Source organism: Lissotriton helveticus, chromosome 1_2 (assembly GCF_964261635.1).
Source record: "Lissotriton helveticus chromosome 1_2, aLisHel1.1, whole genome shotgun sequence".
NCBI lineage: Eukaryota > Metazoa > Chordata > Amphibia > Caudata > Salamandridae > Lissotriton > Lissotriton helveticus.
In genome coordinates this window covers 323,792,080-323,936,258 of record NC_136058.1, presented here as the reverse complement: position 1 = coordinate 323,936,258, position 144,179 = coordinate 323,792,080, and the positions used below count along the sequence as shown (strand labels likewise).

At 39.3% G+C, this 144,179-nt stretch overlaps 32 non-coding genes across 32 annotated transcripts; all 32 read right to left on the bottom strand.

Moving 5' to 3' along the window:
• Nucleotides 1–2,553: 2,553 nt before the first annotated feature.
• Nucleotides 2,554–2,625, bottom strand: TRNAC-GCA (transfer RNA cysteine (anticodon GCA)). Its single transcript has one exon. It is a non-coding gene; the product is annotated as a tRNA-Cys (tRNA).
• Nucleotides 2,626–4,717: 2,092 nt separating this feature from the next.
• TRNAC-GCA (transfer RNA cysteine (anticodon GCA)) lies at nucleotides 4,718–4,789 on the bottom strand. Its single transcript has one exon. It is a non-coding gene; the product is annotated as a tRNA-Cys (tRNA).
• Nucleotides 4,790–10,131: 5,342 nt separating this feature from the next.
• On the bottom strand, nucleotides 10,132–10,203 carry TRNAC-GCA (transfer RNA cysteine (anticodon GCA)). The gene has a single exon. It is a non-coding gene; the product is annotated as a tRNA-Cys (tRNA).
• Nucleotides 10,204–12,299: 2,096 nt separating this feature from the next.
• TRNAC-GCA (transfer RNA cysteine (anticodon GCA)) lies at nucleotides 12,300–12,371 on the bottom strand. The gene has a single exon. It is a non-coding gene; the product is annotated as a tRNA-Cys (tRNA).
• A 1,012-nt stretch (nucleotides 12,372–13,383) lies between these two features.
• TRNAC-GCA (transfer RNA cysteine (anticodon GCA)) lies at nucleotides 13,384–13,455 on the bottom strand. Its single transcript has one exon. It is a non-coding gene; the product is annotated as a tRNA-Cys (tRNA).
• A 5,336-nt stretch (nucleotides 13,456–18,791) lies between these two features.
• Nucleotides 18,792–18,863, bottom strand: TRNAC-GCA (transfer RNA cysteine (anticodon GCA)). Its single transcript has one exon. It is a non-coding gene; the product is annotated as a tRNA-Cys (tRNA).
• A 21,326-nt stretch (nucleotides 18,864–40,189) lies between these two features.
• TRNAC-GCA (transfer RNA cysteine (anticodon GCA)) lies at nucleotides 40,190–40,261 on the bottom strand. The gene has a single exon. It is a non-coding gene; the product is annotated as a tRNA-Cys (tRNA).
• A 1,010-nt stretch (nucleotides 40,262–41,271) lies between these two features.
• TRNAC-GCA (transfer RNA cysteine (anticodon GCA)) lies at nucleotides 41,272–41,343 on the bottom strand. Its single transcript has one exon. It is a non-coding gene; the product is annotated as a tRNA-Cys (tRNA).
• An 11,198-nt stretch (nucleotides 41,344–52,541) lies between these two features.
• TRNAC-GCA (transfer RNA cysteine (anticodon GCA)) lies at nucleotides 52,542–52,613 on the bottom strand. Its single transcript has one exon. It is a non-coding gene; the product is annotated as a tRNA-Cys (tRNA).
• Nucleotides 52,614–53,624: 1,011 nt separating this feature from the next.
• TRNAC-GCA (transfer RNA cysteine (anticodon GCA)) lies at nucleotides 53,625–53,696 on the bottom strand. The gene has a single exon. It is a non-coding gene; the product is annotated as a tRNA-Cys (tRNA).
• Nucleotides 53,697–54,708: 1,012 nt separating this feature from the next.
• On the bottom strand, nucleotides 54,709–54,780 carry TRNAC-GCA (transfer RNA cysteine (anticodon GCA)). Its single transcript has one exon. It is a non-coding gene; the product is annotated as a tRNA-Cys (tRNA).
• Nucleotides 54,781–59,038: 4,258 nt separating this feature from the next.
• TRNAC-GCA (transfer RNA cysteine (anticodon GCA)) lies at nucleotides 59,039–59,110 on the bottom strand. Its single transcript has one exon. It is a non-coding gene; the product is annotated as a tRNA-Cys (tRNA).
• Nucleotides 59,111–68,068: 8,958 nt separating this feature from the next.
• Nucleotides 68,069–68,140, bottom strand: TRNAC-GCA (transfer RNA cysteine (anticodon GCA)). Its single transcript has one exon. It is a non-coding gene; the product is annotated as a tRNA-Cys (tRNA).
• Nucleotides 68,141–69,150: 1,010 nt separating this feature from the next.
• On the bottom strand, nucleotides 69,151–69,222 carry TRNAC-GCA (transfer RNA cysteine (anticodon GCA)). Its single transcript has one exon. It is a non-coding gene; the product is annotated as a tRNA-Cys (tRNA).
• Nucleotides 69,223–73,481: 4,259 nt separating this feature from the next.
• On the bottom strand, nucleotides 73,482–73,553 carry TRNAC-GCA (transfer RNA cysteine (anticodon GCA)). The gene has a single exon. It is a non-coding gene; the product is annotated as a tRNA-Cys (tRNA).
• A 10,587-nt stretch (nucleotides 73,554–84,140) lies between these two features.
• TRNAC-GCA (transfer RNA cysteine (anticodon GCA)) lies at nucleotides 84,141–84,212 on the bottom strand. Its single transcript has one exon. It is a non-coding gene; the product is annotated as a tRNA-Cys (tRNA).
• A 2,093-nt stretch (nucleotides 84,213–86,305) lies between these two features.
• Nucleotides 86,306–86,377, bottom strand: TRNAC-GCA (transfer RNA cysteine (anticodon GCA)). Its single transcript has one exon. It is a non-coding gene; the product is annotated as a tRNA-Cys (tRNA).
• Nucleotides 86,378–88,469: 2,092 nt separating this feature from the next.
• TRNAC-GCA (transfer RNA cysteine (anticodon GCA)) lies at nucleotides 88,470–88,541 on the bottom strand. Its single transcript has one exon. It is a non-coding gene; the product is annotated as a tRNA-Cys (tRNA).
• A 1,009-nt stretch (nucleotides 88,542–89,550) lies between these two features.
• On the bottom strand, nucleotides 89,551–89,622 carry TRNAC-GCA (transfer RNA cysteine (anticodon GCA)). The gene has a single exon. It is a non-coding gene; the product is annotated as a tRNA-Cys (tRNA).
• Nucleotides 89,623–90,629: 1,007 nt separating this feature from the next.
• TRNAC-GCA (transfer RNA cysteine (anticodon GCA)) lies at nucleotides 90,630–90,701 on the bottom strand. Its single transcript has one exon. It is a non-coding gene; the product is annotated as a tRNA-Cys (tRNA).
• Nucleotides 90,702–94,960: 4,259 nt separating this feature from the next.
• On the bottom strand, nucleotides 94,961–95,032 carry TRNAC-GCA (transfer RNA cysteine (anticodon GCA)). The gene has a single exon. It is a non-coding gene; the product is annotated as a tRNA-Cys (tRNA).
• Nucleotides 95,033–102,955: 7,923 nt separating this feature from the next.
• On the bottom strand, nucleotides 102,956–103,027 carry TRNAC-GCA (transfer RNA cysteine (anticodon GCA)). The gene has a single exon. It is a non-coding gene; the product is annotated as a tRNA-Cys (tRNA).
• A 5,246-nt stretch (nucleotides 103,028–108,273) lies between these two features.
• Nucleotides 108,274–108,345, bottom strand: TRNAC-GCA (transfer RNA cysteine (anticodon GCA)). Its single transcript has one exon. It is a non-coding gene; the product is annotated as a tRNA-Cys (tRNA).
• Nucleotides 108,346–109,355: 1,010 nt separating this feature from the next.
• On the bottom strand, nucleotides 109,356–109,427 carry TRNAC-GCA (transfer RNA cysteine (anticodon GCA)). The gene has a single exon. It is a non-coding gene; the product is annotated as a tRNA-Cys (tRNA).
• A 2,094-nt stretch (nucleotides 109,428–111,521) lies between these two features.
• TRNAC-GCA (transfer RNA cysteine (anticodon GCA)) lies at nucleotides 111,522–111,593 on the bottom strand. Its single transcript has one exon. It is a non-coding gene; the product is annotated as a tRNA-Cys (tRNA).
• An 8,590-nt stretch (nucleotides 111,594–120,183) lies between these two features.
• TRNAC-GCA (transfer RNA cysteine (anticodon GCA)) lies at nucleotides 120,184–120,255 on the bottom strand. The gene has a single exon. It is a non-coding gene; the product is annotated as a tRNA-Cys (tRNA).
• Nucleotides 120,256–122,349: 2,094 nt separating this feature from the next.
• Nucleotides 122,350–122,421, bottom strand: TRNAC-GCA (transfer RNA cysteine (anticodon GCA)). Its single transcript has one exon. It is a non-coding gene; the product is annotated as a tRNA-Cys (tRNA).
• A 14,001-nt stretch (nucleotides 122,422–136,422) lies between these two features.
• TRNAC-GCA (transfer RNA cysteine (anticodon GCA)) lies at nucleotides 136,423–136,494 on the bottom strand. Its single transcript has one exon. It is a non-coding gene; the product is annotated as a tRNA-Cys (tRNA).
• A 3,175-nt stretch (nucleotides 136,495–139,669) lies between these two features.
• Nucleotides 139,670–139,741, bottom strand: TRNAC-GCA (transfer RNA cysteine (anticodon GCA)). The gene has a single exon. It is a non-coding gene; the product is annotated as a tRNA-Cys (tRNA).
• A 1,010-nt stretch (nucleotides 139,742–140,751) lies between these two features.
• TRNAC-GCA (transfer RNA cysteine (anticodon GCA)) lies at nucleotides 140,752–140,823 on the bottom strand. The gene has a single exon. It is a non-coding gene; the product is annotated as a tRNA-Cys (tRNA).
• A 1,011-nt stretch (nucleotides 140,824–141,834) lies between these two features.
• On the bottom strand, nucleotides 141,835–141,906 carry TRNAC-GCA (transfer RNA cysteine (anticodon GCA)). Its single transcript has one exon. It is a non-coding gene; the product is annotated as a tRNA-Cys (tRNA).
• Nucleotides 141,907–142,917: 1,011 nt separating this feature from the next.
• Nucleotides 142,918–142,989, bottom strand: TRNAC-GCA (transfer RNA cysteine (anticodon GCA)). Its single transcript has one exon. It is a non-coding gene; the product is annotated as a tRNA-Cys (tRNA).
• Nucleotides 142,990–144,179: the final 1,190 nt, after the last annotated feature.

Below are 144,179 nucleotides of genomic sequence, written 5' to 3'. Positions count from 1 at the left end.
AATATATGTAAGACTGGAGACACAGGTGAAATGAGAAATAGATTGACTGCTTCGCTGCCAAGTTTTATACGCCATTTCGTCAGTGCAATACAAGAAAGCACTAAACAGTATAACAAAGTTGTCAATTGCTTTCATAGTCCATTCCCTTTGTTTAGTGCTGTGAAAGGAAGAGCCAAATTACAAAATTGATCAATGATGTTTCAGAAATTTCCCAAAGGGAATAACAAGCAGAGTGTTAAAAACTGCATTTGCTCACAGGTTTTGAGCAGGAAACACTGAAATGCTATTAAAGTGCAATATCCTAGGGAACACTGACTCTGTCAAAGATGATCCAAATGGAATTGATGAAAAGTCCCAATTACAAACAACAGAATCAAAATAGGGTGAGAGGACACCCAGATTTGAACCAGGGACCTCTTGATCTGCAGTCAAATGTGCTACCACTGAGCTATATCCCCAGCTTTTCAGTAAAATCAGAATGACAAAATATCAGTACATCATGAAAGAGTGTGAGGATCATACTAAGTTGTGCCAGAAAGTACAACCTTGAAACTGTGGAACAGGAGAAGTAGTCCTTAATATTATTTATTAAAGGAAAACTGGATCATTTAAAAACAGATGTATTTGTTTCATTGTTATTTTATTTGAATAGGCAGTGGTACATGGGACCAATGCCTCTACATACAAGGATTGTTTTGAAACATTCTTAAAGGGGAAGAGGTTTTTACGGGACACCTTATCATTTGAGGATTGGTTACCACAATCACTGAGATGGTGATGAAGTATGATTGTTTTGGGCCAAATTATGGTGGGAAAACATTTCTACGTACCACTACAATTCGGTATTTGGAAGGTACACCCAAACACCCCTTTCGAATACCTTCCATTTAATACATCAGAAAAAGCCATTTTGCGTTTGCAAATGGCCTGATTCTTCAGTCCAGCCTTCTTGCAACTGCAATGATAGTTCGTACATCTTGCACGTAGGCAGAGCTTTTAAGGCGAAATTAAATAGTTCCTACGTTGCACAAAAATAAAGTGCTTCAAACAAACACATACTTTGCATGCACAGAGAAGAGGTGGAATATATGTAAGACCGAAGACAGAGGTGAAATGAGAAATAGATTGACTGCTTCGCTGCCAAGTTTTATACGCCATTTCTTCAGTGCAATACAAGAAAGCACCAAACAGTATAACAAAGTTGTCAATTAGTTTCATAGTCCATTCCCTTTGTTTAGTGCTATGAAAGGAAGAGCCGAATTCCAAAATTGATCAATGATGTTTCAGAAATTTCCCAAAGGGAATAACAAGCCGAGTGTTAAAAACTGCATTTACTCACAGGTTTTGAGCAGGAAACACTGAAATGCTATTAAAGTGCAATATCCAAGGGAACACTGACTCTGTTAAAGAGGATCCAAATGGAATTGATGAAAAGTCCCAATTACAAACAACAGAATCGAAATAGGGTGAGGGTGCACACGGATTTGAACCAGGGACCTCTTGATCTGCAGTCAAATGCTCTACCACTGAGCTACATCCCCAGCTTTTCAGGAAAATCAGAATGACAAAATATGAGTACATCATGAAAGAGTGTAAGGATCGTACTAAGTTGTGCCAGAAAGTACAACCTTGAAACTGTGGAACAGGAGAAGTAGTCCTTAATATTATTTATTAAAGGAAAACTGGATCATTTAGAAAACAGATGTATTTGTTTCATTGTTATTTTATTTGAATAGGCAGTGATACATAGAACCAATGCCTCTACATACAATGATTGTTTTGAAACATTCTTAAAGGGGAAGAGGTTTTTACGGGACACCTTATCATTTGAGGATTGGTTACCACAATCATGGAGATGGTTATGAAGTATGATTGTTTTGGGCCAAATTATGGTGGAAAAACATTTCGACGTACCACTACAATTCGGTATTTGGAAGGTACACCCAAACACCCCTTTCGAATACCTTCCATTTAATACATCAGAAAAAGCCATTTTGCGTTTGCAAATGGCCTGATTCTTCAGACCAGCCTTCTTGCAACTGCAATGATAGTTCGTACATCTTGCACGTAGGCAGAGCTTTTAAGGAGAAATTAAATAGTTCCTACGTTGCACAAAAATGAAGTGCTTCAAACAAACACATACTTTGCATGCACAGAGAAGAGGTGGAATATATGTAAGACTGGAGACACAGGTGAAATGAGCAATAGATTGACTGCTTCGCTGACAAGTTTTATACGCCATTTCTTCAGTGCAATACAAGAAAGCACCAAACAGTATAACAAAGTTGTCAATTGCTTTCATAGTCCATTCCCTTTTTTTAGTGCTGTGAAAGGAAGAGCCAAATTACAAAATTGATCAATGATGTTTCAGAAATTTCCCAAAGGGAATAACAAGCAGAGTGTTAAAAATTGCATTTACTCACAGGTTTTGAGCAGGAAACACTGAAATGCTATTAAAGTGCAATATCCAAGGGAACACTGACTCTGTCAAAGATGATCCAAATGGAATTGATGAAAAGTCCCAATTACAAACAACAGAATCAAAATAGGGTGAGGGGACACCCGGATTTGAACCAGGGACCTCTTGATCTGCAGTCAAATGCTCTACCACTGAGCTATATCCCTAGCTTTTCAGTAAAATCAGAATGACAAAATATCAGTACATCATGAAAGAGTGTGAGGATCATACTAAGTTGTGCCAGAAAGTACAACCTTGAAACTGTGGAACAGGAGAAGTAGTCCTTAATATTATTTATTAAAGGAAAACTGGATCATTTAAAAAACAGATTTATTTGTTTCATTGTTATTTTATTTGAATAGTCAGTGGTACATAGGACCAATGCCTCTACATACAATGATTGTTTTGAAACATTCTTAAAGGGGAAGAGGTTTTTACGGGACACCTTATCATTTGAGGATTGGTTACCACAATCACGGAGATGGTGATGAAGTATGATTGATTTAGGCCAAATTATGGTGGAAAAACATTTCTAAGTACCACTACAATTCGGTATTTGGAAGGTACACCCAAACACCCGTTCCGAATACCTTCCATTTAATACATCAGAAAAAGCCATTTTGCGTTTGCAAATGGCCTGATTCTTCAGACCAGCCTTCTTGCAACTGCAATGATAGTTCGTACATCTTGCACGTAGGCAGAGCTTTTAAGGAGAAATTAAATAGTTCCTACGTTGCACAAAAATGAAGTGCTTCAAACAAACACATACTTTGCATGCACAGAGAAGAGGTGGAATATATGTAAGACTGAAGACACAGGTGAAATGAGAAATAGAGTGACTGCTTCGCTGCCAAGTTTTATACGCCATTTCTTCAGTGCAATACAAGAAAGCACCAAACAGTATAACAAAGTTGTCAATTGGTTTCATAGTCCATTCCCTTTGTTTAGTGCTATGAAAGGAAGAGCCGAATTCCAAAATTGATCAATGATGTTTCAGAAATTTCCCAAAGGGAATAACAAGCGAGTGTTAAAAACTGCATTTACTCACAGGTTTTGAGCAGGAAACACTGAAATGCTATTAAAGTGCAATATCTAAGGGAACACTGACTCTGTTAAAGATGATCCAAATGGAATTGACGAAAAGTCCCAATTACAAACAACAGAATCAAAATAGGGTGAGGGGACACCAGGATTTGAACCAGGGACCTCTTGATCTGCAGTCAAATGCTCTACCACGGAGCTATATCCCAAGCTTTACAGTAAAATCAGAATGACAAAATATCAGTGCATCATGAAAGAGTGAGAGGATCATACTAAGTTGTTCCGGAAAGTACAACCTTGAAACTGTGGAACAGGAGAAGTAGTCCTTAATATTATTTATTAAAGGAAAACTGGATCATTTAAAAGACAGATATTTGTTTCATTGTTATTTTATTTGAATAGGCAGTGGTACATAGGACCAATGCCTCTACATACAATGATTGATTTGAAACATTCTTAAAGGGGAAGAGGTTTTTACGGGACACCTTATCATTTGAGGATTGGTTACCGCAATCACTGAGATGGTGATGAAGTATGATTGTTTTGGGCCAAATTATGGTGGAAAAACATTTCTACGTACCACTACAATTCGGTATGTGGAAGGTACACACAAACACCCCTTTCGAATACCTTCCATTTAATACATCAGAAAAAGCCATTTGCGTATGCAAATGTCCTGATTCTTCAGACCAGCCTTCTGGCAACTGCAATGATAGTTCGTACATCTTGCACGTAGGCAGAGCTTTTAAGGAGAATTTAAATAGTTCCTACGTTGCACAAAAATGAAGTGCTTCAAACAAACACATACTTTGCATGCACAGAGAAGAGGTGGAATATATGTAAGACTGAAGACACAGGTGAAATGAGAAATAGATTGACTGCTTCGCTGCCAAGTTTTATACGCCATTTCTTCAGTGCAATACAAGAAAGCACCAAACAGTATAACAAAGTTGTCAATTGGTTTCATAGTCCATTCCCTTTGTTTAGTGCTGTGAAAGGAAGAGCCGAATTCCAAAATTGATCAATGATGTTTCAGAAATTTACCAAAGGGAATACCAAGCAGAGTGTTAAAAACTGCATTTACTCACAGGTTTTAAGCAGGAAACATTGAAATGCTATTAAAGTGCAATATCCAAGGGAACACTGACTCTGTCAAAGATGATTCAAATGGAATTGATGAAAAGTCCCAATTACAAACAACAGAATCAAAATAGGGTGAGGGGACACCCAGATTTGAACCAGGGACCTCTTGATCTGCAGTCAAATGCTCTACCACTGAGCTATATCCCCATCTTTTCAGTAAAATCAGAATGACAAAATATTAGTACATCATGAAAGAGTGTGAGGATCATACTAAGTTGTGCCAGAAAGTACAACCTTGAAACTGTGGAACAGGAGAAGTAGTCCTTAATATTATTTATTAAAGGAAAACTGGATCATTTAAAAAACAGATATTTGTTTCATTGTTATTTTATTTGAATAGGCAGTGGTACATAGGACCAATGCCTCTACATACAATGATTGTTTTGAAACATTCTTAAAGGGGAAGAGGTTTTTACGGGACACCTTATCATTTGAGGATTGGTTACCACAATCACTGAGATGGTGATGAAGTATGATTGTTTTGGGCCAAATTATGGTGGGAAAACATTTCTACGTACCACTACAATTCGGTATTTGGAAGGTACACCCAAATACCCCTTTCGAATACCTTCCATTTAATACATCAGAAAAAGCCATTTTGCGTTTGCAAATGGCCTGATTCTTCAGTCCAGCCTTCTTGCAACTGCAATGATAGTTCGTACATCTTGCACGTAGGCAGAGCTTTTAAGGAGAAATTAAATAGTTCCTACGTTGCACAAAAATAAAGTGCTTCAAGCAAACACATACTTTGCATGCACAGAGAAGAGGTGGAATATATGTAAGACTGAAGACAGAGGTGAAATGAGAAATAGATTGACTGCTTCGCTGCCAAGTTTTATACGCCATTTCTTCAGTGCAATACAAGAAAGCACCAAACAGTATAACAAAGTTGTCAATTGGTTTCATAGTCCATTCCCTTTGTTTAGTGCTATGAAAGGAAGAGCCGAATTCCAAAATTGATCAATGATGTTTCAGAAATTTCCCAAAGGGAATAACAAGCCGAGTGTTAAAAACTGCATTTACTCACAGGTTTTGAGCAGGAAACACTGAAATGCTATTAAAGTGCAATATCCAAGGGAACACTGACTCTGTTAAAGAGGATCCAAATGGAATTGATGAAAAGTCCCAATTACAAACAACAGAATCGAAATAGGGTGAGGGGACCCACGGATTTGAACCAGGGACCTCTTGATCTGCAGTCAAATGCTCTACCACTGAGCTACATCCCCAGCTTTTCAGGAAAATCAGAATGACAAAATATGAGTACATCATGAAAGAGTGTGAGGATCATATTAAGTTGTGCCAGAAAGTACAACCTTGAAACTGTGGAACAGGAGAAGTAGTCCTTAATATTATTTATTAAAGGAAAACTGGATCATTTAGAAAACAGATTTATTTGTTTCATTGTTATTTTATTTGAATAGGCAGTGGTACATAGAACCAATGCCTCTACATACAATGATTGTTTTGAAACATTCTTAAAGGGGAAGAGGTTTTTACGGGACACCTTATCATTTGAGGATTGGTTACCACAATCATGGAGATGGTGATGAAGTATGATTGTTTTGGGCCAAATTATGGTGGAAAAACATTTCGACGTACCACTACAATTCGGTATTTGGAAGGTACACCCAAACACCCCTTTCGAATACCTTCCATTTAATACATCAGAAAAAGCCATTTTGCGTTTGCAAATGGCCTGATTCTTCAGACCAGCCTTCTTGCAACTGCAATGATAGTTCGTACATCTTGCACGTAGGCAGAGCTTTTAAGGAGAAATTAAATAGTTCCTACGTTGCACAAAAATGAAGTGCTTCAAACAAACACATACTTTGCATGCACAGAGAAGAGGTGGAATATATGTAAGACTGGAGACACAGGTGAAATGAGCAATAGATTGACTGCTTCGCTGACAAGTTTTATACGCCATTTCTTCAGTGCAATACAAGAAAGCACCAAACAGTATAACAAAGTTGTCAATTGCTTTCATAGTCCATTCCCTTTTTTTAGTGCTGTGAAAGGAATAGCCAAATTACAAAATTGATCAATGATGTTTCAGAAATTTCCCAAAGGGAATAACAAGCAGAGTGTTAAAAACTGCATTTACTCACAGGTTTTGAGCAGGAAACACTGAAATGCTATTAAAGTGCAATATCCAAGGGAACACTGACTCTGTCAAAGATGATCCAAATGGAATTGATGAAAAGTCCCAATTACAAACAACAGAATCAAAATAGGGTGAGGGGACACCCGGATTTGAACCAGGGACCTCTTGATGTGCAGTCAAATGCTCTACCACTGAGCTATATCCCTAGCTTTTCAGTAAAATCAGAATGACAAAATATCAGTACATCATGAAAGAGTGTGAGGATCATACTAAGTTGTGCCAGAAAGTACAACCTTGAAACTGTGGAACAGGAGAAGTAGTCCTTAATATTATTTATTAAAGGAAAACTGGATCATTTAAAAAACAGATTTATTTGTTTCATTGTTATTTTTTTTGAATAGGCAGTGGTACATAGGACCAATGCCTCTACATACAATGATTGTTTTGAAACATTCTTAAAGGGGAAGAGGTTTTTACGGGACACCTTATCATTTGAGGATTGGTTACCACAATCACGGAGATGGTGATGAAGTATGATTGATTTAGGCCAAATTATGGTGGAAAAACATTTCTAAGTACCACTACAATTCGGTATTTGGAAGGTACACCCAAACACCCGTTTCGAATACCTTCCATTTAATACATCAGAAAAAGCCATTTTGCGTTTGCAAATGGCCTGATTCTTCAGACCAGCCTTCTTGCAACTGCAATGATAGTTCGTACATCTTGCACGTAGGCAGAGCTTTTAAGGAGAAATTAAATAGTTCCTACGTAGCACAAAAATGAAGTGCTTCAAACAAACACATACTTTGCATGCACAGAGAAGAGGTGGAATATATGTAAGACTGAAGACACAGGTGAAATGAGAAATAGAGTGACTGCTTCGCTGCCAAGTTTTATACGCCATTTCTTCAGTGCAATACAAGAAAGCACCAAACAGTATAACAAAGTTGTCAATTGGTTTCATAGTCCATTCCCTTTGTTTAGTGCTATGAAAGGAAGAGCCGAATTCCAAAATTGATCAATGATGTTTCAGAAATTTCCCAAAGGGAATAACAAGCCGAGTGTTAAAAACTGCATTTACTCACAGGTTTTGAGCAGGAAACACTGAAATGCTAATAAAGTGCAATATCTAAGGGAACACTGACTGTTAAAGATGATCCAAATGGAATTGATGAAAAGTCCCAATTACAAACAACAGAATCAAAATAGGGTGAGGGGACACCAGGATTTGAACCAGGGACCTCTTGATCTGCAGTCAAATGCTCTACCACGGAGCTATATCCCAAGCTTTACAGTAAAATCAGAATGACAAAATATCAGTGCATCATGAAAGAGTGAGAGGATCATACTAAGTTGTTCCGGAAAGTACAACCTTGAAACTGTGGAACAGGAGAAGTAGTCCTTAATATTATTTATTAAAGGAAAACTGGATCATTTAAAAAACAGATATTTGTTTCATTGTTATTTTATTTGAATAGGCAGTGGTACATAGGACCAATGCCTCTACATACAATGATTGTTTTGAAACATTCTTAAAGGGGAAGAGGTTTTTACGGGACACCTTATCATTTGAGGATTGGTTACCACAATCACTGAGATGGTGATGAAGTATGATTGTTTTGGGCCAAATTATGGTGGGAAAACATTTCTACGTACCACTACAATTCGGTATTTGGAAGGTACACCCAAACACCCCTTTCGAATACCTTCCATTTAATACATCGGAAAAAGCCATTTTGCGTTTGCAAATGGCCTGATTCTTCAGTCCAGCCTTCTTGCAACTGCAATGATAGTTCGTACATCTTGCACGTAGGCAGAGCTTTTAAGGAGAAATTAAATAGTTCCTACGTTGCACAAAAATAAAGTGCTTCAAGCAAACACATACTTTGCATGCACAGAGAAGAGGTGGAATATATGTAAGACTGAAGACAGAGGTGAAATGAGAAATAGATTGACTGCTTCGCTGCCAAGTTTTATACGCCATTTCTTCAGTGCAATACAAGAAAGCACCAAACAGTATAACAAAGTTGTCAATTGGTTTCATAGTCCATTCCCTTTGTTTAGTGCTATGAAAGGAAGAGCCGAATTCCAAAATTGATCAATGATGTTTCAGAAATTTCCCAAAGGGAATAACAAGCTGAGTGTTAAAAACTGCATTTACTCACAGGTTTTGAGCAGGAAACACTGAAATGCTATTAAAGTGCAATATCCAAGGGAACACTGACTCTGTTAAAGAGGATCCAAATGGAATTGATGAAAAGTCCCAATTACAAACAACAGAATCGAAATAGGGTGAGGGGACACACGGATTTGAACCAGGGACCTCTTGATCTGCAGTCAAATGCTCTACCACTGAGCTACATCCCCAGCTTTGCAGGAAAATCAGAATGACAAAATATGAGTACATCATGAAAGAGTGTGAGGATCATACTAAGTTGTGCCAGAAAGTACAACCTTGAAACTGTGGAACAGGAGAAGTAGTCCTTAATATTATTTATTAAAGGAAAACTGGATCATTTAGAAAACAGATTTATTTGTTTCATTGTTATTTTATTTGAATAGGCAGTGGTACATAGAACCAATGCCTCTACATACAATGATTGTTTTGAAACATTCTTAAAGGGGAAGAGGTTTTTACGGGACACCTTATCATTTGAGGATTGGTTACCACAATCATGGAGATGGTGATGAAGTATGATTGTTTTGGGCCAAATTATGGTGGAAAAACATTTCGACGTACCACTACAATTCAGTATTTGGAAGGTACACCCAAACACCCCTTTCGAATACCTTCCATTTAATACATCAGAAAAAGCCATTTTGCGTTTGCAAATGGCCTGATTCTTCAGACCAGCCTTCTTGCAACTGCAATGATAGTTCGTACATCTTGCACGTAGGCAGAGCTTTTAAGGAGAAATTAAATAGTTCCTACGTTGCACAAAAATGAAGTGCTTCAAACAAACACATACTTTGCATGCACAGAGAAGAGGTGGAATATATGTAAGACTGGAGACACAGGTGAAATGAGCAACAGATTGACTGCTTCGCTGACAAGTTTTATACGCCATTTCTTCAGTGCAATACAAGAAAGCACCAAACAGTATAACAAAGTTGTCAATTGCTTTCATAGTCCATTCCCTTTTTTTAGTGCTGTGAAAGGAAGAGCCAAATTACAAAATTGATCAATGATGTTTCAGAAATTTCCCAAAGGGAATAACAAGCAGAGTGTTAAAAACTGCATTTACTCACAGGTTTTGAGCAGGAAACACTGAAATGCTATTAAAGTGCAATATCCAAGGGAACACTGACTCTGTCAAAGATGATCCAAATGGAATTGATGAAAAGTCCCAATTACAAACAACAGAATCAAAATAGGGTGAGGGGACACCCGGATTTGAACCAGGGACCTCTTGATCTGCAGTCAAATGCTCTACCACTGAGCTATATCCCTAGCTTTTCAGTAAAATCAGAATGACAAAATATCAGTACATCATGAAAGAGTGTGAGGATCATACTAAGTTGTGCCAGAAAGTACAACCTTGAAACTGTGGAACAGGAGAAGTAGTCCTTAATATTATTTATTAAAGGAAAACTGGATCATTTAAAAAACAGATTTATTTGTTTCATTGTTATTTTATTTGAATAGGCAGTGGTACATAGGACCAATGCCTCTACATACAATGATTGTTTTGAAACATTCTTAAAGGGGAAGAGGTTTTTACGGGACACCTTATCATTTGAGGATTGGTTACCACAATCACGGAGATGGTGATGAAGTATGATTGATTTAGGCCAAATTATGGTGGAAAAACATTTCTAAGTACCACTACAATTCGGTATTTGGAAGGTACACCCAAACACCCGTTTCGAATACCTTCCATTTAATACATCGGAAAAAGCCATTTTGCGTTTGCAAATGGCCTGATTCTTCAGTCCAGCCTTCTTGCAACTGCAATGATAGTTCGTACATCTTGCACGTAGGCAGAGCTTTTAAGGAGAAATTAAATAGTTCCTACGTTGCACAAAAATAAAGTGCTTCAAGCAAACACATACTTTGCATGCACAGAGAAGAGGTGGAATATATGTAAGACTGAAGACAGAGGTGAAATGAGAAATAGATTGACTGCTTCGCTGCCAAGTTTTATACGCCATTTCTTCAGTGCAATACAAGAAAGCACCAAACAGTATAACAAAGTTGTCAATTGGTTTCATAGTCCATTCCCTTTGTTTAGTGCTATGAAAGGAAGAGCCGAATTCCAAAATTGATCAATGATGTTTCAGAAATTTCCCAAAGGGAATAACAAGCTGAGTGTTAAAAACTGCATTTACTCACAGGTTTTGAGCAGGAAACACTGAAATGCTATTAAAGTGCAATATCCAAGGGAACACTGACTCTGTTAAAGAGGATCCAAATGGAATTGATGAAAAGTCCCAATTACAAACAACAGAATCGAAATAGGGTGAGGGGACACACGGATTTGAACCAGGGACCTCTTGATCTGCAGTCAAATGCTCTACCACTGAGCTACATCCCCAGCTTTGCAGGAAAATCAGAATGACAAAATATGAGTACATCATGAAAGAGTGTGAGGATCATACTAAGTTGTGCCAGAAAGTACAACCTTGAAACTGTGGAACAGGAGAAGTAGTCCTTAATATTATTTATTAAAGGAAAACTGGATCATTTAGAAAACAGATTTATTTGTTTCATTGTTATTTTATTTGAATAGGCAGTGGTACATAGAACCAATGCCTCTACATACAATGATTGTTTTGAAACATTCTTAAAGGGGAAGAGGTTTTTACGGGACACCTTATCATTTGAGGATTGGTTACCACAATCATGGAGATGGTGATGAAGTATGATTGTTTTGGGCCAAATTATGGTGGAAAAACATTTCGACGTACCACTACAATTCAGTATATGGAAGGTACACCCAAACACCCCTTTCGAATACCTTCCATTTAATACATCAGAAAAAGCCATTTTGCGTTTGCAAATGGCCTGATTCTTCAGACCAGCCTTCTTGCAACTGCAATGATAGTTCGTACATCTTGCACGTAGGCAGAGCTTTTAAGGAGAAATTAAATAGTTCCTACGTTGCACAAAAATGAAGTGCTTCAAACAAACACATACTTTGCATGCACAGAGAAGAGGTGGAATATATGTAAGACTGGAGACACAGGTGAAATGAGCAACAGATTGACTGCTTCGCTGACAAGTTTTATACGCCATTTCTTCAGTGCAATACAAGAAAGCACCAAACAGTATAACAAAGTTGTCAATTGCTTTCATAGTCCATTCCCTTTTTTTAGTGCTGTGAAAGGAAGAGCCAAATTACAAAATTGATCAATGATGTTTCAGAAATTTCCCAAAGGGAATAACAAGCAGAGTGTTAAAAACTGCATTTACTCACAGGTTTTGAGCAGGAAACACTGAAATGCTATTAAAGTGCAATATCCAAGGGAACACTGACTCTGTCAAAGATGATCCAAATGGAATTGATGAAAAGTCCCAATTACAAACAACAGAATCAAAGTAGGGTGAGGGGACACCCGGATTTGAACCAGGGACCTCTTGATCTGCAGTCAAATGCTCTACCACTGAGCTATATCCCTAGCTTTTCAGTAAAATCAGAATGACAAAATATCAGTACATCATGAAAGAGTGTGAGGATCATACTAAGTTGTGCCAGAAAGTACAACCTTGAAACTGTGGAACAGGAGAAGTAGTCCTTAATATTATTTATTAAAGGAAAACTGGATCATTTAAAAAACAGATTTATTTGTTTCATTGTTATTTTATTTGAATAGGCAGTGGTACATAGGACCAATGCCTCTACATACAATGATTGTTTTGAAACATTCTTAAAGGGGAAGAGGTTTTTACGGGACACCTTATCATTTGAGGATTGGTTACCACAATCACGGAGATGGTGATGAAGTATGATTGATTTAGGCCAAATTATGGTGGAAAAACATTTCTAAGTACCACTATAATTCGGTATTTGGAAGGTACACCCAAACACCCGTTTCGAATACCTTCCATTTAATACATCAGAAAAAGCCATTTTGCGTTTGCAAATGGCCTGATTCTTCAGACCAGCCTACTTGCAACTGCAATGATAGTTCGTACATCTTGCACGTAGGCAGAGCTTTTAAGGAGAAATTAAATAGTTCCTACGTTGCACAAAAATGAAGTGCTTCAAACAAACACATACTTTGCATGCACAGAGAAGAGGTGGAATATATGTAAGACTGAAGACACAGGTGAAATGAGAAATAGATTGACTGCTTCGCTGCCAAGTTTTATACGCCATTTCTTCAGTGCAATACAAGAAAGCACCAAACAGTATAACAAAGTTGTCAATTGGTTTCATAGTCCATTCCCTTTGTTTAGTGCTATGAAAGGAAGAGCCGAATTCCAAAATTGATCAATGATGTTTCAGAAATTTCCCAAAGGGAATAACAAGCCGAGTGTTAAAAACTGCATTTACTCACAGGTTTTGAGCAGGAAACACTGAAATGCTAATAAAGTGCAATATCCTAGGGAACACTGACTCTGTCGAAGATGATCCAAATGGAATTGATGAAAAGTCCCAATTACAAACAACAGAATCAAAATAGGGTGAGGGGACACCCAGATTTGAACCAGGGACCTCTTGATCTGCAGTCAAATGCTCTACCACTGAGCTATATCCCCATCTTTTCAGTAAAGTCAGAATGACAAAATATTAGTACATCATGAAAGAGTGTGAGGATCATACTAAGTTGTGCCAGAAAGTACAACCTTGAAACTGTGGAACAGGAGAAGTAGTCCTTAATATTATTTATTAAAGGAAAACTGGATCATTTAAAAAACAGATATTTGTTTCATTGTTATTTTATTTGAATAGGCAGTGGTACATAGGACCAATGCCTCTACATACAATGATTGTTTTGAAACATTCTTAAAGGGGAAGAGGTTTTTACGGGACACCTTATCATTTGAGGATTGGTTACCACAATCACTGAGATGGTGATGAAGTATGATTGTTTTGGGCCAAATTATGGTGGAAAAACATTTCTACGTACCACTACAATTCGGTATTTGGAAGGTACACCCAAACAACCCTTTCGAATACCTTCCATTTAATACATCAGAAAAAGCCATTTTGCGTTTCCAAATGGCCAGATTCTTCAGACCAGCCTTCTTGCAACTGCAATGATAGTTCGTACATCTTGCAAGTAGGTAGAGCTTTTAAGGAGAAATGAAATGGTTCCTACGTTGCACAAAAATGAAGTGCTTCAAACAAACATATACTTTGCATGCACAGAGAAGAGGTGGAATATATGTAAGACTGAAGACAGAGGTGAAATGAGAAATAGATTGACTGCTTTGCTGCCAAGTTTTACACGCCATTTCTTCAGTGCAATACAAGAAAGCACCAAACAGTATAACAAAGTTGTCAATTGGTTTCATTGTCCATTCCCTTTGTTTAGGGCTATGAAAGGAAGAGCCGAATTCCAAAATTGATCAATGATGTTTCAGAAATTTCCCAAAGGGAATAACAAGCCGAGTGTTAAAAACTGCATTTACTCACAGGTTTTGAGCAGGAAACACTGAAATGCTATTAAAGTGCAATATCCAAGGGAACACTGACTCTGTTAAAGATGATCCAAATGGAATTGATGAAAAGTCCCAATTACAAACAACAGAATCAAAATAGGGTGAGGGGACACCAGGATTTGAACCAGGGACCTCTTGATCTGCAGTCAAATGCTCTGAGCTATATCCCCAGCTTTACAGTAAAATCAGAATGACAAAATATCAGTGCATCATGAAAGAGTGAGAGGATCATACTAAGTTGTTCCGGAAAGTACAACCTTGAAACTGTGGAACAGGAGAAGTAGTCCTTAATATTATTTATTAAAGGAAAACTGGATCATTTAAAAAACAGATATTTGTTTCATTGTTATTTTATTTGAATAGGCAGTGGTACATAGGACCAATGCCTCTACATACAATGATTGATTTGAAACATTCTTAAAGGGGAAGAGGTTTTTACGGGACACCTTATCATTTGAGGATTGGTTACCGCAATCACTGAGATGGTGATGAAGTATGATTGTTTTGGGCCAAATTATGGTGGAAAAACATTTCTACGTACCACTACAATTCGGTATTTGGAAGGTACACCCAAACAACCCTTTCGAATACCTTCCATTTAATACATCAGAAAAAGCCATTTTGCGTTTCCAAATGGCCAGATTCTTCAGACCAGCCTTCTTGCAACTGCAATGATAGTTCGTACATCTTGCAAGTAGGCAGAGCTTTTAAGGAGAAATGAAATGGTTCCTACGTTGCACAAAAATGAAGTGCTTCAAACAAACATATACTTTGCATGCACAGAGAAGAGGTGGAATATATGTAAGACTGAAGACAGAGGTGAAATGAGAAATAGATTGACTGCTTCACTGCCAAGTTTTATACGCCATTTCTTCAGTGCAATACAAGAAAGCACCAAACAGTATAACAAAGTTGTCAATTGGTTTCATAGTCCATTCGCTTTGTTTAGTGCTATGAAAGGAAGAGCCGAATTCCAAAATTGATCAACGATGTTTCAGAAATTTCCCAAAGAGAATAACAAGCCGAGTGTTAAAAACTGCATTTACTCACAGGTTTTGAGCAGGAAACACTGAAATGCTATTAAAGTGCAATATCCAAGGGAACACTGACTCTGTTAAAGATGATCCAAATGGAATTGATGAAAAGTCCCAATTACAAACAACAGAATCAAAATAGGGTGAGGGGACACCAGGATTTGAACCAGGGACCTCTTGATCTGCAGTCAAATGCTGTACCATGGAGTTATATCCCCAGCTTTACAGTAAAACCAGAATGACAAAATATCAGTGCATCATGAAAGAGTGAGAGGATCATACTAAGTTGTTCCGGAAAGTACAACCTTGAAACTGTGGAACAGGAGAAGTAGTCCTTAATATTATTTATTAAAGGAAAACTGGATCATTTAAAAAACAGATATTTGTTTCATTGTTATTTTATTTGAATAGGCAGTGGTACATAGGACCAATGCCTCTACATACAATGATTGATTTGAAACATTCTTAAAGGGGAAGAGGTTTTTACGGGACACCTTATCATTTGAGGATTGGTTACCGCAATCACTGAGATGGTGATGAAGTATGATTGTTTTGGGCCAAATTATGGTGGAAAAACATTTCTACGTACCACTACAATTCGGTATTTGGAAGGTACACCCAAACAACCCTTTCGAATACCTTCCATTTAATACATCAGAAAAAGCCATTTTGCGTTTCCAAATGGCCAGATTCTTCAGACCAGCCTTCTTGCAACTGCAATGATAGTTCGTACATCTTGCAAGTAGGCAGAGCTTTTAAGGAGAAATGAAATGGTTCCTACGTTGCACAAAAATGAAGTGCTTCAAACAAACATATACTTTGCATGCACAGAGAAGAGGTGGAATATATGTAAGACTGAAGACAGAGGTGAAATGAGAAATAGATTGACTGCTTCGCTGCCAAGTTTAATACGCCATTTCTTCAGTGCAATACAAGAAAGCACCAAACAGTATAACAAAGTTGTCAATTGGTTTCATAGTCCATTCCCTTTGTTTAGTGCTATGAAAGGAAGAGCCGAATTCCAAAATTGATCAATGATGTTTCAGAAATTTCCCAAAGAGAATAACAAGCCGAGTGTTAAAAACTGCATTTACTCACAGGTTTTGAGCAGGAAACACTGAAATGCTATTAAAGTGCAATATCCAAGGGAACACTGACTCTGTTAAAGATGATCCAAATGGAATTGATGAAAAGTCCCAATTACAAACAACAGAATCAAAATAGGGTGAGGGGACACCAGGATTTGAACCAGGGACCTCTTGATCTGCAGTCAAATGCTCTACCATGGAGTTATATCCCCAGCTTTACAGTAAAATCAGAATGACAAAATATCAGTGCATCATGAAAGAGTGAGAGGATCATACTAAGTTGTTCCGGAAAGTACAACCTTGAAACTGTGGAACAGGAGTAGTAGTCCTTAATATTATTTATTAAAGGAAAACTGGATCATTTAAAAAACAGATTTATTTGTTTCATTGTTATTTTATTTGAATAGGCAGTGGTACATAGGACCAATGCCTCTACATACAATGATTGTTTTGAAACATTCTTAAAGGGGAAGAGGTTTTTACAGGACACCTTATCATTTGAGGATTGGTTACCACAATCACGGAGATGGTGATGAAGTATGATTGTTTTGGGCCAAATTATGGTGGAAAAACATTTCGACGTACCACTACAATTCGGTATTTGGAAGGTACACCCAAACACCCCTTTTGAATACCTTCCATTTAATACATCAGAAAAAACCATTTTGCGTTTGCAAATGGCCTGATTCTTCAGACCAGCCTTCTTGCAACTGCAATGATAGTTCGTACATCTTGCACGTAGGCAGAGCTTTTAAGGAGAAATTAAATAGTTCCTACGTTGCACAAAAATGAAGTGCTTCAAACAAACACATACTTTGCATGCACAGAGAAGAGGTGGAATATATGTAAGACTGGAGACACAGGTGAAATGAGAAATAGATTGACTGCTTCGCTGCCAAGTTTTATACGCCATTTCTTCAGTGCAATACAAGAAAGCACCAAACAGTATAACAAAGTTGTCAATTGCTTCCATAGTCCATTCCCTTTGTTTAGTGCTGTGAAAGGAAGAGCCAAATTACAAAATTGATCAATGATGTTTCAGTAATTTCCCAAAGGGAATAACAAGCAGAGTGTTAAAAACTGCATTTACTCACAGGTTTTGAGCAGGAAACACTGAAATGCTATTAAAGTGCAATATCCAAGGGAACACTGACTCTGTCAAAGATGATCCAAATGGAATTGATGAAAAGTCCCAATTACAAACAACAGAATCAAAATAGGGTGAGGGGACACCCGGTTTTGGACCAGGGACCTCTTGATCTGCAGTCAAATGCTCTACCACTGAGCTATATCCCCAGCTTTTCAGTAAAATCAGAATGACAAAATATCAGTACATCATGAAAGAGTGTGAGGATCATACTAAGTTGTGCCAGAAAGTACAACCTTGAAACTGTGGAACAGGAGAAGTAGTCCTTAATATTATTTATTAAAGGAAAACTGGATCATTTAAAAAACAGATTTATTTGTTTCATTGTTATTTTATTTGAATAGGCAGTGGTACATAGGACCAATGCCTCTACATACAATGATTGTTTTGAAACATTCTTAAAAGGGAAGAGGTTTTTACGGGACACCTTATCATTTGAGGATTGGTTACCACAATCACGGAGATGGTGATGAAGTATGATTGATTTAGGCCAAATTATGGTGGAAAAACATTTCTAAGTACCACTACAATTCGGTATTTGGAAGGTACACCCAAACACCCGTTTCGAATACCTTCCATTTAATACATCAGAAAAAGCCATTTTGCGTTTGCAAATGGCCTGATTCTTCAGACCAGCCTTCTTGCAACTGCAATGATAGTTCGTACATCTTGCACGTAGGCAGAGCTTTTAAGGAGAAATTAAATAGTTCCTACGTTACACAAAAATGAAGTGCTTCAAACAAACACATACTTTGCATGCACAGAGAAGAGGTGGAATATATGTAAGACTGGAGACACAGGTGAAATGAGCAATAGATTGACTGCTTCGCTGAAAAGTTTTATACGCCATTTCTTCAGTGCAATACAAGAAAGCACCAAACAGTATAACAAAGTTGTCAATTGCTTTCATAGTCCATTCCCTTTTTTTAGTGCTGTGAAAGGAAGAGCCAAATTACAAAATTGATCAATGATGTTTCAGAAATTTCCCAAAGGGAATAACAAGCAGAGTGTTAAAAACTGCATTTACTCACAGGTTTTGAGCAGGAAACACTGAAATGCTATTAAAGTGCAATATCCAAGGGAACACTGACTCTGTCAAAGATGATCCAAATGGAATTGATGAAAAGTCCCAATTACAAACAACAGAATCAAAATAGGGTGAGGGGACACCCGGATTTGAACCAGGGACCTCTTGATCTGCAGTCAAATGCTCTACCACTGAGCTATATCCCTAGCTTTTCAGTAAAATCAGAATGACAAAATATCAGTACATCATGAAAGAGTGTGAGGATCATACTAAGTTGTGCCAGAAAGTACAACCTTGAAACTGTGGAACAGGAGAAGTAGTCCTTAATATTATTTATTAAAGGAAAACTGGATCATTTAAAAAACAGATATTTGTTTCATTGTTATTTTATTTGAATAGGCAGTGGTACATAGGACCAATGCCTCTACATACAATGATTGATTTGAAACATTCTTAAAGGGGAAGAGGTTTTTACGGGACACCTTATCATTTGAGGATTGGTTACCGCAATCACTGAGATGGTGATGAAGTATAAGTGCTTCAAACAAACATATACTTTGCATGCACAGAGAAGAGGTGGAATATATGTAAGACTGAAGACAGAGGTGAAATGAGAAATAGATTGACTGCTTCGCTGCCAAGTTTTATACGCCATTTCTTCAGTGCAATACAAGAAAGCACCAAACAGTATACCAAAGTTGTCAATTGGTTTCATAGTCCATTCCCTTTGTTTAGTGCTATGAAAGGAAGAGCCGAATTCCAAAATTGATCAATGATGTTTCAGAAATTTCCCAAAGGGAATAACAAGCCGAGTGTTAAAAACTGCATTTACTCACAGGTTTTGAGCAGGAAACACTGAAATGCTATTAAAGTGCAATATCCAAGGGAACACTGACTCTGTTAAAGATGATCCAAATGGAATTGATGAAAAGTCCCAATTACAAACAACAGAATCAAAATAGGGTGAGGGGACACCAGGATTTAAACCAGGGACCTCTTGATCTGCAGTCAAATGCTCTACCATGGAGCTATATCCCCAGCTTTACAGTAAAATCAGAATGACAAAATATCAGTGCATCATGAAAGAGTGAGAGGATCATACTAATTTGTTCCGGAAAGTACAACCTTGAAACTGTGGAACAGGAGAAGTAGTCCTTAATATTATTTATTAAAGGAAAACTGGATCATTTAAAAAACAGATTTATTTGTTTCATTGTTATTTTATTTGAATAGGCAGTGGTACATAGGACCAATGCCTCTACATACAATGATTGTTTTGAAACATTCTTAAAGGGGAAGAGGTTTTTACGGGACACCTTATCATTTGAGGATTGGTTACCACAATCACGGAAATGGTGATGAAGTATGATTGTTTTGGGCCAAATTATGGTGGAAAAACATTTCGACGTACCACTACAATTCGGTATTTGGAAGGTACACCCAAACACCCCTTTTGAATACCTTCCATTTAATACATCAGAAAAAGCCATTTTGCGTTTGCAAATGGCCTGATTCTTCAGACCAGCCTTCTTGCAACTGCAATGATAGTTCGTACATCTTGCACGTAGGCAGAGCTTTTAAGGAGAAATTAAATAGTTCCTACGTTGCACAAAAATGAAGTGCTTCAAACAAACACATACTTTGCATGCACAGAGAAGAGGTGGAATATATGTAAGACTGGAGACACAGGTGAAATGAGAAATAGATTGACTGCTTCGCTGCCAAGTTTTATACGCCATTTCTTCAGTGCAATACAAGAAAGCACCAAACAGTATAACAAAGTTGTCAATTGCTTCCATAGTCCATTCCCTTTGTTTAGTGCTGTGAAAGGAAGAGCCAAATTACAAAATTGATCAATGATGTTTCAGAAATTTCCCAAAGGGAATAACAAGCAGAGTGTTAAAAACTGCATTTACTCACAGGTTTTGAGCAGGAAACACTGAAATGCTATTAAAGTGCAATATCCAAGGGAACACTGACTCTGTCAAAGATGATCCAAATGGAATTGATGAAAAGTCCCAATTACAAACAACAGAATCAAAATAGGGTGAGGGGACACCCGGATTTGGACCAGGGACCTCTTGATCTGCAGTCAAATGCTTTACCACTGAGCTATATCCCCAGCTTTTCAGTAATATCAGAATGACAAAATATCAGTACATCATGAAAGAGTGTGAGGATCATACTAAGTTGTGCCAGAAAGTACAACCTTGAAACTGTGGAACAGGAAAAGTAGTCCTTAATATTATTTATTAAAGGAAAACTGGATCATTTAAAAAACAGATTTATTTGTTTCATTGTTATTTTATTTGAATAGGCAGTGGTACATAGGACCAATGCCTCCACATACAATGATTGTTTTGAAACATTCTTAAAGGGGAAGAGGTTTTTACGGGACACCTTATCATTTGAGGATTGGTTACCACAATCACGGAGATGGTGATGAAGTATGATTGATTTAGGCCAAATTATGGTGGAAAAACATTTCTAAGTACCACTACAATTCGGTATTTGGAAGGTACACCCAAAACCCCTTTCGAATACCTTCCATTTAATACATCAGAAAAAGCCATTTTGCGTTTGCAAATGGCCTGATTCTTCAGACAAGCCTTCTTGCAACTGCAATGATAGTTCGTACATCTTGCACGTAGGCAGAGCTTTTAAGGAGAAATTAAATAGTTCCTACGTTGCACAAAAATGAAGTGCTTCAAACAAACACATACTTTGCATGCACAGAGAAGAGGTGGAATATATGTAAGACTGGAGACACAGGTGAAATGAGAAATAGATTGACTGCTTCGCTGCCAAGTTTTATACGCCATTTCGTCAGTGCAATACAAGAAAGCACCAAACAGTATAACAAAGTTGTCAATTGCTTTCATAGTCCATTCCCTTTGTTTAGTGCTGTGAAAGGAAGAGCCGAATTCCAAAATTGATCAATGATGTTTCAGAAATTTCCCAAAGGGAATAGCAAGCCGAGTGTTAAAAACTGCATTTACTCACAGGCTTTGAGCAGGAAACACTAAAATGCTATTAAAGTGCAATATCCAAGGGAACACTGACTCTGTCAAAGATGATCCAAATGAAATTGATGAAAAGTCCCAATTACAAACAACAGAATCAAAATAGGGTGAGGGGACACCAGGATTTTAACCAGGGACCTCTTGATCTGCAGTCAATATAGCTCTACCACTGAGCTATATCCCCAGCTTTACAGTAAAATCAGAATGACAAAATATCAGTACATCATGAAAGAGTGAGTGGATCATACTAAGTTGTTCCGGAAAGTACAACCTTGAAACTGTGGAACAGGAGAAATAGTCCTTAATATTATTTATTAAAGGAAAACTGGATCATTTAAAAAACAGATTTATTTGTTTCATTGTTATTTTATTTGAATAGGCAGTGGTACATAGGACCAATGCCTCTACATACAATGATTGTTTTGAAACATTCTTAAAGGGGAAGAGGTTTTTACGGGACACCTTATCATTTGAGGATTGGTTACCACAATCACGGAGATGGTGATGAAGTATGATTGATTTAGGCCAAATTATGGTGGAAAAACATTTCTAAGTACCACTACAATTCGGTATTTGGAAGGTACACCCAAACACCCGTTTCGAATACCTTCCATTTAATACATCAGAAAAAGCCATTTTGCGTTTGCAAATGGCCTGATTCTTCAGACCAGCCTTCTTGCAACTGCAATGATAGTTCGTACATCTTGCACGTAGGCAGAGCTTTTAAGGAGAAATTAAATAGTTCCTACGTTGCACAAAAATGAAGTGCTTCAAACAAACACATACTTTGCATGCACAGAGAAGAGGTGGAATATATGTAAGACTGAAGACACAGGTGAAATGAGAAATAGAGTGACTGCTTCGCTGCCAAGTTTTATACGCCATTTCTTCAGTGCAATACAAGAAAGCACCAAACAGTATAACAAAGTTGTCAATTGGTTTCATAGTCCATTCCCTTTGTTTAGTGCTATGAAAGGAAGAGCCGAATTCCAAAATTGATCAATGATGTTTCAGAAATTTCCCAAAGGGAATAACAAGCCGAGTGTTAAAAACTGCATTTACTCACAGGTTTTGAGCAGGAAACACTGAAATGCTATTAAAGTGCAATATCTAAGGGAACACTGACTCTGTTAAAGATGATCCAAATGGAATTGATGAAAAGTCCCAATTACAAACAACAGAATCAAAATAGGGTGAGGGGACACCAGGATTTGAACCAGGGACCTCTTGATCTGCAGTCAAATGCTCTACCACGGAGCTATATCCCAAGCTTTACAGTAAAATCAGAATGACAAAATATCAGTGCATCATGAAAGAGTGAGAGGATCATACTAAGTTGTTCCGGAAAGTACAACCTTGAAACTGTGGAACAGGAGAAGTAGTCCTTAATATTATTTATTAAAGGAAAACTGGATCATTTAAAAAACAGATATTTGTTTCATTGTTATTTTATTTGAATAGGCAGTGGTACATAGGACGAATGCCTCTACATACAATGATTGATTTGAAACATTCTTAAAGGGGAAGAGGTTTTTACGGGACACCTTATCATTTGAGGATTGGTTACCGCAATCACTGAGATGGTGATGAAGTATGATTGTTTTGGGCCAAATTATGGTGGAAAAACATTTCTACGTTCCACTACAATTCGGTATGTGGAAGGTACACCCAAACACCCCTTTCGAATACCTTCCATTTAATACATCAGAAAAAGCCATTTGCGTATGCAAATGGCCTGATTCTTCAGACCAGCCTTCTGGCAACTGCAATGATAGTTCGTACATCTTGCACGTAGGCAGAGCTTTTAAGGAGAAATTAAATAGTTCCTACGTTGCACAAAAATGAAGTGCTTCAAACAAGCACATACTTTGCATGCACAGAGAAGAGGTGGAATATATGTAAGACTGAAGACACAGGTGAAATGAGAAATAGATTGACTGCTTCGCTGCCAAGTTTTATACGCCATTTCTTATGTGCAATACAAGAAAGCACCAAACAGTATAACAAAGTTGTCAATTGGTTTCATAGTCCATTCCCTTTGTTTAGTGCTGTGAAAGGAAGAGCCGAATTCCAAAATTGATCAATGATGTTTCAGAAATTTACCAAAGGGAATACCAAGCAGAGTGTTAAAAACTGCATTTACTCACAGGTTTTAAGCAGGAAACATTGAAATGCTATTAAAGTGCAATATCCAAGGGAACACTGACTCTGTCAAAGATGATTCAAATGGAATTGATGAAAAGTCCCAATTACAAACAACAGAATCAAAATAGGGTGAGGGGACACCCAGATTTGAACCAGGGACCTCTTGATCTGCAGTCAAATACTCTACCACTGAGCTATATCCCCATCTTTTCAGTAAAATCAGAATGACAAAATATTAGTACATCATGAAAGAGTGTGAGGATCATACTAAGTTGTGCCAGAAAGTACAACCTTGAAACTGTGGAACAGGAGAAGTAGTCCTTAATATTATTTATTAAAGGAAAACTGGATCATTTAAAAAACAGATATTTGTTTCATTGTGATTTTATTTGAATAGGCAGTGGTACATAGGACCAAAGCCTCTACATACAATGATTGTTTTGAAACATTCTTAAAGGGGAAGAGGTTTTTACGGGACACCTTATCATTTGAGGATTGGTTACCACAATCACTGAGATGGTGATGAAGTATGATTGTTTTGGGCCAAATTATGGTGGAAAAACATTTCTACGTACCACTACAATTCGGTATTTGGAAGGTACACCCAAACAACCCTTTCGAATACCTTCCATTTAATACATCAGAAAAAGCCATTTTGCGTTTCCAAATGGCCAGATTCTTCAGACCAGCCTTCTTGCAACTGCAATGATAGTTCGTACATCTTGCAAGTAGGCAGAGCTTTTAAGGAGAAATGAAATGGTTCCTACGTTGCACAAAAATGAAGTGCTTCAAACAAACATATACTTTGCATGCACAGAGAAGAGGTGGAATATATGTAAGACTGAAGACAGAGGTGAAATGAGAAATAGATTGACTGCTTTGCTGCCAAGTTTTATACGACATTTTTTCAGTGCAATACAAGAAAGCACCAAACAGCATAACAAAGTTGTCAATTGGTTTCTTTGTCCATTCCCTTTGTTTAGTGCTATGAAAGGAAGAGCCGAATTCCAAAATTGATTAATGATGTTTCAGAAATTTCCCAAAGGGAATAACAAGCCGAGTGTTAAAAACTGCATTTACTCACAGGTTTTGAGCAGGAAACACTGAAATGCTATTAAAGTGCAATATCCAAGGGAACACTGACTCTGTTAAAGATGATCCAAATGGAATTGATGAAAAGTCCCAATTACAAACAACAAAATCAAAATAGGGTGAGAGGACACCAGGATTTGAACCAGGGACCTCTTGATCTGCAGTCAAATGCTCTGAGCTATATCCCCAGCTTTACAGTAAAATCAGAATGACAAAATATCAGTGCATCATGAAAGAATGAGAGGATCATACTAAGTTGTTCCGGAAAGTACAACCTTGAAACTGTGGAACAGGAGAAGTAGTCCTTAATATTATTTATTAAAGGAAAACTGGATCATTTAAAAAACAGATATTTGTTTCATTGTTATTTTATTTGAATAGGCAGTGGTACATAGGACCAATGCCTCTACATACAATGATTGATTTGAAACATTCTTAAAGGGGAAGAGGTTTTTACGGGACACCTTATCATTTGAGGATTGGTTACCGCAATCACTGAGATGGTGATGAAGTATGATTGTTTTGGGCCAAATTATGGTGGAAAAACATTTCTACGTACCACTACAATTCGGTATTTGGAAGGTACACCCAAACAACCCTTTCGAATACCTTCCATTTAATACATCAGAAAAAGCCATTTTGCGTTTCCAAATGGCCAGATTCTTCAGACCAGCCTTCTTGCAACTGCAATGATAGTTCGTACATCTTGCAAGTAGGCAGAGCTTTTAAGGAGAAATGAAATGGTTCCTACGTTGCACAAAAATGAAGTGCTTCAAACAAACATATACTTTGCATGCACAGAGAAGAGGTGGAATATATGTAAGACTGAAGACAGAGGTGAAATGAGAAATAGATTGACTGCTTCGCTGCCAAGTTTTATACGCCATTTCTTCAGTGCAATACAAGAAAGCACCAAACAGTATAACAAAGTTGTCAATTGGTTTCATAGTCCATTCCCTTTGTTTAGTACTATGAAAGGAAGAGCCGAATTCCAAAATTGATCAATGATGTTTCAGAAATTTCCCAAAGGGAATAACAAGCCGAGTGTTAAAAACTGCATTTACTCACAGGTTTTGAGCAGGAAACACTGAAATGCTATTAAAGTGCAATATCCAAGGGAACACTGACTCTGTTAAAGATGATCCAAATGGAATTGATGAAAAGTCCCAATTACAAACAACAGAATCAAAATAGGGTGAGGGGACACCAGGATTTGAACCAGGGACCTCTTGATCTGCAGTCAAATGCTCTACCACGGAGCTATATCCCCAGCTTTACTGTAAAATCAGAATGACAAAATATCAGTGCATCATGAAAGAGTGAGAGGATCATACTAAGTTGTTCCGGAAAGTACAACCTTGAAACTGTGGAACAGGAGAAGTAGTCCTTAATATTATTTATTAAAGGAAAACTGGATCATTTAAAAAACAGATTTATTTGTTTCATTGTTATTTTATTTGAATAGGCAGTGGTACATAGGACCAATGCCTCTACATACAATGATTGTTTTGAAACATTCTTAAAGGGGAAGAGGTTTTTACGGGACACCTTATCATTTGAGGATTGGTTACCACAATCACGGAGATGGTGATGAAGTATGATTGTTTTGGGCCATAATTATGGTGGAAAAACATTTCGACGTACCACTACAATTCGGTATTTGGAAGGTACACCCAAACACCCCTTTTGAATACCTTCCATTTAATACATCAGAAAAAGCCATTTTGCGTTTGCAAATGGCCTGATTCTTCAGACCAGCCTTCTTGCAACTGCAATGATAGTTCGTATATCTTGCACGTAGGCAGAGCTTTTAAGGAGAAATTAAATAGTTCCTACGTTGCACAAAAATGAAGTGCTTCAAACAAACACATACTTTGCATGCACAGAGAAGAGGTGGAATATATGTAAGACTGGAGACACAGGTGAAATGAGAAATAGATTGACTGCTTCGCTGCCAAGTTTTATACGCCATTTCTTCAGTGCAATACAAGAAAGCACCAAACAGTATAACAAAGTTGTCAATTGCTTCCATAGTCCATTCCCTTTGTTTAGTGCTGTGAAAGGAAGAGCCAAATTACAAAATTGATCAATGATGTTTCAGAAATTTCCCAAAGGGAATAACAAGCAGAGTGCTAAAAACTGCATTTACTCACAGGTTTTGAGCAGGAAACACTGAAATGCTATTAAAGTGCAATATCCAAGGGAACACTGACTCTGTCAAAGATGATCCAAATGGAATTGATGAAAAGTCCCAATTACAAACAACAGAATCAAAATAGGGTGAGGGGACACCCGGATTTGGACCAGGGACCTCTTGATCTGCAGTCAAAGGCTCTACCACTGAGCTATATCCCCAGCTTTTCAGTAAAATCAGAATGACAAAATATCAGTACATCATGAAAGAGTGTGAGGATCATACTAAGTTGTGCCAGAAAGTACAACCTTGAAACTGTGGAACAGGAGAAGTAGTCCTTAATATTATTTATTAAAGGAAAACTGGATCATTTAAAAAACAGATTTATTTGTTTCATTGTTATTTTATTTGAATAGGCAGTGGTACATAGGACCAATGCCTCTACATACAATGATTGTTTTGAAACATTCTTAAAGGGGAAGAGGTTTTTACGGGACACCTTATCATTTGAGGATTGGTTACCACAATCACGGAGATGGTGATGAAGTATGATTGATTTAGGCCAAATTATGGTGGAAAAACATTTCTAAGTACCACTACAATTCGGTATTTGGAAGGTACACCCAAAACCCCTTTCGAATACCTTCCATTTAATACATCAGAAAAAGCCATTTTGCGTTTGCAAATGGCCTGATTCTTCAGAAAAACCTTCTTGCAACTGCAATGATAGTTCGTACATCTTGCACGTAGGCAGAGCTTTTAAGGAGAAATTAAATAGTTCCTACGTTGCACAAAAATGAAGTGCTTCAAACAAACACATACTTTGCATGCACAGAGAAGAGGTGGAATATATGTAAGACTGGAGACACAGGTGAAATGAGAAATAGATTGACTGCTTCGCTGCCAAGTTTTATACGCCATTTCGTCAGTGCAATACAAGAAAGCACCAAACAGTATAACAAAGTTGTCAATTGCTTTCATAGTCCATTCCCTTTGTTTAGTGCTGTGAAAGGAAGAGCCGAATTCCCAAATTGATCAATGATGTTTCAGAAATTTTCCAAAGGGAATACCAAGCCGAGTGTTAAAAACTGCATTTACTCACAGTCTTTGAGCAGGAAACACTAAAATGCTATTAAAGTGCAATATCCAAGGGAACACTGACTCTGTTAAAGATGATCCAAATGGAATTGATGAAAAGTCCCAATTACAAACAACAGAATCAAAATAGGGTGAGGGGACACCAGGATTTGAACCAGGGACCTCTTGATCTGCAGTCAAATGCTCTACCACGGAGCTATATCCCAAGCTTTACAGTAAAATCAGAATGACAAAATATCAGTGCATCATGAAAGAGTGAGAGGATCATACTAAGTTGTTCCAGAAAGTACAACCTTGAAACTGTGGAACAGGAGAAGTAGTCCTTAATATTATTTATTAAAGGAAAACTGGATCATTTAAAAAACAGATATTTGTTTCATTGTTATTTTATTTGAATAGGCAGTGGTACATAGGACCAATGCCTCTACATACAATGATTGATTTGAAACATTCTTAAAGGGGAAGAGGTTTTTACGGGACACCTTATCATTTGAGGATTGGTTACCGCAATCACTGAGATGGTGATGAAGTATGATTGTTTTGGGCCAAATTATGGTGGAAAAACATTTCTACGTACCACTACAATTCGGTATGTGGAAGGTACACCCAAACAACCCTTTCGAATACCTTCCATTTAATACATCAGAAAAAGCCATTTTGCGTTTCCAAATGGCCAGATTCTTCAGACCAGCCTTCTTCCAACTGCAATGATAGTTCGTAAATCTTGCAAGTAGGCAGAGCTTTTAAGGAGAAATAAAATGGTTCCTACGTTGCACAAAAATGAAGTGCTTCAAACAAACATATACTTTGCATGCACAGAGAAGAGGTGGAATATATGTAAGACTGAAGACAGAGGTGAAATGAGAAATAGATTGACTGCTTCGCTGCCAAGTTTTATACGCCATTTCTTCAGTGCAATACAAGAAAGCACCAAACAGTATAACAAAGTTGTCAATTGGTTTCATAGTCCATTCCCTTTGTTTAGTGCTGTGAAAGGAAGAGCCGAATTCCAAAATTGATCAATGATGTTTCAGAAATTTCCCAAAGGGAATAACAAGCCGAGTGTTAAAAACTGCATTTACTCACAGGTTTTGAGCAGGAAACACTGAAATGCTATTAAAGTGCAATATCCAAGGGAACACTGACTCTGTTAAAGATGATCCAAATGGAATTGATGAAAAGTCCCAATTACAAACAACAGAATCAAAATAGGGTGAGGGGACACCAGGATTTGAACCAGGGACCTCTTGATCTGCAGTCAAATGCTCTACCACGGAGCTATATCCCCAGCTTTACAGTAAAATCAGAATGACAAAATATCAGTGCATCATGAAAGAGTGAGAGGATCATACTAAGTTGTTCCGGAAAGTACAACCTTGAAACTGTGGAACAGGAGAAGTAGTCCTTAATATTATTTATTAAAGGAAAACTGGATCATTTAAAAAACAGATTTATTTGTTTCATTGTTATTTTATTTGAATAGGCAGTGGTACATAGGACCAATGCCTCTACATACAATGATTGTTTTGAAACATTCTTAAAGGGGAAGAGGTTTTTACGGGACACCTTATCATTTGAGGATTGGTTACCGCAATCACTGAGATGGTGATGAAGTATGATTGTTTTGGGCCAAATTATGGTGGAAAAACATTTCTACGTTCCACTACAATTCGGTATGTGGAAGGTACACCCAAACACCCCTTTCGAATACCTTCCATTTAATACATCAGAAAAAGCCATTTGCGTATGCAAATGGCCTGATTCTTCAGACCAGCCTTCTGGCAACTGCAATGATAGTTCGTACATCTTGCACGTAGGCAGAGCTTTTAAGGAGAAATTAAATAGTTCCTACGTTGCACAAAAATGAAGTGCTTCAAACAAACACATACTTTGCATGCACAGAGAAGAGGTGGAATATATGTAAGACTGAAGACACAGGTGAAATGAGAAATAGATTGACTGCTTCGCTGCCAAGTTTTATACGCCATTTCTTCAGTGCAATACAAGAAAGCACCAAACAGTATAACAAAGTTGTCAATTGGTTTCATAGTCCATTCCCTTTGTTTAGTGCTGTGAAAGGAAGAGCCGAATTCCAAAATTGATCAATGATGTTTCAGAAATGTACCAAAGGGAATACCAAGCAGAGTGTTAAAAACTGCATTTACTCACAGGTTTTAAGCAGGAAACATTGAAATGCTATTAAAGTGCAATATCCAAGGGAACACTGACTCTGTCAAAGATGATTCAAATGGAATTGATGAAAAGTCCCAATTACAAACAACAGAATCAAAATAGGGTGAGGGGACACCCAGATTTGAACCAGGGACCTCTTGATCTGCAGTCAAATACTCTACCACTGATCTATATCCCCATCTTTTCAGTAAAATCAGAATGACAAAATATTAGTACATCATGAAAGAGTGTGAGGATCATACTAAGTTGTGCCAGAAAGTACAACCTTGAAACTGTGGAACAGGAGAAGTAGTCCTTAATATTATTTATTAAAGGAAAACTGGATCATTTAAAAAACAGATATTTGTTTCATTGTGATTTTATTTGAATAGGCAGTGGTACATAGGACCAATGCCTCTACATACAATGATTGTTTTGAAACATTCTTAAAGGGGAAGAGGTTTTTACGGGACACCTTATCATTTGAGGATTGGTTACCACAATCACTGAGATGGTGATGAAGTATGATTGTTTTGGGCCAAATTATGGTGGAAAAACATTTCTACGTTCCACTACAATTCGGTATGTGGAAGGTACACCCAAACACCCCTTTCGAATACCTTCCATTTAATACATCAGAAAAAGCCATTTGCGTTTCCAAATGGCCAGATTCTTCAGACCAGCCTTCTGGCAACTGCAATGATAGTTCGTACATCTTGCACGTAGGCAGAGCTTTTAAGGAGAAATTAAATAGTTCCTACGTTGCACAAAAATGAAGTGCTTCAAACAAACACATACTTTGCATGCACAGAGAAGAGGTGGAATATATGTAAGACTGAAGACACAGGTGAAATGAGAAATAGATTGACTGCTTCGCTGCCAAGTTTTATACGCCATTTCTTCAGTGCAATACAAGAAAGCACCAAACAGTATAACAAAGTTGTCAATTGGTTTCATAGTCCATTCCCTTTGTTTAGTGCTGTGAAAGGAAGAGCCGAATTCCAAAATTGATCAATGATGTTTCAGAAATGTACCAAAGGGAATACCAAGCAGAGTGTTAAAAACTGCATTTACTCACAGGTTTTAAGCAGGAAACATTGAAATGCTATTAAAGTGCAATATCCAAGGGAACACTGACTCTGTCAAAGATGATTCAAATGGAATTGATGAAAAGTCCCAATTACAAACAACAGAATCAAAATAGGGTGAGGGGACACCCAGATTTGAACCAGGGACCTCTTGATCTGCAGTCAAATACTCTACCACTGATCTATATCCCCATCTTTTCAGTAAAATCAGAATGACAAAATATTAGTACATCATGAAAGAGTGTGAGGATCATACTAAGTTGTGCCAGAAAGTACAACCTTGAAACTGTGGAACAGGAGAAGTAGTCCTTAATATTATTTATTAAAGGAAAACTGGATCATTTAAAAAACAGATATTTGTTTCATTGTGATTTTATTTGAATAGGCAGTGGTACATAGGACCAATGCCTCTACATACAATGATTGTTTTGAAACATTCTTAAAGGGGAAGAGGTTTTTACGGGACACCTTATCATTTGAGGATTGGTTACCACAATCACTGAGATGGTGATGAAGTATGATTGTTTTGGGCCAAATTATGGTGGAAAAACATTTCTACGTACCACTACAATTCGGTATTTGGAAGGTACACCCAAACAACCCTTTCGAATACCTTCCATTTAATACATCAGAAAAAGCCATTTTGCGTTTCCAAATGGCCAGATTCTTCAGACCAGCCTTCTTGCAACTGCAATGATAGTTCGTACATCTTGCAAGTAGGCAGAGCTTTTAAGGAGAAATGAAATGGTTCCTACGTTGCACAAAAATGAAGTGCTTCAAACAAACATATACTTTGCATGCACAGAGAAGAGGTGGAATATATGTAAGACTGAAGACAGAGGTGAAATGAGAAATAGATTGACTGCTTTGCTGCCAAGTTTTATACGACATTTTTTCAGTGCAATACAAGAAAGCACCAAACAGCATAACAAAGTTGTCAATTGGTTTCATTGTCCATTCCCTTTGTTTAGTGCTATGAAAGGAAGAGCCGAATTCCAAAATTGATCAATGATGTTTCAGAAATTTCCCAAAGGGAATAACAAGCCGAGTGTTAAAAACTGCATTTACTCACAGGTTTTGAGCAGGAAACACTGAAATGCTATTAAAGTGCAATATCCAAGGGAACACTGACTCTGTTAAAGATGATCCAAATGGAATTGATGAAAAGTCCCAATTACAAACAACAAAATCAAAATAGGGTGAGAGGACACCAGGATTTGAACCAGGGACCTCTTGATCTGCAGTCAAATGCTCTGAGCTATATCCCCAGCTTTACAGTAAAATCAGAATGACAAAATATCAGTGCATCATGAAAGAGTGAGAGGATCATACTAAGTTGTTCCGGAAAGTACAACCTTGAAACTGTGGAACAGGAGAAGTAGTCCTTAATATTATTTATTAAAGGAAAACTGGATCATTTAAAAAACAGATTTATTTGTTTCATTGTTATTTTATTTGAATAGGCAGTGGTACATAGGACCAATGCCTCTACATACAATGATTGTTTTGAAACATTCTTAAAGGGGAAGAGGTTTTTACGGGACACCTTATCATTTGAGGATTGGTTACCACAATCACGGAGATGGTGATGAAGTATGATTGTTTTGGGCCATAATTATGGTGGAAAAACATTTCTACGTACCACTACAATTCGGTATTTGGAAGGTACACCCAAACACCCCTTTTGAATACCTTCCATTTAATACATCAGAAAAAGCCATTTTGCGTTTGCAAAGGGCCTGATTCTTCAGACCAGCCTTCTTGCAACTGCAATGATAGTTCGTATATCTTGCACGTAGGCAGAGCTTTTAAGGAGAAATTAAATAGTTCCTACGTTGCACAAAAATGAAGTGCTTCAAACAAACACATACTTTGCATGCACAGAGAAGAGGTGGAATATATGTAAGACTGGAGACACAGGTGAAATGAGAAATAGATTGACTGCTTCGCTGCCAAGTTTTATACGCCATTTCTTCAGTGCAATACAAGAAAGCACCAAACAGTATAACAAAGTTGTCAATTGCTTCCATAGTCCATTCCCTTTGTTTAGTGCTGTGAAAGGAAGAGCCAAATTACAAAATTGATCAATGATGTTTCAGAAATTTCCCAAAGGGAATAACAAGCAGAGTGCTAAAAACTGCATTTACTCACAGGTTTTGAGCAGGAAACACTGAAATGCTATTAAAGTGCAATATCCAAGGGAACACTGACTCTGTCAAAGATGATCCAAATGGAATTGATGAAAAGTCCCAATTACAAACAACAGAATCAAAATAGGGTGAGGGGACACCCGGATTTGGACCAGGGACCTCTTGATCTGCAGTCAAAGGCTCTACCACTGAGCTATATCCCCAGCTTTTCAGTAAAATCAGAATGACAAAATATCAGTACATCATGAAAGAGTGTGAGGATCATACTAAGTTGTGCCAGAAAGTACAACCTTGAAACTGTGGAACAGGAGAAGTAGTCCTTAATATTATTTATTAAAGGAAAACTGGATCATTTAAAAAACAGATTTATTTGTTTCATTGTTATTTTATTTGAATAGGCAGTGGTACATAGGACCAATGCCTCTACATACAATGATTGTTTTGAAACATTCTTAAAGGGGAAGAGGTTTTTACGGGACACCTTATCATTTGAGGATTGGTTACCACAATCACGGAGATGGTGATGAAGTATGATTGATTTAGGCCAAATTATGGTGGAAAAACATTTCTAAGTACCACTACAATTCGGTATTTGGAAGGTACACCCAAAACCCCTTTCGAATACCTTCCATTTAATACATCAGAAAAAGCCATTTTGCGTTTGCAAATGGCCTGATTCTTCAGAAAAACCTTCTTGCAACTGCAATGATAGTTCGTACATCTTGCACGTAGGCAGAGCTTTTAAGGAGAAATTAAATAGTTCCTACGTTGCACAAAAATGAAGTGCTTCAAACAAACACATACTTTGCATGCACAGAGAAGAGGTGGAATATATGTAAGACTGGAGACACAGGTGAAATGAGAAATAGATTGACTGCTTCGCTGCCAAGTTTTATACGCCATTTCGTCAGTGCAATACAAGAAAGCACCAAACAGTATAACAAAGTTGTCAATTGCTTTCATAGTCCATTCCCTTTGTTTAGTGCTGTGAAAGGAAGAGCCGAATTCCAAAATTGATCAATGATGTTTCAGAAATTTTCCAAAGGGAATACCAAGCCGAGTGTTAAAAACTGCATTTACTCACAGTCTTTGAGCAGGAAACACTAAAATGCTATTAAAGTGCAATATCCAAGGGAACACTGACTCTGTTAAAGATGATCTAAATGGAATTGATGAAAAGTCCCAATTACAAACAACAGAATCAAAATAGGGTGAGCGGACACCAGGATTTGAACCAGGGACCTCTTGATCTGCAGTCAAATGCTCTACCACGGAGCTATATCCCAAGCTTTACAGTAAAATCAGAATGACAAAATATCAGTGCATCATGAAAGAGTGAGAGGATCATACTAAGTTGTTCCAGAAAGTACAACCTTGAAACTGTGGAACAGGAGAAGTAGTCCTTAATATTATTTATTAAAGGAAAACTGGATCATTTAAAAAACAGATATTTGTTTCATTGTTATTTTATTTGAATAGGCAGTGGTACATAGGACCAATGCCTCTACATACAATGATTGATTTGAAACATTCTTAAAGGGGAAGAGGTTTTTACGGGACACCTTATCATTTGAGGATTGGTTACCGCAATCACTGAGATGGTGATGAAGTATGATTGTTTTGGGCCAAATTATGGTGGAAAAACATTTCTACGTACCACTACAATTCGGTATGTGGAAGGTACACCCAAACAACCCTTTCGAATACCTTCCATTTAATACATCAGAAAAAGCCATTTTGCGTTTCCAAATGGCCAGATTCTTCAGACCAGCCTTCTTCCAACTGCAATGATAGTTCGTACATCTTGCAAGTAGGCAGAGCTTTTAAGGAGAAATAAAATGGTTCCTACGTTGCACAAAAATGAAGTGCTTCAAACAAACATATACTTTGCATGCACAGAGAAGAGGTGGAATATATGTAAGACTGAAGACAGAGGTGAAATGAGAAATAGATTGACTGCTTCGCTGCCAAGTTTTATACGCCATTTCTTCAGTGCAATACAAGAAAGCACCAAACAGTATAACAAAGTTGTCAATTGGTTTCATAGTCCATTCCCTTTGTTTAGTGCTATGAAAGGAAGAGCCGAATTCCAAAATTGATCAATGATGTTTCAGAAATTTCCCAAAGGGAATAACAAGCCGAGTGTTAAAAACTGCATTTACTCACAGGTTTTGAGCAGGAAACACTGAAATGCTATTAAAGTGCAATATCCAAGGGAACACTGACTCTGTTAAAGATGATCCAAATGGAATTGATGAAAAGTCCCAATTACAAACAACAGAATCAAAATAGGGTGAGGGGACACCAGGATTTGAACCAGGGACCTCTTGATCTGCAGTCAAATGCTCTACCACGGAGCTATATCCCCAGCTTTACAGTAAAATCAGAATGACAAAATATCAGTGCATCATGAAAGAGTGAGAGGATCATACTAAGTTGTTCCGGAAAGTACAACCTTGAAACTGTGGAACAGGAGAAGTAGTCCTTAATATTATTTATTAAAGGAAAACTGGATCATTTAAAAAACAGATTTATTTGTTTCATTGTTATTTTATTTGAATAGGCAGTGGTACATAGGACCAATGCCTCTACATACAATGATTGTTTTGAAACATTCTTAAAGGGGAAGAGGTTTTTACGGGACACCTTATCATTTGAGGATTGGTTACCACAATCACGGAGATGGTGATGAAGTATGATTGTTTTGGGCCAAATTATGGTGGAAAAACATTTCGACGTACCACTACAATTCGGTATTTGGAAGGTACACCCAAACACCCCTTTTGAATACCTTCCATTTAATACATCAGAAAAAGCCATTTTGCGTTTGCAAATGGCCTGATTCTTCAGACCAGCCTTCTTGCAACTGCAATGATAGTTCGTACATCTTGCACGTAGGCAGAGCTTTTAAGGAGAAATTAAATAGTTCCTACGTTGCACAAAAATGAAGTGCTTCAAACAAACACATACTTTGCATGCACAGAGAAGAGGTGGAATATATGTAAGACTGGAGACACAGGTGAAATGAGAAATAGATTGACTGCTTCGCTGCCAAGTTTTATACGCCATTTCTTCAGTGCAATACAAGAAAGCACCAAACAGTATAACAAAGTTGTCAATTGCTTCCATAGTCCGTTCCCTTTGTTTAGTGCTGTGAAAGGAAGAGCCAAATTACAAAATTGATCAATGATGTTTCAGAAATTTCCCAAAGGGAATAACAAGCAGAGTGCTAAAAACTGCATTTACTCACAGGTTTTGAGCAGGAAACACTGAAATGCTATTAAAGTGCAATATCCAAGGGAACACTGACTCTGTCAAAGATGATCCAAATGGAATTGATGAAAAGTCCCAATTACAAACAACAGAATCAAAATAGGGTGAGGGGACACCCGGATTTGGACCAGGGACCTCTTGATCTGCAGTCAAAGGCTCTACCACTGAGCTATATCCCCAGCTTTTCAGTAAAATCAGAATGACAAAATATCAGTACATCATGAAAGAGTGTGAGGATCATACTAAGTTGTGCCAGAAAGTACAACCTTGAAACTGTGGAACAGGAGAAGTAGTCCTTAATATTATTTATTAAAGGAAAACTGGATCATTTAAAAAACAGATTTATTTGTTTCATTGTTATTTTATTTGAATAGGCAGTGGTACATAGGACCAATGCCTCTACATACAATGATTGTTTTGAAACATTCTTAAAGGGGAAGAGGTTTTTACGGGACACCTTATCATTTGAGGATTGGTTACCACAATCACGGAGATGGTGATGAAGTATGATTGATTTAGGCCAAATTATGGTGGAAAAACATTTCTAAGTACCACTACAATTCGGTATTTGGAAGGTACACCCAAAACCCCTTTTGAATACCTTCCATTTAATACATCAGAAAAAGCCATTTTGCGTTTGCAAATGGCCTGATTCTTCAGAAAAACCTTCTTGCAACTGCAATGATAGTTCGTACATCTTGCACGTAGGCAGAGCTTTTAAGGAGAAATTAAATAGTTCCTACGTTGCACAAAAATGAAGTGCTTCAAACAAACACATACTTTGCATGCACAGAGAAGAGGTGGAATATATGTAAGACTGGAGACACAGGTGAAATGAGAAATAGATTGACTGCTTCGCTGCCAAGTTTTATACGCCATTTCGTCAGTGCAATACAAGAAAGCACCAAACAGTATAACAAAGTTGTCAATTGCTTTCATAGTCCATTCCCTTTGTTTAGTGCTGTGAAAGGAAGAGCCGAATTCCAAAATTGATCAATGATGTTTCAGAAATTTTCCAAAGGGAATACCAAGCCGAGTGTTAAAAACTGCATTTACTCACAGTCTTTGAGCAGGAAACACTAAAATGCTATTAAAGTGCAATATCCAAGGGAACACTGACTCTGTCAAAGATGATCCAAATGGAATTGATGAAAAGTCCCAATTACAAACAACAGAATCAAAATAGGGTGAGAGGACACCAGGATTTGAACCAGGGACCTCTTTATCTGCAGTCAATATAGCTCTACCACTGAGCTATATCCCCAGCTTTACAGTAAAATCAGAATGACAAAATATCAGTACATCATGAAAGAGTGAGTGGATCATACTAAGTTGTTCCGGAAAGTACAACCTTGAAACTGTGGAACAGGAGAAATAGTCCTTAATATTATTTATTAAAGGAAAACTGGTTCATTTAAAAAACAGATTTATTTGTTTCATTGTTATTTTATTTGAATAGGCAGTGGTACATAGGACCAATGCCTCTACATACAATGATTGTTTTGAAACATTCTTAAAGGGGAAGAGGTTTTTACGGGACACCTTATCATTTGAGGATTGGTTACCACAATCACGGAGATGGTGATGAAGTATGATTGATTTAGGCCAAATTATGGTGGAAAAACATTTCTAAGTACCACTACAATTCGGTATTTGGAAGGTACACCCAAACACCCGTTTCGAATACCTTCCATTTAATACATCAGAAAAAGCCATTTTGCGTTTGCAAATGGCCTGATTCTTCAGACCAGCCTTCTTGCAACTGCAATGATAGTTCGTACATCTTGCACGTAGGCAGAGCTTTTAAGGAGAAATTAAATAGTTCCTACGTTGCACAAAAATGAAGTGCTTCAAACAAACACATACTTTGCATGCACAGAGAAGAGGTGGAATATATGTAAGACTGAAGACACAGGTGAAATGAGAAATAGAGTGACTGCTTCGCTGCCAAGTTTTATACGCCATTTCTTCAGTGCAATACAAGAAAGCACCAAACAGTATAACAAAGTTGTCAATTGGTTTCATAGTCCATTCCCTTTGTTTAGTGCTATGAAAGGAAGAGCCGAATTCCAAAATTGATCAATGATGTTTCAGAAATTTCCCAAAGGGAATAACAAGCCGAGTGTTAAAAACTGCATTTACTCACAGGTTTTGAGCAGGAAACACTGAAATGGTATTAAAGTGCAATATCTAAGGGAACACTGACTCTGTTAAAGATGATCCAAATGGAATTGATGAAAAGTCCCAATTACAAACAACAGAATCAAAATAGGGTGAGGGGACACCAGGATTTGAACCAGGGACCTCTTGATCTGCAGTCAAATGCTCTACCACGGAGTTATATCCCAAGCTTTACAGTAAAATCAGAATGACAAAATATCAGTGCATCATGAAAGAGTGAGAGGATCATACTAAGTTGTTCCAGAAAGTACAACCTTGAGACTGTGGAACAGGAGAAGTAGTCCTTAATATTATTTATTAAAGGAAAACTGGATCATTTAAAAAACAGATATTTGTTTCATTGTTATTTTATTTGAATAGGCAGTGGTACATAGGACCAATGCCTCTACATACAATGATTGATTTGAAACATTCTTAAAGGGGAAGAGGTTTTTACGGGACACCTTATCATTTGAGGATTGGTTACCGCAATCACTGAGATGGTGATGAAGTATGATTGTTTTGGGCCAAATTATGGAGGAAAAACATTTCTACGTACCACTACAATTCGGTATGTGGAAGGTACACCCAAACACCCCTTTCGAATACCTTCCATTTAATACATCAGAAAAAGCCATTTGCGTATGCAAATGGCCTGATTCTTCAGACCAGCCTTCTAGCAACTGCAATGATAGTTCGTTCATCTTGCACGTAGGCAGAGCTTTTAAGGAGAAATTAAATAGTTCCTACGTTGCACAAAAATGAAGTGCTTCAAACAAACACATACTTTGCATGCACAGAGAAGAGGTGGAATATATGTAAGACTGTAGACACAGGTGAAATGAGAAATAGATTGACTGCTTCGCTGCCAAGTTTTATACGCCATTTCTTCAGTGCAATACAAGAAAGCACCAAACAGTATAACAAAGTTGTCAATTGGTTTCATAGTCCATTCCCTTTGTTTAGTGCTGTGAAAGGAAGAGCCGAATTCCAAAATTGATCAATGATGTTTCAGAAATTTACCAAAGGGAATACCAAGCAGAGTGTTAAAAACTGCATTTACTCACAGGTTTTAAGCAGGAAACATTGAAATGCTATTAAAGTGCAATATCCAAGGGAACACTGACTCTGTCAAAGATGATTCAAATGGAATTGATGAAAAGTCCCAATTACAAACAACAGAATCAAAATAGGGTGAGGGGACACCCAGATTTGAACCAGGGACCTCTTGATCTGCAGTCAAATGCTCTACCACTGAGCTATATCCCCATCTTTTCAGTAAAATCAGAATGACAAAATATTAGTACATCATGAAAGAGTGTGAGGATCATACTAAGTTGTGCCAGAAAGTACAACCTTGAAACTGTGGAACAGGAGAAGTAGTCCTTAATATTATTTATTAAAGGAAAACTGGATCATTTACAAAACAGATATTTGTTTCATTGTGATTTTATTTGAATAGGCAGTGGTACATAGGACCAATGCCTCTACATACAATGATTGTTTTGAAACATTCTTAAAGGGGAAGAGGTTTTTACGGGACACCTTATCATTTGAGGATTGGTTACCACAATCACTGAGATGGTGATGAAGTATGATTGTTTTGGGCCAAATTATGGTGGAAAAACATTTCTACGTACCACTACAATTCGGTATTTGGAAGGTACACCCAAACAACCCTTTCGAATACCTTCCATTTAATACATCAGAAAAAGCCATTTTGCGTTTCCAAATGGCCAGATTCTTCAGACCAGCCTTCTTGCAACTGCAATGATAGTTCGTACATCTTGCAAGTAGGCAGAGCTTTTAAGGAGAAATGAAATGGTTCCTACGTTGCACAAAAATGAAGTGCTTCAAACAAACATATACTTTGCATGCACAGAGAAGAGGTGGAATATATGTAAGACTGAAGACAGAGGTGAAATGAGAAATAGATTGACTGCTTTGCTGCCAAGTTTTATACGCCATTTCTTCAGTGCAATACAAGAAAGCACCAAACAGTATAACAAAGTTGTCAATTGGTTTCATTGTCCATTCCCTTTGTTTAGTGCTATGAAAGGAAGAGCCGAATTCCAAAATTGATCAATGATGTTTCAGAAATTTCCCAAAGGGAATAACAAGCCGAGTGTTAAAAACTGCATTTACTCACAGGTTTTGAGCAGGAATCACTGAAATGCTATTAAAGTGCAATATCCAAGGGAACACTGACTCTGTTAAAGATGATCCAAATGGAATTGATGAAAAGTCCCAATTACAAACAACAGAATCAAAATAGGGTAAGGGGACACCAGGATTTGAACCAGGGACCTCTTGATCTGCAGTCAAATGCTCTACCACTGAGCTATATCCCCAGCTTTTCAGTAAAATCAGAATGACAAAATATCAGTACATCATGAAAGAGTGTGAGGATCATACTAAGTTGTGCCAGAAAGTACAAACTTGAAACTGTGGAACAGGAGAAGTAGTCCTTAATATTATTTATTAAAGGAAAACTGGATCATTTAAAAAACAGATTTATTTGTTTCATTGTTATTTTATTTGAATAGGCAGTGGTACATAGGACCAATGCCTCTACATACAATGATTGTTTTGAAACATTCTTAAAGGGGAAGAGGTTTTTACGGGACACCTTATCATTTGAGCATTGGTTACCACAATCACGGAGATGGTGATGAAGTATGATTGATTTAGGCCAAATTATGGTGGAAAAACATTTCTAAGTACCACTACAATTCGGTATTTGGAAGGTACACCCAAAACCCCTTTCGAATACCTTCCATTTAATACATCAGAAAAAGCCATTTTGCGTTTGCAAATGGCCTGATTCTTCAGACCAGCCTTCTTGCAACTGCAATGATAGTTCGTACATCTTGCACGTAGGCAGAGCTTTAAAGGAGAAACTAAATAGTTCCTACGTTGCACAAAAATGAAGTGCTTCAAACAAACATACTTTGCATGCACAGAGAAGAGGTGGAATATATGTAAGACTGGAGACACAGGTGAAATGAGAAATAGATTGACTGCTTCGCTGCCAAGTTTCATACGCCATTTCGTCAGTGCAATACAAGAAAGCACCAAACAGTATAACAAAGTTGTCAATTGCTTTCATAGTCCATTCCCTTTGTTTAGTGCTGTGAAAGGAAGAGCCAAATTACAAAACTGATCAATGATGTTTCAGAAATTTCCCAAAGGGAATAACAAGCAGAGTGTTAAAAACTGCATTTACTCACAGGTTTTGAGCAGGAAACACTGAAATGCTATTAAAGTGCAATATCCTAGGGAACACTGACTCTGTCAAAGATGATCCAAATGGAATTGATGAAAAGTCCCAATTACAAACAACAGAATCAAAATAGGGTGAGGGGACACCCGGATTTGAACCAGGGACCTCTTGATCTGCAGTCAAATCCTCTACCACTGAGCTATATCCCCAGCTTTTCAGTAAAATCAGAATGACAAAATATCAGTACATCATGAAAGAGTGTGAGGATCATACTAAGTTGTGCCAGAAAGTACAACCTTGAAACTGTGGAACAGGAGAAGTAGTCCTTAATATTATTTATTAAAGGAAAACTGGATCATTTAAAAACAGATTTATTTGTTTCATTGTTATTTTATTTGAATAGCCAGTGGTACCTAGGACCAATGCCTCTACATACAAGGATTGTTTTGAAACATTCTTAAAGGGGAAGAGGTTTTTACGGGACACCTTATCATTTGAGGATTGGTTACCACAATCACTGAGATGGTGATGAAGTATGATTGTTTTGGGCCAAATTATGGTGGAAAAACATTTCTACGTACCACTACAATTCGGTATTTGGAAGGTACACCCAAACACCCCTTTCGAATACCTTCCATTTAATACATCAGAAAAAGCCATTTTGCGTTTGCAAATGGCCTGATTCTTCAGACCAGCCTTCTTGCAACTGCAATGATAGTTCGTACATCTTGCACGTAGGCAGAGCTTTTAAGGAGAAATTAAATAGTTCCTACGTCGCACAAAAATGAAGTGCTTCAAACAAACACATACTTTGCATGCACAGAGAAGAGGTGGAATATATGTAAGACTGAAGACAGAGGTGAAATGAGAAATAGATTGACTGCTTCGCTGCCAAGTTTTATATGCCATTTCTTCAGTGCAATACCAGAAAGCACCAAACAGTATAACAAAGTTGTCAATCACGGGTGACTGGAGAACATGGCGGCCGTCGGCTAGGACGAGTCGCACGCTCCAAGCAGCTCTTGGGAAACTTCACTCTGCTGCCGAAAATCATGCCGAGAATCATGCCGCAGGATAGCGTGTTTAAGACGCGCTGACTCGGGGGAAAAGTGAAGGTCGAGGTTGCAGCAAGGACGGGGCTTTGTCTGTTCGGGCAAAAAAAAAAAGCTTTTTCATTTTGTTTACTTTACCTTACCTTACCGGCGCCGCTTTCCTGGATGTGCCTGCCTGCCGCGTCCCGCCCCCTCCCCTCTGCCTCTCTGTTGTATTGGGGACGGGTAGCCGTGGAGCTCAGGCGCGGCCGCGCAGTGGCTGCCCGGGGGCTCCTCGGAGCAATTGTGATTCCTGGCGGTGGGAGAAGAGGAGGGTCGGTCACTTGTCCGGTGTCACCCGTATCTGCGCCTGTCTGCTTGGATTCTGGAGCTGCGGTCGCGGTGTCGCAGGCTTCGCAGAGCCGGGAGGTAGATTCGCCTGGATCAGCTGGCTCAGATAACTCCCTGCTAAACAGAAGTAAGGTGGTTGGGCAGGTCGGGGGCAAAAAAGGTTCGGCTGACAATGGTAAAAGTAAAGGTTTTGGTAAAGTTGTGTCCTTAAGGTGTACAAGAAGCACAACTAGAAAGCAGAATAAAGATCATAAGTTGGCAAAAAAACTACAATTTCCAGGGTGCACCACAGGGCGGGCTCAGAACGTAGACAGAGGGGTTGCTGGAGGCCTGGAGCAGAATTTAGATTTAGAGAGAAGTGAAGCGAGGAGTGCCAATATAAACGACAATATTAAAGGTAAAAATAAAAACCAAAAACATAAAGGTGCTGGCAATAAACATTTGAAGAGCTCTAGTGGGGTAACACCATCCCTACGCTCTTTCTTTAAAGTTATACCCCAGGTATTAGACATCTCGTCAGGTATGGCAACCTCTGTAGAGGTAACTTCGCAGGCAGTCTTACCTGTCTCCATCCCTGTTCTGATCTCAGCCCCGGTCTCGGTCCTGGCTACGGTTCCTTTCTCTGCCTCTGTTTCTGTGCCCGGGCCTATTTTGGGCCCTTTTTCTGAGCCAGTGGAACCTGCAGTGCCTGTATTATCCTCCGTAATGATATCTACCCCCACACCTCCCTTTTGTGCTCCTTCACCGATTGCTTCACATTCTGTACCACCTAACGAATCTTGCACACAAGATACCTCTGAGCCCGTCAATATGATAGAGACAATTACCTCACACGACGGGCAGGCTGAGCATGGAGACCAAGGGGCACAATCAACAGAGAAAGAGACAGTGGATGGAGGCAGATGTGGGGATCTGGAGGTAGGTCGAACACTTGAGGCCTTGGTTCTATCAATTACTGCAATGAGGGAGGAATTCAGGAGCGACTTCGCAGTTTCCAAAGCTAATCAAAACGATATTAGAGCATCCTGTGAAGTACTTGACAAGAAGGTGGATGGTCTGTATGAAAGGACGGAGATATTAGAAGGCTCGGTGGGCCTACTAACATCCAACCTTGAGACCGCCAGGTCAAAAATTCAAACACTGCAAAAGGATGGGGAGAGTATGCGGGAGCGGATTGAAGTGCTGGAAAATTATTCTCGACGGAATAACATTCGGCTTTTGAAGATTCCGGAAGGGAAGGAAGGTACAGACCTTAAGAGCTATATTACCAAGTTGTTAAAAGATTCTCTTAATTTTGAAGAAACAGTTGAAGATTTGGATAAAGATATCCAACGAATACATAGGGATCCGTTCCGCCTTAATCCTGCAAGAAATAAACCTAGAAAGGTTTTGATAAACTTCCTGACATACTCCCTCAAGGAAAAGATCTTGAACCTCGCGCTGAAAGCCAGAACTCTACAAGGTCCGGACTTCTCTTTTGAAGTACGGTCAGATCTATCAAAAACCACTCTTGATCGACAGTGGGAGTTGGGGCAGCGCATGGATTAATTTAGGTCACTGGGTGCCACTGTCCAGATGAGGTTCCCGGCCTTTCTACGCATTATGTATAATAACAAAATGCACAATATTCGCTCTCCACTGGATGCTGATGAACTATTGGAGAGTATTAGAGATCATCTTCAGGCTCAAGGCGGTAGTTGACCTACTCATCTCGTGGTCTGTATTTACAACCACCTAAATTCCCTGTCAAACCCCTAATTTGGTTTACTTTAGATATTTTATTAATATTATTATTTTTTATTTTTTTTGTTATATTTTTTTTTGGGTGGGTTGACAATCGGGCAATATCAAACTGAAGGGTCTAAGGATCCAAGGAAACAAAGGGAATAGCAGGCTGTAAGACGAAATAAACAAATAAATAAGAAAATAATGGTAAATAGAAGTAGACTATGATTGGGCAAGCATTTTTTCACTTTTGGGGTGTAGTAAGGAGTAAGGAACTTGCAAAAAAGGGAAAAAAAAAACAACAAAAAAAAAGAAAAGGGGGACAAAAGGGAAAATAGCAGAAGCACTATACTTTTAAGAGTCCCCCCTTTGCACCTTAACCAATTTTTCCCCTTAATGTATTCACCTTAGCAAGAGTTGCAGGTGTAGGTGTAGATCGCCTGCGGAGAAAAGCAGCAGGGTGGGGTTTGGGGCAGAGGGCTGTTGGAGGGCGTTAATCTGGCTAGACATCAGGCCAGAGTATTCAGGGGTGGGTTCTCTAGGGGGGAGGGGGGGAGGGCTGTGGGGGGGAAATTAGAAAAAATTCCTCATTTGTCTGCCTTTCTTTTTCATTTCCTAGTATATTTTTTTTTAACATCTTCTCGAGGTCAGAATTTTAAAATGCTAAGGCTAGGATCCTGTAAGAGGAGGTTAAGAGCAGCGGGGTGGCTAGATGTGATTCTATGACGTTTATTCAATGCATGACCTGGAATGTCAATGGTCTGCGCGTGAGAAGTAGGCGGGATCGTATCCTACAATACTTGAGAGATTCTCCCGCGCAGATCATCGTCATCCAGGAGTCACATCTATTGAAAGCAGAGGCCACAGCAATACTGAAAAAACAGAGATGGATAGATACATTTTGCAGTACAGACCACAATGCGAATATCAGGGGGGTATTATTTATCTTTAAAAAGTCTGCCAAAGCCCGAATTTTAGATCACAAAGAGGACCAGTCAGGGAGATGGCTGATAGTTAGAATTCTGTTGGAGGGTCAAATTTATACCCTGGTGGGATATTACGGCCCTAACTCTGATGATCCATCTTATTTGGATATCATCAGAAACAATCTGGTAACATCTCATGACCCGGTGATCTGGATGGGTGATTTTAACATCGTGCTTAACCCCCGTCTAGACAAATCGGTAAAATCTAGAGCCTGTGGTGCTGTTAAATCCAGGCAAACCCTCACTGAGATCATGAAACAACTAGGGTTGGCAGATTTATGGAGGGAAAGAGCTGGGGATAAATTGGGGGTCTCCTTCCGGAACAGTCGATTTAAACATAAATCCAGAATCGACTATGCTCTTTTCAGCCACAGCTTGAAAGACACTCTAACAGAGATAAACTATCTTCCTTCTCATATGTAAGATCATTCAGCTCTTATATTTACCCTAAAAACTGGTAATACGTTAAATCATTCATCCTGGTCGTTTGACCGGACAATCCTACTGGAGGAAGAAGAAGTTAACTTTTTGGTGGCAGAGACCATCTCATACTTTGAGTTAAACCTTAACTCTGCTGGCCTAGCTGTGGTTTGGGAGGCATTTAAGGCATTTTTAAGAGGCCGCATCACTAACAGAGCCTCCTATAGGCGGAAACAAAACAGACTTTTGACATCCAGCTTGGAACAAGAAATGAAACAAATAGAGTTAAACCTTGGCCTATCCTTAGGATCCTTAGAAGAGCAGACAAGACTCGCCGAATTAAAATTACAATTGGAAATAATATTGCAAGAGAGGGTAAGTAAAAGGTGGGAGGCCAGTAAAATCTCCCAGTTTGAATTTGGTGAGGCTGCAGGTAGGGTCCTTGCATGGAAGACAAAGTCTGATCAAGCACTAAATTACATTAAAGAAATCAAGGTAGAAGGGGAGGCGGTAGTAAGATCGTCGAACTCAGAGATCGGCAATGCCTTTTTTGAATTTTTCCAGGCAATCTATACGGAGGACCTTCCCAATGACCAGGTGGCGAGAGACACTTGGCTAGAGGGAATTACGCTCCCAACTCTTTCAACAGCACAGCGGAACAGCTTAGAGATGAAAATAACCGAGGCCGAAGTACGGGTGGCCATAGGGAAAATAAAAAAAGGAAAATCGTCGGGCCCCGACGGTCTCCCTGGAGAGATGTATCGAGCTCTGGGAGATTCCATCATCCCAGCTCTGACGGATCTCTTTAATGGCATCTTAAGTGAAGGTGATCCACCGCCAAAATCATGGGGGGAGGCCACGATTGTCCTTATCCCTAAACTAGGGAAGGTACCATCGGAATGTGGGTCGTACAGACCGATATCACTGTTGAATAGTGACTATAAAATCTTCACTACGATCATGTCGGAGCGATTGGGCAGTGTAATTGGCACCATCATCCATCAAGACCAAAAAGGCTTTATTAAGGGACGCCAATTATCTGACCTAACGCACGACTTGATAGGTGCAATAGATATTGCCTCGGCTTTTTCCCTACCACTGGCCACCCTTACACTAGACGCTGCTAAGGCCTTTGATAGGGTTAATTGGTCTTATTTGAATGATGTACTAAAGAAGTTCAATTTTGGGGAGTATTTCTGTAGGACCATCGCCCTGGTGTATGGGTCTCCTACAGCTAGGTTGCTAATCAACGGGGTCCTGACAGATGCCTTTAATATCACAAGAGGCACAAGGCAGGGCTGCCCGCTTTCCCCCCTCCTCTTCAATTTATATATTGAGCCATTTGCTCAGGTTTTACGGGAGGAGGTAAATATTCCATCTTTTAAATTTAAGGAGTGGGAAAGGCGGGTAGCACTGTATGCAGACGATATTTTGGTCCTTACCTCGGACCCAGCTTTGGCATTCCCTGCTGTCATCACGCGGGCTGAGGAGTTTGGGTGTATCTCGGGGTATAATATTAACTCGAGTAAAACTGAGATCATGGCATGGAACATACCAGACCTACGATTGGAAGTAAATATTGCCACTTCCATGCGTTATCTCGGGATACGCATTACGCAAGATCTGGGCAATATTGGACCCACTAACTTGGACCGAATATCAAAGGAATGTAAAGCTCAATTAAAATCTTGGACTCACCTGCCCCTTTCCATACTGGGTAGGGTGAATTTGGTTAAAATGTCTATCCTTCCCAAATTTACGTTTATTTTCAATACCATACCCTTAGCATTTGACATTAAATCGATAGACAAGTGCCAACGAGAAATCAATTCCTTCATTTGGAACTATAAATCCACCAGACTCGCATGGAAGAAGCTGAGGAGGAGAAGGGAAAAAGGAGGTCTTGCTCTGCCCGACCTGTCATATTATGCATGGGCCTTCCAGTTGTCACACTCTAGGATGCTTTTAAAAATACCATCTAATCTTCCTAGTGGATCGATATATAGAGCTATGCTAACAGGGGCTAATCTACCAGTTGACGGGTTTCTCTTCAAATTTGGGAGCCAGAAGTTTTTTTAAAAAATTAAACTTAAAATTTTACAGTCATGGGCCAAAGATTGGTTTTTCATTAGGAAAAAATTGGGGTTGTCCTACTATTCCAACTTTGCCCCAATATGGGATTCCCCGGGTCAACCCTTGTGTTTAAAGGATAGCCTGTCCTCTTCGCTGGAGGAGGCCGGGGTTACAAGATGGGGAGAGCTATTGGTGGAAGGATCAATAATAGCCTGGGATGAGCTACGTGAGCATATAGGCCCTGGGTTCTCCAGATTTAAGTTTATCCAACTTGATAGTTGGGTTAGGGCCGAGTGTGGTAAAGGGTTACAATTAGGTAAGGCCAGTACCTTAGAGCAGATGTTAGTGGAACGATCTAGGGGTGGTAAAGAAGTTGCCCTATGGTATTGGCAGCTAATGGAAGAAATTGATGGGGAGTTTGTCCTCCCAGATAAACTTTGGGGGGAGACGACTGGCTTTCAGTGCGAGGAGATATGGTCAAAATCTTTCACCCTCCTTTATAAAATTGTAAAACCATCATGGTTAAGACGTAACCACCTGTTCACAGTTCATCGGGCATATATTACTCCGTCGAGACTCTCCAAGTTTCTCCCAGACAAGAAATGCAACAAATGTAATTTATTGGAAGCATCAGATATTCATATGTTCATGGAATGCCCTAAAATTGCCCAGTTCTGGGAGGAAGTGAGATCTACTCTAAATTCCATTTTAAATATATCACTGTCAATCAATCTGCCACTTATTATCTTCGGGTGGGAAGACAGTATTATCGGCAAGGCGAGATCTTTCCTGTTCTATGCCATCTTACTGGCCAGAAGACAAATCTGTATTCACTGGGTAGACAAAACTGCTCCATTACACTCTGGCTGGCTTACATCCCTATATGAAACATCGAAAATGGATTTGAGTAGACCATGCAATAAAAGTAGTATTTCTTTTTGGGACCTGTTGACCCAGTGGAGATAGTGCTCCGGGGTTTTTTTTTTTTTTTTTTTTTCCCGGGTCCTATGATTATGCCCTTAACACTCCTTGGACTGGGTCTGGTCACGTCACTATGGAAGTCCTACAGGTTGAAATATACCTTGATGGAGTTAGCGTAAGGCTCCCAAAGTCTCTCTTTCTCCTGGGATTTTTCTGCCACCATTCTTTTATACTCGTGTTCTGGAGCTGGAGTCGGGTAAAGGTCATCTTCTTACCTGACTCTCAGAGGAGGACACGCAAGGTGGTTGGTATTTCCCAAATTGAGGGCAAGGCAAATGAGGACCAAAAAAAAATTAAAAAAAACAAAAAAAAAACAACAAAGTTGTCAATTGGTTTCATAGTCCATTCCCTTTGTTTAGTGCTATGAAAGGAAGAGCCGAATTCCAAAATTGATCAATGATGTTTCAGAAATTTCCCAAAGGGAATAACAAGCCGAGTGTTAAAAACTGCATTTACTCACAGGTTTTGAGCAGGAAACACTGAAATGCTATTAAAGTGCAATATCCAAGGGAACACTGACTCTGTCAAAGATGATCCAAATGGAATTGATGAAAAGTCCCAATTACAAACAACAGAATCAAAATAGGGTGAGGGGACACCCGGATTTGAACCAGGGATCTCTTGATCTGCAGTCTATATAGCTCTACCACTGAGCTACATCCCCAGCTTTTCAGGAGACTTAGAATGACAAAATATGAGTACATCATGAAAGAGTGTGAGGATCATACTAAGTTGTGCCAGAAAGTACAACCTTGAAACTGTGGAACAGGAGAAGTAGTCCTTAATAATATTTATTAAAGGAAAACTGGATCATTTAAAAAACAGATTTATTTGTTTCATTGTTATTTTATTTGAATAGGCAGTGGTACATAGAACCAATGCCTCTACATACAATGATTGTTTTTAAACATTCTTAAAGGGGAAGAGGTTTTTACGGGACACCTTATCATTTGAGGATTGGTTACCACAATCACGGAGATGGTGATGAAGTATGATTGATTTAGGCCAAATTATGGTGGAAAAACATTTCGACGTACCACTACAATTCGGTATTTGGAAGGTACACCCAAACACCCCTTTCGAATACGTTCCATTTAATACATCAGAAAAAGCCATTTTGCGTTTGCAAATGGCCTGATTCTTCAGACCAGCCTTCTTGCAACTGCAATGATAGTTCGTACATCTTGCACGTAGGCAGAGCTTTTAAGGAGAAATTAAATAGTTCCTAAGTTGCACTAAAATGAAGTGCTTCAAACAAACACATACTTTGCATGCACAGAGAAGAGGTGGAACATATGTAAGACTGAAGACACAGGTGAAATGAGAAATAGAGTGACTGCTTCGCTGCCAAGTTTTATACGCCATTTCTTCAGTGCAATACAAGAAAGCACCAAACAGTATAACAAAGTTGTCAATTGGTTTCATAGTCCATTCCCTTTGTTTAGTGCTATGAAAGGAAGAGCCGAATTACAAAATTGATCAATGATGTTTCAGAAATTTCCCAAAGGGAATAACAAGCAGAGTGTTAAAAACTGCATTTACTCACAGGTTTTGAGCAGGAAACACTGAAATGCTAGTAAAGTGCAATATCCAAGGGAACACTGACTCTGTCAAAGATGATCCAAATGGAATTGATGAAAAGTCCCAATTACAAACAACAGAATCAAAATAGGGTGAGGGGACACCCGGATTTGGACCAGGGACCTCTTGATCTGCCGTCAAATGCTCTACCACTGAGCTATATCCCCAGCTTTTCAGTAAAATCAGAATGACAAAATATCAGTACATCATGAAAGAGTGTGAGGATCATACTAAGTTGTGCCAGAAAGTACAACCTTGAAACTGTGGAACAGGAGAAGTAGTCCTTAATATTATTTATAAAAGGAAAACTGGATCATTTAAAAAACAGATTTATTTGTTTCATTGTTATTTTATTTGAATAGGCAGTGGTACATAGGACCAATGCCTCTACATACAATGATTGTTTTGAAACATTCTTAAAGGGGAAGAGGTTTTTACGGGACACCTTATCATTTGAGGATTGGTTACCACAATCACGGAGATGGTGATGAAGTATGATTGATTTAGGCCAAATTATGGTGGAAAAACATTTCTAAGTACCACTACAATTCGGTATTTGGAAGGTACACCCAAAACCCCTTTCGAATACCTTCCATTTAATACATCAGAAAAAGACATTTTGCGTTTGCAAATGGCCTGATTCTTCAGACCAGCCTTCTTGCAACTGCAATGATAGTTCGTACATCTTGCACGTAGGCAGAGCTTTAAAGGAGAAATTAAATAGTTCCTACGTTGCACAAAAATGAAGTGCTTCAAACAAACACATACTTTGCATGCACAGAGAAGAGGTGGAATATATGTAAGACTGGAGACACAGGTGAAATGAGAAATAGATTGACTGCTTCGCTGCCAAGTTTTATACGCCATTTCGTCAGTGCAATACAAGAAAGCACCAAACAGTATAACAAAGATGTCAATTGCTTTCATAGTCCATTCCCTTTGTTTAGTGCTGTGAAAGGAAGAGCCAAATTACAAAATTGATCAATGATGTTTCAGAAATTTCCCAAAGGGAATAACAAGCAGAGTGTTAAAAACTGCATTTACTCACATGTTTTGAGCAGGAAACACTGAAATGCTATTAAAGTGCAATATCCTAGGGAACACTGACTCTGTCAAAGATGATCCAAATGGAATTGATGAAAAGTCCCAATTACAAACAAAAGAATCAAAATACGGTGAGGGGACACCCGGATTTGAACCAGGGACCTCTTGATCTGCAGTCAAATGCTCTACCACTGAGCTATATCCCCAGCTTTTCAGTAAAATCAGAATGACAAAATATCAGTACATCATGAAAGAGTGTGAGGATCATACTAAGTTGTGCCAGAAAGTACAACCTTGAAACTGTGGAACAGGAGAAGTAGTCCTTAATATTATTTATTAAAGGAAAACTGGATCATTTAAAAACAGATTTATTTGTTTCATTGTTATTTTATTCGAATAGCCAGTGGTACCTAGGACCAATGCCTCTACATACAAGGATTGTTTTGAAACAATCTTAAAGGGGAAGAGGTTTTTACGGGACACCTTATCATTTGAGGATTGGTTACCACAATCACTGAGATGGTGATGAAGTATGATTGTTTTGGGCCAAATTATGGTGGAAAAACATTTCTACGTACCACTACAATTCGGTATTTGGAAGGTACACCCAAACACCCCTTTCGAATACCTTCCATTTAATACATCAGAAAAAGCCATTTTGCGTTTGCAAATGACCTGATTCTTCAGACCAGCCTTCTTGCAACTGCAATGATAGTTCGTACATCTTGCACGTAGGCAGAGCTTTTAAGGAGAAATTAAATAGTTCCTACGTTGCACAAAAATGAAGTGCTTCAAACAAACACATACTTTGCATGCACAGAGAAGAGGTGGAATATATGTAAGACTGAAGACAGAGGTGAAATGAGAAATAGATTGACTGCTTCGCTGCCAAGTTTTATATGCCATTTCTTCAGTGCAATACAAGAAAGCACCAAACAGTATAACAAAGTTGTCAATTGGTATCATAGTCCATTCCCTTTGTTTAGTGCTATGAAAGGAAGAGCCGAATTCCAAAATTGATCAATGATGTTTCAGAAATTTCCCAAAGGGAATAACAAGCCGAGTGTTAAAAACTGCATTTACTCACAGGTTTTGAGCAGGAAACACTGAAATGCTATTAAAGTGCAATATCCAAGGGAACACGGACTCTGTTAAAGATGATCCAAATGGAATTGATGAAAAGTCCCAATTACAAACAACAGAATCAAAATAGGGTGAGGGGACACCCGGATTTGAACCAGGGACCTCTTGATCTGCAGTCAAATGCTCTACCACTGAGCTACATCCCCAGCTTTTCAGGAGAATTAGAATGACAAAATATGAGTACATCATGAAAGAGGGTGAGGATCATACTAAGTTGTGCCAGAAAGTACAACCTTGAAACTGTGGAACAGGAGAAGTAGTCCTTAATATTATTTATTAAAGGAAAACTGGATCATTTAAAAAACAGATTTATTTGTTTCATTGTTATTTTATTTGAATAGGCAGTGGTACATAGAACCAATGCCTCTACATACAATGATTGTTTTGAAACATTCTTAAAGGGGAAGAGGTTTTTACGGGACACCTTATCATTTGAGGATTGGTTACCACAATCACGGAGATGGTGATGAAGTATGATTGTTTTGGGACAAATTATGGTGGAAAAACATTTCGACGTACCACTACAATTCGGTATTTGGAAGGTACACCCAAACACCCCTTTCGAATACCTTCCATTTAATACTTCAGAAAAAGCCATTTTGCGTTTGCAAATGGCCTGATTCTTCAGACCAGCCTTCTTGCAACTGCAATGATAGTTCGTACATCTTGCACGTAGGCAGAGCTTTTAAGGAGAAATTAAATAGTTCCTACGTTGCACAAAAATGAAGTGCTTCAAACAAACACATACTTTGCATGCACAGAGAAGAGGTGGAATATATGTAAGACTGGAGACACAGGTGAAATGAGAAATAGATTGACTGCTTCGCTGCCAAGTTTTATACGCCATTTCTTCAGTGCAATACAGGAAAGCATCAAACAGTATAACAAAGTTGTCAATTGCTTTCACAGTCCATTCCCTTTGTTTAGTGCTGTGAAAGGAAGAGCCAAATTACAAAATTGATCAATGATGTTTCAGAAATTTCCCAAAGGGAATACCAAGCCGAGTGTTAAAAACTGCATTTACTCACAGGCTTTGAGCAGGAAACACTCAAATGCTATTAAAGTGCAATATCCAAGGGAACACTGACTCTGTCAAAGATGATCCAAATGGAATTGATGAAAAGTCCCAATTACAAACAACAGAATCAAAATAGGGTGAGGGGACACCCGGATTTGAACCAGGGACCTCTTGATCTGCAGTCCAATGCTCTACCACTGAGCTATATCCCCAGCTTTTCAGTAAAATCAGAATGACAAAATATGAGTACATCATGAAAGAGTGTGAGGATCATACTAAGTTGTGCCAGAAAGTACAACCTTGAAACTGTGGAACAGGAGAAGTAGTCCTTAATATTATTTATTAAAGGAAAACTGGATCATTTAAAAAACAGATTTATTTGTTTCATTGTTATTTTATTTGAATAGGCAGTGGTACATAGAACCAATGCCTCTACATACAATGATTGTTTTGAAACATTCTTAAAGAAGAAGAGGTTTTTACGGGACACCTTATCATTTGAGGATTGGTTACCACAATCACGGAGATGGTGATGAAGTATGATTGTTTTGGGCCAAATTATGGTGGAAAAACATTTTTACGTACCACTACAATTCGGTATTTGGAAGGTACACCCAAACACCCCTTTCGAATACCTTCCATTTAATACATCAGAAAAAGCCATTTTGCGTTTGCAAATGGCCTGATTCTTCAGACCAGCCTTCTTGCAACTGCAATGATAGTTCGTACATCTTGCACGTAGGCAGAGCTTTTAAGGAGAAATTAAATAGTTCCTATGTTGCACAAAAATGAAGTGCTTCAAACAAAGACATACTTTGCATGCACAGAGAAGAGGTGGAATATATGTAAGACTGGAGACACAGGTGAAATGAGAAATAGATTGACTGCTTCGCTGCCAAGTTTTATACGCCATTTCTTCAGTGCAATACAAGAAAGCACCAAACAGTATAACAAAGTTGTCAATTGCTTTCATAGTCCATTCCCTTTGTTTAGTGCTGTGAAAGGAAGAGCCAAATTACAAAATTGATCAATGATGTTTCAGAAATTTCCCAAAGGGAATAACAAGCAGAGTGTTAAAAACTGCATTTACTCACAGGTTTTGAGCAGGAAACACTGAAATGCTATTAAAGTGCAATATCCTAGGGAACACTGACTCTGTCAAAGATGATCCAAATGGAATTGATGAAAAGTCCCAATTACAAACAACAGAATCAAAATAGGGTGAGGGGACACCCGGATTTGAACTAGGTACCTCTTGATCTGCAGTCAAATGCTCTACCACTGAGCTATATCCCCAGCTTTTCAGTAAAATCAGAATGACAAAATATCAGTACATCATGAAAGAGTGTGAGGATCATACCAAGTTGTGCCAGAAAGTACAACCTTGAAACTGTGGAACAGGAGAAGTAGTCCTTAATATTATTTATTAAAGGAAAAATGGATCATTTAAAAACAGATTTATTTGTTTCATTGTTATTTTATTTGAATAGGCAGTGGTACATAGGACCAATGCCTCTACATACAATGATTGTTTTGAAACATTCTTAAAGGGGAAGAGGTTTTTACGGGACACCTTATCATTTGAGGATTGGTTACCACAATCACTGAGATGGTGATGAAGTATGATTGTTTTGGGCCAAATTATGGTGGAAAAACATTTCTACGTACCACTACAATTCGGTATTTGGAAGGTACACCCAAAACCCCTTTCGAATACCTTCCATTTAATACATCAGAAAAAGCCATTTTGCGTTTGCAAATGGCCTGATTCTTCAGACCAGCCTTCTTGCAACTGCAATGATAGTGTGTACATCTTGCACGTAGGCAGAGCTTTTAAGGAGAAATTAAATAGTTCCTACGTTGCACAAAAATGAAGTGCTTCAAACAAACACATACTTTGCATGCACAGAGAAGAGGTGGAATATATGTTAGACTGAAGACACAGGTGAAATGAGAAATAGATTGACTGCTTCGCTGCCAAGTTTTATACGCCATTTCGTCAGTGCAATACAAGAAAGCACCAAACAGTATAACAAAGTTGTCAATTGCTTTCATAGTCCATTCCCTTTGTTTAGTGCTGTGAAAGGAAGAGCCAAATTACAAAATTGATCAATGATGTTTCAGAAATTTCCCAAAGGGAATAACAAGCAGAGTGTTAAAAACTGCATTTACTCACAGGTTTTGAGCAGGAAACACTGAAATGCTATTAAAGTGCAATATCCTAGGGAACACTGACTCTGTCAAAGATGATCCAAATGGAATTGATGAAAAGTCCCAATTACAAACAACAGAATCAAAATAGGGTGAGGGGACACCCGGATTTGAACAAGGGACCTATTGATCTGCAGTCAAATCCTCTACCACTCAGCTATATCCCCAGCTTTTCAGTAAAATCAGAATGACAAAATATCAGTACATAATGAAAGAGTGTGAGGATCATACTAAGTTGTGCCAGAAAGTACAACCTTGAAACTGTGGAACAGGAGAAGTAGTCCTTAATATTATTTATTAAAGGAAAACTGGATCATTTAAAAACAGATTTATTTGTTTCATTGTTATTTTATTTGAATAGGCAGTGGTACATAGGACCAATGCCTCTACATACAAGGATTGTTTTGAAACATTCTTAAAGGGGAAGAGGTTTTTACGGGACACCTTATCATTTGAGGATTGGTTACCACAATCACTGAGATGGTGATGAAGTATGATTGTTTTGGGCCAAATTATGGTGGAAAAACATTTCTAAGTACCACTACAATTCGGTATTTGGAAGGTACACCCAAACACCCCTTTCGAATACCTTCCATGTAATACATCAGAAAAAGCCATTTTGCGTTTGCAAATGGCCTGATTCTTCAGACCAGCCTTCTTGCAACTGCAATGATAGTTCGTACATCTTGCACATAGGCAGAGCTTTTAAGGAGAAATTAAATAGTTCCTACGTTGCACAAAAATGAAGTGCTTCAAACAAACACATACTTTGCATGCACAGAGAAGAGGTGGAATATATGTAAGACTGAAGACAGAGGTGAAATGAGAAATAGATTGACTGCTTCGCTGCCAAGTTTTATACGCCATTTCTTCAGTGCAATACAAGAAAGCACCAAACAGTATAACAAAGTTGTCAATTGGTTTCATAGTCCATTCCCTTTGTTTAGTGCTATGAAAGGAAGAGCCGAATTCCAAAATTGATCAATGATGTTTCAGAAATTTCCCAAAGGGAATAACAAGCCGAGTGTTAAAAACTGCATTTACTCACAGGTTTTGAGCAGGAAACACTGAAATGCTATTAAAGTGCAATATCCAAGGGAACACTGACTCTGTTAAAGATGATCCAAATGGAATTGATGAAAAGTCCCAATTACAAACAACAGAATCAAAATCGGGTATGGGGACACCAGGATTTGAACCAGGGACCTCCTGATCTGCAGTCAAATGCTCTACCACTGAGCTACATCCCCAGCTTTTCAGGAAAATCAGAATGACAAAATATCAGTACATCATGAAAGAGTGAGTGGATCATACTAAGTTGTTCCGGAAAGTACAACCTTGAAACTGTGGAACAGGAGAAATAGTCCTTAATATTATTTATTAAAGGAAAACTGGATCATTTAAAAACAGATATTTGTTTCATTGTTATTTTATTTGAATAGGCAGTGGTACATAGAACCAATGCCTCTACATACAATGATTGTTTTGAAACATTCTGAAAGGGGAAGAGGTTTTTGCGGGACACCTTATCATTTGAGGATTGGTTACCACAATCACTGAGATGGTGATGAAGTATGATTGTTTTGGGCCAAATTATGGTGGAAAAACATTTCTTTGTACCACTACAATTCGGTATTTGGAAGGTACACCCAAACACCCCTTTCGAATACCTTCCATTAAATACATCAGAAAAAGCCATTTTGCGTTTGCAAATGGCCTGATTCTTCAGACCAGCCTTCTTGCAACTGCAATGATAGTTCGTACATCTTGCACGTAGGCAGAGCTTTTAAGGAGAAATTAAATAGTTCCTACATTGCACAAAAATGAAGTGCTTCAAACAAACACATACTTTGCATGCACAGAGAAGAGGTGGAATATATGTAAGACTGAAGACACAGGTGAAATGAAAAATAGATTGACTGCTTCGGTGCCAAGTTTTATACGCCATTTCTTCAGTGCAATACAAGAAAGCACCAAACAGTATAACAAAGTTGTCAATTGGTTTCATAGTCCATTCCCTTTGTTTAGTGCTGTGAAAGGAAGAGCCGAATTTCAAAATTGATCAATGATGTTTCAGAAATTTACCAAAGGGAATACCAAGCAGAGTGTTAAAAACTGCATTTACTCACAGGTTTTAAGCAGGAAACATTGAAATGCTATTAAAGTGCAATATCCAAGGGAACACTGACTCTGTCAAAGATGATTGAAATGGAATTGAGGAAAAGTCCCAATTACAAACAACAGAATCAAAATAGGGTGAGGGGACACCCGGATTTGAACCTGGGACCTCTTGATCTGCAGTCAAATGCTCTACCACTGAGCTATATCCCCATCTTTGCAGTAAAATCAGAATGACAAAATATCAGTACATCATGAAAGAGTGTGAGGATCATACTAAGTTGTGCCAGAAAGTACAACCTTGAAACTATGGAACAGGAGAAATAGTCCTTAATATTATTTATTAAAGGAAAACTGGATCATTTAAAAAACAGATATTTGTTTCATTGTGATTTTATTTGAATAGGCAGTGGTACATAGGACCAATGCCTCTACATACAATGATTGTTTTGAAACATTCTTAAAGGGGAAGAGGTTTTTACGGGACACCTTATCATTTGAGGATTGGTTACCACAATCACTGAGATGGTGATGAAGTATGATTTTTTTGGGCCAAATTATGGTCGATAAACATTTCTACGTACCACTACAATTCGGTATTTGGAAGGTACACCCAAACAACCCTTTCGAATACCTTCCATTTAATACATCAGAAAAAGCCATTTTGCGTTTCCAAATGGCTAGATTCTTCAGACCAGCCTTCTTGCAACTGCAATGATAGTTCGTACATCTTGCAAGTAGGCAGAGCTTTTAAGGAGAAATTAAATGTTTCCTACGTTGCACAAAAATGAAGTGCTTCAAACAAACATATACTTTGCATGCACAGAGAAGAGGTGGAATATATGTAAGACTGAAGACAGAGGTGAAATGAGAAATAGATTGACTGCTTCGCTGCCAAGTTTTATACGCCATTTCTTCAGTGCAATACAAGAAAGCACCAAACAGTATAACAAAGTTGTCAATTGGTTTCATAGTCCATTCCCTTTGTTTAGTGCTATGAAAGGAAGAGCCGAATTCCAAAATTGATCAATGATGTTTCAGAAATTTCCCAAAGGGAATACCAAGCCGAGTGTTAAAAACTGCATTTACTCACAGGCTTTGAGCAGGAAACACTAAAATGCTATTAAAGTGCAATATCCAAGGGAACACTGACTCTGTCAAAGATGATCCAAATGGAATTGTTGAAAAGTCCAAATTACAAACAACAGAATCAAAATAGGGTGAGGGGACACGCGGATTTGAACCAGGGACCTCTTGATCTGCAGTCCAATGCTCTACCACTGAGCTATATCCCCAGCTTTTCAGTAAAATCAGAATGACAAAATATGAGTACATCATGAAAGAGTGTGAGGATCATACTAAGTTGTGCCAGAAGAACAAGTTACTTACCTTCGGTAACGATATATCTGTAAGAAACAGTAGTTAGTATTAGATTCCTTACCTTAGAATATCCCCAGGCGTCAGTCTGGATCCGGAAACTTTTGCGTAGCAGTACCCCTGCGCGTCGGTAGGCGTCGTCTGCAGGCGTCCCCTGCGGCTCCGCGTCGTCGGCGTCGTGCGCCGTGATGACGTCGCTGGAGTATATAGACGCCGCCTCCGCGCGCTGACGTCAGTTCTTTGCACACAGCTTTTCCGCGCCAGAACACGCAGAGCCATGTGAGAACTAACACTGGTGCCATTTGAAACTAGGGCCCTGAAAGGGATGTCCTTAACCCTAGGTATCAGTTCGCAGAACGGGGAGGATGGGTGGGGCGGTAAGGAATCTAATACTAACTACTGTTTCTTACAGATATATCGTTACAGAAGGTAAGTAACTTGTTCATCTGAAAGAAACAGGTTAGTATTAGATTCCTTACCTTAGAATAGATACCCCAGCAATACCAACCCCGGTGGCGGGTCTGCGAACCAATACAAACCTACACCAGAAAGTCCTGGAGGACCGAACGGCCAAAGAAGCCATCCCTCCGGACTTGACTGTCCAGGCAGTAGTGCCTCGCAAAGGTGTGCAGCGAGGCCCACGTAGCCGCCTGGCAAATGTCCTGCAAAGGGACTCCCCGGCCCAGGGCAGTAGTAGCCGCCGTGGCCCGAGTGGAATGGGCCCTCAGCCCAACAGGAGGCTCCTTCCGAGCCAAAGAGTAGCATGCTTTAATGCACAGGACGACCCACCGAGAGATGGTTCGTTTCTGTACCGCCCTTCCCTTCTTCTCACCCACGTAGCCAACAAACAGTTGGTCATCCACCCGGAACTGGCGTGAGCGATCCATATAAAATGAAAGCGCACGTTTTGGGTCCAGACGATGGAGCCGCTCTTCATCTTTTGAAGGATGCAGAGGCGGGAAGAAGGAGGGTAAGGTGATGGACTGCCCGATGTGAAAAGCAGAAACTACTTTGGGCAGGAAAGAAGGCCTAGTCCTAAGAACCACCTTGTCAGGATGGACGGACATGAAAGGAGGTTTGACAGAAAGAGCCTGGAGCTCACTCACTCTCCTGGCAGAGGTGATGGCAAACAGGAAGGCCGTCTTTAAAGTGAGAAGACGGAGAGGACAGGAATGAAGCGGCTCAAAGGGAGCACACATCAAGAATGTCAGAACCAGGTTCAAGTCCCACTGAGGCATCACGAACGGAACAGGTGGATACATGTGCGTGATGCCTTTCAAGAATCTCAGTACAATAGGGGACTTGAATAAAGATGGCTGATCAGGTAGCCTTAAGAAGGCGGAAAGGGCCGAAAGGTAGCCCTTGATAGTGCCCAGAGCAGAGCCCTGCTGGGCAAGAGAAAGAAGGAAGAGGAGAACCTCGGAAAGAGGGGCAGAAAGGGGATCCACAGCCTTTGCTGTGCACCATGCCACAAATCTGTTCCACCGGCAGGCGTATACCGACTTTGTGGAGGGACGCCTGGCTGCCAGAATCACATCACAGACTTCAGGAGGCAAGTCGAATGGCCTCAACTGTCGCCGCTCAATCTCCACGCATGGAGGTGTAGGCTGGACAGGTTCGGGTGGAGGACCGTCCCCTGCTGCTGCGACAGAAGGTCCTCCTGAAGAGGCAGGCGGATCGAGGGACCGACTGACATGCTGAGTAGCTCGGGATACCAGTATCTTCGAGCCCAGTCCGGAGCCACAAGGATAACTTGGGCCCGGTCGCGCCTGATCTTCTTCAGCACTCTGGGCAGAAGTGGTATAGGCGGAAAGGCGTACAACAGACCGCAACTCCACTCGCGCCGAAAGGCGTCGCCGAGCGAGTGCCGTCTTGGAAACTCCAACGCGCAGAACTGATGACATTGCGCGTTCTCTTCTGTGGCGAATAGATCTAACCAAGGCTCTCCCCATTGCTGAAAGAGGCCGTTCGCCACGTCCGAGTTCAGACGCCATTCGTGATCCACCGAGCACCGACGGCTGAGTTCGTCCGCCCTGGCGTTCAGAGAACCTGCCAGGTGTTGAACCGTCAAAGTCACGCCCTGACGTTCCAGCCATTGCCAGAGGCGCAGAGCCTCCTGGCAAAGGGTCCACGACCCCACACCGCCCTGTTTGTTGCAGTACCACATGGCGGTGGTTTTGTCCGTGAACACCTGCACTACACTCCCGTTGACAAAGGGGAGGAATGCCTTCAGTGCTAGGTGAATCGCCCGCAGCTCCAACATGTTGATATGGAGCCGGGACTCCGCCGGAGACCAGATGCCTCTGATCTCTGCCTCTCCCAAGTGGCCTCCCCAGCCCTGGAGGGACGCGTCCGTCACAACTACGTGCTCCGGTTGGGGAAGGGAGAGGGATCTGCCTCTGACCCAATCGCGGTCCGTAAGCCACCACTGCAACTGTCTCGCAGTGCCCTCCGAGATCAGGACATGGTCGGATAGGTTGCCCTGATGCTGGGCCCACTGAAACTTCAGGTCCCACTGCAGAGCCCGCATCCGCCACCTGGCGTGATGCACCAGTAGGATGCAGGAGGCCATCAGCCCCAGAAGCCGCAGCGTCAACCTGACCGAAACCCGGGATAACGGCTGAAAGATGGGAATCAGAGCCTGAATATCCTGGACCCGCCGTTCCGGAGGATAAACCCAAAACTGCGCCGAGTCGAGAACCGCTCCGATGAAAAGGAGCTTTTGAGAGGGACACAGGTGTGATTTCGGCACATTGATGGAAAACCCCAGCTCGTGCAGGAGGTCTGCCGTCATCTGAAGGTGGTGGACGACTGTTTGGGGCGAGCCCGCCTTCAACAACCAGTCGTCGAGGTAGGGGAAGACTGAAACCCCTAACCGGCGCAGATGAGCTGCGACCACCGCCATCACTTTCGTGAACACCCGTGGGGCGCTGGTAAGGCCGAATGGGAGCACGATAAACTGAAAGTGCTCGTGGCCTACCGTGAACCGCAGGTAACGCCGGTGGGCCGGCAGGACGGGGATGTGAAAATACGCATCCTGCAAGTCCAACGCTACCATCCAGTCTTGTGGGTCTAGAGCAGCCAAGACCTGAGCCAAAGTCAACATCTTGAACTTCTCCTTCCGGAGGAAGCCGTTGACGTTCTGTAGGTCCAAGATAGGACGTAGGCCTCCTTTGTCCTTCTTTGGCACCAGAAAGTAGTGGGAGTAGCAACCACACCCTACTTCTGGCCCAGGAACGCGCTCGATGGCCCCCTTGGCCAAGAGGGCCGTAACTTCCTCCTGCGGAAGTGTCAAGTGGTCCCCCGACACACGGTGGTTCTGCGGTGGCATGGCTGGAGGAGTGGACTCGAAGGGGAGGGAGTAGCCCCTTCGGACGAGCTGCAGCATCCACCTGTCCGATGTAATCGCGCGCCAGCGGGAGTGGTGATGGCGAACCCTGCCACCCACTGGCGTCACGTGGGCCCGAAAGCTCGGACTAGGAAGATTTGGAGGCTGCTGCGGGGGGAGGTGTGAACTGACCTCGCCGCTGCCCTCTACCGCCACCACGGCGGAATCCACGGCCACCACCGCGCTGGGGAGCGTTCTGCGGCGCGTGGCTGGCAGCACGTGTGGGACCGCCCCTTCCTTGGCCACGAAAGGGGCGAAACGAACCCGTTTGCTGGCGCTGGGACGAAAGACCCAAGGACTTGGCCGTGACCCTGGAGTCCTTGAAGCGCTCAAGCGCGTTGTCCGCCTTGTCACCGAACAGGCGACTGCCATCGAAAGGCATGTCCATGAGGGCATTCTGGACATCCGGCGAGAAGTTGGCGGATCTCAGCCAAGCATGTCGACGAATCGCCACCGTCGTGGACATAGCCCGCCCTAGCGAGTCGGTCGTGTCAAGACCACACCATACTGAATACCTCGCCGCGTCCCGGCCTTCAACCAAGGCCTGGTTGAGCTTGTCCCGCACCTCCTGCGGGCATTGCGGCAGACACTCCGCGACCGTATCCCACAGAGAGTGGGTGTAGCGGCCCAAGAGGCATGCGGTATTGCAAGACCGCAGTCCAGCACTCAAAGATGAAAAGACCTTCTTGCCAAATTGGTCATATCGCTTCGATTCCCGATCGGGCGGGGCCGACGGGAATGCGGACTGGGAAGTGGAGGCCTGGATCACCAGACTCTCCGGGGAGGGATGGGTGGAAAGGAAGGCAGGGTCGTACGAACACAGACGGTGACGCCTGGCAACGTTCCGGTCAACCGGTGCACCGGAAGCGGGCCTGGACCAGGTGCCCAAAAGGACATCCGTGAGGGCCTCATTAAACGGCAGCAGAGGCTCCTGTGGGCATGACTGCGGTTTAAATACTTCGGTGAGGATGTTAGGTTTTACCTTAGCCACGGGGAGCTCAAGGCTCAAGGCCTTGGCAGCCCTCATCAGGACTACCGAATAGGCAGCCCCCGCCTCCGACGCCACAGGGGAAGGCGAGACAAACCCAGGGTTGGGCGACTCGTCCAGACCACTGGCATCACCTAAGTCACCTACCCAGTCCACATCATACTGGCAGGCTCGTGACAAAGGGTCCTCAGACCCCTCCCAACCCTCTCCATAATCGTCCTCATCGCCATAGTTCGAGTCGACGATATAGACCGGCTCCTCGGAGCCAAGGGGCCCCAACGGCGCCGGACTCGGCGTCGGACGATGCCGGTCTGACTCCGCATCAGGGGTCAGAGAGGGAATGGGGGTGGCGCCGCGCGGCGCCGGCGCCGGGGACCCGACGCCGGCCGGAACCGACGGCAGAGTCACGGCGCCGCGCGGAGGCGGCACCACGGGTTGCCCCAATGGAATCGGCGCCGGGGAGGCCGGTGGACAAGCCGGCGACGACCCTGAAGGGCCCAGCGGCGCCGGAGCCGCCGGCGGCGCCGGGGCGGAGCACCCGGCGGCGTCGGAGCAGGTGCACCCGAACCGCTCGGGCCCCCGCCGGAGGAGACATCGCCCTCATAGCCATGAGGAACTCCTCAATCTCCTCGCGCGACGCGCCTTCCCCAGGGACCGACGGGTATGGGGCAGACGGCGTCGGTGACCCACGCGGGGCCGCGGGGGTGGGGCCACCCGAACCCCCGGCCGCATCACGTGGGCGTCGGGGGGAGTCGGGGGTACGATGACGACGCCCCGACTTCTTGTGTTGCTTACCTGACGAACCGGAGGAATGGTGGCGACTCCCGGAGTGCTCATGGCGGCTCCGCGATCGTTCCCTCGACCGCTCCCTCGACCTCCGACCGGACCGGGACCGCTCTCGACGCGGGGCCGACACTCGGAGCTCGAGCAGCTTGCGGGACCGCTCCCGTCTAGCTTTACTAGTCAAGGCCCGGCAGTCGACGCAGGACTCCACGTCGTGGTCCGCGCCCAGACACCGGAGGCCGAGTCGATGGTGGTCGGTGACCGACATCAGGCGGTCGCACCCGTCGCAACTCTTGAAACCGGGCATCCTACCGGCACCGTAAGAAAGAAGTAGAGTTAACAAAAAACTTGGTCAAAAGACCGGAGTACTGCTCTTCGGATCTGCGCTAACTGGCGCGGAAAAAAGAAGAACTGACGTCAGCGCGCGAAGGCGGCGTCTATATACTCCAGCGACGTCATCACGGCGCACAACGCCGATGACGCGGAGCCGCAGGGGACGCCTGCAGACGACGCCTACCGACGCGCAGGGGTACTGCTACGCAAAAGTTTCCGGATCCAGACTGACGCCTGGGGATATTCTAAGGTAAGGAATCTAATACTAACCTGTTTCTTTCAGATAGTACAACCTTGAAACTGTGGAACAGGAGAAGTAGTCCTTAATATTATTTATTAAAGGAAAACAGGATCATTTAAAAAACAGATTTATTTGTTTCATTGTTATTTTATTTGAATAGGCAGTGGTACATAGGACCAATGCCTCTACATACAATGATTGTTTTGAAACATTCTTAAAGGGGAAGAGGTTTTTACGGGACACCTTATCATTTGAGGATTGGTTACCACAATCACTGAGATGGTGATGAAGTATGATTGTTTTGGGCCAAATTATGGTGGAAAAACATTTCTACGTACCACTACAATTCGGTATTTGGAAGGTACACCCAAAACCCCTTTCGAATACCTTCCATTTAATACATCAGAAAAAGCCATTTTGCGTTTGCAAATGGCCTGATTCTTCAGACCAGCCTTCTTGCAACTGCAATGATAGTTCGTACATCTTGCACGTAGGCAGAGCTTTTAAGGAGAAATTAAATAGTTCCTACGTTGCACAAAAATGAAGTGCTTCAAACAAACACATACTTTGCATGCACAGAGAAGAGGTGGAATATATGTAAGACTGGAGACACAGGTGAAATGAGAAATAGATTGACTGCTTCGCTGCCAAGTTTTATACGCCATTTCGTCAGTGCAATACAAGAAAGCACCAAACAGTATAACAAAGTTGTCAATTGCTTTCATAGTCCATTCCCTTTGTTTAGTGCTGTGAAAGGAAGAGCCAAATTACAAAATTGATCAATGATGTTTCAGAAATTTCCCAAAGGGAATAACAAGCAGAGTGTTAAAAACTGCATTTACTCACAGGTTTTGAGCAGGAAACACTGAAATGCTATTAAAGTGCAATATCCAAGGGAACACTGACTCTGTCAAAGATGATTCAAATGGAATTGATGAAAAGTCCCAATTACAAACAACAGAATCAAAATAGGGTGAGGGGACACCCAGATTTGAACCAGGGACCTCTTGATCTGCAGTCTAATGCTCTACCACTGAGCTATATCCCCAGCTTTTCAGTAAAATCAGAATGACAAAATATGAGTACATCATGAAAGAGTGTGAGGATCATACTAAGTTGTGCCAGAAAGTACAACCTTGAAACTGTGGAACAGGAGAAGTAGTCCTTAATATTATTTATTAAAGGAAAACTGGATCATTTAAAAAACAGATTTATTTGTTTCATTGTTATTTTATTTGAATAGGCAGTGGTACATAGAACCAATGCCTCTACATACAATGATTGTTTTGAAACATTCTTTAAGAAGAAGAGGTTTTTACGGGACACCTTATCATTTGAGGATTGGTTACCACAATCACGGAGATGGTGATGAAGTATGATTGTTTTGGGCCAAATTATGGTGGAAAAACATTTTTACGTACCACTACAATTCGGTATTTGGAAGGTACACCCAAACAACCCTTTCGAATACCTTCCATTTAATACATCAGAAAAAGCCATTTTGCGTTTGCAAATGGCCTGATTCTTCAGACCAGCCTTCTTGCAACTGCAATGATAGTTCGTACATCTTGCACGTAGGCAGAGCTTTTAAGGAGAAATTAAATAGTTCCTATGTTGCACAAAAATGAAGTGCTTCAAACAAAGACATACTTTGCATGCACAGAGAAGAGGTGGATTATATGTAAGACTGAAGACACAGGTGAAATGAGAAATAGATTGACTGCTTCGCTGCCAAGTTTTTATACGCCACTTCTTCAGTGCAATACAAGAAAGCACCAAACAGTATAACAAAGTTGTCAATTGCTTTCATAGTCCATTCCCTTTGTTTAGTGCTGTGAAAGGAAGAGCCAAATTACAAAATTGATCAATGATGTTTCAGAAATTTCCCAAAGGGAATAACAAGCAGAGTGTTAAAAACTGCATTTACTCACAGGTTTTGAGCAGGAAACACTGAAATGCTATTAAAGTGCAATATCCTAGGGAACACTGACTCTGTCAAAGATGATCCAAATGGAATTGATGAAAAGTCCCAATTACAAACAACAGAATCAAAATAGGGTGAGGGGACACCCGGATTTGAACCAGGGACCTCTTGATCTGCAGTCAAATGCTCTACCACTGAGCTATATCCCCAGCTTTTCAGTAAAATCAGAATGACAAAATATCAGTACATCATGGAAGAGTGTGAGGATCATACCAAGTTGTGCCAGAAAGTACAACCTTGAAACTGTGGAACAGGAGAAGTAGTCCTTAATATTATTTATTAAAGGAAAACTGGATCATTTAAAAACAGATTTATTTGTTTCATTGTTATTTTATTTGAATAGGCAGTGGTACATAGGATCAATGCCTCTACATACAATGATTGTTTTGAAACATTCTGAAAGGGGAAGAGGTTTTTGCGGGACACCTTATCATTTGAAGATTGGTTACCACAATCACTGAGATGGTGATGAAGTATGATTGTTTTGGGCCAAATTATGGTGGAAAAACATTTCTACGTACCACTACAATTCGGTATTTGGAAGGTACACCCAAAACCCCTTTCGAATACCTTCCATTTAATACATCAGAAAAAGCCATTTTGCGTTTGCAAATGGCCTGATTCTTCAGACCAGCCTTCTTGCAACTGCAATGATAGTTCGTACATCTTGCACGTAGGCAGAGATTTTAAGGAGAAATTGAATAGTTCCTACGTTGCACAAAAATGAAGTGCTTCAAACAAACACATACTTTGCATGCACAGAGAAGAGGTGGAATATATGTAAGACTGAAGACACAGGTGAAATGAGAAATAGATTGACTGCTTCGCTGCCAAGTTTTATACGCCATTTCTTCAGTGCAATACAAGAAAGCACCAAACAGTATAACAAAGTTGTCAATTGGTTTCATAGTCCATTCCCTTTGTTTAGTGCTGTGAAAGGAAGAGCCGAATTACAAAATTGATCAATGAAGTTTCAGAAATTTACCAAAGGGAATACCAAGCAGAGTGTTAAAAACTGCATTTACTCACAGGTTTTAAGCAGGAAACACTGAAATGCTATTAAAGTGCAATATCCAAGGGAACACTGACTCTGTCAAAGATGATTCAAATGGAATTGATGAAAAGTCCCAATTACAAACAACAGAATCAAAATAGGGTGAGGGGACACCCGGATTTGAACCAGGGACTTCTTGAGCTGCAGTCAAATGCTCTACCACTGAGCTATATCCCCATCTTTGCAGTAAAATCAGAATGACAAAATATCAGTACATCATGAAATAGTGTGAGGATCATACTAAGTTGTGCCAGAAAGTACAACCTTGAAACTATGGAACAGGAGAAGTAGTCCTTAATATTATTTATTAAAGGAAAACTGGATCATTTAAAAACAGATATTTGTTTCATTGTTATTTTATTTGAATAGGCAGTGGTACATAGAACCAATGCCTCTACATACAATGATTTTTTTGAAACATTCTGAAAGGGGAAGAGGTTTTTGCGGGACACCTTATCATTTGAGGATTGGTTACCACAATCACTGAGATGGTGATGAAGTATGATTGTTTTGGGCCAAATTATGGTGGAAAAACATTTCTTTGTACCACTACAATTCGGTATTTGGAAGGTACACCCAAACACCCCTTTCGAATACCTGTCATTTAATATATCAGAAAAAGCCATTTTGCGTTTGCAAATGGCCTGATTCTTCAGACCAGCCTTCTTGCATCTGCAATGATAGTTCGTACATCTTGCACGTAGGCAGAGCTTTTAAGGAGAAATTGAATAGTTCCTACGTTGCACAAAAATGAAGTGCTTCAAACAAACACATACTTTGCATGCACAGAGAAGAGGTGGAATATATGTAAGACTGAAGACAGAGGTGAAATGAGAAATAGATTGACTGCTTCGCTGCCAAGTTTTATACGCCATTTCTTCAGTGCAATACAAGAAAGCACCAAACAGTATAACAACGTTGTCAATTGGTTTCATAGTCCATTCCCTTTGTTTAGTGCTATGAAAGGAAGAGCCGAATTCCAAAATTGATCAATGATGTTTCAGAAATTTCCCAAAGGGAATAACAAGCCGAGTGTTAAAAACTGCATTTACTCACAGGTTTTGAGCAGGAAACACTGAAATGCTATTAAAGTGCAATATCCAAGGGAACACTGACTCTGTTAAAGATGATCCAAATGGAATTGATGAAAAGTCCCAATTACAAACAACAGAATCAAAATAGGGTGAGGGGACACCCAGATTTGAACCAGGGACCTCTTGATCTGCAGTCCATTGCTCTACCACTGAGCTATATCCCCAGCTTTTCAGTAAAATCAGAATGACAAAATATGAGTACATCATGAAAGAGTGTGAGGATCATACTAAGTTGTGCCAGAAAGTACAACCTTGAAACTGTGGAACAGGAGAAGTAGTCCTTAATATTATTTATTAAAGGAAAACTGGATCATTTAAAAAACAGATTTATTTGTTTCATTGTTATTTTATTTGAATAGGCAGTGGTACATAGTACCAATGCCTCTACATACAATGATTGTTTTGAAACATTCTTAAAGGGGAAGAGGTTTTTACGGGACACCTTATCATTTGAGGATTGGTTACCACAATCACGGAGATGGTGATGAAGTATGATTGATTTAGGCCAAATTATGGTGGAAAAACATTTCTAAGTACCACTACAATTCGGTATTTGGAAGGTACAACCAAACACCCCTTTCGAATACCTTCCATTTAATACATCAGAAAAAGCCATTTTGCGTTTGCAAATGGCCTGATTCTTCAGGCAGGCCTTCTTGCAACTGCAATGATAGTTCGTACATCTTGCACGTAGGCAGAGCTTTTAAGGAGAAATTAAATAGTTCCTACATTGCACAAAAATGAAGTGCTTCAAACAAACAATACTTTGCATGCACAGAGAAGAGGTGGAATATATGTAAGACTGGAGACACAGGTGAAATGAGAAATAGATTGACTGCTTCGCTGCCAAGTTTTATACGCCATTTCTTCAGTGCAATACAAGAAAGCACCAAACAGTATAATAAAGTTGTCAATTGCTTTCATAGTCCATTCCCTTTGTTTAGTGCTGTGAAAGGAAGAGCCAAATTACAAAATTGATCAATAATGTTTCAGAAATTTCCCAAAGGGAATAACAAGCAGAGTGTTAAAAACTGCATTTACTCACAGGTTTTGAGCAGAAAACACTGAAATGCTATTAAAGTGCAATATCCTAGGGAACACTGACTCTGTCAAAGATGATCCAAATGGAATTGATGAAAAGTCCCAATTACAAACAACAGAATCAAAATGGGGTGAGGGGACACCCGGATTTGTACCAGGGACCTCCTGATCTGCAGTCAAATGCTCTACCACTGAGCTATATCCCCAGCTTGTCAGTAAAGTCAGAATGACAAAATATCAGTACATCATGAAAGAGTGTGAGGATCATACCAAGTTGTGCCAGAAAGTACAACCTTGAAACTGTGGAACAGGAGAAGTAGTCCTTAATATTATTTATTAAAGGAAAACTGGATCATTTAAAAACAGATTTATTTGTTTCATTGTTATTTTATTTGAATAGGCAGTGGTACATAGGACCAATGCCTCTACATACAATGATTGTTTTGAAACATTCTTAAAGGGGAAGAGGTTTTTACGGGACACCTTATCATTTGAGGATTGGTTACCACAATCACTGAGATGGTGATGAAGTATGATTGTTTTGGGCCAAATTATGGTGGAAAAACATTTCTACGTACCACTACAATTCGGTATTTGGAAGGTACACCCAAAACCCCTTTCGAATACCTTCCATTTAATACATCAGAAAAAGCCATTTTGCGTTTGCAAATGGCTTGATTCTTCAGACCAGCCTTCTTGCAACTGCAATGATAGTTCGTACATCTTGCACGTATGCAGAGCTTTTAAGGAGAAATTAAATAGTTCCTACGTTGCACAAAAATGAAGTGCTTCAAACAAACACATACTTTGCATGCACAGAGAAGAGGTGGAATATATGTAAGACTGGAGACACAGGTGAAATGAGAAATAGATTGACTGCTTCGCTGCCAAGTTGTATACGCCATTTCGTCAGTGCAATACAAGAAAGCACCAAACAGTATAACAAAGTTGTCAATTGCTTTCATAGTCCATTCCCTTTGTTTAGTGCTGTGAAAGGAAGAGCCAAATTACAAAATTGATCAATGATGTTTCAGAAATTTCCCAAAGGGAATAACTAGCAGAGTGTTAAAAACTGCATTTACTCACAGGTTTTGAGCAGGAAACACTGAAATGCTATTAAAGTGCAATATCCAAGGGAACACTGACTCTGTCAAAGATGATTCAAATGGAATTGATGAAAAGTCCCAATTACAAACAACAGAATCAAAATAGGGTGAGGGGACACCCAGATTCGAACCAGGGACCTCTTGATCTGCAGTCCAATGCTCTACCACAGAGCTATATCCCCAGCTTTTCAGTAAAATCAGAATGACAAAATATGAGTACATCATGAAAGAGTGTGAGGATCATACTAAGTTGTGCCAGAAAGTACAACCTTGAAACTGTGGAACAGGAGAAGTAGTCCTTAATATTATTTATTAAAGGAAAACTGGATCATTTAAAAAACAGATTTATTTGTTTCATTGTTATTTTATTTGAATAGGCAGTGGTACATAGAACCAATGCCTCTACATACAATGATTGTTTTGAAACATTCTTAAAGAAGAAGAGGTTTTTACGGGACACCTTATCATTTGAGGATTGGTTACCACAATCACGGAGATGGTGATGAAGTATGATTGTTTTGGGCCAAAATATGGTGGAAAAACATTTTTACGTACCACTACAATTCGGTATTTGGAAGGTACACCCAAACACCCCTTTCGAATACCTTCCATTTAATACATCAGAAAAAGCCATTTTGCGTTTGCAAATGGCCTGATTCTTCAGACCAGCCTTCTTGCAACTGCAATGATAGTTCGTACATCTTGCACGTAGGCAGAGCTTTTAAGGAGAAATTAAATAGTTCCTATGTTGCACAAAAATGAAGTGCTTCAAACAAAGACATACTTTGCATGCACAGAGAAGAGGTGGAATATATGTAAGACTGAAGACACAGGTGAAATGAGAAATAGATTGACTGCTTCGCTGCCAAGTTTTTATACGCCATTTCTTCAGTGCAATACAAGAAAGCACCAAACAGTATAACAAAGTTGTCAATTGCTTTCATAGTCCATTCCCTTTGTTTAGTGCTGTGAAAGGAAGAGTCAAATTACAAAATTGATCAATGATGTTTCAGAAATTTCCCAAAGGGAATAACAAGCAGAGTGTTAAAAACTGCATTTACTCACAGGTTTTGAGCAGGAAACACTGAAATGCTATTAAAGTGCAATATCCTAGGGAACACTGACTCTGTCAAAGATGATCCAAATGGAATTGATGAAAAGTCCCAATTACAAACAACAGAATCAAAATAGGGTCAGGGGACACCCTGATTTGAACCAGGGACCTCTTGATCTGCAGTCAAATGCTCTACCACTGAGCTATATCCCCAGCTTTTCAGCAAAATCAGAATGACAAAATATCAGTACATCATGAAAGAGTGTGAGGATCATACCAAGTTGTGCCAGAAAGTACAACCTTGAAACTGTGGAACAGGAGAAGTAGTCCATAATATTATTTATTAAAGGAAAACTGGATCATTTAAAAACAGATTTATTTGTTTCATTGTTATTTTTTTTGAATAGGCAGTGGTACATAGGACCAATGCCTCTACATACAATGATTGTTTTGAAACATTCTTAAAGGTGAAGAGGTTTTTACGGGACACCTTATCATTTGAGGATTGGTTACCACAATTGACGCAGGGTCTAGTTTTTACCCCAGGCCAATTCTGCCCACCCTTGAAGCATGAGACCCCCACCAGCCAGCATAAAAAGGAATCTGTTAAATTGACCCATTTTGTCCCAGCTGCTCTTTTTCTATGAATAGGCCCCAAAGTGTCTCTCTCATACAAATCGTCTCAGTGAGGCCCAGTTCCCCCTGGGCCCCCACTCCCTCGATCTGCACGTCGTCTCTTACACACACGAAGATGCTGCAAGAATAGCAATACCACAAGAACAGGGATCTTCCTAAGCTAAGAGAGACATCACGCAATACCTGATGATCCACTTGCCGTCTGTCATCTATCATATTAGTGTATCTGTTGCTAGCCATAATGTAACTAAGACATGCAACCAATATCTTTCTAAATGTTTCTCCTTTTTTTTATATAAAAATTTCCCTGAAGTGACGCAAATCCTGGTCAATCGGTGTGCAATTTCATTATGATTCACGGTCAAACTTCCTGTGAACTTTTGAGAAACATAGCGTGGGTGAAACTTCTGTGTTCTTAAAAATGTTCCAGACAAGACCAAAATGTGTCATGTCCTGTACAGACACCTGATAATGTCGTCATCCTCATATCAATAGTTCATCAGTGAAAACAAGTATAAAAATCTGTTCCTCAGACCATCCAACAGGCGACCTCGTGGCAGTGACCCGTTGGGTCACTGGCGCTTGTGTTGTTTCCTTCAGCCTATCTATGCACCTTTGGCTGAAGCTCTAATTCTTTCTGACACTTTAAAATTGTATTTTTCTCTCTCCTCTGATCTGTCTTTATTCTAAAAAACTTTATTGCTATTGCAAAGCAATAACGTTGTTCCACCCACACTTGACAGGTACATTAAGAGCTTTGCAGTCAAGAGTAGGTTTCATCCCCTAAGTAATTTAAATTGTGCCGCCGTAATAATGCTGGCCCCTCACATTAAACTATTCAATCTGCAGGAATTATTTTCTTCATGAAGGCGGGTTTCAAGTTCTCTATATGTTCATAGAATGTATTCTGTGTCCTTCTTAAATTCTAGCTCTAACTGATTTAAATGTGATTTCAATGGATCATTCCAGCTTGCCTCACAGCACTTTAGAGGCAAGTTCTATTTAGCATATACTCCTGGCAGAGTGAAGCCAGATTGTCTTAAAGAATATTCACTAGAAATGCGTTTTATCGAAATACATGTGTTTTGTGCAATAAAATGTCACCCAACTGTAATCTTTGTTGCTTGTTCCTTATTCCCCAGTGAAGTATTGCGTCGGTGACATGTGCCCAGCGGCTCAAAACCACAGGGCAGGGTGGTTTATGGTTTGTAACTCGTGACCACACCCCTGAGGGCTTCAATTCACCCTTCATCAGCTGGCGCCCAACGTGCATCATACCACATACGTCTGCAGTGGGTTTGGCGCACACCAGAGACAGGTTCCTGAGAGCACCGCCGCCGCTCCTTGGGGCAGAGACCACGGGTAAGACCAGGGGTTTTGTACTTCCTTGGATTTCCTGGGTCTCTGCTGCCTGGGGGTGCGACTGACTCTTTTGTGGACTGTCTCTGGCTGTCACCTGTCCCTGCGGCGCTATCTCTGGTCATGATTTGAACCCAAAATGTCTGTCCCTTTGTGTGGTCACGATTTGTCACTTTGTCAGAGGCCAGTATCGGCTTTTCTGCTGCTTATTAGTTCATACCAGTTGTGCTTTCAAGGTTGGGGGTTTTCCTGTTTTGCACTCTTGTTTGCCCTGCCGGTTCCGCTCCGGAGGGGATGGTTATAGCGTCAGTGGTTCTAGGTTTTTGATCCCTCTCCAGTTAGAGTCTGTGTGCAGGGTGTCCGCCGGAGCCTCTGTGTCCGGGGTCGGAGTTAGAGTCTCCCCTAGTTCTCCATTTTCGCATTATGGTTTGACGTGCGATTGCATTTTGTTCTTTGCCATATTCTAGGTTGATAACACATTACTACTTTGCACATTGTATTGTATTGTATCTTTCTATTTTCTTGTGTGGTCACAGTTTTTTGCCTTCCTGTCAGATACAGCGGCTGTGTGCGGTCCCCTTGTGGCTAGCTCTGGGTAGGACTCAGAACTCCCCCCCACCCCCGCAGCATTGCCTATGGTCACGATTCACGAACCCTCTATGTATCTCAGTGGTCCCGTTTTGAACGCTTCCTTGTCAGGTGCCCTGCTCGAGTGCTATTTAAAGCTCAACGCGTGTGGCTTGTGGCTTGTCGCCTCCCGGCTGGTTCGAGCACGGAGGGAGCGAGTTGCGGTGTAATTTCCTGTGGTATCAACTAACCCCCCTAGCTTCATGATCCCTCTCGGCAGTTCGAGTCTGCGAGATTGGGTGTATTCCGGCAGGTCCGGAATCGGGTTCGAGTCCCAGCCTCCTCTTTTGTGGGGAGGTTCGCGCTTCCCTACCCCAGTTCGAGTCTAGGGGTACTGGGTGTTTCCTGGGTGTGTCCAGGTGTTCGGCTTTGGGGTGTGGTTGACACGTGATTGTGTAGTGTTCGGCTTTGGGGTGTGGTTGACACGTGATTGTGTCGTGTTCGGCTTTGGGGTGTGGTTGACTCGTGATTGTGTTGTCTTGGACACATGCTTTTCCTTTGATGCTGCTTGCCACCACCTACTGTGGTTTTCTTGCTAAGTGCCCTCACTTCATCTATGCTCCTGCTCTACATCTGCTTAAGCACATTATTGCTCCTAAGTGCTGGCTCTCCACTGTACTGTTCCTAAGTGAGGTGGGTCCTGAGAGGTACTTTTTGACCCCACGTTCGAGTCTTGGGAAGTATATATTTATTCACCTGTACAAAATATTTGTATTAGTATTGTATTTTACTCTTGCTACACTGGTTTCCCACTCGCTTCGTGAGCTCTGTGCGTTATTTATTATTATTATTATTTTGTTCCCATTAAGGTTTTCACCTTGTGGTCTCTGTCTCTGGCCTGTGTTTTCTTTCACGGGCATTCTTCTTGTCTGTATTTCCTCTCTGCGAGGATTGGGTGTCATTATTTTAGCTTTTGTTAGACTGCTCATTCTCTCTCACTGTTTGCACCATCTCCGCAGTGTTGTTTGTCTGTCATTCGCCGAGCGACTGATAGCCAAGAAGGGGTGGGCACGTATTTAATTAGTCCACCGAACCCCTTGACATCCTCGTCACATCCTCTATATTCGTGATGGCCAACACCACCACACATATTATAAATTGCTCTATGCATCTGGTGCATGACGTTCCTGTGGCAATACATAATACCACTTTTAACACAATAAAAAGGCTTGATAGCAAGAGCCGAAAGCGCCTAGCTAAGGCTTGGAACATTCTAGGGTTCCTGTTCACTCCTAATACCCAGGTGACCGTCTCTATTATTTCCATGACTGACGTATTTGCCTGCACACATGCATTTTTCTGCAACGGGCCTAGCCCATCTCAGTCCACTCATTCTATAACTCATTCAGATTATCAGGGTCCATCACACGGCTCAAATTCCATTGTCATCTCTGATGAAGAAGACGCAGAATAATCGGATTCTTCGCAGTCTGTTGTAAGTCCACTCATTCGGCACTACTAAAACAAAAAGCCCTATGCAGAATATTCAGGCAGTGTTTGAGAAAGGAACACTACATCGATTCCCCAACTTTCCCAACATCTAGGGTAAAGATACATAAGCAGGGCACACCCAAGCAATAAAATAGCATCTCTCCTCCCAGGTTCACAGTGATCAACATAGATACTAGTGTCCCTATGAATATGATACTGAGTTCTACTATATATAAGAATACATACTGCCTTTCACATATACTTTATCTTAAAAAAAAATTGAAAGTTGGGAAAGACTGCTAATTCTGTCAAGCTGTTGAACATAATACTCACTTCGGTCTAACATTTCCTATGCCAGTTGTATCGACCAGTACCACCCTGGTTGCTGCACAGAATGAAGAATTACAAGACAGTATATACCCCTGTGTCCTTAAGGGTATAGTAGAGGGACCTATACCAGATCTCAATTATAGCAGCTAAGAAAGAGTGGCCCAGGCAGAATGTGGTTCACATCAGAAACACACCATTGATCTTGCATTTGTACATTTAAGGGGGGTTTAACATGGAATGCTTCAAGATGGGCAATGAATAGTGGCTGAAGATTCAATGACTCTAACACCAAAGAAATAATATGAGGAATAAGCCTCCCAATGCTGGTATTTATTTACTAAAAAAAAAAAAAATATATAAGCTTTACATATATTGGCAACTTCAAAAATTGTTCCTTCAAAAATAACATTACGTGTTCAGAAAATATCTACATTTTCTATCAAATATATGCTCTTCAATTTTGATATACATACATTAATTCAACAAAGCACAAAATAGGTTTTAATTTCGTAAATTGAGCCACATACTAGAAAGCTATCAGTGGCTCAAGAGCTACTGGTTGGAGAAGCTTGTTGCAATTGCTAAGCAGGGGTGGTTGACATGAGCATGTAGTGTGTTTTTCATTATGGGTCACATTTTGAAGTATTGCCATAGATTTAAAATATTATTCTTTGCACTTGAATGAGGTTGATTTGCACTCCAGAAATGAGCATTTAAATGGATTAATACCCTCGACCCCCCCTATCTCTATCTTTGTGTGGTCACACCTGTAGTTTTTTTCTCGCAAATACCAGTTATAATTTACAGTACCCGTTTCAGTGGTTCCTGTGGTTTCAAAAATTTGCCTTTCAACTCCGTTACTTTGTGGCGTTACACTTCTGTGGTGTACTCCTGTATATTTAGACTCCCTCAGCAGCTCAAGGATTGTATGGGGTCCAGGGGTTTAATTCCTGGACAAATGATTTGATGTGCCTATACTCAGTGTGATTTCCTTAGTGTAATTTCCTTGTATAATAACTGCCTTACACTCCGGTTTCGTTTCCATTTTTTCATTTCATAACAATGTCATTTCATCTTCATTGTGCTGTCCTATATATAGACATCATTTAAGGGTTTTTTATTCCTCATGCTTTCAAAATTAAACGATGTCCTTTAGGCACCTGGCCTCTCCCAAATTCATTTCTCACCCCTCCTTCCATTGTCGGAAGGACGGCAAGGCGAGACTTACTGCCTTTGTCAGCTTGCAATTTGCGCGCACAAAAAGAGGAAGTGCTCTGTGCTCTGTGTCAACAATTTCCTGCCACAGTGGTTCACTTCGCCGCATGGCACTTCACCCAACACGATATTAAACACCGGTCTTCCACAGTCTCTCTCTCTCTCTCCTTCACTACTAACAGTTCTCTCTCTCTCCAACTCGTCCCCCAGATGCCCCCTCTACTCTGTGCTGTGCAGCAGCACACGTCATACTTCCATTTTTCTCCCGGGGAAGGATATTACTTTTTTTTGCCTCCATCTAAAAATACGTTTTCCATTGTTTTTGCTTTCTGTCTGTTTATGTGTGTGCTGCATGGTTATCTACAAACTGACTACATGTGCCTTGCCCTTCGCCCACTTCCAGTAAATTCTTTTGCCTCTCATTTTGCGCCTGCAAACTGATTGCCAAAAGAGGAGGGGTGAGAACTGTATTCCATCCTGGCACTTGACTCCCTTTTGCTACCCCCCCCACACCGGTCATGCTCCACCTCTCCTTATCTCCGTAATGTCCAGCACCCCCCCCACATATCCTTCATTGCACTATTCAGTTCTCTCACGGTTACCTGAATTAATTCACAATACCGCTACCAATGTATTGGTACAGCGGCCCAGTATGAGCGTCTACTTAACGACCAAGATGCTGAATATGTCTGCTGAATATGTCAAAATACTCCGTAGGTCAGACGAGGAAAGAGCGAAGAAAAATGAGCAGGCCCAAGGTACATTTAAATGCTTTGTTAATAACATGCCATGGATACCCCCACTGGCTGTAGGGGGAGGAAGTATTTTGCAGGCATTAATTGACCACATCACACAGCAACGTTTTTTATGTTTTCTGGTTGCTATTACACCCTATTACACCCTAATAGTACTTACTAGTATAGTCTAGGTTCTTCAAAGTTGCAGGAAATATTGTGTACCTATACTGGAAGGTGAGTGTACTAAAATGCTTTCAAGCAGTACATAAGCCAGGGACTACAATAATGGGTGTGCATTGACAAAGCCAAGAGGGTAACAAATAATTTTGAGACCTACTGAATTTGCCAATGCTTGTTTATTTTTATGTTGCAAAGAATGGTGCCTACCTTGTGTTGGGTTGGGTGAAATATTTTTTGCATTCTGTTTTGTGAACATTTTATTTTGAAAGAAAAGAATTATCGGTCTTGCGTTGAAGCTTCTACAAATATTTGCATCTAATTGGGGCACTGCTGTGAGCAATATGCATAGCATCACATTGCTAAATATTGAATATTAGTGTACACATTTTTATACTCTAACAAGTATCAAAATTGCAGTCTGGGCTTCAAAGATTTACCTAGAGCACTCATCCTAATAATACAGCCTTTTGCATTAGTGAACAAAAAGAATACAATGTAACACAGGGATGCCAATATAATGTTTAGGCTGTTTTCTTCATTTGGAGCGCCCTTCTTACGTCAGCTGGCAAACATACAGCATGCACCAGTTCAGTAATAGCACATTTATTGAAAGGTCTGTTGCTATTAAAAAGAGTTTAAATTGTAGAATGTGCTGCACACACCTCCTCCAAGGACTGTATATCACGAGGTAACCGGTTGTATGTACACAATGGTTCAAATTGCTTCTTCTCCACATGATATCACGATATGAAGATAGGAGATAATGAGATGTACTATTTCCCTAAAGTCTTTTTCATTGTCTATGACTTATAGGATGTGATCAGATTGTTACTGTGTTTTTCTAAAATGCTGGTACTTAGGTTAAATGCACATGAAATGGACTGCTTCATCTCACCTTGGTGCCGGGACTAATCATAGCCCCCTATTTGAGACTGCAAGTACGTGTTGGTACAACTATCCAAACACTGCAATGTATAAACTTTTTTCCAAAATGCCTCCTGAAGGAGTTCATTCCACACTTTTAAGTGCCTATGCTTTTGTGTTCTGACAATTGACCACCGTTAATCTCACATGTCATTGAAGGGGTGTGCAAGGGGCGAGGAGCTACACAGACTGGATTGATGCACTTCCACTTGCTCTGTTGTCCATGAGTGGCACTACAACGACTAACATTGTTAAGTTCTGAAAGGCCTTCCTGAAGAAGGGACACCAGAAGTCTGGCTAGACAAAGGAGGGCAAGCTCAACTTGCATCAAGAGTGTCATCTAAGGTACCCCACAGGTACAATATGCACTCCAGCAGACCAGCAACGACAAGATGGATTAGAGGAGAGGCAGATCCCTGCTTGCTGCAGGCCAGGCTTCCTCCAGGAAAGCACAACTCAACGGAGGCAGCTCCCTGCTAAACCAGAGCAGGCCAGGCCTCTTGATACTATCATCCAAGGACCCCTACGTTCTCTTCCAGTGCTAGTGACTGACTTTCTTGATCCATGGTTCTCCTACAAAGAAAGCATTGACTCCGCCCCATGAAAAGCACCAAGTGGGGATGTTATCCCAAGATCATCCTGATGGGTTGCATGTGCTACACAGCAGAGGAAGAAAGAGTGTAAGCAGACCCCAACGATACATCACCTAAAGACGTCTGGAACTTCAAATGCCCCAACCCCTCAATCTGCGAGTTGTGACGAGATATCTTTTCCGTCTTCATCACTTTGTTTTTTCATATTTGAAAGTGCCTAGGTAATAGAAGTGCTTGCAAACCTCTCAAATTACCTGAAGACAGGCACCAACGGTTACTTTGTCTGTTTACAGAAATGATCACTGAAGATCTGTTTAATTTTTCAGTTTAAGTTTTGAAAAGACTTAAAGTACAGCAGAAAATAAGACATTCTTCCAACTAATCACACCAACCACACGTACCAACGATTGGAACAATGCCTCAAGACTTTCAGAACAAAGAATAAAAATGATAATGAGTGCTACTAGCAGTATTGAACACTATTTAATGCCATTATAATGACTATAAATGTATTATGATCACAGTGCTATACAGAAGATACTGATTAAATGAGACAGAGATATTGTACTAAAATTGAATAGCCAGCACCACATGTCCGTAGCACTTCCTGCTCCTCCTGAGAATGGCAGAATTGAAACGTAGCACGTATAATTTCGTTCTTTTTGAGATGAACGAAAAGGGGGGAGATGACGCAGGGTCTAGTTTTTACCCCAGGCCAATTCTGCCCACCCTTGAAGCATGAGACCCCCACCAGCCAGCATAAAAAGGAATCTGTTAAATTGACCCATTTTGTCCCAGCTGCTCTTTTTCTATGAATAGGCCCCAAAGTGTCTCTCTCATACAAATCGTCTCAGTGAGGCCCAGTTCCCCCTGGGCCCCCACTCCCTCGATCTGCACGTCGTCTCTTACACACACGAAGATGCTGCAAGAATAGCAATACCACAAGAACAGGGATCTTCCTAAGCTAAGAGAGACATCACGCAATACCTGATGATCCACTTGCCGTCTGTCATCTATCATATTAGTGTATCTGTTGCTAGCCATAATGTAACTAAGACATGCGACCAATATCTTTCTAAATGTTTCTCCTTTTTTTTATATAAAAATTTCCCTGAAGTGACGCAAATCCTGGTCAATCGGTGTGCAATTTCATTATGATTCACGGTCAAACTTCCTGTGACCTTTTGAGAAACATAGCGTGGGTGAAACTTCTGTGTTCTTAAAAATGTTCCAGACAAGACCAAAATGTGTCATGTCCTGTACAGACACCTGATAATGTCGTCATCCTCATATCAATAGTTCATCAGTGAAAACAAGTATAAAAATCTGTTCCTCAGACCATCCAACAGACGACCTCGTGGCAGTGACCCGTTGGGTCACTGGCGCTTGTGTTGTTTCCTTCAGCCTATCTATGCACCTTTGGCTGAAGCTCTAATTCTTTCTGACACTTTAAAATTGTATTTTTCTCTCTCCTCTGCTCTGTCTTTATTCTAAAAAACTTTATTGCTATTGCAAAGCAATAACGTTGTTCCACCCACACTTGACAGGTACATTAAGAGCTTTGCAGTCAAGAGTAGGTTTCATCATTAAGTAATTTAAATTGTGCCGCCGTAATAATGCTGGCCCCTCACATTAAACTATTCAATCTGCAGGAATTATTTTCTTCATGAAGGCGGGTTTCAAGTTCTCTATATGTTCATAGAATGTATTCTGTGTCCTTCTTAAATTCTAGCTCTAACTGATTTAAATGTGATTTCAATGGATCATTCCAGCTTGCCTCACAGCACTTTAGAGGCAAGTTCTATTTAGCATATATATTCCTGGCAGAGTGAAGCCAGATTGTCTTAAAGAATATTCACTAGAAATGCGTTTTATCGAAATACATGTGTTTTGTGCAATAAAATGTCACCCAACCGTAATCTTTGTTGCTTGTTCCTTATTCCCCAGTGAAGTATTGCGTCGGTGACATGTGCCCAGCGGCTCAAAACCACAGGGCAGGGTGGTTTATGGTTTGTAACTCGTGACCACACCCCTGAGGGCTTCAATTCACCCTTCATCACAATCACTGAGATGGTGAGGAAGTATGATTGTTTTGGGCCAAATTATGGTGGAAAAACATTTCTTTGTACCACTACAATTCGGTATTTGGAAGGTACACCCAAACACCCCTTTCGAATACCTTCCATTTAATACATCAGAAAAAGCCATTTTGCGTTTGCAAATGGCCTGATTCTTCAGACCAGCCTTCTTGCAACTGCAATGATAGTTCGTACATCTTGCACGTAGGCAGAGCTTTTAAGGAGAAATTAAATAGTTCCTACGTTGCACAAAAATGAAGTGCTTCAAACAAACACATACTTTGCATGCACAGAGAAGAGGGGGAATATATGTAAGACTGAAGACACAGGTGAAATGAGAAATAGATTGACTGCTTCGCTGCCAAGTTTTATACGCCATTTCTTCAGTGCAATACAAGAAAGCACCAAACAGTATAACAAAGTTGTCAATTGGTTTCATAGTCCATTCCCTTTGTTTAGTGCTGTGAAAGGAAGAGCCGAATTCCAAAATTGATCAATGATGTTTCAGAAATTTACCAAAGGGAATACCAAGCAGAGTGTTAAAAACTGCATTTACTCACAGGTTTTAAGCAGGAAACATTGAAATGCTATTAAAGTACAATATCCAAGGGAACACTGACTCTGTCAAAGATGATTCAAATGGAATTGATGAAAAGTCCCAATTACAAACAACAAAATCAAAATAGGGTGAGGGGACACCCAGATTTGAACCAGGGACCTCTTGATCTGCAGTCAAATGCTCTACCACTGAGCTATATCCCCATCTTTTCAGTAAAATCAGAATGACAAAATATCAGTACATCATGAAAGAGTGTGAGGATCATACTAAGTTGTGCCAGAAAGTACAACCTTGAAACTTTGGAACAGGAGAAGTAGTCCTTAATATTATTTATTAAAGGAAAACTGGATCATTTAAAAACAGATATTTGTTTCATTGTGATTTTATTTGAATAGGCAGTGGTACATAGGACCAATGCCTCTACATACAATGATTGTTTTGAAACATTCTTAAAGGGGAAGAGGTTTTTACGGGACATCTTATCATTTGAGGATTGGTTACCACAATCACTGAGATGGTGATGAAGTATGATTGTTTTGGGCCAAATTATGGTGGAAAAACATTTCTACGTACCACTACAATTCGGTATTTGGAAGGTACACCCAAAACCCCTTTCGAATACCTTCCATTTAATACATCAGAAAAAGCCATTTTGCGTTTGCAAATGGCCTGATTCTTCAGACCAGCCTTCTTGCAACTGCAATGATAGTTCGTACATCTTGCACGTAGGCAGAGCTTTTAAGGAGAAATTAAATAGTTCCTACGTTGCACAAAAATGAAGTGCTTCAAACAAACACATACTTTGCATGCACAGAGAAGAGGTGGAATATATGTAAGACTGGAGACACAGGTGAAATGAGAAATAGATTGACTGCTTCGCTGCCAAGTTTTATACGCCATTTCGTCAGTGCAATACAAGAAAGCACCAAACAGTATAACAAAGTTGTCAATTGCTGTCATAGTCCATTCCCTTTGTTTAGTGCTGTGAAAGGAAGAGCCAAATTACAAAATTGATCAATGATGTTTCAGAAATTTCCCAAAGGGAATAACAAGCAGAGTGTTAAAAACTGCATTTACTCACTGGTTTTGAGCAGGAAACACTGAAATGCTATTAAAGTGCAATATCCAAGGGAACACTGACTCTGTCAAAGATGATTCAAATGGAATTGATGAAAAGTCCCAATTACAAACAACAGAATCAAAATAGGGTGAGGGGACACCCGGATTTGAACCAGGGACCTCTTGATCTGCAGTCCAATCCTCTACCACTGAGCTATATCCCCAGCTTTTCAGTAAAATCAGAATGACAAAATATGAGTACATCATGAAAGAGTGTGGGGATCATACTAAGTTGTGCCAGAAAGTACAACCTTGAAACTGTGGAACAGGAGAAGTAGTCCTTAATATTATTTATTAAAGGAAAACTGGATCATTTAAAAAACAGATTTATTTTTTTCATTGTTATTTTATTTGAATAGGCAGTGGTACATAGAACCAATGCCTCTACATACAATGATTGTTTTGAAACATTCTTAAAGAAGAAGAGGTTTTTACGGGACACCTTATCATTTGAGGATTGGTTACCACAATCACGGAGATGGTGATGAAGTATGATTGTTTTGGGCCAAATTATGGTGGAAAAACATTTTTACGTACCACTACAATTCGGTATTTGGAAGGTACACCCAAACACCCCTTTCGAATACCTTCCATTTAATACATCAGAAAAAGCCATTTTGCGTTTGCAAATGGCCTGATTCTTCAGACCAGCCTTCTTGCAACTGCAATGATAGTTCGTACATCTTGCACGTAGGCAGAGCTTTTAAGGAGAAATTAAATAGTTCCTATGTTGCACAAAAATGAAGTGCTTCAAACAAAGACATACTTTGCATGCACAGAGAAGAGGTGGAATATATGTAAGACTGAAGACACAGGTGAAATGAGAAATAGATTGACTGCTTCGCTGCCAAGTTTTTATACGCCATTTCTTCAGTGCAATACAAGAAAGCACCAAACAGTATAACAAAGTTGTCAATTGCTTTCATAGTCCATTCCCTTTGTTTAGTGCTGTGAAAGGAAGAGCCAAATTACAAAATTGATCAATGATGTTTCAGAAATTTCCCAAAGGGAATAACAAGCAGAGTGTTAAAAACTGCATTTACTCACAGGTTTTGAGCAGGAAACACTGAAATGCTATTAAAGTGCAATATCCTAGGGAACACTGACTCTGTCAAAGATGATCCAAATGGAATTGATGAAAAGTCCCAATTACAAACAACAGAATCAAAATAGGGTGAGGGGACACCTGGATTTGAACCAGGGACCTCTTGATCTGCAGTCAAATGCTCTACCACTGAGCTATATCCCCAGCTTTTCAGTAAAATCAGAATGACAAAATATCAGTACATCATGAAAGAGTGTGAGGATCATACCAAGTTGTGCCAGAAAGTACAACCTTGAAACTGTGGAACAGGAGAAGTAGTCCTTAATATTATTTATTAAAGGAAAACTGGATCATTTAAAAACAGATTTATTTGTTTCATTGTTATTTTATTTGAATAGGCAGTGGTACATAGGACCAATGCCTCTACATACAATGATTGTTTTGAAACATTCTTAAAGGGGAAGAGGTTTTTACGGGACACCTTATCATTTGAGGATTGGTTACCACAATCACTGAGATGGTGATGAAGTATGATTGTTTTGGGCCAAATTATGGTGGAAAAACATTTCTACGTACCACTACAATTCGGTATTTGGATGGTACACCCAAAACCCCTTTCGAATACCTTCCATTTAATACATCAGAAAAAGCCATTTTGCGTTTGCAAATGGCCTGATTCTTCAGACCTGCCTTCTTGCAACTGCAATGATAGTTCGTACATCTTGCACGTAGGCAGAGCTTTTAAGGAGAAATTAAATAGTTCCTACGTTGCACAAAAATGAAGTGCTTCAAACAAACACATACTTTGCATGCACAGAGAAGAGGTGGAATATATGTAAGACTGAAGACAAGGGGAAATGAGAAATTGATTGACTGCTTTGCTGCCAAGTTTTATACGCCATTTCGTCAGTGCAATACAAGAAAGCACCAAACAGTATAACAAAGTTGTCGATTGCTTTCATAGTCCATTCCCTTTGTTTAGTGCTGTGAAAGGAAGAGCCAAATTACAAAATTGATCAATGATGTTTCAGAAATTTCCCAAAGGGAATAACAAGCAGAGTGTTAAAAACTGCATTTACTCACAGGTTTTGAGCAGGAAACACTGAAATGGTATTAAAGTGCAATATCCTAGGGAACACTGACTCTGTCAAAGATGATCCAAATGGAATTGATGAAAAGTCCCAATTACAAACAACAGAATCAAAATAGGGTGAGGGGACACCCGGATTTGAACAAGGGACCTATTGATCTGCAGTCAAATGCTCTACCACTGAGCTATATCCCCAGCTTTTCAGGAAAATCAGAATGACAAAATATCAGTACATCATGAAAGAGTGTGAGGATCATACTAAGTTGTGCCAGAAAGTACAACCTTGAAACTGTGGAACAGGAGAAGTAGTCCTTAATATTATTTATTAAAGGAAAACTGGATCATTTAAAAACAGATTTATTTGTTTCATTGTTATTTTATTTGAATAGGCAGTGATACATAGGACCAATGCCTCTACATACAAGGATTGTTTTGAAACATTCTTAAAGGGGAAGAGGTTTTTACGGGACACCTTATCATTTGAGGATTGGTTACCACAATCACTGAGATGGTGATGAAGTATGATTGTTTTGGGCCAAATTATGGTGGAAAAACATTTCTACGTACCACTACAATTCGGTATTTGGAAGGTACACCCAAACACCCCTTTCGAATACCTTCCATTTAATACATCAGAAAAAGCCATTTTGTGTTTGCAAATGGCCTGATTCTTCAGACCAGCCTTCTTGCAACTGCAATGATAGTTCGTACATCTTGCACGTAGGCAGAGCTTTTAAGGAGAAATTAAATAGTTCCTACGTTGCACAAAAATGAAGTGCTTCAAACAAACACATACTTTGCATGCACAGAGAAGAGGTGGAATATATGTAAGACTGAAGACAGAGGTGAAATGAGAAATAGATTGACTGCTTCGCTGCCAAGTTTTATACGCCATTTCTTCAGTGCAATACAAGAAAGCACCAAACAGTATAACAAAGTTGTCAATTGGTTTCATAGTCCATTCCCTTTGTTTAGTGCTATGAAAGGAAGAGCCGAATTCCAAAATTGATCAATGATGTTTCAGAAATTTCCCAAAGGGTATAACAAGCCGAGTGTTAAAAACTGCATTTACTCACAGGTTTTGAGCAGGAAACACTGAAATGCCATTAAAGTGCAATATCCAAGGGAACACTGACTCTGTTAAAGATGATCCAAATGGGATTGATGAAAAGTCCCAATTACAAACAACAGAATCAAAATAGGGTGAGGGGACACCCGGATTTGAACCAGGGACCTCTTGATCTGCAGTCAAATGCTCTACCACTGAGCTACATCCCCAGCTTTTCAGGAAAATCAGAATGACAAAATATCAGTACATCATGAAAGAGTGAGTGGATCATACTAAGTTGTTCCGGAAAGTACAACCTTGAAACTGTGGAACAGGAGAAATAGTCCTTAATATTATTTATTAAAGGAAAACTGGATCATTTAAAAACAGATATTTGTTTCATTGTTATTTTATTTGAATAGGCAGTGGTACATAGAACCAATGCCTCTACATACAATGATTGTTTTGAAACATTCTGAAAGGGGAAGAGGTTTTTGCGGGACACCTTATCATTTGAGGATTGGTTACCACAATCACTGAGATGGTGATGAAGTATGATTGTTTTGGGCCAAATTATGGTGGAAAAACATTTCTTTGTACCACTACAATTCGGTATTTGGAAGGTACACCCAAACACCCCTTTCGAATACCTTCCATTTAATACATCAGAAAAAGCCATTTTGCGTTTGCAAATGGCCTGATTCTTCAGACCAGCCTTCTTGCAACTGCAATGATAGTTCGTACATCTTGCACGTAGGCAGAGCTTTTAAGGAGAAATTAAATAGTTCCTACGTTGCACAAAAATGAAGTGCTTCAAACAAACACATACTTTGCATGCACAGAGAAGAGGTGGAATATATGTAAGACTGAAGACACAGGTGAAATGAGAAATAGATTGACTGCTTCGCTGCCAAGTTTTATACGCCATTTCTTCAGTGCAATGCAAGAAAGCACCAAACAGTATAACAAAGTTGTCAATCGGTTTCATAGTCCATTCCCTTTGTTTAGTGCTGTGAAAGGAAGAGCCGAATTCCAAAATTGATCAATGATGTTTCAGAAATTTACCAAAGGGAATACCAAGCAGAGTGTTAAAAACTGCATTTACTCACAGGTTTTAAGCAGGAAACATTGAAATGCTATTAAAGTGCAATATCCAAGGGAACACTGACTCTGTCAAAGATGATTCAAATGGAATTGATGAAAAGTCCCAATTACAAACAACAGAATCAAAATAGGGTGAGGGGACACCCGGATTTGAACCAGGGACCTCTTGATCTGCAGTCAAATGCTCTACCACTGAGCTATATCCCCATCTTTTCAGTAAAATCAGAATGACAAAATATCAGTACATCATGAAAGAGTGTGAGGATCAGACTAAGTTGTCCCTGAAAGTACAACCTTGAAACTATGGAACAGGAGAAGTAGTCCTTAATATTATTTATTAAAGGAAAACTGGATCATTTAAAAACAGATATTTGTTTCATTGTGATTTTATTTGAATAGGCAGTGGTACATAGGACCAATGCCTCTACATACAATGATTGTTTTGAAACATTCTTAAAGGGGAAGAGGTTTTTACGGGACACCTTATCATTTGAGGATTGGTTACCACAATCACTGAGATGGTGATGAAGTATGATTGTTTTGGGCCAAATTATGGTGGAAAAACATTTCTACGTACCACTACAATTCGGTATTTGGAAGGTACACCCAAACAACCCTTTCGAATACCTTCCATTTAATACATCATAAAAAGCCATTTTGCGTTTCCAAATGGCTAGATTCTTCAGATCAGCCTTCTTGCAACTGCAATGATAGTTCGTACATCTTGCAAGTAGGCAGAGCTTTTAAGGAGAAATTAAATGGTTCCTACGTTGCACAAAAATGAAGTGCTTCAAACAAACATATACTTTGCATGCACAGAGAAGAGGTGGAATATATGTAAGACTGAAGACAGAGGTGAAATGAGAAATAGATTGACTGCTTCGCTGCCAAGTTTTATACGCCATTTCTTCAGTGCAATACAAGAAAGCACCAAACAGTATAACAAAGTTGTCAATTGGTTTCATAGTCCATTCCCTTTGTTTAGTGCTATGAAAGGAAGAGCCGAATTCCAAAATTGATCAATGATGTTTCAGAAATTTCCCAAAGGGAATACCAAGCCGAGTGTTAAAAACTGCATTTACTCACAGGTTTTGAGCAGGAAACACTGAAATGCTATTAAACTGCAATATCCAAGGGAACACTGACTCTGTTAAAGATGATCCAAATGGAATTGATGAAAAGTCCCAATTACAAACAAGAATCAAAATAGGGTGAGGGGACACCCGGATTTGAACCAGGGACCTCTTGATCTGCAGTTAAATGCTCTACCACTGAGCTATATCCCCAGCTTTTCAGGAAAATCAGAATGACAAAATATCAGTACATCATGAAAGAGTGTGAGGATCATGCTAAGTTGTGCCAGAAAGTACAACCTTGAAACTGTGGAACAGGAGAAGTAGTCCTTAATATTATTAATTAAAGGAAAACTGGATCATTTAAAAAACAGATTTATTTGTTTCATTGTTATTTTATTTGAATAGGCAGTGGTACATAGGACCAATGCCTCTACATACAATGATTGTTTTGAAACATTCTTAAAGGGGAAGAGGTTTTTACGGGACACCTTATCATTTGAGGATTGGTTACCACAATCACGGAGATGGTGATGAAGTATGATTGATTTAGGCCAAATTATGGTGGAAAAACATTTCTAAGTACCACTACAATTCGGTATTTGGAAGGTACACCCAAACACCCCTTTCGAATACCTTCCATTTAATACATCAGAAAAAGCCATTATGCGTTTGCAAATGGCCTGATTCTTCAGACCAGCCTTCTTGCAACTGCAATGATAGTTCGTACATCTTGCACGTAGGCAGAGCTTTTAAGGAGAAATTAAATAGTTCCTGCGTTGCACAAAAATGAAATGCTTCAAACAAACACATACTTTGCATGCACAGAGAAGAGGTGGAATATATGTAAGACTGAAGACAGAGGTGAAATGAGAAATAGATTGACTGCTTCGCTGCCAAGTTTTATACGCCATTTCTTCAGTGCAATACAAGAAAGCACCAAACAGTATAACAAAGTTGTCAATTGGTTTCATAGTCCATTCCCTTTGTTTAGTGCTATGAAAGGAAGAGCCGAATTCCAAAATTGATCAATGATGTTTCAGAAATTTCCCAAAGGGAATAACAAGCCGAGTGTTAAAAACTGCATTTACTCACAGGTTTTGAGCAGGAAACACTGAAATGCTATTAAAGTGCAATATCCAAGGGAACACTGACTCTGTTAAAGATGATCCAAATGGAATTGATGAAAAGTCCCAATTACAAACAACAGAATCAAAATAGGGTGAGGGGACACCCGGATTTGAACCAGGGACCTCTTGATCTGCAGTCCAATGCTCTACCGCTGAGCTATATCCCCAGCTTTTTAGTAAAATCAGAATGACAAAATATGAGTACATCATGAAAGAGTGTGAGGATCATACTAAGTGGTGCCAGAAAGTACAACCTTGAAACTGTGGAACAGGAGAAGTAGTCCTTAAAATTATTTATTAAAGGAAAACAGGATCATTTAAAAAACATATTTATTTGTTTCATTGTTATTTTATTTGAATAGGCAGTGGTACATAGAACCAATGCCTCTACATACAATGATTATTTTGAAACATTCTTAAAGAAGAAGAGGTTTTTACGGGACACCTTATCATTTGAGGATTGGTTACCACAATCACGGAGATGGTGATGAAGTATGATTGTTTTGGCCCAAATTATGGTGGAAAAACATTTCTACGTACCACTACAATTCGGTATTTGGAAGGTACACCCAAACACCCCTTTCGAATACCTTCCATTTAATACATCGGAAAAAGCCATTTTGCGTTTGCAAATGGCCTGATTCTTCAGACCAGCCTTCTTGCAACTGCAATCATAGTTCGTACATCTTGCACGTAGGCAGAGCTTTTAAGGAGAAATTAAATAGTTCCTATGTTGCACAAAAATGAAGTGCTTCAAACAAACACATACTTTGCATGCACAGAGAAGAGGTGGAATATATGTAAGACTGGAGACACAGGTGAAATGAGAACTAGATTGACTGCTTCGCTGCCAAGTTTTATACGCCATTTCTTCAGGGCAATACAAGAAAGCACCAAACAGTATAACAAAGTTGTCAATTGCTTTCATAGTCCATTCCCTTTGTTTAGTGCTGTGAAAGGAAGAGCCAAATTACAAATTGATCAATGATGTTTCAGAAATTTCCCAAAGGGAATAACAAGCAGAGTGTTAAAAACTGCATTTACTCACAGGTTTTGAGCAGGAAACACTGAAATGCTATTAAAGTGCAATATCCTAGGTAACACTGACTCTGTCAAAGATGATCCAAATGGAATTGATGAAAAGTCCCAATTACAAACAACAGAATCAAGATAGGGTGAGGGGACACCCGGATTTGAACCAGGGGCCTCTTGATCTGCAGTGAAATGCTCTACCACTGAGCTATATCCCCAGCTTTTCAGTAAAATCAGAATGACAAAATATCAGTACATCATGAAAGAGTGTGAGGATCATACTAAGTTGTGCCAGAAAGTACAACCTTGAAACTGTGGAACAGGAGAAGTAGTCCTTAATATTATTTATTAAAGGAAAACTGGATCATTTAAAAACAGATTTATTTGTTTCATTGTTATTTTATTTGAATAGGCAGTGGTACATAGGACCAATGCCTCTACATACAATGATTGTTTTGAAACATTCTTAAAGGGGAAGAGGTTTTTACGGGACACCTTATCATTTGAGGATTGGTTACCACAATCACTGAGATGGTGATGAAGTATGATTGTTTTGGGCCAAATTATGGTGGAAAAACATTTCTACGTACCACTACAATTCGGTATTTGGAAGGTACACCCAAAACCCCTTTCGAATACCTTCCATTTAATACATCAGAAAAAGCCATTTTGCGTTTGCAAATGGCCTGATTCTTCAGACCAGCCTTCTTGCAACTGCAATGATAGTTCGTACATCTTGCACGTAGGCAGAGCTTTTAAGGAGAAATTAAATAGTTCCTATGTTGCACAAAAATGAAGTGCTTCAAACAAACACATACTTTGCATGCACAGAGAAGAGGTGGAATATATGTAAGACTGGAGACACAGGTGAAATGAGAAATAGATTGACTGCTTCGCTGCCAAGTTTTATACGCTATTTCTTCAGTGCAATACAAGAAAGCACCAAACAGTATAACAAAGTTGTCAATTGCTTTCATAGTCCATTCCCTTTGTTTAGTGCTGTGAAAGGAAGAGCCAAATTACAAAATTGATCAATGATGTTTCAGAAATTTCCCAAAGGGAATAACAAGCAGAGTGTTAAAAACTGCATTTACTCACAGGGTTTGAGCAGGAAACACTGAAATGCTATTAAAGTGCAATATCCTAGGGAACACTGACTCTGTCAAAGATGATCCAAATGGAATTGATGAAAAGTCCCAATTACAAACAACAGAATCAAAATAGGGTGAGAGGACACCCGGATTTGAACCAGGCACCTCTTGATCTGCAGTGAAATGCTCTACCACTGAGCTATATCCCCAGCTTTTCAGTAAAGTCAGAATGACAAAATATCAGTACATCATGAAAGAGTGGGAGGATCATACCAAGTTGTGCCAGAAAGTACAACCTTGAAACTGTGGAACAGGAGAAGTAGTACTTAATATTATTTATTAAAGGAAAACTGGATCATTTAAAAACAGATTTATTTGTTTCATTGTTATTTTATTTGAATAGGCAGTGGTACATAGGACCAATGCCTCTACATACAATGATTGTTTTGAAACATTCTTAAAGGGGAAGAGGTTTTTACGGGACACCTTATCATTTGAGGATTGGTTACCACAATCACTGAGATGGTGATGAAGTATGATTGTTTTGGGCTAAATTATGGTGGAAAAACATTTCTACGTACCACTACAATTCGGTATTTGGAAGGTACACCCAAAACCCCTTTCGAATACCTTCCATTTAACACATCAGAAAAAGCCATTTTGCGTTTGCAAATGGCCTGATTCTTCAGACCAGCCTTCTTGCAACTGCAATGATAGTTCGTACATCTTGCACGTAGGCAGAGCTTTTAAGGAGAAATTAAATATTTCCTACGTTGCACAAAAATGAAGTGCTTCAAACAAACACATACTTTGCATGCACAGAGAAGAGGTGGAATATATGTAAGACTGGAGACACAGGTGAAATGAGAAATAGATTGACTGCTTCGCTGCCAAGTTTTATACGCCATTTCGTCAGTGTAATACAAGAAAGCACCAAACAGTATAACAAAGTTGTCAATTGGTTTCATAGTCCATTCCCTTTGTTTAGTGCTATGAAAGGAAGAGCCGAATTCCAAAATTGATCAATGATGTTTCAGAAATTTCCCAAAGGGAATAACAAGCCGAGTGTTAAAAACTGCATTTACTCACAGGTTTTGAGCAGGAAACACTGAAATGCTATTAAAGTGCAATATCCAAGGGAACACTGACTCTGTTAAAGATGATCCAAATGGAATTGATGAAAAGTCCCAATTACAAACAACAGAATCAAAATAGGGTGAGGGGACACCCGGATTTGAACCAGGGACCTCTTGATCTGCAGTCAAATGCTCTACCACTGAGCTACATCCCCAGCTTTTCAGGAAAATCAGAATGACAAAATATCAGTACATCATGAAAGAGTGAGTGGATCATACTAAGTTGTTCCGGAAAGTACAACCTTGAAACTGTGGAACAGGAGAAATAGTCCTTAATATTATTTATTAAAAGAAAACTGGATCATTTAAAAACAGATATTTGTTTCATTGTTATTTTATTTGAATAGGCAGTGGTACATAGAACCAATGCCTCTACATACAATGATTGTTTTGAAACATTCTGAAAGGGGAAGAGGTTTTTGCGGGACACCTTATCATTTGAGGATTGGTTACCACAATCACTGAGATGGTGATGAAGTATGATTGTTTTGGGCCAAATTATGGTGGAAAAACATTTCTTTGTATTTATTTATTTATTTATTTATTTATTTTGCATTTGTATGGCGCGCAACTACCCAACAAGGGTTTCCCGGCGCCGATGACAGAATTGAAGCAAGTTTATGGAGGAAGGTAAATGATGGTGGATTATTTCTGGAAGAGCCAGGTCTTTAGCTGTTTTCTGAAGATGTTATACCTGTCTTCTTTCCGGATATGGGGGGGGAGTTTGTTCCAAAGTGTGGGCCCTATGACAGCAAAGGATCTACCTCCCATTCTTGCAAATTTGAACTTTGGGGTGGAAAAGTTTGCAGCATTTTGAGAACGTAGTGCTCTCGCCGGAGTGTAGGGAGTGGCGAGGGTTTGGAGATATTTAGGGGCGGTACCAGATTTGATCCTAAACATATAGCTCAGGGCTTTGAACCTAATACGGCTTTCCACCCTGAGCCAATGTAGGTCTTTTAGGTGGCTGGACACACTGAAGGTTTTTGGGATATTACAGAGTAGCCTAGCAGCTGAATTCTGGACCACTTGTAGTCGGTTAATGACAGCTTTGTTTGAGCCTAAGTAGAGAATGTTGCCGTAGTCAATCCTCGATGTAATAAGTGCATTGACTACGGACTTTTGGGTGTCGAGGGGCAACATCCAAAGGATCTTCCTTAGCCATTTTAGGATGGTGAAGCAGAGGCCTACCACTCTGTTTGCCTGCTGCTTCATGGACAAGGTGTTGTCGATGATGACTCCCAGATTTCTAACTTGAGTAGCGGGAGTAGGGATGGAACCGAGCTCAGAGGGCCAGTGAGAAGCGTTCCAGAGGTCTTTGTTTTTCCCCAAAAGGAGGACCTCGGTCTTGTCTCCATTGAGTTTCAGCTGGTGTGCGGACATCCAGCTGAAGATGTTTTGGAGACCTTGATTAAGACGAGATGGAAGAAGTGGGTTTGCTTCTGACAGGGAGAAGATGATTTGAGAATCATCAGCGTATGTCATGAGGGTGAGGCCAGATTCATCCGCTAGATCAGCCAAGGGCCGGAGGTAGAGATTAAAAAACAGAGGGCTTAGGATGGAGCCCTGTGGTACTCCATGGGGGGCGCTCATTGTATCTGAGCAGGCTATTGGGGATGTGATTTGGAAGGTTCTCTGTGACAAGAAGGACTCAATCCATTTTAGTGCATCGCCCCTGATGCCATTTCTCCCCAGGGTGGCCAGTAGTTTGGCGTGGGAGATGGTGTCGAAAGCCGCACTCAAGTCTAGTAAAATGAGTGCGACTGTCTGGCCATCGTCTAGGAGTCTCCTGATGTTTTCGGTAACTCCTAGTAGGGCGGTTTCAGTAGAGAAGCCGGCCCTAAACCCAGATTGCGAGGGATGGAGAAGACAGTTTTCTTCGGTGAAGAAGGTGAGGGCAGAGTGAATATGTCTCTCCAACAATTTTGAAAAAATAGGGAGGAGTGAGATCGGCCGGTAGTTTGAGGAGAGCTCCGGGTTTGCAGTGGTTTTTTTTAAAAGTGGACTGACCATAGCGTGTTTCCACATTGAGGGCACTGCGGCGAGTTGAAGAGAAGAATTTAGAGTTTCAGCAATGGTGGACAGGGCAGGGACGTCCAGGATTTTAAGAATAGAAGTGGGTACCGGATCACGAGGGGAACCTGATTTAACAGTTTTGAGGGTGGAGACTAGTGATTCTATGGTAAAAGGAGGCCAGGATTCAATGATGTTAATGTCATTTGGCAAGGAGGGAGTTGATTCACCAAGGTCATGGGTGGGGAGGTTACTCCTAATGCCAGAGATGATATTCTCGATTTTCTCTTTAAAGAAGGAGGCAAGATCTTGGCATTGTTTTTTGTCCAAGGGGCGAGCTGAAGCTGCCGTTTTTTCCCCTGCGAGGTTCTTTACCGTGTTGAATAGCATTTTCGCTTTGTTTGGCTCAGTATTGATGGTTTTGGCCACATGAAGGGCTCGGGCTTTGTTGCAGGCTGAGTGGTAATCATTTCTGGCTTTGTGGTACGTGATTTTTTTATCATGAGCGTAATCTTTCCGCCAATTTCTTTCCAGGGTTTTGCATTTTGATTTCATGGTTTTTAGGGAATCATTAAACCAAGGAGCCGGGGGGCGGTGGGTATTACTTTTTTCTTGGGATAGGGGAAGACATCTTTCGACGGCGTTTTCTAGCCAAGAGTGGGTGGCCAGAGCAATATTTTCTATGTCAGTGCCTGGACCTGGAAGCTGCCTTTCTAGAGTACGATTAAGTTCCTTCATATCTAGAAGTTTCCAGTTCCTTCTCATAGATGAGGGCCGAATGGTGTTTGTAATCGGCGATGTAGGTAATTTTAAGCAGAAATGAATAAGGTAGTGATCTGACCAGCAAATCGGAGTCGTGTCTAGCTAGGAGAGTTGAGGAATGTTTGTGAAAACGGGGTCAAGCAGATGCCCCGCCTTGTGGGTAGCCCCAGTGTTAATTGGGGTTAAATTTAATGCAGCTAGATCGTCGAGTAAGTTCGTGCAGGCCGTATTAAGGGGATCATCCAAGTGCAGGTTTAGGTCCCCCAGCAGAGTAAAGTTTTTTGAGGCAAGATAAAAGGGAGTAATGTAGTTTATCAGATTTGCAGCCCAGGTGTTAGCATATCCAGGGGGCCTGTATATTAAGATGCCAGAAATCGTAAAATTAGGGTTAAGACGAAGCTGCTTCGCAGTCAGGGATGGGGACTGATTCAAGCGTACATATAATGTCCCGCTTGAATATGATAGCGATTCCTCCTCCTGTATGACCTTCCCTATCTCTTCTGACTATGGCATAGTCAGGGGGAAGTGCGGTTGCTATGTCAGGGCCAGCGCTATCATGCAGCCATGTCTCTGTTAGAAAGAGTGCGCTAGGTTTATTGTCCATTAAAAGATTAAAAATGTCAAATTTGTGCCGTGGTAAGGATCTACAGTTGACACTGTAGAAGGAGAATTCACGAGTCTTTGGGGCTGCTCGCAGTTTAGATGATAACTTGATGGATAAAGGATCAGGGTGGGGCTGAAAGTTAGACAGACTCAAATTGCAATTACTGCATGCAGTGCTGCAGGTAAGAGAGGGCATTAGTACACAGCAATCTTTGTGTTTTATTGGGCGCAGGCTTTTGAGATATGCGGCGCTCATACCTGTGTTATGCCGCGTTGATAGAGTATAGTTCTGTGCCCCGTGCCCCGTACAGTCCCGGACGGGCCCAGACGGGCAGGTCTTAGGCTTGTCTTTGGCGCAGCCATGGCGCGGTCGCAGCGCGTACTCGCTGCACGTCATAGAGAGTGTCTGGCTTTTGTAGAGGACGGACTCGTGAGCTCCGCCTCTATCCACTGAGCCAATCGGTGTCTTCCTCGGCCTGGGAGCCGGAAGAAGGAGCCTCCCTGCGCCCTCCACTCAAACAAGCCTGGCGCTTGCGGTGGAAACGGGGCTGCAGGAGTGAAGTGGGGGTGAGTGAAGCAGAAATTCAAATATTACATTTTGTTTTTCAACACAGTGCAAATTTTAAAATCAATCGGCGCAGTGTTCAGTAAAAAAACATATGTCACGCTAACTAAAGCTCAAATCGTTTTAGTGCGCGCTATTCCAAGTGCAAGTAAAATAATCAACTGGGCAGTGTAAATCGTTCTTTCATTCACACAGCTTAGGTTACAAAGCGTTTCATCAGCTTCCTTCACAACAAGCGAGTGTCATCAGCACTACAATTCGGTATTTGGAAGGTACACCCAAACACCCCTTTCGAATACCTTCCATTTAATACATCAGAAAAAGCCATTTTGCGTTTGCAAATGGCCTGATTCTTCAGACCAGCCTTCTTGCAACTGCAATGATAGTTCGTACATCTTACACGTAGGCAGAGCTTTTAAGGAGAAATTAAATAGTTCCTACGTTGCACAAAAATGAAGTGCTTCAAACAAACACATACTTTGCATGCACAGAGAAGAGGTGGAATATATGTAAGACTGAAGACACAGGTGAAATGAGAAATAGATTGACTGCTTCGCTGCCAAGTTTTATACGCCATTTCTTCAGTGCAATACAAGAAAGCACCAAACAGTATAACAAAGTTGTCAATTGGTTTCATAGTCCATTCCCTTTGTTTAGTGCTGTGAAAGGAAGAGCCGAATTCCAAAATTGATCAATGATGTTTCAGAAATTTACCAAAGGGAATACCAAGCAGAGTGTTAAAAACTGCATTTACTCACAGGTTTTAAGCAGGAAACATTGAAAGGCTATTAAAGTGCAATATCCAAGGGAACACTGACTCTGTCAAAGATGATTCAAATGGAATTGATGAAAAGTCCCAATTACAAACAACAGAATCAAAATAGGGTGAGGGGACACCCGGATTTGAACCTGGGACTTCTTGATCTGCAGTCGAATGCTCTACCACTGAGCTATATCCCCATCTTCTCAATAAAATCAGAATGACAAAATATCAGTACATCATGAAAGAGTGTGAGGATCATACTAAGTTGTGCCAGAAAGTACAACCTTGAAACTATGGAACAGGAGAAGTAGTCCTTAATATTATTTATTAAAGGAAAACTGGATCATTTAAAAACAGATATTTGTTTCATTGTGATTTTATTTGAATAGGCAGTGGTACATAGGACCAATGCCTCTACATACAATGATTGTTTTGAAACATTCTTAAAGGGGAAGAGGTTTTTACGGGACACCTTATCATTTGAGGATTGGTTACCACAATCACTGAGATGGTGATGAAGTATGATTGTTTTGGGCCAAATTATGGTGGAAAAACATTTCTACGTACCACTACAATTCGGTATTTGGAAGGTACACCCAAACAACCCTTTCGAATACCTTCCATTTAATACATCAGAAAAAGCCATTTTGCGTTTCCAAATGGCTAGATTCTTCAGACCAGCCTTCTTGCAACTGCAATGATAGTTCGTACATCTTGCAAGCAGGCAGAGCTTTTAAGGAGAAATTAAATGGTTCCTACGTTGCACAAAAATGAAGTGCTTCAAACAAACATATACTTTGCATGCACAGAGAAGAGGTGGAATATATGTAAGACTGAAGACAGAGGTGAAATGAGAAATAGATTGACTGCTTCGCTGCCAAGTTTTATACGCCATTTCTTCAGTGCAATACAAGAAAGCACCAAACAGTATAACAAAGTTGTCAATTGGTTTCATAGTCCATTCCCTTTGTTTAGTGCTATGAAAGGAAGAGCCGAATTCCAAAATTGATCAATGATGTTTCAGAAATTTCCCAAAGGGAATACCAAGCAGAGTGTTAAAAACTGCATTTACTCACAGATTTTGAGCAGGAAACACTGAAATGCTATTAAACTGCAATATCCAAGGGAACACTGACTCTGTTAAAGATGATCCAAATGGAATTGATGAAAAGTCCCAATTACAAACAACAGAATCAAAATAGGGTGAGGGGACACCCGGATTGTAACCAGGGACCTCTTGATCTGCAGTCAAATGCTCTACCACTGAGCTATATCCCCAGCTTTTCAGTAAAATCAGAATGACAAAATATCAGTACATCATGAAAGAGTGTGAGGATCATACTAAGTTGTGCCAGAAAGTACAACCTTGAAACTGTGGAACAGGAGAAGTAGTCCTTAATATTATTTATTAAAGGAAAACTGGATCATTTAAAAAACAGATTTATTTGTTTCATTGTTATTTTATTTGAATAGGCAGTGGTACATAGGACCAATGCCTCTACATACAATGATTGTTTTGAAACATTCTTAAAGGGGAAGAGGTTTTTACGGGACACCTTATCATTGGAGGATTGGTTACCACAATCACGGAGATGGTGATGAAGTATGATTGATTTAGGCCAAATTATGGTGGAAAAACATTTCTAAGTACCACTACAATTCGGTGTTTGGAAGGTACACCCAAACACCCCTTTCGAATACCTTCCATTTAATATATCAGAAAAAGCCATTATGCGTTTGCAAATGGCCTGATTCTTCAGACCAGCCTTCTTGCAACTGCAATGATAGTTCGTACATCTTGCACGTAGGCAGAGCTTTTAAGGAGAAATTAAATAGTTCCTACGTTGCACAAAAATGAAGTGCTTCAAACAAACACATACTTTGCATGCACAGAGAAGAGGTGGAATATATGTAAGACTGAAGACAGAGGTGAAATGAGAAATAGATTGACTGCTTCGCTGCCAAGTTTTATACGCCATTTCTTCAGTGCAATACAAGAAAGCACCAAACAGTATAACAAAGTTGTCAATTGGTTTCATAGTCCATTCCCTTTGTTTAGTGCTATGAAAGGAAGAGCCGAATTCCAAAATTGATCAATGATGTTTCAGAAATTTCCCAAAGGGAATAACAAGCTGAGTGTTAAAAACTGCATTTACTCACAGGTTTTGAGCAGGAAACACTGAAATGCTATTAAAGTGCAATATCCAAGGGAACACTGACTCTGTTAAAGATGATCCAAATGGAATTGATGAAAAGTCCCAATTACAAACAACAGAATCAAAATAGGGTGAGGGGACACCCGGATTTGAACCAGGGACCTCTTGATCTGCAGTCCAATGCTCTACCGCTGAGCTATATCCCCAGCTTTTTAGTAAAAGCAGAATGACAAAATATGAGTACATCATGAAAGAGTGTGAGGATCATACTAAGTGGTGCCAGAAAGTACAACCTTGAAACTGTGGAACAGGAGAAGTAGTCCTTAATGTTATTTATTAAAGGAAAACAGGATCATTTAAAAAACAGATTTATTTTTTTCATTGTTATTTTATTTGAATAGGCAGTTTTACATAGAACCAATGCCTCTACATACAATGATTATTTTGAAACATTCTTAAAGAAGAAGAGGTTTTTACGGGACACCTTATCATTTGAGGATTGGTTACCACAATCACGGAGATGGTGATGAAGTATGATTGTTTTGGGCCAAATTATGGTGGAAAAACATTTCTACGTACCACTACAATTCGGTATTTGGAAGGTACACCCAAACACCCCTTTCGAATACCTTCCATTTAATACATCAGAAAAAGCCATTTTGCGTTTGCAAATGGCCTGATTCTTCAGACCAGCCTTCTTGCAACTGCAATGATAGTTCGTACATCTTGCACGTAGGCAGAGCTTTTAAGGAGAAATTAAATAGTTCCTATGTTGCACAAAAATGAAGTGCTTCAAACAAAGACATACTTTGCATGCACAGAGAAGAGGTGGAATATATGTAAGACTGAAGACACAGGTGAAATGAGAAATAGATTGACTGCTTCGCTGCCAAGTTTTTATACGCCATTTCTTCAGTGCAATACAAGAAAGCAGCAAACAGTATAACAAAGTTGTCAATTGCTTTCATAGTCCATTCCCTTTGTTTAGTGCTGTGAAAGGAAGAGCCGAATTCCAAAATTGATCAATGATGTTTCAGAAATTTACCAAAGGGAATACCAAGCAGAGTGTTAAAAACTGCATTTACTCACAGGTTTTAAGCAGGAAACATTGAAAGGCTATTAAAGTGCAATATCCAAGGGAACACTGACTCTGTCAAAGATGATTCAAATGGAATTGATGAAAAGTCCCAATTACAAACAACAGAATCAAAATAGGGTGAGGGGACACCCGGATTTGAACCAGGGACTTCTTGATCTGCAGTCAAATGCTCTACCACTGAGCTATATCCCCATCTTCTCAATAAAATCAGAATGACAAAATATCAGTACATCATGAAAGAGTGTGAGGATCATACTAAGTTGTGCCAGAAAGTACAACCTTGAAACTATGGAACAGGAGAAGTAGTCCTTAATATTATTTATTAAAGGAAAACTGGATCATTTAAAAACAGATATTTGTTTCATTGTGATTTTATTTGAATAGGCAGTGGTACATAGGACCAATGCCTCTACATACAATGATTGTTTTGAAACATTCTTAAAGGGGAAGAGGTTTTTACGGGACACCTTATCATTTGAGGATTGGTTACCACAATCACTGAGATGGTGATGAAGTATGATTGTTTTGGGCCAAATTATGGTGGAAAAACATTTCTACGTACCACTACAATTCGGTATTTGGAAGGTACACCCAAACAACCCTTTCGAATACCTTCCATTTAATACATCAGAAAAAGCCATTTTGCGTTTCCAAATGGCTAGATTCTTCAGACCAGCCTTCTTGCAACTGCAATGATAGTTCGTACATCTTGCAAGCAGGCAGAGCTTTTAAGGAGAAATTAAATGGTTCCTACGTTGCACAAAAATGAAGTGCTTCAAACAAACATATACTTTGCATGCACAGAGAAGAGGTGGAATATATGTAAGACTGAAGACAGAGGTGAAATGAGAAATAGATTGACTGCTTCGCTGCCAAGTTTTATACGCCATTTCTTCAGTGCAATACAAGAAAGCACCAAACAGTATAACAAAGTTGTCAATTGGTTTCATAGTCCATTCCCTTTGTTTAGTGCTATGAAAGGAAGAGCCGAATTCCAAAATTGATCAATGATGTTTCAGAAATTTCCCAAAGGGAAAACCAAGCCGAGTGTTAAAAACTGCATTTTCTCACAGATTTTGAGCAGGAAACACTGAAATGCTATTAAACTGCAATATCCAAGGGAACACTGACTCTGTTAAAGATGATCCAAATGGAATTGATGAAAAGTCCCAATTACAAACAACAGAATCAAAATAGGGTGAGGGGACACCCGGATTGTAACCAGGGACCTCTTGATCTGCAGTCAAATGCTCTACCACTGAGCTATATCCCCAGCTTTTCAGTAAAATCAGAATGACAAAATATCAGTACATCATGAAAGAGTGTGAGGATCATACTAAGTTGTGCCAGAAAGTACAACCTTGAAACTGTGGAACAGGAGAAGTAGTCCTTAATATTATTTATTAAAGGAAAACTGGATCATTTAAAAAACAGATTTATTTGTTTCATTGTTATTTTATTTGAATAGGCAGTGGTACATAGGACCAATGCCTCTACATACAATGATTGTTTTGAAACATTCTTAAAGGGGAAGAGGTTTTTACGGGACACCTTATCATTTGAGGATTGGTTACCACAATCACGGAGATGGTGATGAAGTATGATTGATTTAGGCCAAATTATGGTGGAAAAACATTTCTAAGTACCACTACAATTCGGTGTTTGGAAGGTACACCCAAACACCCCTTTCGAATACCTTCCATTTAATATATCAGAAAAAGCCATTATGCGTTTGCAAATGGCCTGATTCTTCAGACCAGCCTTCTTGCAACTGCAATGATAGTTCGTACATCTTGCACGTAGGCAGAGCTTTTAAGGAGAAATTAAATAGTTCCTACGTTGCACAAAAATGAAGTGCTTCAAACAAACACATACTTTGCATGCACAGAGAAGAGGTGGAATATATGTAAGACTGAAGACAGAGGTGAAATGAGAAATAGATTGACTGCTTCGCTGCCAAGTTTTATACGCCATTTCTTCAGTGCAATACAAGAAAGCACCAAACAGTATAACAAAGTTGTCAATTGGTTTCATAGTCCATTCCCTTTGTTTAGTGCTATGAAAGGAAGAGCCGAATTCCAAAATTGATCAATGATGTTTCAGAAATTTCCCAAAGGGAATAACAAGCTGAGTGTTAAAAACTGCATTTACTCACAGGTTTTGAGCAGGAAACACTGAAATGCTATTAAAGTGCAATATCCAAGGGAACACTGACTCTGTTAAAGATGATCCAAATGGAATTGATGAAAAGTCCCAATTACAAACAACAGAATCAAAATAGGGTGAGGGGACACCCGGATTTGAACCAGGGACCTCTTGATCTGCAGTCCAATGCTCTACCGCTGAGCTATATCCCCAGCTTTTTAGTAAAAGCAGAATGACAAAATATGAGTACATCATGAAAGAGTGTGAGGATCATACTAAGTGGTGCCAGAAAGTACAACCTTGAAACTGTGGAACAGGAGAAGTAGTCCTTAATGTTATTTATTAAAGGAAAACAGGATCATTTAAAAAACAGATTTATTTGTTTCATTGTTATTTTATTTGAATAGGCAGTGGTACATAGAACCAATGCCTCTACATACAATGATTATTTTGAAACATTCTTAAAGAAGAAGAGGTTTTTACGGGACACCTTATCATTTGAGGATTGGTTACCACAATCACGGAGATGGTGATGAAGTATGATTGTTTTGGGCCAAATTATGGTGGAAAAACATTTCTACGTACCACTACAATTCGGTATTTGGAAGGTACACCCAAACACCCCTTTCGAATACCTTCCATTTAATACATCAGAAAAAGCCATTTTGCGTTTGCAAATGGCCTGATTCTTCAGACCAGCCTTCTTGCAACTGCAATGATAGTTCGTACATCTTGCACGTAGGCAGAGCTTTTAAGGAGAAATTAAATAGTTCCTATGTTGCAAAAAAATTGAAGTGCTTCAAACAAACACATACTTTGCATGCACAGAGAAGAGGTGGAATATATGTAAGACTGGAGACACAGGTGAAATGAGAAATAGATTGACTGCTTCGCTGCCAAGTTTTATACGCCATTTCTTCAGTGCAATACAAGAAAGCACCAAACAGTATAACAAAGTTGTCAATTGCTTTCATAGTCCATTCCCTTTGTTTAGTGCTGTGAAAGGAAGAGCCAAATTACAAAATTGATCAATGATGTTTCAGAAATTTCCTAAAGGGAATAACAAGCAGAGTGTTAAAAACTGCATTTACTCACAGGTTTTGAGCAGGAAACACTGAAATGCTATTAAAGTGCAATATCCTAGGGAACACTGACTCTGTCAAAGATGATCCAAATGGAATTGATGAAAAGTCCCAATTACAAACAACAGAATCAAAATAGGGTGAGGGGACACCCGGATTTGAACCAGAGACCTCTTGATCTGCAGTGAAATGCTCTACCACTGAGCTATATCCCCAGCTTTTCAGTAAAATCAGAATGACAAAATATCAGTACATCATGAAAGAGTGTGAGGATCATACCAAGTTGTGCCAGAAAGTACAACCTTGAAACTGTGGAACAGGAGAAGTAGTCCTTAATATTATTTATTAAAGGAAAACTGGATCATTTAAAAACAGATGTATTTGTTTCATTGTTATTTTATTTGAATAGGCAGTGGTACATAGGACCAATGCCTCTACATACAATGATTGTTTTGAAACATTCTTAAAGGGGAAGAGGTTTTTACGGGACACCTTATCATTTGAGGATTGGTTACCACAATCACTGAGATGGTGATGAAGTATGATTGTTTTGGGCCAAATTATGGTGGAAAAACATTTCTACGTACCACTACAATTCGGTATTTGGAAGGTACACCCAAAACCCCTTTCGAATACCTTCCATTTAATACATCAGAAAAAGCCATTTTGCGTTTGCAAATGGCCTGATTCTTCAGACCAGCCTTCTTGCAACTGCAATGATAGTTCGTACATCTTGCACGTAGGCAGAGCTTTTAAGGAGAAATTAAATAGTTCCTACGTTGCACAAAAATGAAGTGCATCAAACAAACACATACTTTGCATGCACAGAGAAGAGGTGGAATATATGTAAGACTGGAGACACAGGTGAAATGAGAAATAGATTGACTGCTTCGCTGCCAAGTTTTATACGCCATTTCGTCAGTGCAATACAAGAAAGCACCAAACAGTATAACAAAGTTGTCAATTGCTTTCATAGTCCATTCCCTTTGTTTAGTGCTGCGAAAGGAAGAGCCAAATTACAAAATTGATCAATGATGTTTCAGAAATTTCCCAAAGGGAATAACAAGCAGAGTGTTAAAAACTGCATTTACTCACATGTTTTGAGCAGGAAACACTGAAATGCTATTAAAGTGCAATATCCAAGGGAACCCTGACTCTGTCAAAGATGATCCAAATGGAATTGATGAAAAGTCCCAATTACAAACAACAGAATCAAAATAGGGTGAGGGGACACCCGGATTTGGACCAGGGACCTCTTGTTCTGCAGTCAAATGCTCTACCACTGAGCTATATCCCCAGCTTTTCAGTAAAATCAGAATGACAAAATATCAGTACATCATGAAAGAGTGTGAGGATCATACTAAGTTGTGCCAGAAAGTACAACCTTGAAACTGTGGAACAGGAGAAGTAGTCCTTAATATTATTTATTAAAGGAAAACTGGATCATTTAAAAAACAGATTTATTTGTTTCATTGTTATTTTATTTGAATAGGCAGTGGTACATAGGACCAATGCCTCTACATACAATGATTGTTTTGAAACATTCTTAAAGGGGAAGAGGTTTTTACGGGACACCTTATCATTTGAGGATTGGTTACCACAATCACGGAGATGGTGATGAAGTATGATTGATTTAGTCAGAAAAAGCCATTTTGCGTTTGCAAATGGCCTGATTCTTCAGACCAGCCTTCTTGCAACTGCAATGATAGTTCGTACATCTTGCACGTAGGCAGAGCTTTTAAGGAGAAATTAAATAGTTCCTACGTTGCACAAAAATGAAGTGCTTCAAACAAACACATACTTTGCATGCACAGAGTAGAGGTGGAATATATGTAAGACTGAAGACACAGGTGAAATGAGAAATAGATTGACTGCTTCGCTGCCAAGTTTTATACGCCATTTCTTCAGTGCAATACAAGAAAGCACCAAACAGTATAACAAAGTTGTCAATTGGTTTCATAGTCCATTCCCTTTGTTTAGTGCTGTGAAAGGAAGAGCCGAATTCCAAAATTGATCAATGATGTTTCAGAAATTTACCAAAGGGAATACCGAGCAGAGTGTTAAAAACTGCATTTACTCACAGGTTTTAAGCAGGAAACATTGAAATGCTATTAAAGTGCAATATCCAAGGGAACACTGACTCTGTCAAAGATGATTCAAATGGAATTGATGAAAAGTCCCAATTACAAACAACAGAATCAAAATAGGGTGAGGGGACACCCAGATTTGAACCAGGGACCTCTTGATCTGCAGTCAAATGCTCTACCACTGAGCTATATCCCCATCTTTTCAGTAAAGTCAGAATGACAAAATATCAGTACATCATGAAAGAGTGTGAGGATCATACTAAGTTGTGCCAGAAAGTACAACCTTGAAACTATGGAACAGGAGAAGTAGTCCTTAATATTATTTATTAAAGGAAAACTGGATCATTTAAAAACCAGATATTTGTTTCATTGTGATTTTATTTGAATAGGCAGTGGTACATAGGACCAATGCCTCTACATACAATGATTGTTTTGAAACATTCTTAAAGGGGAAGAGGTTTTTACGGGACACCTAATCATTTGAGGATTGGTGACCACAATCACTGAGATGGTGATGAAGTATGATTGTTTTGGGCCAAATTATGGTGGAAAAACATTTCTACGTACCACTACAATTCGGTATTTGGAAGGTACACCCAAACAACCCTTTCGAATACCTTCCATTTAATACATCAGAAAAAGCCATTTTGCGTTTGCAAATGGCCTGATTCTTCAGAACAGCCTTCTTGCAACTGCAATGATAGTTCGTACATCTTGCACGTAGGCAGAGCTTTAAAGGAGAAATTAAATAGTTCCTACGTTGCACAAAAATGAAGTGCTTCAAACAAACACATACTTTGCATGCACAGAGAAGAGGTGGAATATATGTAAGACTGGAGACACAGGTGAAATGAGAAATAGATTGACTGCTTCGCTGCCAAGTTTTATACGCCATTTCGTCAGTGCAATACAAGAAAGCACCAAACAGTATAACAAAGTTGTCAATTGCTTTCATAGTCCATTCCCTTTGTTTAGTGCTGTGAAAGGAAGAGCCAAATTACAAAATTGATCAATGATGTTTCAGAAATTTCCCAAAGGGAATAACAAGCAGAGTAATAAAAACTGCATTTACTCACAGGTTTTGAGCAGGAAACACTGAAATGCTATTAAAGTGCAATATCCTAGGGAACACTGACTCTGTCAAAGATGATCCAAATGGAATTGATGAAAAGTCCCAATTACAAACAACAGAATCAAAATAGGGTGAGGGGACACCCGGATTTGAACCAGGGACCTCTTGATCTGCAGTCAAATGCTCTACCACTGAGCTATATCCCCAGCTTTTCAGTCAAATCAGAATGACAAAATATCAGTACATCATGAAAGAGTGTGAGGATCATACTAAGTTGTGCCAGAAAGTACAACCTTGAAACTGTGGAACAGGAGAAGTAGTCCTTAATATTATTTATTAAAGGAAAACTGGATCATTTAAAAACAGATTTATTTGTTTCATTGTTATTTTATTTGAATAGGCAGTGGTATATAGGACCAATGCCTCTACATACAAGGATTGTTTTGAAACATTCTTAAAGGGGAAGAGGTTTTTACGGGACACCTTATCATTTGAGGATTGGTTACCACAATCACTGAGATGGTGATGAAGTATGATTGTTTTGGGCCAAATTATGGTGGAAAAACATTTCTAATTACCACGACAAATCGGTATTTGGAAGGTACACCAAAACACCCCTTTCGAATACCTTCCATTTAATACATCAGAAAAAGCCATTTTGCGTTTGCAAATGGCCTGATTCTTCAGAGCAGCCTTCTTGCAACTGCAATGATAGTTCGTACATCTTGCACGTAGGCAGAGCTTTTAAGGAGAAATTAAATAGTTCCTACGTTGCACAAAAATGAAGTGCTTCAAACAAACACATACTTTGCATGCACAGAGAAGAGGTGGAATATATGTAAGACTGAAGACAGAGGTGAAATGAGAAATAGATTGACTGCTTCGCTGCCAAGTTTTATATGCCATTTCTTCAGTGCAATACAAGAAAGCACCAAACAGTATAACAAAGTTGTCAATTGGTTTCATAGTCCATTCCCTTTGTTTAGTGCTATGAAAGGAAGAGCCGAATTCCAAAATTGATCAATGATGTTTCAGAAATTTCCCAAAGGGAATAACAAGCCGAGTGCTAAAAACTGCATTTACTCACAGGTTTTGAGCAGGAAACACTGAAATGCTATTAAAGTGCAATATCCTAGGGAACACTGACTCTGTCAAAGATGATCCAAATGGAATTTATGAAAAGTCCCAATTACAAACAACAGAATCAAAATAGGGTGAGGGGACACCCGGATTTGAACCAGGGAACTCTTGATCTGCAGTCAAATGCTCTACCAATGAGATATATCCCCAGCTTTTCAGTAAAATCAGAATGACAAAATATCAGTACATCATGAAAGAGTGTGAGGATCATACTAAGTTGTGCCAGAAAGTACAACCTTGAAACTGTGGAACAGGAGAAGTAGTCCTTAATATTATTTATTAAAGGAAAACTGGATCATTTAAAAACAGATTTATTTGTTTCATTGTTTTTTTATTTGAATAGGCAGTGGTACATAGGACCAATGCCTCTACATACAAGGATTGTTTTGAAACATTCTTAAAGGGGAAGAGGTTTTTACGGGACACCTTATCATTTGAGGATTGGTTACCACAATCACTGAGATGGTGATGAAGTATGATTGTTTTGGGCCAAATTATGGTGGAAAAACATTTCTACGTACCACTACAATTCGGTATTTGGAAGGTACACCCAAACACCCCTTTCGAATACCTTCCATTTAATACATCAGAAAAAGCCATTTTGCGTTTGCAAATGGCCTGATTCTTCAGACCAGCCTTCTTGCAACTGCAATGATAGTTCGTAAATCTTGCACGTAGGCAGAGCTTTTAAGGAGAAATTAAATAGTTCCTACGTTGCACAAAAATGAAGTGCTTCAAACAAACACATACTTTGCATGCACAGAGAAGAGGTGGAATATATGTAAGACTGATGACAGAGGTGAAATGAGAAATAGATTGACTGCTTCGCTTCCAAGTTTTATATGCCATTTCTTCAGTGCAATACAAGAAAGCACCAAACAGTATAACAAAGTTGTCAATTGGTTTCATAGTCCATTCCCTTTGTTTAGTGCTATGAAAGGAAGAGCCGAATTCCAAAATTGATCAATGATGTTTCAGAAATTTCCCAAAGGGAATAACAAGCCGAGTGTTAAAAACTGCATTTACTCACAGGTTTTGAGCAGGAAACACTGAAATGCTATTAAAGTGCAATATCCAAGGGAACACTGACTCTGTTAAAGATGATCCAAATGGAATTGATGAAAAGTCCCAATTACAAACAACAGAATCAAAATAGGGTGAGGGGACACCCGGATTTGAACCAGGGACCTCTTGATCTGCAGTCAAATGCTCTACCACTGAGCTACATCCCCAGCTTTTCAGGAAAATCAGAATGACAAAATATGAGTACATCATGAAAGAGTGTGAGGATCATACTAAGTTGTGCCAGAAAGTACAACCTTGAAACTGTGGAACAGGAGAAGTAGTCCTTAATATTATTTATTAAAGGAAAACTGGATCATTTAAAAAACAGATTTATTTGTTTCATTGTTATTTTATTTGAATAGGCAGTGGTACATAGAACCAATGCCTCTACATACAATGATTGTTTTGAAACATTCTTAAAGGGGAAGAGGTTTTTATGGGACACCTTTTCATTTGAGGATTGGTTACCACAATCACGGAGATGGTGATGAAGTATGATTGTTTTGGGCCAAATTATGGTGGAAAAACATTTCAACGTACCACTACAATTCAGTATTTGGAAGGTACACCCAAACACCCCTTTTGAATACCTTCCATTTAATACATCAGAAAAAGCCATTTTGCGTTTGCAAATGGCCTGATTCTTCAGACCAGCCTTTTTGCAACTGCAATGATAGTTCGTACATCTTGCACGTAGGCAGAGGTTTTAAGGAGAAATTAAATAGTTCCTACGTTGCACAAAAATGAAGTGCTTCAAACAAACACATACTTTGCATGCACAGAGAAGAGGTGGAATATATGTAAGACTGAAGACACAGGTGAAATGAGAAATAGATTGACTGCTTCGCTGCCAAGTTTTATACGCCATTTCTTCAGTGCAATACAAGAAAGCACCAAACAGTATAACAAAGTTGTCAATTTTTTTCATAGTCCATTCCCTTTGTTTAGTGCTGTGAAAGGAAGAGCCGAATTCCAAAATTGATCAATGATGTTTCAGAAATTTACCAAAGGGAATACCAAGCCGAGTGTTAAAAACTGCATTTACTCACAGGCTTTGAGCAGGAAACACTGAAATGCTATTAAAGTGCAATATCCAAGGGAACACTGACTCTGTCAAAGATGATCCAAATGGAATTGATGAAAAGTCCCAATTACAAACAACAGAATCAAAATAGGGTGAGGGGACACCAGGATTTGAACCAGGGACCTCTTGAGCTGCAGTCAATATAGCGCTACCACTGAGCTATATCCCCAGCTTTACAGTAAAATCAGAATGACAAAATATCAGTACATCATGAAAGAGTGAGTGGATCATACTAAGTTGTTCCGGAAAGTACAACCTTGAAACTGTGGAACAGGAGAAATAGTCCTTAATATTATTTATTAAAGGAAAACTGGATCATTTAAAAACAGATATTTGTTTCATTGTTATTTTATTTGAATAGGCAGTGGTACATAGAACCAATGCCTCTACATACAATGATTGTTTTGAAACATTCTGAAAGGGGAAGAGGTTTTTACGGGTCACCTTATCATTTGAGGATTGGTTACCACAATCACTGAGATGGTGATGAAGTATGATTGTTTTGGGCCAAATTATGGTGGAAAAACATTTCTTTGTACCACTACAATTCGGTATTTGGAAGGTACACCCAAACACCCCTTTCGAATACCTTCCATTTAATACATCAGAAAAAGCCATTTTGCGTTTGCAAATGGCCTGATTCTTCAGACCAGCCTTCTTGCAACTGCAATGATAGTTCGTACATCTTGCACGTAGGCAGAGCTTTTAAGGAGAAATTAAATAGTTCCTACGTTGCACAAAAATGAAGTGCTTCAAACAAACACATACTTTGCATGCACAGAGAAGAGGTGGAATATATGTAAGACTGAAGACAGAGGTGAAATGAGAAATAGATTGACTGCTTCGCTGCCAAGTTTTATATGCCATTTCTTCAGTGCAATACAAGAAAGCACCAAACAGTATAACAAAGTTGTCAATTGGTTTCATAGTCCATTCCCTTTGTTTAGTGCTATGAAAGGAAGAGCCGAATTCCAAAATTGATCAATGATGTTTCAGAAATTTCCCAAAGGGAATAACAAGCCGAGTGTTAAAAACTGCATTTACTCACAGGTTTTGAGCAGGAAACACTGAAATGCTATTAAAGTGCAATATCCAAGGGAACACTGACTCTGTTAAAGATGATCCAAATGGAATTGATGAAAAGTCCCAATTACAAACAACAGAATCAAAATAGTGTGAGGGGACACCCAGATTTGAACCAGGGACCTCTTGATCTGCAGTCAAATGCTCTACCACTGAGCTACATACCCAGCATTTCAGGAAAATCGGAATGACAAAATATGAGTACATCATGAAAGAGTGTGAGGATCATACTAAGTTGTGCCAGAAAGTACAACCTTGAAACTGTAGAACAGGAGAAGTAGTCCTTAATATTATTTATTAAAGGAAAACTGGATCATTTAAAAAACAGATTTATTTGTTTCATTGTTATTTTATTTGAATAGGCAGTGGTACATAGAACCAATGCCTCTACATACAATGATTGTTTTGAAACATTCTTAAAGGGGAAGAGGTTTTTACGGGACACCTTATCATTTGAGGATTGGTTACCACAATCACGGAGATGGTGATGAAGTATGATTGTTTTGGGCCAAATTATGGTGGAAAAACATTTCGACGTACCACTACAATTCGGTATTTGGAAGGTACACCCAAACACCCCTTTCGAATACCTTCCATTTAATACATCAGAAAAAGCCATTTTGCGTTTGCAAATGGCCTGATTCTTCAGACCAGCCTTCTTGCAACTGCAATGATAGTTCGTACATCTTGCACGTAGGCAGAGCTTTTAAGGAGAAATTAAATAGTTCCTACGTTGCACAAAAATGAAGTGCTTCAAACAAACACATACTTTGCATGCACAGAGAAGAGGTGGAATATATGTAAGACTGAAGACAGGTGAAATGAGAAATAGATTGACTGCTTCGCTGCCAAGTTTTATACGCCATTTCTTCAGTGCAATACAAGAAAGCACCAAACAGTATAACAAAGTTGTCAATTGGTTTCATAGTCCATTCCCTTTGTTTAGTGCTATGAAAGGAAGAGCCGAATTCCAAAATTGATCAATGATGTTTCAGAAATTTCCCAAAGGGAATAACAAGCCGAGTGTTAAAAACAGCATTTACTCACAGGTTTTGAGCAGGAAACACTGAAATGCTATTAAAGTGCAATATCCAAGGGAACACTGACTCTGTTAAAGATGCTCCAAATGGAATTGATGAAAAGTCCCAATTACAAATAACAGAATCAAAATAGGGTGAGGGGACACCCGGATTTGAACCAGGGACCTCTTGATCTGCAGTCCAATGCTCTACCACTGAGCTATAACCCCAGCCTTTCAGTAAAATCAGAATGACAAAATATGAGTACATCATGAAAGAGTGTGAGGATCATACTAAGTTGTGCCAGAAAGTACAACCTTGAAACTGTGGAACAGGAGAAGTAGTCCTTAATATTATTTATTAAAGGAAATCTGGATCATTTAAAAAACAGATTTATTTGTTTCATTGTTATTTTATTTGAATAGGCAGTGGTACATAGGACCAATGCCTCTACATACAATGATTGTTTTGAAACATTCTTAAAGGGGAAGAGGTTTTTACGGGACACCTTATCATTTGAGGATTGGTTACCACAATCACGGAGATGGTGATGAAGTATGATTGATTTAGGCCAAATTATGGTGGAAAAACATTTCTACGTACCACTACAATTCGGTATTTGGAAGGTACACCCCAAACCCCTTTCGAATACCTTCCATTTAATACATCAGTAAAAGCCATTTTGCGTTTGCAAATGGCCTGATTCTTCAGAACAGCCTTCTTGCAACTGCAATGATAGTACGTACATCTTGCACGTAGGCAGAGCTTTTAAGGAGAAATTAAATAGTTCCTACGTTGCACAAAAATGAAGTGCTTCAAACAAACACATACTTTGCATGCACAGAGAAGAGGTGGAATATATGTAAGACTGAAGACAGGTGAAATGAGAAATAGATTGACTGCTTCGCTGCCAAGTTTTATACGCCATTTCTTCAGTGCAATACAAGAAAGCACCAAACAGTATAACAAAGTTGTCAATTGGTTTCATAGTCCATTCCCTTTGTTTAGTGCTATGAAAGGAAGAGCCGAATTCCAAAATTGATCAATGATGTTTCAGAAATTTCCCAAAGGGAATAACAAGCCGAGTGTTAAAAACTGCATTTACTCACAGGTTTTGAGCAGGAAACACTGAAATGCTATTAAAGTGCAATATCCAAGGGAACACTGACTCTGTTAAAGATGCTCCAAATGGAATTGATGAAAAGTCCCAATTACAAACAACAGAATCAAAATAGGGTGAGGGGACACCCGGATTTGAACCAGGGACCTCTTGATCTGCAGTCCAATGCTCTACCACTGAGCTATAACCCCAGCTTTTCAGTAAAATCAGAATGACAAAATATGAGTGCATCATGAAAGAGTGTGAGGATCATACTAAGTTGTGCCAGAAAGTACAACCTTGAAACTGTGGAACAGGAGAAGTAGTCCTTAATATTATTTATTAAAGGAAATCTGGATCATTTAAAAAACAGATTTATTTGTTTCATTGTTATTTTATTTGAATAGGCAGTGGTACATAGGACCAATGCCTCTACATACAATGATTGTTTTGAAACATTCTTAAAGGGGAAGAGGTTTTTACGGGACACCTTATCATTTGAGGATTGGTTACCACAATCACGGAGATGGTGATGAAGTATGATTGTTTTGGGCCAAATTATGGTGGAAAAACATTTCGACGTACCACTACAATTCGGTATTTGGAAGGTACACCCAAAACCCCTTTCGAATACCTTCCATTTAATACATCAGAAAAAGCCATTTTGCGTTTGCAAATGGCCTGATTCTTCAGAACAGCCTTCTTGCAACTGCAATGATAGTTCGTACATCTTGCACGTAGGCAGAGCTTTTAAGGAGAAATTAAATAGTTCCTACGTTGCACAAAAATGAAGTGCTTCAAACAAACACATACTTTGCATGCACAGAGAAGAGGTGGAATATATGTAAGACTGGAGACACAGGTGAAATGAGAAATAGATTGACTGCTTCGCTGCCAAGTTTTATACGCCATTTCGTCAGTGCAATACAAGAAAGCACCAAACAGTATAACAAAGTTGTCAATTGCTTTCATAGTCCATTCCCTTTGTTTAGTGCTGTGAAACGAAGAGCCAAATTACAAAATTGATCAATGATGTTTCAGAAATTTCCCAAAGGGAATAACAAGCAGAGTGTTAAAAACTGCATTTACTCACAGGTTTTGAGCAGGAAACACTGAAATGCTATTAAAGTGCAATATCCTAGGGAACACTGACTCTGTCAAAGATGATCCAAATGGAATTGATGAAAAGTCCCAATTACAAACAACAGAATCAAAATAGGGTGAGGGGACACCCGGATTTGAACCAGGGACCTCTTGATCTGCAGTCAAATGCTCTACCACTGAGATATATCCCCAGCTTTGCAGTCAAATCAGAATGACAAAATATCAGTACATCATGAAAGAGTGTGAGGATCATACTAAGTTGTGCCAGAAAGTACAACCTTGAAACTGTGGAACAGGAGAAGTAGTCCTTAATATTATTTATTAAAGGAAAACTGGATCATTTAAAAACAGATTTATTTGTTTCATTGTTTTTTTATTTGAATAGGCAGTGGTACATAGGACCAATGCCTCTACATACAAGGATTGTTTTGAAACATTCTTAAAGGGGAAGAGGTTTTTACGGGACACCTTATCATTTGAGGATTGGTTACCACAATCACTGAGATGGTGATGAAGTATGATTGTTTTGGGCCAAATTATGGTGGAAAAACATTTCTACGTACCACTACAATTCGGTATTTGGAAGGTACACCCAAACACCCCTTTCGAATACCTTCCATTTAATACATCAGAAAAAGCCATTTTGCGTTTGCAAATGGCCTGATTCTTCAGACCAGCCTTCTTGCAACTGCAATGATAGTTCGTAAATCTTGCACGTAGGCAGAGCTTTTAAGGAGAAATTAAATAGTTCCAACGTTGCACAAAAATGAAGTGCTTCAAACAAACACATACTTTGCATGCACAGAGAAGAGGTGGAATATATGTAAGACTGATGACAGAGGTGAAATGAGAAATAGATTGACTGCTTCGCTGCCAAGTTTTATATGCCATTTCTTCAGTGCAATACAAGAAAGCACCAAACAGTATAACAAAGTTGTCAATTGGTTTCATAGTCCATTCCTTTTGTTTAGTGCTATGAAAGGAAGAGCCGAATTCCAAAATTGATCAATGATGTTTCAGAAATTTCCCAAAGGGAATAACAAGCCGAGTGTTAAAAACTGCATTTACTCACAGGTTTTGAGCAGGAAACACTGAAATGCTATTAAAGTGCAATATCCAAGGGAACACTGACTCTGTTAAAGATGATCCAAATGGAATTGATGAAAAGTCCCAATTACAAACAACAGAATCAAAATAGGGTGAGGGGACACCCGGATTTGAACCAGGGACCTCTTGATCTGCAGTCAAATGCTCTACCACTGAGATATATCCCCAGCTTTTCAGTAAAATCAGAATGACAAAATATCAGTACATCATGAAAGAGTGTGAGGATCATACTAAGTTGTGCCAGAAAGTACAACCTTGAAACTGTGGAACAGGAGAAGTAGTCCTTAATATTATTTATTAAAGGAAAACTGGATCATTTAAAAAACAGATTTATTTGTTTCATTGTTATTTTATTTGAATAGGCAGTGGTACATAGAACCAATGCCTCTACATACAATGATTGTTTTGAAACATTCTTAAAGGGGAAGAGGTTTTTATGGGACACCTTTTCATTTGAGGATTGGTTACCACAATCACGGAGATGGTGATGAAGTATGATTGTTTTGGGCCAAATTATGGTGGAAAAACATTTCGACGTACCACTACAATTCAGTATTTGGAAGGTACACCCAAACACCCCTTTTGAATACCTTCCATTTAATACATCAAAAAAAGCCATTTTGCGTTTGCAAATGGCCTGATTCTTCAGACCAGCCTTCTTGCAACTGCAATGATAGTTCGTACATCTTGCACGTAGGCAGAGCTTTTAAATAGAAATTAAATAGTTCCTACGTTGCACAAAAATGAAGTGCTTCAAACAAACACATACTTTGCATGCACAGAGAAGAGGTGGAATATATGTAAGACTGAAGACACAGGTGAAATGAGAAATAGATTGACTGCTTCGCTGCCAAGTTTTATACGCCATTTCTTCAGTGCAATACAAGAAAGCACCAAACAGTATAACAAAGTTGTCAATTGGTTTCATAGTCCATTCCCTTTGTTTAGTGCTGTGAAAGGAAGAGCCGAATTCCAAAATTGATCAATGATGTTTCAGAAATTTACCAAAGGGAATACCAAGCAGAGTGTTAAAAACTGCATTTCCTCACAGGTTTTAAGCAGGAAACATTGAAATGCTATTAAAGTGCAATATCCAAGGGAACACTGACTCTGTCAAAGATGATTCAAATGGAATTGATGAAAAGACCCAATTACAAACAACAGAATCAAAATAGGGTGAGGGGACACGCAGATTTGAACCAGGGACCTCTTGATCTGCAGTCAAATGCTCTACCACTGAGCTATATCCCCATCTTTTCAGTAAAATCAGAATGACAAAATATCAGTACATCATGAAAGAGTGTGAGGATCATACTAAGTTGTGCCAGAAAGTACAACCTTGAAACTATGGAACAGGAGAAGTAGTCCTTAATATTATTTATGAAAGGAAAACTGGATCATTTAAAAACCAGATATTTTTTTCATTGTGATTTTATTTGAATAGGCAGTGGTACATAGGACCAATGCCTCTACATACAATGATTGTTTTGAAACATTCTTAAAGGGGAAGATGTTTTTACGGGACACCTTATCATTTGAGGATTGGTTACCACAATCACTGAGATGGTGATGAAGTATGATTGTTTTGGGCCAAATTATGGTGGAAAAACATTTCTACGTACCACTACAATTCGGTATTTGGAAGGTACACCCAAACACCCCTTTCGAATACCTTCCATTTAATACATCAGAAAAAGCCATTTTGCGTTTGCAAATGGCCTGATTCTTCAGACCAGCCTTCTTGCAACTGCAATGATAGTTCGTACATCTTGCACGTAGGCAGAGCTTTTAAGGAGAAATTAAATAGTTCCTACGTTGCACAAAAATGAAGTGCTTCAAACAAACACATACTTTGCATGCACAGAGAAGAGGTGGAATATATGTAAGACTGGAGACACAGGTGAAATGAGAAATAGATTGACTGCTTCGCTGCCAAGTTTTATACGCCATTTCGTCAGTGCAATACAAGAAAGCACCAAACAGTATAACAAAGTTGTCAATTGCTTTCATAGTCCATTCCCTTTGTTTAGTGCTGTGAAAGGAAGAGCCAAATTACAAAATTGATCAATGATGTTTCAGAAATTTCCCAAAGGGAATAACAAGCAGAGTAATAAAAACTGCATTTACTCACAGGTTTTGAGCAGGAAACACTGAAATGCTATTAAAGTGCAATATCCTAGGGAACACTGACTCTGTCAAAGATGATCCAAATGGAATTGATGAAAAGTCCCAATTACAAACAACAGAATCAAAATAGGGTGAGGGGACACCCGGATTTGAACCAGGGACCTCTTGATCTGCAGTCAAATGCTCTACCACTGAGCTATATCCCCAGCTTTTCAGTCAAATCAGAATGACAAAATATCAGTACATCATGAAAGAGTGTGAGGATCATACTAAGTTGTGCCAGAAAGTACAACCTTGAAACTGTGGAACAGGAGAAGTAGTCCTTAATATTATTTATTAAAGGAAAACTGGATCATTTAAAAACAGATTTATTTGTTTCATTGTTATTTTATTTGAATAGGCAGTGGTATATAGGACCAATGCCTCTACATACAAGGATTGTTTTGAAACATTCTTAAAGGGGAAGAGGTTTTTACGGGACACCTTATCATTTGAGGATTGGTTACCACAATCACTGAGATGGTGATGAAGTATGATTGTTTTGGGCCAAATTATGGTGGAAAAACATTTCTAATTACCACGACAAATCGGTATTTGGAAGGTACACCAAAACACCCCTTTCGAATACCTTCCATTTAATACATCAGAAAAAGCCATTTTGCGTTTGCAAATGGCCTGATTCTTCAGAGCAGCCTTCTTGCAACTGCAATGATAGTTCGTACATCTTGCACGTAGGCAGAGCTTTTAAGGAGAAATTAAATAGTTCCTACGTTGCACAAAAATGAAGTGCTTCAAACAAACACATACTTTGCATGCACAGAGAAGAGGTGGAATATATGTAAGACTGAAGACAGAGGTGAAATGAGAAATAGATTGACTGCTTCGCTGCCAAGTTTTATATGCCATTTCTTCAGTGCAATACAAGAAAGCACCAAACAGTATAACAAAGTTGTCAATTGGTTTCATAGTCCATTCCCTTTGTTTAGTGCTATGAAAGGAAGAGCCGAATTCCAAAATTGATCAATGATGTTTCAGAAATTTCCCAAAGGGAATAACAAGCCGAGTGCTAAAAACTGCATTTACTCACAGGTTTTGAGCAGGAAACACTGAAATGCTATTAAAGTGCAATATCCTAGGGAACACTGACTCTGTCAAAGATGATCCAAATGGAATTTATGAAAAGTCCCAATTACAAACAACAGAATCAAAATAGGGTGAGGGGACACCCGGATTTGAACCAGGGAACTCTTGATCTGCAGTCAAATGCTCTACCAATGAGATATATCCCCAGCTTTTCAGTAAAATCAGAATGACAAAATATCAGTACATCATGAAAGAGTGTGAGGATCATACTAAGTTGTGCCAGAAAGTACAACCTTGAAACTGTGGAACAGGAGAAGTAGTCCTTAATATTATTTATTAAAGGAAAACTGGATCATTTAAAAACAGATTTATTTGTTTCATTGTTTTTTTATTTGAATAGGCAGTGGTACATAGGACCAATGCCTCTACATACAAGGATTGTTTTGAAACATTCTTAAAGGGGAAGAGGTTTTTACGGGACACCTTATCATTTGAGGATTGGTTACCACAATCACTGAGATGGTGATGAAGTATGATTGTTTTGGGCCAAATTATGGTGGAAAAACATTTCTACGTACCACTACAATTCGGTATTTGGAAGGTACACCCAAACACCCCTTTCGAATACCTTCCATTTAATACATCAGAAAAAGCCATTTTGCGTTTGCAAATGGCCTGATTCTTCAGACCAGCCTTCTTGCAACTGCAATGATAGTTCGTAAATCTTGCACGTAGGCAGAGCTTTTAAGGAGAAATTAAATAGTTCCTACGTTGCACAAAAATGAAGTGCTTCAAACAAACACATACTTTGCATGCACAGAGAAGAGGTGGAATATATGTAAGACTGATGACAGAGGTGAAATGAGAAATAGATTGACTGCTTCGCTTCCAAGTTTTATATGCCATTTCTTCAGTGCAATACAAGAAAGCACCAAACAGTATAACAAAGTTGTCAATTGGTTTCATAGTCCATTCCCTTTGTTTAGTGCTATGAAAGGAAGAGCCGAATTCCAAAATTGATCAATGATGTTTCAGAAATTTCCCAAAGGGAATAACAAGCCGAGTGTTAAAAACTGCATTTACTCACAGGTTTTGAGCAGGAAACACTGAAATGCTATTAAAGTGCAATATCCAAGGGAACACTGACTCTGTTAAAGATGATCCAAATGGAATTGATGAAAAGTCCCAATTACAAACAACAGAATCAAAATAGGGTGAGGGGACACCCGGATTTGAACCAGGGACCTCTTGATCTGCAGTCAAATGCTCTACCACTGAGCTACATCCCCAGCTTTTCAGGAAAATCAGAATGACAAAATATGAGTACATCATGAAAGAGTGTGAGGATCATACTAAGTTGTGCCAGAAAGTACAACCTTGAAACTGTGGAACAGGAGAAGTAGTCCTTAATATTATTTATTAAAGGAAAACTGGATCATTTAAAAAACAGATTTATTTGTTTCATTGTTATTTTATTTGAATAGGCAGTGGTACATAGAACCAATGCCTCTACATACAATGATTGTTTTGAAACATTCTTAAAGGGGAAGAGGTTTTTATGGGACACCTTTTCATTTGAGGATTGGTTACCACAATCACGGAGATGGTGATGAAGTATGATTGTTTTGGGCCAAATTATGGTGGAAAAACATTTCAACGTACCACTACAATTCAGTATTTGGAAGGTACACCCAAACACCCCTTTTGAATACCTTCCATTTAATACATCAGAAAAAGCCATTTTGCGTTTGCAAATGGCCTGATTCTTCAGACCAGCCTTTTTGCAACTGCAATGATAGTTCGTACATCTTGCACGTAGGCAGAGGTTTTAAGGAGAAATTAAATAGTTCCTACGTTGCACAAAAATGAAGTGCTTCAAACAAACACATACTTTGCATGCACAGAGAAGAGGTGGAATATATGTAAGACTGAAGACACAGGTGAAATGAGAAATAGATTGACTGCTTCGCTGCCAAGTTTTATACGCCATTTCTTCAGTGCAATACAAGAAAGCACCAAACAGTATAACAAAGTTGTCAATTTTTTTCATAGTCCATTCCCTTTGTTTAGTGCTGTGAAAGGAAGAGCCGAATTCCAAAATTGATCAATGATGTTTCAGAAATTTACCAAAGGGAATACCAAGCCGAGTGTTAAAAACTGCATTTACTCACAGGCTTTGAGCAGGAAACACTGAAATGCTATTAAAGTGCAATATCCAAGGGAACACTGACTCTGTCAAAGATGATCCAAATGGAATTGATGAAAAGTCCCAATTACAAACAACAGAATCAAAATAGGGTGAGGGGACACCAGGATTTGAACCAGGGACCTCTTGAGCTGCAGTCAATATAGCGCTACCACTGAGCTATATCCCCAGCTTTACAGTAAAATCAGAATGACAAAATATCAGTACATCATGAAAGAGTGAGTGGATCATACTAAGTTGTTCCGGAAAGTACAACCTTGAAACTGTGGAACAGGAGAAATAGTCCTTAATATTATTTATTAAAGGAAAACTGGATCATTTAAAAACAGATATTTGTTTCATTGTTATTTTATTTGAATAGGCAGTGGTACATAGAACCAATGCCTCTACATACAATGATTGTTTTGAAACATTCTGAAAGGGGAAGAGGTTTTTACGGGTCACCTTATCATTTGAGGATTGGTTACCACAATCACTGAGATGGTGATGAAGTATGATTGTTTTGGGCCAAATTATGGTGGAAAAACATTTCTTTGTACCACTACAATTCGGTATTTGGAAGGTACACCCAAACACCCCTTTCGAATACCTTCCATTTAATACATCAGAAAAAGCCATTTTGCGTTTGCAAATGGCCTGATTCTTCAGACCAGCCTTCTTGCAACTGCAATGATAGTTCGTACATCTTGCACGTAGGCAGAGCTTTTAAGGAGAAATTAAATAGTTCCTACGTTGCACAAAAATGAAGTGCTTCAAACAAACACATACTTTGCATGCACAGAGAAGAGGTGGAATATATGTAAGACTGAAGACAGAGGTGAAATGAGAAATAGATTGACTGCTTCGCTGCCAAGTTTTATATGCCATTTCTTCAGTGCAATACAAGAAAGCACCAAACAGTATAACAAAGTTGTCAATTGGTTTCATAGTCCATTCCCTTTGTTTAGTGCTATGAAAGGAAGAGCCGAATTCCAAAATTGATCAATGATGTTTCAGAAATTTCCCAAAGGGAATAACAAGCCGAGTGTTAAAAACTGCATTTACTCACAGGTTTTGAGCAGGAAACACTGAAATGCTATTAAAGTGCAATATCCAAGGGAACACTGACTCTGTTAAAGATGATCCAAATGGAATTGATGAAAAGTCCCAATTACAAACAACAGAATCAAAATAGTGTGAGGGGACACCCAGATTTGAACCAGGGACCTCTTGATCTGCAGTCAAATGCTCTACCACTGAGCTACATACCCAGCATTTCAGGAAAATCGGAATGACAAAATATGAGTACATCATGAAAGAGTGTGAGGATCATACTAAGTTGTGCCAGAAAGTACAACCTTGAAACTGTAGAACAGGAGAAGTAGTCCTTAATATTATTTATTAAAGGAAAACTGGATCATTTAAAAAACAGATTTATTTGTTTCATTGTTATTTTATTTGAATAGGCAGTGGTACATAGAACCAATGCCTCTACATACAATGATTGTTTTGAAACATTCTTAAAGGGGAAGAGGTTTTTACGGGACACCTTATCATTTGAGGATTGGTTACCACAATCACGGAGATGGTGATGAAGTATGATTGTTTTGGGCCAAATTATGGTGGAAAAACATTTCGACGTACCACTACAATTCGGTATTTGGAAGGTACACCCAAACACCCCTTTCGAATACCTTCCATTTAATACATCAGAAAAAGCCATTTTGCGTTTGCAAATGGCCTGATTCTTCAGACCAGCCTTCTTGCAACTGCAATGATAGTTCGTACATCTTGCACGTAGGCAGAGCTTTTAAGGAGAAATTAAATAGTTCCTACGTTGCACAAAAATGAAGTGCTTCAAACAAACACATACTTTGCATGCACAGAGAAGAGGTGGAATATATGTAAGACTGAAGACAGGTGAAATGAGAAATAGATTGACTGCTTCGCTGCCAAGTTTTATACGCCATTTCTTCAGTGCAATACAAGAAAGCACCAAACAGTATAACAAAGTTGTCAATTGGTTTCATAGTCCATTCCCTTTGTTTAGTGCTATGAAAGGAAGAGCCGAATTCCAAAATTGATCAATGATGTTTCAGAAATTTCCCAAAGGGAATAACAAGCCGAGTGTTAAAAACAGCATTTACTCACAGGTTTTGAGCAGGAAACACTGAAATGCTATTAAAGTGCAATATCCAAGGGAACACTGACTCTGTTAAAGATGCTCCAAATGGAATTGATGAAAAGTCCCAATTACAAATAACAGAATCAAAATAGGGTGAGGGGACACCCGGATTTGAACCAGGGACCTCTTGATCTGCAGTCCAATGCTCTACCACTGAGCTATAACCCCAGCCTTTCAGTAAAATCAGAATGACAAAATATGAGTACATCATGAAAGAGTGTGAGGATCATACTAAGTTGTGCCAGAAAGTACAACCTTGAAACTGTGGAACAGGAGAAGTAGTCCTTAATATTATTTATTAAAGGAAATCTGGATCATTTAAAAAACAGATTTATTTGTTTCATTGTTATTTTATTTGAATAGGCAGTGGTACATAGGACCAATGCCTCTACATACAATGATTGTTTTGAAACATTCTTAAAGGGGAAGAGGTTTTTACGGGACACCTTATCATTTGAGGATTGGTTACCACAATCACGGAGATGGTGATGAAGTATGATTGATTTAGGCCAAATTATGGTGGAAAAACATTTCTACGTACCACTACAATTCGGTATTTGGAAGGTACACCCCAAACCCCTTTCGAATACCTTCCATTTAATACATCAGAAAAAGCCATTTTGCGTTTGCAAATGGCCTGATTCTTCAGAACAGCCTTCTTGCAACTGCAATGATAGTACGTACATCTTGCACGTAGGCAGAGCTTTTAAGGAGAAATTAAATAGTTCCTACGTTGCACAAAAATGAAGTGCTTCAAACAAACACATACTTTGCATGCACAGAGAAGAGGTGGAATATATGTAAGACTGAAGACAGGTGAAATGAGAAATAGATTGACTGCTTCGCTGCCAAGTTTTATACGCCATTTCTTCAGTGCAATACAAGAAAGCACCAAACAGTATAACAAAGTTGTCAATTGGTTTCATAGTCCATTCCCTTTGTTTAGTGCTATGAAAGGAAGAGCCGAATTCCAAAATTGATCAATGATGTTTCAGAAATTTCCCAAAGGGAATAACAAGCCGAGTGTTAAAAACTGCATTTACTCACAGGTTTTGAGCAGGAAACACTGAAATGCTATTAAAGTGCAATATCCAAGGGAACACTGACTCTGTTAAAGATGCTCCAAATGGAATTGATGAAAAGTCCCAATTACAAACAACAGAATCAAAATAGGGTGAGGGGACACCCGGATTTGAACCAGGGACCTCTTGATCTGCAGTCCAATGCTCTACCACTGAGCTATAACCCCAGCTTTTCAGTAAAATCAGAATGACAAAATATGAGTGCATCATGAAAGAGTGTGAGGATCATACTAAGTTGTGCCAGAAAGTACAACCTTGAAACTGTGGAACAGGAGAAGTAGTCCTTAATATTATTTATTAAAGGAAATCTGGATCATTTAAAAAACAGATTTATTTGTTTCATTGTTATTTTATTTGAATAGGCAGTGGTACATAGGACCAATGCCTCTACATACAATGATTGTTTTGAAACATTCTTAAAGGGGAAGAGGTTTTTACGGGACACCTTATCATTTGAGGATTGGTTACCACAATCACGGAGATGGTGATGAAGTATGATTGTTTTGGGCCAAATTATGGTGGAAAAACATTTCGACGTACCACTACAATTCGGTATTTGGAAGGTACACCCAAAACCCCTTTCGAATACCTTCCATTTAATACATCAGAAAAAGCCATTTTGCGTTTGCAAATGGCCTGATTCTTCAGAACAGCCTTCTTGCAACTGCAATGATAGTTCGTACATCTTGCACGTAGGCAGAGCTTTTAAGGAGAAATTAAATAGTTCCTACGTTGCACAAAAATGAAGTGCTTCAAACAAACACATACTTTGCATGCACAGAGAAGAGGTGGAATATATGTAAGACTGGAGACACAGGTGAAATGAGAAATAGATTGACTGCTTCGCTGCCAAGTTTTATACGCCATTTCGTCAGTGCAATACAAGAAAGCACCAAACAGTATAACAAAGTTGTCAATTGCTTTCATAGTCCATTCCCTTTGTTTAGTGCTGTGAAACGAAGAGCCAAATTACAAAATTGATCAATGATGTTTCAGAAATTTCCCAAAGGGAATAACAAGCAGAGTGTTAAAAACTGCATTTACTCACAGGTTTTGAGCAGGAAACACTGAAATGCTATTAAAGTGCAATATCCTAGGGAACACTGACTCTGTCAAAGATGATCCAAATGGAATTGATGAAAAGTCCCAATTACAAACAACAGAATCAAAATAGGGTGAGGGGACACCCGGATTTGAACCAGGGACCTCTTGATCTGCAGTCAAATGCTCTACCACTGAGATATATCCCCAGCTTTGCAGTCAAATCAGAATGACAAAATATCAGTACATCATGAAAGAGTGTGAGGATCATACTAAGTTGTGCCAGAAAGTACAACCTTGAAACTGTGGAACAGGAGAAGTAGTCCTTAATATTATTTATTAAAGGAAAACTGGATCATTTAAAAACAGATTTATTTGTTTCATTGTTTTTTTATTTGAATAGGCAGTGGTACATAGGACCAATGCCTCTACATACAAGGATTGTTTTGAAACATTCTTAAAGGGGAAGAGGTTTTTACGGGACACCTTATCATTTGAGGATTGGTTACCACAATCACTGAGATGGTGATGAAGTATGATTGTTTTGGGCCAAATTATGGTGGAAAAACATTTCTACGTACCACTACAATTCGGTATTTGGAAGGTACACCCAAACACCCCTTTCGAATACCTTCCATTTAATACATCAGAAAAAGCCATTTTGCGTTTGCAAATGGCCTGATTCTTCAGACCAGCCTTCTTGCAACTGCAATGATAGTTCGTAAATCTTGCACGTAGGCAGAGCTTTTAAGGAGAAATTAAATAGTTCCAACGTTGCACAAAAATGAAGTGCTTCAAACAAACACATACTTTGCATGCACAGAGAAGAGGTGGAATATATGTAAGACTGATGACAGAGGTGAAATGAGAAATAGATTGACTGCTTCGCTGCCAAGTTTTATATGCCATTTCTTCAGTGCAATACAAGAAAGCACCAAACAGTATAACAAAGTTGTCAATTGGTTTCATAGTCCATTCCTTTTGTTTAGTGCTATGAAAGGAAGAGCCGAATTCCAAAATTGATCAATGATGTTTCAGAAATTTCCCAAAGGGAATAACAAGCCGAGTGTTAAAAACTGCATTTACTCACAGGTTTTGAGCAGGAAACACTGAAATGCTATTAAAGTGCAATATCCAAGGGAACACTGACTCTGTTAAAGATGATCCAAATGGAATTGATGAAAAGTCCCAATTACAAACAACAGAATCAAAATAGGGTGAGGGGACACCCGGATTTGAACCAGGGACCTCTTGATCTGCAGTCAAATGCTCTACCACTGAGATATATCCCCAGCTTTTCAGTAAAATCAGAATGACAAAATATCAGTACATCATGAAAGAGTGTGAGGATCATACTAAGTTGTGCCAGAAAGTACAACCTTGAAACTGTGGAACAGGAGAAGTAGTCCTTAATATTATTTATTAAAGGGAAACTGGATCATTTAAAAAACAGATTTATTTGTTTCATTGTTATTTTATTTGAATAGGCAGTGGTACATAGAACCAATGCCTCTACATACAATGATTGTTTTGAAACATTCTTAAAGGGGAAGAGGTTTTTATGGGACACCTTTTCATTTGAGGATTGGTTACCACAATCACGGAGATGGTGATGAAGTATGATTGTTTTGGGCCAAATTATGGTGGAAAAACATTTCGACGTACCACTACAATTCAGTATTTGGAAGGTACACCCAAACACCCCTTTTGAATACCTTCCATTTAATACATCAGAAAAAGCCATTTTGCGTTTGCAAATGGCCTGATTCTTCAGACCAGCCTTCTTGCAACTGCAATGATAGTTCGTACATCTTGCACGTAGGCAGAGCTTTTAAATAGAAATTAAATAGTTCCTACGTTGCACAAAAATGAAGTGCTTCAAACAAACACATACTTTGCATGCACAGAGAAGAGGTGGAATATATGTAAGACTGAAGACACAGGTGAAATGAGAAATAGATTGACTGCTTCGCTGCCAAGTTTTATACGCCATTTCTTCAGTGCAATACAAGAAAGCACCAAACAGTATAACAAAGTTGTCAATTGGTTTCATAGTCCATTCCCTTTGTTTAGTGCTGTGAAAGGAAGAGCCGAATTCCAAAATTGATCAATGATGTTTCAGAAATTTACCAAAGGGAATACCAAGCAGAGTGTTAAAAACTGCATTTCCTCACAGGTTTTAAGCAGGAAACATTGAAATGCTATTAAAGTGCAATATCCAAGGGAACACTGACTCTGTCAAAGATGATTCAAATGGAATTGATGAAAAGACCCAATTACAAACAACAGAATCAAAATAGGGTGAGGGGACACGCAGATTTGAACCAGGGACCTCTTGATCTGCAGTCAAATGCTCTACCACTGAGCTATATCCCCATCTTTTCAGTAAAATCAGAATGACAAAATATCAGTACATCATGAAAGAGTGTGAGGATCATACTAAGTTGTGCCAGAAAGTACAACCTTGAAACTATGGAACAGGAGAAGTAGTCCTTAATATTATTTATGAAAGGAAAACTGGATCATTTAAAAACCAGATATTTTTTTCATTGTGATTTTATTTGAATAGGCAGTGGTACATAGGACCAATGCCTCTACATACAATGATTGTTTTGAAACATTCTTAAAGGGGAAGATGTTTTTACGGGACACCTTATCATTTGAGGATTGGTTACCACAATCACTGAGATGGTGATGAAGTATGATTGTTTTGGGCCAAATTATGGTGGAAAAACATTTCTACGTACCACTACAATTCGGTATTTGGAAGGTACACCCAAACACCCCTTTCGAATACCTTCCATTTAATACATCAGAAAAAGCCATTTTGCGTTTGCAAATGGCCTGATTCTTCAGACCAGCCTTCTTGCAACTGCAATGATAGTTCGTACATCTTGCACGTAGGCAGAGCTTTTAAGGAGAAATTAAATAGTTCCTACGTTGCACAAAAATGAAGTGCTTCAAACAAACACATACTTTGCATGCACAGAGAAGAGGTGGAATATATGTAAGACTGAAGACAGGTGAAATGAGAAATAGATTGACTGCTTCGCTGCCAAGTTTTATACGCCATTTCTTCAGTGCAATACAAGAAAGCACCAAACAGTATAACAAAGTTGTCAATTGGTTTCATAGTCCATTCCCTTTGTTTAGTGCTATGAAAGGAAGAGCCGAATTCCAAAATTGATCAATGATGTTTCAGAAATTTCCCAAAGGGAATAACAAGCCGAGTGTTAAAAACAGCATTTACTCACAGGTTTTGAGCAGGAAACACTGAAATGCTATTAAAGTGCAATATCCAAGGGAACACTGACTCTGTTAAAGATGCTCCAAATGGAATTGATGAAAAGTCCCAATTACAAATAACAGAATCAAAATAGGGTGAGGGGACACCCGGATTTGAACCAGGGACCTCTTGATCTGCAGTCCAATGCTCTACCACTGAGCTATAACCCCAGCCTTTCAGTAAAATCAGAATGACAAAATATGAGTACATCATGAAAGAGTGTGAGGATCATACTAAGTTGTGCCAGAAAGTACAACCTTGAAACTGTGGAACAGGAGAAGTAGTCCTTAATATTATTTATTAAAGGAAATCTGGATCATTTAAAAAACAGATTTATTTGTTTCATTGTTATTTTATTTGAATAGGCAGTGGTACATAGGACCAATGCCTCTACATACAATGATTGTTTTGAAACATTCTTAAAGGGGAAGAGGTTTTTACGGGACACCTTATCATTTGAGGATTGGTTACCACAATCACGGAGATGGTGATGAAGTATGATTGATTTAGGCCAAATTATGGTGGAAAAACATTTCTACGTACCACTACAATTCGGTATTTGGAAGGTACACCCCAAACCCCTTTCGAATACCTTCCATTTAATACATCAGAAAAAGCCATTTTGCGTTTGCAAATGGCCTGATTCTTCAGAACAGCCTTCTTGCAACTGCAATGATAGTACGTACATCTTGCACGTAGGCAGAGCTTTTAAGGAGAAATTAAATAGTTCCTACGTTGCACAAAAATGAAGTGCTTCAAACAAACACATACTTTGCATGCACAGAGAAGAGGTGGAATATATGTAAGACTGAAGACAGGTGAAATGAGAAATAGATTGACTGCTTCGCTGCCAAGTTTTATACGCCATTTCTTCAGTGCAATACAAGAAAGCACCAAACAGTATAACAAAGTTGTCAATTGGTTTCATAGTCCATTCCCTTTGTTTAGTGCTATGAAAGGAAGAGCCGAATTCCAAAATTGATCAATGATGTTTCAGAAATTTCCCAAAGGGAATAACAAGCCGAGTGTTAAAAACTGCATTTACTCACAGGTTTTGAGCAGGAAACACTGAAATGCTATTAAAGTGCAATATCCAAGGGAACACTGACTCTGTTAAAGATGCTCCAAATGGAATTGATGAAAAGTCCCAATTACAAACAACAGAATCAAAATAGGGTGAGGGGACACCCGGATTTGAACCAGGGACCTCTTGATCTGCAGTCCAATGCTCTACCACTGAGCTATAACCCCAGCTTTTCAGTAAAATCAGAATGACAAAATATGAGTGCATCATGAAAGAGTGTGAGGATCATACTAAGTTGTGCCAGAAAGTACAACCTTGAAACTGTGGAACAGGAGAAGTAGTCCTTAATATTATTTATTAAAGGAAATCTGGATCATTTAAAAAACAGATTTATTTGTTTCATTGTTATTTTATTTGAATAGGCAGTGGTACATAGGACCAATGCCTCTACATACAATGATTGTTTTGAAACATTCTTAAAGGGGAAGAGGTTTTTACGGGACACCTTATCATTTGAGGATTGGTTACCACAATCACGGAGATGGTGATGAAGTATGATTGTTTTGGGCCAAATTATGGTGGAAAAACATTTCGACGTACCACTACAATTCGGTATTTGGAAGGTACACCCAAAACCCCTTTCGAATACCTTCCATTTAATACATCAGAAAAAGCCATTTTGCGTTTGCAAATGGCCTGATTCTTCAGAACAGCCTTCTTGCAACTGCAATGATAGTTCGTACATCTTGCACGTAGGCAGAGCTTTTAAGGAGAAATTAAATAGTTCCTACGTTGCACAAAAATGAAGTGCTTCAAACAAACACATACTTTGCATGCACAGAGAAGAGGTGGAATATATGTAAGACTGGAGACACAGGTGAAATGAGAAATAGATTGACTGCTTCGCTGCCAAGTTTTATACGCCATTTCGTCAGTGCAATACAAGAAAGCACCAAACAGTATAACAAAGTTGTCAATTGCTTTCATAGTCCATTCCCTTTGTTTAGTGCTGTGAAACGAAGAGCCAAATTACAAAATTGATCAATGATGTTTCAGAAATTTCCCAAAGGGAATAACAAGCAGAGTGTTAAAAACTGCATTTACTCACAGGTTTTGAGCAGGAAACACTGAAATGCTATTAAAGTGCAATATCCTAGGGAACACTGACTCTGTCAAAGATGATCCAAATGGAATTGATGAAAAGTCCCAATTACAAACAACAGAATCAAAATAGGGTGAGGGGACACCCGGATTTGAACCAGGGACCTCTTGATCTGCAGTCAAATGCTCTACCACTGAGATATATCCCCAGCTTTGCAGTCAAATCAGAATGACAAAATATCAGTACATCATGAAAGAGTGTGAGGATCATACTAAGTTGTGCCAGAAAGTACAACCTTGAAACTGTGGAACAGGAGAAGTAGTCCTTAATATTATTTATTAAAGGAAAACTGGATCATTTAAAAACAGATTTATTTGTTTCATTGTTTTTTTATTTGAATAGGCAGTGGTACATAGGACCAATGCCTCTACATACAAGGATTGTTTTGAAACATTCTTAAAGGGGAAGAGGTTTTTACGGGACACCTTATCATTTGAGGATTGGTTACCACAATCACTGCGATGGTGATGAAGTATGATTGTTTTGGGCCAAATTATGGTGGAAAAACATTTCTACGTACCACTACAATTCGGTATTTGGAAGGTACACCCAAACACCCCTTTCGAATACCTTCCATTTAATACATCAGAAAAAGCCATTTTGCGTTTGCAAATGGCCTGATTCTTCAGACCAGCCTTCTTGCAACTGCAATGATAGTTCGTAAATCTTGCACGTAGGCAGAGCTTTTAAGGAGAAATTAAATAGTTCCAACGTTGCACAAAAATGAAGTGCTTCAAACAAACACATACTTTGCATGCACAGAGAAGAGGTGGAATATATGTAAGACTGATGACAGAGGTGAAATGAGAAATAGATTGACTGCTTCGCTGCCAAGTTTTATATGCCATTTCTTCAGTGCAATACAAGAAAGCACCAAACAGTATAACAAAGTTGTCAATTGGTTTCATAGTCCATTCCTTTTGTTTAGTGCTATGAAAGGAAGAGCCGAATTCCAAAATTGATCAATGATGTTTCAGAAATTTCCCAAAGGGAATAACAAGCCGAGTGTTAAAAACTGCATTTACTCACAGGTTTTGAGCAGGAAACACTGAAATGCTATTAAAGTGCAATATCCAAGGGAACACTGACTCTGTTAAAGATGATCCAAATGGAATTGATGAAAAGTCCCAATTACAAACAACAGAATCAAAATAGGGTGAGGGGACACCCGGATTTGAACCAGGGACCTCTTGATCTGCAGTCAAATGCTCTACCACTGAGATATATCCCCAGCTTTTCAGTAAAATCAGAATGACAAAATATCAGTACATCATGAAAGAGTGTGAGGATCATACTAAGTTGTGCCAGAAAGTACAACCTTGAAACTGTGGAACAGGAGAAGTAGTCCTTAATATTATTTATTAAAGGAAAACTGGATCATTTAAAAAACAGATTTATTTGTTTCATTGTTATTTTATTTGAATAGGCAGTGGTACATAGAACCAATGCCTCTACATACAATGATTGTTTTGAAACATTCTTAAAGGGGAAGAGGTTTTTATGGGACACCTTTTCATTTGAGGATTGGTTACCACAATCACGGAGATGGTGATGAAGTATGATTGTTTTGGGCCAAATTATGGTGGAAAAACATTTCGACGTACCACTACAATTCAGTATTTGGAAGGTACACCCAAACACCCCTTTTGAATACCTTCCATTTAATACATCAGAAAAAGCCATTTTGCGTTTGCAAATGGCCTGATTCTTCAGACCAGCCTTCTTGCAACTGCAATGATAGTTCGTACATCTTGCACGTAGGCAGAGCTTTTAAATAGAAATTAAATAGTTCCTACGTTGCACAAAAATGAAGTGCTTCAAACAAACACATACTTTGCATGCACAGAGAAGAGGTGGAATATATGTAAGACTGAAGACACAGGTGAAATGAGAAATAGATTGACTGCTTCGCTGCCAAGTTTTATACGCCATTTCTTCAGTGCAATACAAGAAAGCACCAAACAGTATAACAAAGTTGTCAATTGGTTTCATAGTCCATTCCCTTTGTTTAGTGCTGTGAAAGGAAGAGCCGAATTCCAAAATTGATCAATGATGTTTCAGAAATTTACCAAAGGGAATACCAAGCAGAGTGTTAAAAACTGCATTTCCTCACAGGTTTTAAGCAGGAAACATTGAAATGCTATTAAAGTGCAATATCCAAGGGAACACTGACTCTGTCAAAGATGATTCAAATGGAATTGATGAAAAGACCCAATTACAAACAACAGAATCAAAATAGGGTGAGGGGACACGCAGATTTGAACCAGGGACCTCTTGATCTGCAGTCAAATGCTCTACCACTGAGCTATATCCCCATCTTTTCAGTAAAATCAGAATGACAAAATATCAGTACATCATGAAAGAGTGTGAGGATCATACTAAGTTGTGCCAGAAAGTACAACCTTGAAACTATGGAACAGGAGAAGTAGTCCTTAATATTATTTATGAAAGGAAAACTGGATCATTTAAAAACCAGATATTTTTTTCATTGTGATTTTATTTGAATAGGCAGTGATACATAGGACCAATGCCTCTACATACAATGATTGTTTTGAAACATTCTTAAAGGGGAAGATGTTTTTACGGGACACCTTATCATTTGAGGATTGGTTACCACAATCACTGAGATGGTGATGAAGTATGATTGTTTTGGGCCAAATTATGGTGGAAAAACATTTCTACGTACCACTACAATTCGGTATTTGGAAGGTACATCCAAACAACCCTTTCGAATACCTTCCATTTAATACATCAGAAAAAGCCATTTTGCGTTTCCAAATGGCCAGATTCTTCAGACCAGCCTTCTTGCAACTGCAATGATAGTTCGTACATCTTGCTAGTAGGCAGAGCTTTTAAGGAGAAATTAAATGGTTCCTACGTTGCACAAAAATGAAGTGCTTCAAACAAACATATACTTTGCATGCACAGAGAAGAGGTGGAATATATGTAAGACTGAAGACAGAGGTGAAATGAGAAATAGATTGACTGCTTCGCTGCCAAGTTTTATACGCCATTTCTTCAGTGCAATACAAGAAAGCACCAAACAGTATAACAAAGTTGTCAATTGGTTTCATAGTCCATTCCCATTGTTTAGTGCTATGAAAGGAAGAGCCGAATTCCAAAATTGATCAATGATGTTTCAGAAATTTCCTAAAGGGAATACCAAGCCGAGTGTTAAAAACTGCATTTACTCACAGGTTTTGAGCAGGAAACACTGAAATGCTATTAAACTGCAATGTCCAAGGGAACACTGACTCTGTTAAAGATGATCCAAATGGAATTGATGAAAAGTCCCAATTACAAACAACAGAATCAAAATAGGGTAAGGGGACACCCGGATTTGAACCAGGGACCTCTTGATCTGCAGTCAAATGCTCTACCACTGAGCTATATCCCCAGCTTTTCAATAAATTCAGAATGACAAAATATGAGTACATCATGAAAGAGTGTGAGGATCATACTAAGTTGTGCCAGAAAGTACAACCTTGAAACTGTGGACCAGGAGAAGTAGTCCTTAATATTATTTATTAAAGTAAAACTGGATCATTTAAAAAACAGATTTATTTGTTTCATTGTTATTTTATTTGAATAGGCAGTGGTACATAGAACCAATGCCTCTACATACAATGATTGTTTTGAAACATTCTTAAAGGGGAAGAGGTTTTTACGGGACACCTTATCATTTGAGGATTGGTTACCACAATCACGGAGATGGTGATGAAGTATGATTGTTTTGGGCCAAATTATGGTGGAAAAACATTTCGACGTACCACTACAATTCGGTATTTGGAAGGTACACCCAAACACCCCTTTCGAATACCTTCCATTTAATACATCAGAAAAAGCCATTTTGCGTTTGCAAATGGCCTGATTCTTCAGAGCAGCCTTCTTGCAACTGCAATGATAGTTCGTACATCTTGCACGTAGGCAGAGCTTTTAGGGAGAAATTAAATAGTTCCTACGTTGCACAAAAATGAAGTGCTTCAAACAAACACATACTTTGCATGCACAGAGAAGAGGTGGAATATATGTAAGACTGAAGACAGAGGTGAAATGAGAAATAGATTGACTGCTTCGCTGCCAAGTTTTATATGCCATTTCTTCAGTGCAATACAAGAAAGCACCAAACAGTATAACAAAGTTGTCAATTGGTTTCATAGTCCATTCCCTTTGTTTAGTGCTATGAAAGGAAGAGCCGAATTCCAAAATTGATCAATGATGTTTCAGAAATTTCCCAAAGGGAATAACAAGCCGAGTGTTAAAAACTGCATTTACTCACAGGTTTTGAGCAGGAAACACTGAAATGCTATTAAAGTGCAATATCCAAGGGCACACTGACTCTGTTAAAGATGATCCAAATGGAATTGATGAAAAGTCCCAATTGCAAACAACAGAATCAAAATAGTGTGAGGGGACACCCGGATTTGAACCAGGGACCTCTTGATCTGCAGTCAAATGCTCTACCACTGAGCTACATACCCAGCATTTCAGGAAAATCGGAATGACAAAATATGAGTACATCATGAAAGAGTGTGAGGATCATACTAAGTTGTGCCAGAAAGTACAACCTTGAAACTGTAGAACAGGAGAAGTAGTCCTTAATATTATTTATTAAAGGAAAACTGGATCATTTAAAAAACAGATTTATTTGTTTCATTGTTATTTTATTTGAATAGGCAGTGGTACATAGAACCAATGCCTCTACATACAATGATTGTTTTGAAACATTCTTAAAGGGGAAGAGGTTTTTACGGGACACCTTATCATTTGAGGATTGGTTACCACAATCACGGAGATGGTGATGAAGTATGATTGTTTTGGGCCAAATTATGGTGGAAAAACATTTCGACGTACCACTACAATTCGGTATTTGGAAGGTACACCCAAACACCCCTTTCGAATACCTTCCATTTAATACATCAGAAAAAGCCATTTTGCGTTTGCAAATGGCCTGATTCTTCAGACCAGCCTTCTTGCAACTGCAATGATAGTTCGTACATCTTGCACGTAGGCAGAGCTTTTAAGGAGAAATTAAATAGTTCCTACGTTGCACAAAAATGAAGTGCTTCAAACAAACACATACTTTGCATGCACAGAGAAGAGGTGGAATATATGTAAGACTGAAGACAGGTGAAATGAGAAATAGATTGACTGCTTCGCTGCCAAGTTTTATACGCCATTTCTTCAGTGCAATACAAGAAAGCACCAAACAGTATAACAAAGTTGTCAATTGGTTTGATAGTCCATTCCCTTTGTTTAGTGCTATGAAAGGAAGAGCCAAATTCCAAAATTGATCAATGATGTTTCAGAAATTTCCCAAAGGGAATAACAAGCCGAGTGCTAAAAACTGCATTTACTCACAGGTTTTGAGCAGGAAACACTGAAATGCTATTAAAGTGCAATATCCTAGGGAACACTGACTCTGTCGAAGATGATCCAAATGGAATTTATGAAAAGTCTAAATTACAAACAACAGAATCAAAATAGGGTGAGGGGACACCCGGATTTGAACCAGGGAACTCTTGATCTGCAGTCAAATGCTCTACCACTGAGCTATATCACCAGCTTTTCAGTAAAATCAGAATGACAAAATATCAGTACATCATGAAAGAGTGAGTGGATCATACTAAGTTGTTCCGGAAAGTACAACCTTGAAACTGTGGAACAGGAGAAATAGTCCTTAATATTATTTATTAAAGGAAAACTGGATCATTTAAAAACAGATATTTGTTTCATTGTTATTTTATTTGAATAGGCAGTGGTACATAGAACCAATGCCTCTACATACAATGATTGTTTTGAAACATTCTGAAAGGGGAAGAGGTTTTTACGGGTCACCTTATCATTTGAGGATTGGTTACCACAATCACTTAGATGGTGATGAAGTATGATTGTTTTGGGCCAAATTATGGTGGAAAAACATTTCTACGTACCACTACAATTCGGTATTTGGAAGGTACACCCAAACACCCCTTTCGAATACCTTCCATTTAATACATCAGAAAAAGCCATTTTGCGTTTGCAAATGGCCTGATTCTTCAGACCAGCCTTCTTGCAACTGCAATGATAGTTCGTACATCTTGCACGTAGGCAGAGCTTTTAAGGAGAAATTAAATAGTTCCTACGTTGCACAAAAATGAAGTGCTTCAAACAAACACATACTTTGCATGCACAGAGAAGAGGTGGAATATATGTAAGACTGAAGACACAGGTGAAATGAGAAATAGATTGACTGCTTCGCTGCCAAGTTTTATACGCCATTTCTTCAGTGCAATACAAGAAAGCACCAAACAGTATAACAAAGTTGTCAATTGGTTTCATAGTCCATTCCCTTTGTTTAGTGCTGTGAAAGGAAGAGCCGAATTCCAAAATTGATCAATGATGTTTCAGAAATTTACCAAAGGGAATACCAAGCATAGTGTTAAAAACTGCATTTCCTCACAGGTTTTAAGCAGGAAACATTGAAATGCTATTAAAGTGCAATATCCAAGGGAACACTGACTCTGTCAAAGATGATTCAAATGGAATTGATGAAAAGACCCAATTACAAACAACAGAATCAAAATAGGGTGAGGGGACACCCAGATTTGAACCAGGGACCTCTTGATCTGCAGTCAAATGCTCTACCACTGAGCTATATCCCCATCTTTTAAGTAAAATCAGAATGACAAAATATCAGTACATCATGAAAGAGTGTGAGGATCATACTAAGTTGTGCGAGAAAGTACAACCTTGAAACTATGGAACAGGAGAAGTAGTCCTTAATATTATTTATTAAAGGAAAACTGGATCATTTAAAAACCAGATACTTGTTTCATTGTGATTTTATTTGAATAGGCAGTGGTACATAGGACCAATGCCTCTACATACAATGATTGTTTTGAAACATTCTTAAAGGGGAAGAGGTTTTTACGGGACACCTTATCATTTGAGGATTGGTTACCACAATCACTGAGATGGTGATGAAGTATGATTGTTTTGGGCCAAATTATGGTGGAAAAACATTTCTACGTACCACTACAATTCGGTATTTGGAAGGTACATCCAAACAACCCTTTCGAATACCTTCCATTTAATACATCAGAAAAAGCCATTTTGCGTTTCCAAATGGCCAGATTCTTCAGACCAGCCTTCTTGCAACTGCAATGATAGTTCGTACATCTTGCAAGTAGGCAGAGCTTTTAAGGAGAAATTAAATGGTTCCTACGTTGCACAAAAATGAAGTGCTTCAAACAAACATATACTTTGCATGCACAGAGAAGAGGTGGAATATATGTAAGACTGAAGACAGAGGTGAAATGAGAAATAGATTGACTGCTTCGCTGCCAAGTTTTATACGCCATTTCTTCATTGCAATACAAGAAAGCACCAAACAGTATAACAAAGTTGTCAATTGGTTTCATAGTCCATTCCCTTTGTTTAGTGCTATGAAAGGAAGAGCCGAATTCCAAAATTGATCAATGATGTTTCAGAAATTTACCAAACGGAATACCAAGCAGAGTGTTAAAAACTGCATTTCCTCACAGGTTTTAAGCAGGAAACATTGAAATGCTATTAAAGTGCAATATCCAAGGGAACACTGACTCTGTCAAAGATGATTCAAATGGAATTGATGAAAAGACCCAATTACAAACAACAGAATCAAAATAGGGTGAGGGGACACCCAGATTTGAACCAGGGACCTCTTGATCTGCAGTCAAATGCTCTACCACTGAGCTATATCCCCAGCTTTTGAGAAAAATCAGAATGACAAAATATCAGTACATCATGAAAGAGTGTGAGGATCATACTAAGTTGTGCCAGAAAGTACAACCTTGAAACTATGGAACAGGAGAAGTAGTCCTTAATACTATTTATTAAAGGAAAACTGGATCATTTAAAAAACAGATTTATTTTCTTTCATTGTTATTTTATTTGAATAGGCAGTGGTACATAGAACCAATGCCTCTACATACAATGATTGTTTTTAAACATTCTTAAAGGGGAAGAGGTTTTTACGGGACACCTTTTCATTTGAGGATTGGTTACCACAATCACGGAGATGGTGATGAAGTATGATTGTTTTGAGCCAAATTATGGTGGAAAAACATTTCTACGTACCACTACAATTCGGTATTTGGAAGGTACACCCAAACACCCCTTTTGAATACCTTCCATTTAATACATCAGAAAAAGCCATTTTGCGTTTGCAAATGGCCTGATTCTTCAGACCAGCCTTCTTGCAACTGCAATGATAGTTCGTACATCTTGCACGTAGGCAGAGCTTTTAAGGAGAAATTAAATAGTTCCTACGTTGCACAAAAATGAAGTGCTTCAAACAAACACATACTTTGCATGCACAGAGAAGAGGTGGAATATATGTAAGACTGAAGACAGGTGAAATGAGAAATAGATTGACTGCTTCGCTGCCAAGTTTTATACGCCATTTCTTCAGTGCAATACAAGAAAGCACCAAACAGTATAACAAAGTTGTCAATTGGTTTCATAGTCCATTCCCTTTGTTTAGTGCTATGAAAGGAAGAGCCGAATTCCAAAATTGATCAATGATGTTTCAGAAATTTCCCAAAGGGAATAACAAGCCGAGTGCTAAAAACTGCATTTACTCACAGGTTTTGAGCAGGAAACACTGAAATGCTATTAAAGTGCAATATCCTAGGGAACACTGACTCTGTCGAAGATGATCCAAATGGAATTTATGAAAAGTCCCAATTACAAACAACAGAATCAAAATAGGGTGAGGGGACACCCGGATTTGAACCAGGGAACTCTTGATCTGCAGTCAAATGCTCTACCACTGAGCTATATCCCCAGCTTTTCAGTAAAATCAGAATGACAAAATATCAGTACATCATGAAAGAGTGTGAGGATCATACTAAGTTGTGCCAGAAAGTACAACCTTGAAACTGTGGAACAGGAGAAGTAGTCCTTAATATTATTTATTAAAGGAAAACTGGATCATTTAAAAAACAGATTTATTTGTTTCATTGTTATTTTATTTGAATAGGCAGTGGTACATAGGACCAATGCCTCTACATACAATGATTGTTTTGAAACATTCTTAAAGGGGAAGAGGTTTTTACGGGACACCTTATCATTTGAGGATTGGTTACCACAATCACAGAGATGGTGATGAAGTATGATTGATTTAGGCCAAATTATGGTGGAAAAACATTTCTAAGTATCACTACAATTCGGTATTTGGAAGGTACACCCAAAACCCCTTTCGAATACCTACCATTTAATACAACAGAAAAAGCCATTTTGCGTTTGCAAATGGCCTGATTCTTCAGACCAGCCTTCTTGCAACTGCAATGATAGTTCGTACATCTTGCACGTAGGCAGAGCTTTAAAGGAGAAATTAAATAGTTCCTACGTTGCACAAAAATGAAGTGCTTCAAACAAACACATACTTTGCATGCACAGAGAAGAGGTGGAATATATGTAAGACTGGAGACACAGGTGAAATGAGAAATAGATTGACTGCTTCGCTGCCAAGTTTTATACGCCATTTCGTCAGTGCAATACAAGAAAGCACCAAACAGTATAACAAAGTTGTCAATTGCTTTCATAGTCCATACCCTTTGTTTAGTGCTGTGAAAGGAAGAGCCAAATTACAAAATTGATCAATGATGTTTCAGAAATTTCCCAAAGGTAATAACAAGCAGAGTGTTAAAAACTGCATTTACTCACAGGTTTTGAGCAGGAAACACTGAAATGCTATTAAAGTGCAATATCCTAGGGAACACTGACTCTGTCAAAGATGATCCAAATGGAATTGATGAAAAGTCCCAATTACAAACAACAGAATCAATATAGGGTGAGGGGACACCCGGATTTGAACCAGGGACCTCTTGATCTGCAGTCAAATGCTCTACCACTGAGCTATATCCCCAGCTTTTAAGTCAAATCAGAATGACAAAATAACAGTACATCATGAAAGAGTGTGAGGATCATACTAAGTTGTGCCAGAAAGTACAACCTTGAAACTGTGGAACAGGAGAAGTAGTCCTTAATATTATTTATTAAAGGAAAACTGGATCATTTAAAAACAGATTTATTTGTTTCATTGTTATTTTATTTGAATAGGCAGTGGTATATAGGACCAATGCCTCTACATACAAGGATTGTTTTGAAACATTCTTAAAGGGGAAGAGGTTTTTACGGGACACCTTATCATTTGAGGATTGGTTACCACAATCACTGAGATGGTGATGAAGTATGATTGTTTTGGGCCAAATTATGGTGGAAAAACATTTCTAATTACCACGACAAATCGGTATTTGGAAGGTACACCAAAACACCCCTTTCGAATACCTTCCATTTAATACATCAGAAAAAGCCATTTTGCGTTTGCAAATGGCCTGATTCTTCAGAGCAGCCTTCTTGCAACTGCAATGATAGTTCGTACATCTTGCACGTAGGCAGAGCTTTTAAGGAGAAATTAAATAGTTCCTACGTTGCACAAAAATGAAGTGCTTCAAACAAACACATACTTTGCATGCACAGAGAAGAGGTGGAATATATGTAAGACTGAAGACAGAGGTGAAATGAGAAATAGATTGACTGCTTCGCTGCCAAGTTTTATATGCCATTTCTTCAGTGCAATACAAGAAAGCACCAAACAGTATAACAAAGTTGTCAATTGGTTTCATAGTCCATTCCCTTTGTTTAGTGCTATGAAAGGAAGAGCCGAATTCCAAAATTGATCAATGATGTTTCAGAAATTTCCCAAAGGGAATAACAAGCCGAGTGCTAAAAACTGCATTTACTCACAGGTTTTGAGCAGGAAACACTGAAATGCTATTAAAGTGCAATATCCTAGGGAACACTGACTCTGTCAAAGATGATCCAAATGGAATTTATGAAAAGTCCCAATTACAAACAACAGAATCAAAATAGGGTGAGGGGACACCCGGATTTGAACCAGGGAACTCTTGATCTGCAGTCAAATGCTCTACCAATGAGATATATCCCCAGCTTTTCAGTAAAATCAGAATGACAAAATATCAGTACATCATGAAAGAGTGTGAGGATCATACTAAGTTGTGCCAGAAAGTACAACCTTGAAACTGTGGAACAGGA